Below are 144,179 nucleotides of genomic sequence, written 5' to 3'. Positions count from 1 at the left end.
TAGACAGCAGAGGCGCTCTATCTGCTCTGTAATAATATTGATTTGAATAGACAGCAGAGGGCTTCTTTCTGCTCTGTAATAATATTGAGTTGAATGGACAGCAGAGGGCTCTTTCTGCTCTGTAATAATATTGATTTGAATGGACAGCAGAGGATGCTCTATCTGCTCTGTAATAATATTGATTTGAATAGACAGCAGAGGGCGCTCTATCTGCTCTGTAATAATATTGATTTGAATAGACAGCAGAGGGCTCTATCTGCTCTGTAATAATATTGAGTTGAATGGACAGCAGAGGGTGCTCTATCTGCTCTGTAATAATATTGAGTTGAATGGACAGCAGAGGTGCTCTATCTGCTCTGTAATAATATTGATTTGAATGGACAGCAGAGGATGCTCTATCTGCTCTGTAATAATATTGATTTGAATGGACAGCAGAGGGCGCTCTATCTGCTCTGTAATAATATTGAGTTGAATGGACAGCAGAGGATGCTCTATCTGCTCTGTAATAATATTGAGTTGAATGGACAGCAGAGGCGCTCTATCTGCTCTGTAATAATATTGAGTTGAATGGACAGCAGAGGGCCTCTATCTGCTCTGTAATAATATTGAGTTGAATGGACAGCAGAGGATGCTCTATCTGCTCTGTAATAATATTGAGTTGAATAGACAGCAGAGGCGCTCTATCTGCTCTGTAATAATATTGAGTTGAATGGACAGCAGAGGGCTCTATCTGCTCTGTAATAATATTGATTTGAATGGACAGCAGAGGATGCTCTATCTGCTCTGTAATAATATTGATTTGAATGGACAGCAGAGGATGCTCTATCTGCTCTGTAATAATATTGAGTTGAAAGGACAGCAGAGGATGCTCTATCTGCTCTGTAATAATATTGAGTTGAATGGACAGCAGAGGCGCTCTATCTGCTCTGTAATAATATTGAGTTGAATGGACAGCAGAGGACGCTCTATCTGCTCTGTAATAATATTGAGTTGAATGGACAGCAGAGGCGCTCTATCTGCTCTGTAATAATATTGAGTTGAATGGACAGCAGAGGATGCTCTATCTGCTCTGTAATAATATTGAGTTGAATGGACAGCAGAGGCGCTCTATCTGCTCTGTAATAATATTGAGTTGAATGGACAGCAGAGGCGCTCTATCTGCTCTGTAATAATATTGAGTTGAATGGACAGCAGAGGGCTCTATCTGCTCTGTAATAATATTGAGTTGAATAGACAGCAGAGGGCTCTATCTGCTCTGTAATAATATTGAGTTGAATGGACAGCAGAGGATGCTCTATCTGCTCTGTAATAATATTGAGTTGAATGGACAGCAGAGGGCTCTATCTGCTCTGTAATAATATTGAGTTGAATGGACAGCAGAGGATGCTCTATCTGCTCTGTAATAATATTGATTTGAATGGACAGCAGAGGCGCTCTATCTGCTCTGTAATAATATTGAGTTGAATGGACAGCAGAGGACGCTCTATCTGCTCTGTAATAATATTGAGTTGAATGGACAGCAGAGGCGCTCTATCTGCTCTGTAATAATATTGAGTTGAATGGACAGCAGAGGATGCTCTATCTGCTCTGTAATAATATTGAGTTGAATGGACAGCAGAGGACGCTCTATCTGCTCTGTAATAATATTGAGTTGAATGGACAGCAGAGGATGCTCTATCTGCTCTGTAATAATATTGAGTTGAATGGACAGCAGAGGACGCTCTATCTGCTCTGTAATTATATTGATTTGAATAGACAGCAGAGGACGCTCTATCTGCTCTGTAATAATATTGATTTGAATGGACAGCAGAGGGCTCTATCTGCTCTGTAATAATATTGAGTTGAATGGACAGCAGAGGGCGCTCTATCTGCTCTGTAATAATATTGAGTTGAATGGACAGCAGAGGGCGCTCTATCTGCTCTGTAATAATATTGAGTTGAATGGACAGCAGAGGCGCTCTATCTGCTCTGTAATAATATTGAGTTGAATGGACAGCAGAGGGCGCTCTATCTGCTCTGTAATAATATTGAGTTGAATGGACAGCAGAGGGCTCTATCTGCTCTGTAATAATATTGATTTGAATAGACAGCAGAGGCGCTCTATCTGCTCTGTAATAATATTGATTTGAATGGACAGCAGAGGCGCTCTATCTGCTCTGTAATAATATTGAGTTGAATGGACAGCAGAGGATGCTCTATCTGCTCTGTAATAATATTGATTTGAATGGACAGCAGAGGCGCTCTATCTGCTCTGTAATAATATTGATTTGAATGGACAGCAGAGGATGCTCTATCTGCTCTGTAATAATATTGATTTGAATGGACAGCAGAGGGCGCTCTTTCTGCTCTGTAATAATATTGATTTGAATGGACAGCAGAGGATGCTCTATGTGCTCTGTAATAATATTTAGTTGAATGGACAGCAGAGGGCGCTCTATCTGCTCTGTAATAATATTGAGTTGAATGGACAGCAGAGACCGCTCTATCTGCTCTGTAATAATATTGAGTTGAATGGACAGCAGAGGGCGCTCTATCTGCTCTGTAATAGTATTGAGTTGAATAGACAGCAGAGGGCGCTCTATCTGCTCTGTAATAGTATTGAGTTGAATAGACAGCAGAGGGCGATCTATCTGCTCTGTAATAATATTGAGTTGAATGGACATCAGAGACCGCTTCATCTGCTCTGTAATAATATTGAGTTGAAAGGACAGCAGAGGATGCTCTATCTGCTCTGTAATAATATTGAGTTGAAAGGACAGCAGAGGATGCTCTATCTGCTCTGTAATAATATTGATTTGAATGGACAGCAGAGGATGCTCTATCTGCTCTGTAATAATATTGAGTTGAAAGGACAGCAGAGGGCACTCTATCTGCTCTGTAATAATATTGAGTTGAATGGACAGCAGAGGGCACTCTATCTGCTCTGTAATAATATTGATTTGAATAGACAGCAGAGGGCGCTCTATCGCGTCTGTAATAATATTGATTTGAATAGACAGCAGAGTGCGCTCTATCCGCTCGGTAATAATATTGATTTGAATAGACAGCAGAGGAAGCTCTTTCTGCTTTGTAATAATATTGATTTGAATGGACAGCAGAGGGCTCTTTCTGCTCTGTAATAATATTGATTTGAATGGACAGCAGAGGATGCTCTATCTGCTCTGTAATAATATTTAGTTGAATGGACAGCAGAGGGCGCTCTTTCTGCTCTGTAATAATATTGATTTGAATGGACAGCAGAGGATGCTCTATCTGCTCTGTAATAATATTGATTTGAATAGACAGCAGAGGGCTCTATCTGCTCTGTAATAATATTGATTTGAATAGACAGCAGAGGGCTCTATCTGCTCTGTAATAATATTGAGTTGAATAGACAGCAGAGGGCGCTCTATCTGCTCTGTAATAATATTGAGTTGAATGGACAGCAGAGGGCGCTCTATCTGCTCTGTAATAATATTGAGTTGAATGGACAGCAGAGGATGCTCTATCTGCTCTGTAATAATATTGAGTTGAATGGACAGCAGAGGCGCTCTATCTGCTCTGTAATAATATTGAGTTGAATGGACAGCAGAGGAGCTCTATCTGCTCTGTAATAATATTGAGTTGAATGGACAGCAGAGGGCGCTCTATCTGCTCTGTAATAATATTGAGTTGAATGGACAGCAGAGGCGCTCTATCTGCTCTGTAATAATATTGAGTTGAATGGACAGCAGAGGCGCTCTATCTGCTCTGTAATAATATTGAGTTGAATGGACTGCAGAGGATGCTCTATCTGCTCTGTAATAATATTGATTTGAATGGACAGCAGAGACGCTCTATCTGCTCTGTAATAATATTGAGTTGAATGGACAGCAGAGGGCGCTCTATCTGCTCTGTAATAATATTGAGTTGAAAGGACAGCAGAGGGCGCTCTTTCTGCTCTGTAATTATATTGATTTGAATAGACAGCAGAGGACGCTCTATCTGCTCTGTAATAATATTGAGTTGAAAGGACAGCAGAGGGTGCTCTATCTGCTCTGTAATAATATTGAGTTGAATGGACAGCAGAGGGCGCTCTATCTGCTCTGTAATAATATTGATTTGAATGGACAGCAGAGGGCACTCTATCTGCTCTTTAATAATATTGATTTGAATGGACAGCAGAGGCTGTTCTATCTGCTCTGTAATAATATTGATTTGAATAGACAGCAGAGGGCGCTCTATCTGCTCAGTAATAATATTGATTTGAATAGACAGCAGAGGGCGCTCTTTCTGCTTTGTAATAATATTAATTTGAATGACAGCAGAGGGCGCTCTTTCTGCTCTGTAATAATATTGATTTGAATGGACAGCAGAGGATGCTCTATCTGCTCTGTAATAATATTGATTTGAATAGACAGCAGAGGGCTCTATCTGCTCTGTAATAATATTGATTTGAATGGACAGCAGAGGCGCTCTATCTGCTCTGTAATAATATTGAGTTGAATGGACAGCAGAGGTGCTCTATCTGCTCTGTAATAATATTGAGTTGAATGGACAGCAGAGGACGCTCTATCTGCTCTGTAATAATATTGAGTTGAATGGACAGCAGAGGATGCTCTATCTGCTCTGTAATAATATTGAGTTGAAAGGACAGCAGAGGGCGCTCTATCTGCTCTGTAATAATATTTAGTTGAATGGACAGCAGAGGACGCTCTATCTGCTCTGTAATAATATTGATTTGAATGGACAGCAGAGGCGCTCTATCTGCTCTGTAATAATATTGATTTGAATAGACAGCAGAGGCGCTCTATCTGCTCTGTAATAATATTGATTTGAATGGACAGCAGAGGACGCTCTATCTGCTCTGTAATAATATTGATTTGAATAGACAGCAGAGGGCTCTATCTGCTCTGTAATAATATTGATTTGAATGGACAGCAGAGGGCGCTCTATCTGCTCTGTAATAATATTGATTTGAATGGACAGCAGAGGCGCTCTATCTGCTCTGTAATAATATTGATTTGAATAGACAGCAGAGGGCTCTTTCTGCTCTGTAATAATATTGATTTGAATGGACAGCAGAAGGCACTCTTTCTGCTCTGTAATAATATTGAGTTGAATAGACAGCAGAGGATGCTCTATCTGCTTTGTAATAATATTGATTTGAATAGACAGCAGAGGGCGCTCTATCTGCTTTGTAATAATATTGATTTGAATAGAGAGCAGAGGGCGCTCTGTCTGCTCTGTAATAATATTGAGTTGAACGGACAGCAGAGGATGCTCTATCTGCTTTGTAATAATATTGAGTTGAATGGACAGCAGAGGGCTCTATGTGCTCTGTAATTATATTGAGTTGAATGGACAGCAGAGGATGCTCTATCTGCTCTGTAATAATATTGATTTGAATGGACAGCAGAGGGCGCTCTATCTGCTCTGTAATAATATTGATTTGAATGGACAGCAGAGGATGCTCTATCTGCTCTGTAATAATATTTAGTTGAATGGACAGCAGAGGCGCTCTATCTGCTCTGTAATAATATTGAGTTGAATGGACAGCAGAGGCGCTCTATCTGCTCTGTAATAATATTGAGTTGAATGGACAGCAGAGGGCTCTATCTGCTCTGTAATAATATTGAGTTGAATGGACAGCAGAGGATGCTCTATCTGCTCTGTAATAATATTGAGTTGAATGGACAGCAGAGAGCGCTCTATCTGCTCTGTAATAATATTGAGTTGAATGGACAGCAGAGGATGCTCTATCTGCTCTGTAATAATATTGAGTTGAATGGACAGCAGAGGAGCTCTATCTGCTCTGTAATAATATTGAGTTGAATGGACAGCAGAGGATGCTCTATCTGCTCTGTAATAATATTGAGTTGAATGGACAGCAGAGGGCTCTATCTGCTCTGTAATAATATTGAGTTGAATGGACAGCAGAGGTGCTCTATCTGCTCTGTAATAATATTGATTTGAATGGACAGCAGAGGATGCTCTATCTGCTCTGTAATAATATTGAGTTGAATGGACAGCAGAGGCGCTCTATCTGCTCTGTAATAATATTGAGTTGAATGGACAGCAGAGGCGCTCTATCTGCTCTGTAATAATATTGAGTTGAATGGACAGCAGAGGGCTCTATCTGCTCTGTAATAATATTGAGTTGAATGGACAGCAGAGGATGCTCTATCTGCTCTGTAATAATATTGAGTTGAATGGACAGCAGAGACGCTCTATCTGCTCTGTAATAATATTGAGTTGAATGGACAGCAGAGGATGCTCTATCTGCTCTGTAATAATATTGAGTTGAATGGACAGCAGAGGCGCTCTATCTGCTCTGTAATAATATTGATTTGAATGGACAGCAGAGGATGCTCTATCTGCTCTGTAATAATATTGATTTGAATGGACAGCAGAGGGCGCTCTATCTGCTCTGTAATAATATTGATTTGAATGGACAGCAGAGGATGCTCTATCTGCTCTGTAGTAATATTGAGTTGAATGGACAGCAGAGGGCTCTATCTGCTCTGTAATAATATTGATTTGAATGGACAGCAGAGGATGCTCTATCTGCTCTGTAATAATATTGATTTGAATGGACAGCAGAGGGCGCTCTATCTGCTCTGTAATAATATTGATTTGAATGGACAGCAGAGGATGCTCTATCTGCTCTGTAATAATATTGAGTTGAATGGACAGCAGAGGCGCTCTATCTGCTCTGTAATAATATTGAGTTGAATGGACAGCAGAGGCGCTCTATCTGCTCTGTAATAATATTGAGTTGAATGGACAGCAGAGGGCTCTATCTGCTCTGTAATAATATTGAGTTGAATGGACAGCAGAGGGCTCTATCTGCTCTGTAATAATATTGAGTTGAATGGACAGCAGAGGCTGCTCTATCTGCTCTGTAATAATATTGAGTTGAATGGACAGCAGAGGCTCTATCTGCTCTGTAATAATATTGAGTTGAATGGACAGCAGAGAGCTCTATCTGCTCTGTAATAATATTGAGTTGAATGGACAGCAGAGGCGCTCTATCTGCTCTGTAATAATATTGAGTTGAATGGACAGCAGAGGCGCTCTATCTGCTCTGTAATAATATTGAGTTGAATGGACAGCAGAGGCGCTCTATCTGCTCTGTAATAATATTGAGTTGAATGGACAGCAGAGGACGCTCTATCTGCTCTGTAATAATATTGAGTTGAATGGACAGCAGAGGACGCTCTATCTGCTCTGTAATAATATTGAGTTGAATAGACAGCAGAGGATGCTCTATCTGCTCTGTAATAATATTGAGTTGAATGGACAGCAGAGGATGCTCTATCTGCTCTGTAATAATATTGATTTGAATAGACAGCAGAGGCGCTCTATCTGCTCTGTAATAATATTGATTTGAATGGACAGCAGAGACCACTCTATCTGCTCTGTAATAATATTGATTTGAATAGACAGCAGAGGGCTCTATCTGCTCTGTAATAATATTGATTTGAATAGACAGCAGAGGCGCTCTTTCTGCTCTGTAATAATATTGATTTGAATGGACAGCAGAGGCGCTCTATCTGCTCTGTAATAATATTGAGTTGAATGGACAGCAGAGGGCTCTTTCTGCTCTGTAATAATATTGATTTGAATGGACAGCAGAGGATGCTCTATCTGCTCTGTAATAATATTGATTTGAATAGACAGCAGAGGCGCTCTATCTGCTCTGTAATAATATTGATTTGAATAGACAGCAGAGGCGCTCTATCTGCTCTGTAATAATATTGAGTTGAATGGACAGCAGAGGATACTCTATCTGCTCTGTAATAATATTTAGTTGAATGGACAGCAGAGGGCTCTATCTGCTCTGTAATAATATTGATTTGAATGGACAGCAGAGGATGCTCTATCTGCTCTGTAATAATATTGATTTGAATGGACAGCAGAGGCGCTCTATCTGCTCTGTAATAATATTGATTTGAATGGACAGCAGAGGATGCTCTATCTGCTCTGTAGTAATATTTAGTTGAATGGACAGCAGAGGGCGCTCTATCTGCTCTGTAATAATATTGAGTTGAATGGACAGCAGAGGGCGCTCTATCTGCTCTGTAATAATATTGAGTTGAATGGACAGCAGAGGACGCTCTATCTGCTCTGTAATAATATTGAGTTGAATGGACAGCAGAGGGCTCTATCTGCTCTGTAATAATATTGAGTTGAATGGACAGCAGAGGCGCTCTATCTGCTCTGTAATAATATTGAGTTGAATGGACAGCAGAGGCGCTCTATCTGCTCTGTAATAATATTGAGTTGAATGGACAGCAGAGGATGCTCTATCTGCTCTGTAATAATATTGATTTGAATGGACAGCAGAGGACGCTCTTTCTGCTCTGTAATAATATTGATTTGAATGGACAGCAGAGGGCGCTCTATCTGCTCTGTAATAATATTGAGCAGAGGGTGCTCTATCTGCTCTGTAAAAATATTGATTTGAATGGACAGCAGAGGGCGCTCTATCTGCTCTGTAATAATATTGATTTGAATGGACAGCAGAGGGCGCTCTATCTGCTCTGTAATAATATTGAGTTGAATGGACAGCAGAGGGCACTCTATCTGCTCTGTAATAATATTGATTTGAATAGAGAGCAGAGGGCGCTCTATCTGCTCTGTAATAATATTGATTTGAATGGACAGCAGAGGCGCTCTATCTGCTCTGTAATAATATTGATTTGAATAGACAGCAGAGGCGCTCTATCTGCTCTGTAATAATATTGATTTGAATGGACAGCAGAGGCGCTCTATCTGCTCTGTAATAATATTGAGTTGAATGGACAGCAGAGGATGCTCTATCTGCTCTGTAATAATATTGAGTTGAATGGACAGCAGAGGGCGCTCTATCTGCTCTGTAATAATATTGATTTGAATGGACAGCAGAGGATGCTCTATCTGCTCTGTAATAATATTGAGTTGAATGGACAGCAGAGGCGCTCTATCTGCTCTGTAATAATATTGAGTTGAATGGACAGCAGAGGATGCTCTATCTGCTCTGTAATAATATTGAGTTGAATGGACAGCAGAGGACGCTCTATCTGCTCTGTAATAATATTGATTTGAATGGACAGCAGAGGACGCTCTATCTGCTCTGTAATAATATTGAGTTGAATGGACAGCAGAGGGCTCTATCTGCTCTGTAATAATATTGAGTTGAATGGACAGCAGAGGCGCTCTATCTGCTCTGTAATAATATTGATTTGAATGGACAGCAGAGGCTGCTCTATCTGCTCTGTAATAATATTGATTTGAATAGACAGCAGAGGCGCTCTATCTGCTCTGTAATAATATTGATTTGAATAGACAGCAGAGGGCTCTATCTGCTCTGTAATAATATTGATTTGAATGGACAGCAGAGGCGCTCTATCTGCTCTGTAATAATATTGATTTGAATGGACAGCAGAGGATGCTCTATCTGCTCTGTAATAATATTTAGTTGAATGGACAGCAGAGGCGCTCTATCTGCTCTGTAATAATATTGATTTGAATGGACAGCAGAGGATGCTCTATCTGCTCTGTAATAATATTGATTTGAATGGACAGCAGAGGGCGCTCTATCTGCTCTGTAATAATATTGAGTTGAATGGACAGCAGAGGAGCTCTATCTGCTCTGTAATAATATTGAGTTGAATGGACAGCAGAGGGCTCTATCTGCTCTGTAATAATATTGAGTTGAATGGACAGCAGAGGTGCTCTATCTGCTCTGTAATAATATTGAGTTGAATGGACAGCAGAGGACGCTCTATCTGCTCTGTAATAATATTGAGTTGAATGGACAGCAGAGGGCTCTATCTGCTCTGTAATAATATTGAGTTGAATGGACAGCAGAGAGCTCTATCTGCTCTGTAATAATATTGAGTTGAATGGACAGCAGAGGATGCTCTATCTGCTCTGTAATAATATTGAGTTGAATGGACAGCAGAGGCGCTCTATCTGCTCTGTAATAATATTGAGTTGAATGGACAGCAGAGGGCGCTCTATCTGCTCTGTAATAATATTGAGTTGAATGGACAGCAGAGGCGCTCTATCTGCTCTGTAATAATATTGAGTTGAATGGACAGCAGAGGGCGCTCTATCTGCTCTGTAATAATATTGAGTTGAATAGGACAGCAGAGGAGCTCTATCTGCTCTGTAATAATATTGAGTTGAATGGACAGCAGAGGAGCTCTATCTGCTCTGTAATAATATTGAGTTGAATGGACAGCAGAGAGCTCTATCTGCTCTGTAATAATATTGATTTGAATAGACAGCAGAGGGCTCTATCTGCTCTGTAATAATATTGATTTGAATGGACAGCAGAGAGCGCTCTATCTGCTCTGTAATAATATTGATTTGAATAGACAGCAGAGGGCGCTCTATCTGCTCTGTAATAATATTGATTTGAATGGACAGCAGAGGGCGCTCTATCTGCTCTGTAATTATATTGATTTGAATAGACAGAAGAGGGCGCTCTATCTGCTCTGTAATAATATAGATTTGAATGGACAGCAGAGGCGCTCTATCTGCTCTGTAATTATATTGATTTGAATAGACATCAGTGGGCGCTCTATCTGCTCTGTAATAATATTGAGTTGAAAAGACAGCAGAGGACGCTCTATCTGCTCTGTAATAATATTGATTTGAATAGACAGCAGAGGGCGCTCTATCTGCTCTGTAATAATATTGATTTGAATGGACAGCAGAGGCTGCTCTATCTGCTCTGTAATAATATTGATTTGAATAGACAGCAGAGGGCTCTATCTGCTCTGTAATAATATTGATTTGAATAGACAGCAGAGGGCTCTATCTGCTCTGTAATAATATTGATTTGAATGGACAGCAGAGGGCTCTTTCTGCTCTGTAATAATATTGATTTGAATGGACAGCAGAGGATGCTCTATCTGCTCTGTAATAATATTTAGTTGAATGGACAGCAGAGGCGCTCTATCTGCTCTGTAATAATATTGAGTTGAATGGACAGCAGAGGCGCTCTATCTGCTCTGTAATAATATTGAGTTGAATGGACAGCAGAGGCGCTCTATCTGCTCTGTAATAATATTGAGTTGAATGGACATCAGAGGGTGCTCTATCTGCTCTGTAATAATACTGAGTTGAATAGACAGCAGAGGGCGCTCTATCTGCTCTGTAATAATATTGAGTTGAATGGACAGCAGAGGATGCTCTATCTGCTCTGTAATAATATTGAGTTGAATGGACAGCAGAGGATGCTCTATCTGCTCTGTAATAATATTGAGTTGAAAGGACAGCAGAGGATGCTCTATCTGCTCTGTAATAATATTGAGTTGAAAGGACAGCAGAGGCCGCTCTATCTGCTCTGTAATAATATTGAGTTGAATGGACAGCAGAGGACGCTCTATCTGCTCTGTAATAATATTGAGTTGAATGGACAGCAGAGGCGCTCTATCTGCTCTGTAATAATATTGAGTTGAATGGACAGCAGAGGCGCTCTATCTGCTCTGTAATAATATTGATTTGAATGGACAGCAGAGGGCTCTATCTGCTCTGTAATAATATTGATTTGAATGGACAGCAGAGGCGCTCTATCTGCTCTGTAATAATATTGAGTTGAATGGACAGCAGAGGGCTCTATCTGCTCTGTAATAATATTGATTTGAATGGACAGCAGAGGATGCTCTATCTGCTCTGTAATAATATTGATTTGAATGGACAGCAGAGGCGCTCTATCTGCTCTGTAATAATATTGATTTGAATGGACAGCAGAGGCGCTCTATCTGCTCTGTAATAATATTGATTTGAATGGACAGCAGAGGGCTCTATCTGCTCTGTAATAATATTGAGTTGAATGGACAGCAGAGGGCGCTCTATCTGCTCTGTAATAATATTGAGTTGAATGGACAGCAGAGGATGCTCTATCTGCTCTGTAATAATATTTAGTTGAATGGACAGCAGAGGCGCTCTATCTGCTCTGTAATAATATTGATTTGAATGGACAGCAGAGGATGCTCTATCTGCTCTGTAATAATATTGATTTGAATGGACAGCAGAGGCGCTCTATCTGCTCTGTAATAATATTGATTTGAATGGACAGCAGAGGATGCTCTATCTGCTCTGTAATAATATTGAGTTGAATGGACAGCAGAGGCGCTCTATCTGCTCTGTAATAATATTGAGTTGAATGGACAGCAGAGGCGCTCTATCTGCTCTGTAATAATATTGAGTTGAATGGACAGCAGAGGGCTCTATCTGCTCTGTAATAATATTGAGTTGAATGGACAGCAGAGGCGCTCTATCTGCTCTGTAATAATATTGAGTTGAATGGACAGCAGAGGATGCTCTATCTGCTCTGTAATAATATTGAGTTGAATGGACAGCAGAGGCGCTCTATCTGCTCTGTAATAATATTGAGTTGAATGGACAGCAGAGGGCGCTCTATCTGCTCTGTAATAATATTGAGTTGAATGGACAGCAGAGGGCGCTCTATCTGCTCTGTAATAATATTGAGTTGAATGGACAGCAGAGGCGCTCTATCTGCTCTGTAATAATATTGAGTTGAATGGACAGCAGAGGCGCTCTATCTGCTCTGTAATAATATTGAGTTGAATGGACAGCAGAGGATGCTCTATCTGCTCTGTAATAATATTGAGTTGAATGGACAGCAGAGGGCTCTATCTGCTCTGTAATAATATTGAGTTGAATGGACAGCAGAGGGCGCTCTATCTGCTCTGTAATAATATTGAGTTGAATGGACAGCAGAGGACGCTCTATCTGCTCTGTAATAATATTGAGTTGAATAGACAGCAGAGGGCTCTATCTGCTCTGTAATAATATTGAGTTGAATAGACAGCAGAGGACGCTCTATCTGCTCTGTAATAATATTGAGTTGAATGGACAGCAGAGGATGCTCTATCTGCTCTGTAATAATATTGATTTGAATAGACAGCAGAGGGCTCTATCTGCTCTGTAATAATATTGATTTGAATGGACAGCAGAGGCGCTCTATCTGCTCTGTAATAATATTGATTTGAATGGACAGCAGAGGCGCTCTATCTGCTCTGTAATAATATTGATTTGAATGGACAGCAGAGGATGCTCTATCTGCTCTGTAATAATATTGATTTGAATAGACAGCAGAGGGCTCTATCTGCTCTGTAATAATATTGATTTGAATGGACAGCAGAGGGCTCTATCTGCTCTGTAATAATATTGATTTGAATGGACAGCAGAGGGCGCTCTATCTGCTCTGTAATAATATTGATTTGAATGGACAGCAGAGGATGCTCTATCTGCTCTGTAATAATATTGATTTGAATGGACAGCAGAGGATGCTCTATCTGCTCTGTAATAATATTGATTTGAATGGACAGCAGAGGCTCTATCTGCTCTGTAATAATATTGATTTGAATAGACAGCAGAGGCTCTATCTGCTCTGTAATAATATTGAGTTGAATGGACAGCAGAGGGCTCTATCTGCTCTGTAATAATATTGATTTGAATAGACAGCAGAGGGCTCTATCTGCTCTGTAATAATATTGATTTGAATAGACAGCAGAGGAGCTCTATCTGCTCTGTAATAATATTGAGTTGAATGGACAGCAGAGGGCACTCTTTCTGCTCTGTAATAATATTGATTTGAATGGACAGCAGAGGGCGCTCTATCTGCTCTGTAATAATATTGATTTGAATAGACAGCAGAGGATGCTCTATCTGCTCTGTAATAATATTGATTTGAATAGACAGCAGAGGGCTCTATCTGCTCTGTAATAATATTGATTTGAATAGACAGCAGAGGGCTCTATCTGCTCTGTAATAATATTGATTTGAATGGACAGCAGAGGATGCTCTATCTGCTCTGTAATAATATTTAGTTGAATGGACAGCAGAGGGCTCTATCTGCTCTGTAATAATATTGAGTTGAATGGACAGCAGAGGCGCTCTATCTGCTCTGTAATAATATTGAGTTGAATGGACAGCAGAGGCGCTCTATCTGCTCTGTAATAATATTGAGTTGAATGGACAGCAGAGGCGCTCTATCTGCTCTGTAATAATATTGAGTTGAATGGACAGCAGAGGGCTCTATCTGCTCTGTAATAATATTGAGTTGAATGGACAGCAGAGGACGCTCTATCTGCTCTGTAATAATATTGAGTTGAATGGACAGCAGAGAGCTCTATCTGCTCTGTAATAATATTGAGTTGAATGGACAGCAGAGGATGCTCTATCTGCTCTGTAATAATATTGAGTTGAATGGACAGCAGAGGGCTCTATCTGCTCTGTAATAATATTGATTTGAATGGACAGCAGAGGATGCTCTATCTGCTCTGTAATAATATTGAGTTGAATGGACAGCAGAGGCGCTCTATCTGCTCTGTAATAATATTGATTTGAATGGACAGCAGAGGATGCTCTATCTGCTCTGTAATAATATTGAGTTGAATGGACAGCAGAGGGCTCTATCTGCTCTGTAATAATATTGAGTTGAATGGACAGCAGAGGGCTTCTATCTGCTCTGTAATAATATTGAGTTGAATGGACAGCAGAGGCGCTCTATCTGCTCTGTAATAATATTGAGTTGAATGGACAGCAGAGGATGCTCTATCTGCTCTGTAATAATATTGAGTTGAATGGACAGCAGAGGCGCTCTATCTGCTCTGTAATAATATTGATTTGAATGGACAGCAGAGGATGCTCTATCTGCTCTGTAATAATATTGATTTGAATGGACAGCAGAGGCGCTCTATCTGCTCTGTAATAATATTGATTTGAATGGACAGCAGAGGATGCTCTATCTGCTCTGTAATAATATTGAGTTGAATGGACAGCAGAGAGCGCTCTATCTGCTCTGTAATAATATTGAGTTGAATGGACAGCAGAGGGCGCTCTATCTGCTCTGTAATAATATTGAGTTGAATGGACAGCAGAGGGCTCTATCTGCTCTGTAATAATATTGAGTTGAATGGACAGCAGAGGATGCTCTATCTGCTCTGTAATAATATTGAGTTGAATGGACAGCAGAGGCGCTCTATCTGCTCTGTAATAATATTGATTTGAATGGACAGCAGAGGCGCTCTATCTGCTCTGTAATAATATTGAGTTGAATGGACAGCAGAGGCGCTCTATCTGCTCTGTAATAATATTGATTTGAATGGACAGCAGAGGAGCTCTATCTGCTCTGTAATAATATTGATTTGAATAGACAGCAGAGGGCTCTATCTGCTCTGTAATAATATTGATTTGAATGGACAGCAGAGGCGCTCTATCTGCTCTGTAATAATATTGAGTTGAATGGACAGCAGAGGATGCTCTATCTGCTCTGTAATAATATTGAGTTGAATGGACAGCAGAGGGCGCTCTATCTGCTCTGTAATAATATTGATTTGAATGGACAGCAGAGGATGCTCTATCTGCTCTGTAATAATATTGATTTGAATGGACAGCAGAGGCGCTCTATCTGCTCTGTAATAATATTGATTTGAATGGACAGCAGAGGATGCTCTATCTGCTCTGTAATAATATTGAGTTGAATGGACAGCAGAGGCGCTCTATCTGCTCTGTAATAATATTGAGTTGAATGGACAGCAGAGGGCGCTCTATCTGCTCTGTAATAATATTGAGTTGAATGGACAGCAGAGGAGCTCTATCTGCTCTGTAATAATATTGAGTTGAATGGACAGCAGAGGGCTCTATCTGCTCTGTAATAATATTGATTTGAATGGACAGCAGAGGACGCTCTATCTGCTCTGTAATAATATTGATTTGAATGGACAGCAGAGGACGCTCTATCTGCTCTGTAATTATATTGATTTGAATAGACAGCAGAGGGCGCTCTATCTGCTCTGTAATAATATTGATTTGAATGGACAGCAGAGGCGCTCTATCTGCTCTGTAATAATATTGAGTTGAATGGACAGCAGAGGCGCTCTATCTGCTCTGTAATAATATTGATTTGAATGGACAGCAGAGGATGCTCTATCTGCTCTGTAATAATATTGATTTGAATAGACAGCAGAGGGCGCTCTATCTGCTCTGTAATAATATTGATTTGAATAGACAGCAGAGGGCGCTCTATCTGCTCTGTAATAATATTGAGTTGAATGGACAGCAGAGGATACTCTATCTGCTCTGTAATAATATTTAGTTGAATGGACAGCAGAGGGCTCTATCTGCTCTGTAATAATATTGATTTGAATGGACAGCAGAGGATGCTCTATCTGCTCTGTAATTATATTGATTTGAATGGACAGCAGAGGGCGCTCTATCTGCTCTGTAATAATATTGATTTGAATGGACAGCAGAGGATGCTCTATCTGCTCTGTAGTAATATTTAGTTGAATGGACAGCAGAGGGCTCTTTCTGCTCTGTAATAATATTGAGTTGAATGGACAGCAGAGGCGCTCTATCTGCTCTGTAATAATATTGAGTTGAATGGACAGCAGAGGGCTCTATCTGCTCTGTAATAATATTGAGTTGAATGGACAGCAGAGGCGCTCTATCTGCTCTGTAATAATATTGAGTTGAATGGACAGCAGAGACGCTCTATCTGCTCTGTAATAATATTGAGTTGAATGGACAGCAGAGACGCTCTATCTGCTCTGTAATAATATTGAGTTGAATGGACAGCAGAGGACGCTCTATCTGCTCTGTAATAATATTGAGTTGAATGGACAGCAGAGGATGCTCTATCTGCTCTGTAATAATATTGAGTTGAATGGACAGCAGAGGCGCTCTATCTGCTCTGTAATAATATTGATTTGAATGGACAGCAGAGGCACTCTATCTGCTCTGTAATAATATTGATTTGAATAGACAGCAGAGGAGCTCTATCTGCTCTGTAATAATATTGATTTGAATAGACAGCAGAGGCGCTCTATCTGCTCTGTAATAATATTGATTTGAATAGACAGCAGAGGACGCTCTATCTGCTCTGTAATAATATTGATTTGAATGGACAGCAGAGGAGCTCTATCTGCTCTGTAATAATATTGATTTGAATGGACAGCAGAGGATGCTCTATCTGCTCTGTAATAATATTGAGTTGAATGGACAGCAGAGGAGCTCTATCTGCTCTGTAATAATATTGATTTGAATGGACAGCAGAGGATGCTCTATCTGCTCTGTAATAATATTGATTTGAATAGACAGCAGAGGATGCTCTATCTGCTCTGTAATAATATTGATTTGAATAGACAGCAGAGGGCTCTATCTGCTCTGTAATAATATTGAGTTGAATGGACAGCAGAGGATGCTCTATCTGCTCTGTAATAATATTTAGTTGAATGGACAGCAGAGGCGCTCTATCTGCTCTGTAATAATATTGATTTGAATGGACAGCAGAGGATGCTCTATCTGCTCTGTAATAATATTGATTTGAATGGACAGCAGAGGCGCTCTATCTGCTCTGTAATAATATTGATTTGAATGGACAGCAGAGGATGCTCTATCTGCTCTGTAATAATATTTAGTTGAATGGACAGCAGAGGCGCTCTATCTGCTCTGTAATAATATTGAGTTGAATGGACAGCAGAGGGCTCTATCTGCTCTGTAATAATATTGAGTTGAATGGACAGCAGAGGGCTCTATCTGCTCTGTAATAATATTGAGTTGAATGGACAGCAGAGGGCTCTATCTGCTCTGTAATAATATTGAGTTGAATGGACAGCAGAGGATGCTCTATCTGCTCTGTAATAATATTGATTTGAATAGACAGCAGAGGGCGCTCTATCTGCTCTGTAATAATATTGATATGAATAGACAGCAGAGGGCTCTATCTGCTCTGTAATAATATTGATTGACAGCAGAGGGCTCTATCTGCTCTGTAATAATATTGATTTGAATAGACAGCAGAGGCTCTATCTGCTCTGTAATAATATTGAGCAGAGGGCTCTATCTGCTCTGTAATAATATTGATTTGAATAGACAGCAGAGGGCTCTATCTGCTCTGTAATAATATTGATTTGAATAGACAGCAGAGGGCGCTCTATCTGCTCTGTAATAATATTGAGTTGAATGGACAGCAGAAGGCACTCTTTCTGCTCTGTAATAATATTGATTTGAATAGACAGCAGAGGGCACTCTTTCTGCTCTGTAATAATATTGATTTGAATAGACAGCAGAGGGCGCTCTATCTGCTCTGTAATAATATTGAGAAGAGGGGCTCTATCTGCTCTGTAATAATATTGATTTGAATAGACAGCAGAGGGCGCTCTATCTGCTCTGTAATAATATTGATTTGAATAGACAGCAGAGGGCGCTCTATCTGCTCTGAAATAATATTGAGTTGAATGGACAGCAGAGAATACTCTATCTGCTCTGTAGTAATATTGAGTTGAATGGACAGCAGAGGCGCTCTATCTGCTCTGTAATAATATTGATTTGAATGGACAGCAGAGGATGCTCTATCTGCTCTGTAATAATATTGATTTGAATGGACAGCAGAGGGCTCTATCTGCTCTGTAATAATATTGATTTGAATGGACAGCAGAGGATGCTCTATCTGCTCTGTAGTAATATTTAGTTGAATGGACAGCAGAGGGCTCTTTCTGCTCTGTAATAATATTGAGTTGAATGGACAGCAGAGGGCTCTATCTGCTCTGTAATAATATTGATTTGAATGGACAGCAGAGGCGCTCTATCTGCTCTGTAATAATATTGAGTTGAATGGACAGCAGAGGACGCTCTATCTGCTCTGTAATAATATTGAGTTGAATGGACAGCAGAGGCGCTCTATCTGCTCTGTAATAATATTGAGTTGAATGGACAGCAGAGGCGCTCTATCTGCTCTGTAATAATATTGAGTTGAATGGACAGCAGAGGCGCTCTATCTGCTCTGTAATAATATTGAGTTGAATGGACAGCAGAGGCGCTCTATCTGCTCTGTAATAATATTGAGTTGAATGGACAGCAGAGGATGCTCTATCTGCTCTGTAATAATATTGAGTTGAATGGACAGCAGAGGGCTCTATCTGCTCTGTAATAATATTGAGTTGAATGGACAGCAGAGGCGCTCTATCTGCTCTGTAATAATATTGAGTTGAATGGACAGCAGAGGGCTCTATCTGCTCTGTAATAATATTGAGTTGAATGGACAGCAGAGGCGCTCTATCTGCTCTGTAATAATATTGAGTTGAATGGACAGCAGAGGGCGCTCTATCTGCTCTGTAATAATATTGAGTTGAATGGACAGCAGAGGACGCTCTATCTGCTCTGTAATAATATTGAGTTGAATGGACAGCAGAGGACGCTCTATCTGCTCTGTAATAATATTGAGTTGAATGGACAGCAGAGGAGCTCTATCTGCTCTGTAATAATATTGAGTTGAATGGACAGCAGAGGATGCTCTATCTGCTCTGTAATAATATTGAGTTGAATGGACAGCAGAGGACGCTCTATCTGCTCTGTAATAATATTGATTTGAATGGACAGCAGAGGATGCTCTATCTGCTCTGTAATAATATTGATTTGAATGGACAGCAGAGGCTGCTCTATCTGCTCTGTAATAATATTGATTTGAATAGACAGCAGAGGGCTCTATCTGCTCTGTAATAATATTGATTTGAATGGACAGCAGAGGCGCTCTATCTGCTCTGTAATAATATTGATTTGAATGGACAGCAGAGGATGCTCTATCTGCTCTGTAATAATATTTAGTTGAATGGACAGCAGAGGGCTCTATCTGCTCTGTAATAATATTGATTTGAATGGACAGCAGAGGATGCTCTATCTGCTCTGTAATAATATTGATTTGAATAGACAGCAGAGGCGCTCTATCTGCTCTGTAATAATATTGATTTGAATAGACAGCAGAGGTGCTCTATCTGCTCTGTAATAATATTGATTTGAATGGACAGCAGAGGGCTCTTTCTGCTCTGTAATAATATTGAGTTGAATGGACAGCAGAGGATGCTCTATCTGCTCTGTAATAATATTGAGTTGAATGGACAGCAGAGACGCTCTATCTGCTCTGTAATAATATTGAGTTGAATGGACAGCAGAGGCGCTCTATCTGCTCTGTAATAATATTGAGTTGAATGGACAGCAGAGGCGCTCTATCTGCTCTGTAATAATATTGAGTTGAATGGACAGCAGAGGCGCTCTATCTGCTCTGTAATAATATTGAGTTGAATGGACAGCAGAGACGCTCTATCTGCTCTGTAATAATATTGAGTTGAATGGACAGCAGAGGAGCTCTATCTGCTCTGTAATAATATTGAGTTGAATGGACAGCAGAGGGCGCTCTATCTGCTCTGTAATAATATTGAGTTGAATGGACAGCAGAGGCGCTCTATCTGCTCTGTAATAATATTGAGTTGAATGGACAGCAGAGGATGCTCTATCTGCTCTGTAATAATATTGAGTTGAATGGACAGCAGAGGATGCTCTATCTGCTCTGTAATAATATTGAGTTGAATGGACAGCAGAGGACGCTCTATCTGCTCTGTAATAATATTGAGTTGAATGGACAGCAGAGGCGCTCTATCTGCTCTGTAATAATATTGAGTTGAATGGACAGCAGAGGCGCTCTATCTGCTCTGTAATAATATTGAGTTGAATGGACAGCAGAGGCGCTCTATCTGCTCTGTAATAATATTGAGTTGAATGGACAGCAGAGGATGCTCTATCTGCTCTGTAATAATATTGAGTTGAATGGACAGCAGAGAGCTCTATCTGCTCTGTAATAATATTGATTTGAATAGACAGCAGAGGACGCTCTATCTGCTCTGTAATAATATTGAGTTGAATGGACAGCAGAGAGCTCTATCTGCTCTGTAATAATATTGAGTTGAATGGACAGCAGAGGAGCTCTATCTGCTCTGTAATAATATTGATTTGAATAGACAGCAGAGGGCTCTATCTGCTCTGTAATAATATTGATTTGAATGGACAGCAGAGAGCACTCTATCTGCTCTGTAATAATATTGATTTGAATAGACAGCAGAGGGCTCTATCTGCTCTGTAATAATATTGATTTGAATAGACAGCAGAGGGCTCTATCTGCTCTGTAATAATATTGATTTGAATGGACAGCAGAGGGCTCTTTCTGCTCTGTAATAATATTGATTTGAATGGACAGCAGAGGATGCTCTATCTGCTCTGTAATAATATTGATTTGAATAGACAGCAGAGGACGCTCTATCTGCTCTGTAATAATATTGATTTGAATAGACAGCAGAGGGCTCTATCTGCTCTGTAATAATATTGATTTGAATGGACAGCAGAGGGCTCTATCTGCTCTGTAATAATATTGATTTGAATGGACAGCAGAGGATGCTCTATCTGCTCTGTAATAATATTGATTTGAATGGACAGCAGAGGATGCTCTATCTGCTCTGTAATAATATTGATTTGAATAGACAGCAGAGGGCTCTATCTGCTCTGTAATAATATTGATTTGAATAGACAGCAGAGGACGCTCTATCTGCTCTGTAATAATATTGAGTTGAATGGACAGCAGAGGCGCTCTATCTGCTCTGTAATAATATTGATTTGAATGGACAGCAGAGGGCTCTATCTGCTCTGTAATAATATTGATTTGAATGGACAGCAGAGGCGCTCTATCTGCTCTGTAATAATATTGATTTGAATAGACAGCAGAGGCGCTCTATCTGCTCTGTAATAATATTGATTTGAATAGACAGCAGAGGGCTCTTTCTGCTCTGTAATAATATTGATTTGAATGGACAGCAGAGGCGCTCTATCTGCTCTGTAATAATATTGATTTGAATGGACAGCAGAGGGCTCTATCTGCTCTGTAATAATATTGATTTGAATGGACAGCAGAGGGCTCTTTCTGCTCTGTAATAATATTGATTTGAATGGACAGCAGAGGCTCTATCTGCTCTGTAATATATTATTGAATGGAAGCAGAGGCTCTGCTCTGTAATAATATTGATTTGAATGGACAGCAGAGGATGCTCTATCTGCTCTGTAATAATATTGATTTGAATAGACAGCAGAGGGCTCTATCTGCTCTGTAATAATATTGATTTGAATAGACAGCAGAGGGCTCTATCTGCTCTGTAATAATATTGAGTTGAATGGACAGCAGAGGATACTCTATCTGCTCTGTAGTAATATTTAGTTGAATGGACAGCAGAGGGCTCTATCTGCTCTGTAATAATATTGATTTGAATGGACAGCAGAGGATGCTCTATCTGCTCTGTAATAATATTGATTTGAATGGACAGCAGAGGCGCTCTATCTGCTCTGTAATAATATTGATTTGAATGGACAGCAGAGGATGCTCTATCTGCTCTGTAATAATATTTAGTTGAATGGACAGCAGAGGGCTCTTTCTGCTCTGTAATAATATTGATTTGAATGGACAGCAGAGGGCTCTATCTGCTCTGTAATAATATTGAGTTGAATGGACAGCAGAGGGCGCTCTATCTGCTCTGTAATAATATTGAGTTGAATGGACAGCAGAGGATGCTCTATCTGCTCTGTAATAATATTGAGTTGAATGGACAGCAGAGGCGCTCTATCTGCTCTGTAATAATATTGAGTTGAATGGACAGCAGAGGATGCTCTATCTGCTCTGTAATAATATTGAGTTGAATGGACAGCAGAGGCGCTCTATCTGCTCTGTAATAATATTGAGTTGAATGGACAGCAGAGGATGCTCTATCTGCTCTGTAATAATATTGAGTTGAATGGACAGCAGAGGCGCTCTATCTGCTCTGTAATAATATTGAGTTGAATGGACAGCAGAGATGCTCTATCTGCTCTGTAATAATATTGAGTTGAATGGACAGCAGAGGCGCTCTATCTGCTCTGTAATAATATTGAGTTGAATGGACAGCAGAGAGCTCTATCTGCTCTGTAATAATATTGAGTTGAATGGACAGCAGAGATGCTCTATCTGCTCTGTAATAATATTGAGTTGAATGGACAGCAGAGGATGCTCTATCTGCTCTGTAATAATATTGAGTTGAATGGACAGCAGAGAGCTCTATCTGCTCTGTAATAATATTGAGTTGAATAGACAGCAGAGGATGCTCTATCTGCTCTGTAATAATATTGAGTTGAAAGGACAGCAGAGGGCGCTCTATCTGCTCTGTAATAATATTGAGTTGAATGGACAGCAGAGGGCTCTATCTGCTCTGTAATAATATTTAGTTGAATGGACAGCAGAGGGCTCTATCTGCTCTGTAATAATATTGAGTTGAATGGACAGCAGAGGGCGCTCTATCTGCTCTGTAATAATATTTAGTTGAATGGAGAGCAGAGGGCGCTCTATCTGCTCTGTAATAATATTGAGTTGAATGGACAGCAGAGGATGCTCTATCTGCTTTGTAGTAATATTGATATGAATAGACAGCAGAGGGCGCTCTTTCTGCTCTGTAATAATATTGATATGAATAGACAGCAGAGGGCGCTCTATCTACTCTGTAATAATATTGAGCAGAGGGCGCTCTATCTGCTCTGTAATAATATTGATTTGAATAGACAGCAGAGGGCGCTCTATCTGCTCTGTAATAATATTGAGCAGAGGGCGTTCTATCTGCTCTGTAATAATATTGATTTGAATAGACAGCAGAGGGCGCTCTTTCTGCTCTGTAATAATATTGATTTGAATAGACAGCAGAGGGCGCTCTTTCTGCTCTGTAATAATATTGATTTGAATAGACAACAGAGGGCACTCTTTCTGCTCTGTAATAATATTGAGTTGAATGGACAGCAGAAGGCAGTCTTTCTGCTCTGTAATAATATTGATTTGAATAGACAGCAGAGGGCACTCTTTCTGCTCTGTAATATTATTGATTTGAATAGACAGCAGAGGGCTCTATCTGCTCTGTAATAATATTGAGAAGAGAGGCTCTATCTGCTCTGTAATAATATTGATTTGAATAGACAGCAGAGGCTCTTTCTGCTCTGTAATAATATTGTTTTGAATGGACAACAGAGGGTGCTCAATCTGCTTCGGTAATAATATTGATTTGAATAGACAGCAGAGGGCTCTATCTGTTCTGTAATAATATTTATTTGAATGGACAGTATAGGGCGCTCTTTCTGCTCTGTAATAATATTTAGTTGAATGGACAGCAGAGGGCGCTCTTTCTGCTCTGTAATAATATTGATTTGAATGGACAGCAGAGGGCGCTCTTTCTGCTCTGTAATAATATTTAGTTGAATGGAAAGCAGAGGGCGCTCTTTCTGCTCTGTAATAATATTGATTTGAATGGACAGCAGAGGATGCTCTATCTGCTCTGTAATAATATTGATTTGAATAGACAGCAGAGGGCACTCTATCTGCTCTGTAATAATACTGATTTGAATAGACAGCAGAGGGCGCTCTATCTGCTCTGTAGTAATATTTAGTTGAATGGACAGCAGAGGGCGCGCTATCTGCTCTGTAGTAATATTGATTTGAATGGACAGCAGAGGATGCTCTATCTGCTCTGTAATAATATTGATTTGAATAGACAGCAGAGGACGCTCTATCTGCTCTGGAATAATATTGAGTTGAATGGACAGCAGAGGGCGCTCTTTCTGCTCTGTAATAATGTTGAGTTGAATGGACAGCAGAGGGCGCTCTATCTGCTCTGTAATAATATTGAGCAGAGGGCTCTATCTGCTCTGTAAAAATATTGAGTTGAATTGACAGCAGAGTATGCTCTATCTGCTCTGTAATAATATTGAGTTGAATGGACAGCAGAGACCGCTCTATCTGCTCTGTAATAATATTGAGTTGAATGGACATCAGAGACTGCTTTATCTGCTCTGTAATAATATTGAGTTGAATGGACATCAGAGACCGCTTTATCTGCTCTGTAATAATATTGAGTTGAATGGACAGCAGAGGGCGCTCTATCTGCTCTGTAATAATATTGAGCTGAATTGACAGCAGAGGGCACTCTATCTGCTCTGTAATAATATTGAGTTGAATGGACAGCAGAGGGCGCTTTATCTGCTCTGTAATAATATTGAGTTGAATGGACAGCAGAGGACGCTCTATCTGCTCTGTAATAATATTTAGTTGAATGGAGAGCAGAGGGCGCTCTATTTGCTCTGTAATAATATTGAGTTGAATGGACAGCAGAGGATGCTCTATCTGCTCTGTAGTAATATTTAGTTAAATGGACAGCAGAGGGCTTCTATCTGCTCTGTAATAATATTGATTTGAATGGACAGCAGAGGATGCTCTATCTGCTCTGTAATTATATTGATTTGAATGGACAGCAGAGGGCGCTCTATCTGCTCTGTAATAATATTGATTTGCATGGACAGCAGAGGATGCTCTATCTGCTCTGTAGTAATATTTAGTTGAATGGACAGCAGAGGGCGCTCTTTCTGCTCTGTAATAATATTGAGTTGAATGGACAGCAGAGGGCGCTCTATCTGCTCTGTAATAATATTGAGCAGAGGGCGCTCTCTCTGCTCTGTAAAAATATTGAGTTGAATTGACAGCAGAGTATGCTCTATCTGCTCTGTTATAATATTGAGTTGAATGGACAGCAGAGGGCGCTCTATCTGCTCTGTAATAATATTGAGAAGAGGGCGCTCTATCTGCTCTGTAATAATATTGAATTGAATTGACAGCAGAGTATGCTCTATCTGCTCTGTAATAATATTGAGTTGAATGGACAGCAGAGACCGCTCTATCTGCTCTGTAATAATACTGAGTTGAATGGACATCAGAGACTGCTTTATCTGCTCTGTAATAATATTGAGTTGAATGGACATCAGAGACCGCTCTATCTGCTCTGTAATAATATTGAGTTGAATGGACAGCAGAGGGCGCTCTATCTGCTCTGTAATAATATTGAGCTGAATAGACAGCAGAGGGCGCTCTATCTGCTCTGTAATAATATTGAGTTGAATGGACAGCAGAGGGCGCTCTATCTGCTCTGTAATAATATTTAGTTGAATGGAGAGCAGAGGGCGCTCTATCTGCTCTGTAATAATATTGAGTTGAATGGACAGCAGAGGGCGCTCTTTCTGCTCTGTAATAATATTGATATGAATAGACAGCAGAGGGCGCTCTATCTACTCTGTAATAATATTGAGCAGAGGGCGCTCTATCTGCTCTGTAATAATATTGAGCAGAGGGCGCTCTATCTGCTCTGTAATAATATTGATTTGAATAGACAGCAGAGGGCGCTCTTTCTGCTCTGTAATAATATTGAGTTGAATGGACAGCAGAAGGCACTCTTTCTGCTCTGTAATAATATTGATTTGAATAGACAGCAGAGGGCACTCTTTCTGCTCTGTAATATTATTGATTTGAATAGACAGCAGAGGGCGCTCTTTCTGCTCTGTAATAATATTGAGAAGAGGGCGCTCTATCTGCTCTGTAATAATATTGATTTGAATAGACAGCAGGGGGCGCTCTTTCTGCTCTGTAATAATATTGATTTGAATGGACAACAGAGGGTGCTCTATCTGCTCGGTAATAATATTGATTTGAATAGACAGCAGAGGGCGCTCTATCTGTTCTGTAATAATATTGATTTGAATGGACAGCATAGGGCGCTCTTTCTGCTCTGTAATAATATTTAGTTGAATGGACAGCAGAGGGCGCTCTTTCTGCTCTGTAATAATATTGATTTGAATGGACAGCAGAGGGCGCTCTTTCTGCTCTGTAATAATATTTAGTTGAATGGACAGCAGAGGGCGCTCTTTCTGCTCTGTAATAATATTGATTTGAATAGACAGCAGAGGGCGCTCTTTCTGCTCTGTAATAATATTGATTTGAATAGACAACAGAGGGCACTCTTTCTGCTCTGTAATAATATTGAGTTGAATGGACAGCAGAAGGCAGTCTTTCTGCTCTGTAATAATATTGATTTGAATAGACAGCAGAGGGCACTCTTTCTGCTCTGTAATATTATTGATTTGAATAGACAGCAGAGGGCGCTCTATCTGCTCTGTAATAATATTGAGAAGAGGGCGCTCTATCTGCTCTGTAATAATATTGATTTGAATAGACAGCGGGGGCGCTCTTTCTGCTCTGTAATAATATTGTTTTGAATGGACAACAGAGGGTGCTCAATCTGCTCGGTAATAATATTGATTTGAATAGACAGCAGAGGGCGCTCTATCTGTTCTGTAATAATATTTATTTGAATGGACAGTATAGGGCGCTCTTTCTGCTCTGTAATAATATTTAGTTGAATGGACAGCAGAGGGCGCTCTTTCTGCTCTGTAATAATATTGATTTGAATGGACAGCAGAGGGCGCTCTTTCTGCTCTGTAATAATATTTAGTTGAATGGAAAGCAGAGGGCGCTCTTTCTGCTCTGTAATAATATTGATTTGAATGGACAGCAGAGGATGCTCTATCTGCTCTGTAATAATATTGATTTGAATAGACAGCAGAGGGCACTCTATCTGCTCTGTAATAACACTGATTTGAATAGACAGCAGAGGGCGCTCTATCTGCTCTGTAGTAATATTTAGTTGAATGGACAGCAGAGGGCGCGCTATCTGCTCTGTAGTAATATTGATTTGAATGGACAGCAGAGGATGCTCTATCTGCTCTGTAATAATATTGATTTGAATAGACAGCAGAGGACGCTCTATCTGCTCTGGAATAATATTGAGTTGAATGGACAGCAGAGGGCGCTCTTTCTGCTCTGTAATAATGTTGAGTTGAATGGACAGCAGAGGGCGCTCTATCTGCTCTGTAATAATATTGAGCAGAGGGCGCTCTATCTGCTCTGTAAAAATATTGAGTTGAATTGACAGCAGAGTATGCTCTATCTGCTCTGTAATAATATTGAGTTGAATGGACAGCAGAGACCGCTCTATCTGCTCTGTAATAATATTGAGTTGAATGGACATCAGAGACTGCTTTATCTGCTCTGTAATAATATTGAGTTGAATGGACATCAGAGACCGCTTTATCTGCTCTGTAATAATATTGAGTTGAATGGACAGCAGAGGGCGCTCTATCTGCTCTGTAATAATATTGAGCTGAATTGACAGCAGAGGGCACTCTATCTGCTCTGTAATAATATTGAGTTGAATAGACAGCAGAGGATGCTCTATCTGCTCTGTAATAATATTGAGTTGAATGGACAGCAGAGGGCGCTTTATCTGCTCTGTAATAATATTGAGTTGAATGGACAGCAGAGGACGCTCTATCTGCTCTGTAATAATATTTAGTTGAATGGAGAGCAGAGGGCGCTCTATTTGCTCTGTAATAATATTGAGTTGAATGGACAGCAGAGGATGCTCTATCTGCTCTGTAGTAATATTTAGTTAAATGGACAGCAGAGGGCGCTCTATCTGCTCTGTAATAATATTGATTTGAATGGACAGCAGAGGATGCTCTATCTGCTCTGTAATTATATTGATTTGAATGGACAGCAGAGGGCGCTCTATCTGCTCTGTAATAATATTGATTTGCATGGACAGCAGAGGATGCTCTATCTGCTCTGTAGTAATATTTAGTTGAATGGACAGCAGAGGGCGCTCTTTCTGCTCTGTAATAATATTGAGTTGAATGGACAGCAGAGGGCGCTCTATCTGCTCTGTAATAATATTGAGCAGAGGGCTTCTCTGCTCTGTAAAAATATTGAGTTGAATTGACAGCAGAGTATGCTCTATCTGCTCTGTTATAATATTGAGTTGAATGGACAGCAGAGGGCTCTATCTGCTCTGTAATAATATTGAGAAGAGGGCTTCTATCTGCTCTGTAATAATATTGAATTGAATTGACAGCAGAGTATGCTCTATCTGCTCTGTAATAATATTGAGTTGAATGGACAGCAGAGACGCTCTATCTGCTCTGTAATAATACTGAGTTGAATGGACATCAGAGACTGCTTTATCTGCTCTGTAATAATATTGAGTTGAATGGACATCAGAGACCGCTCTATCTGCTCTGTAATAATATTGAGTTGAATGGACAGCAGAGGGCTCTATCTGCTCTGTAATAATATTGAGCTGAATAGACAGCAGAGGGCTCTATCTGCTCTGTAATAATATTGAGTTGAATGGACAGCAGAGGGCTTCTATCTGCTCTGTAATAATATTTAGTTGAATGGAGAGCAGAGGGCGCTCTATCTGCTCTGTAATAATATTGAGTTGAATGGACAGCAGAGGGCGCTCTTTCTGCTCTGTAATAATATTGATATGAATAGACAGCAGAGGGCGCTCTATCTACTCTGTAATAATATTGAGCAGAGGGCGCTCTATCTGCTCTGTAATAATATTGATTTGAATAGACAGCAGAGGGCGCTCTATCTGCTCTGTAATAATATTGAGCAGAGGGCGCTCTATCTGCTCTGTAATAATATTGATTTGAATAGACAGCAGAGGGCGCTCTTTCTGCTCTGTAATAATATTGAGTTGAATGGACAGCAGAAGGCACTCTTTCTGCTCTGTAATAATATTGATTTGAATAGACAGCAGAGGGCACTCTTTCTGCTCTGTAATATTATTGATTTGAATAGACAGCAGAGGGCTTCTTCTGCTCTGTAATAATATTGAGAAGAGGGCTTCTATCTGCTCTGTAATAATATTGATTTGAATAGACAGCAGGGGCTCTTTCTGCTCTGTAATAATATTGATTTGAATGGACAACAGAGGGTGCTCTATCTGCTCGGTAATAATATTGATTTGAATAGACAGCAGAGGGCTCTATCTGTTCTGTAATAATATTGATTTGAATGGACAGCATAGAGCTCTTTCTGCTCTGTAATAATATTTAGTTGAATGGACAGCAGAGGGCTCTTTCTGCTCTGTAATAATATTGATTTGAATGGACAGCAGAGGGCTTCTTTCTGCTCTGTAATAATATTTAGTTGAATGGACAGCAGAGGGCTCTTTCTGCTCTGTAATAATATTGATTTGAATGGACAGCAGAGGATGCTCTATCTGCTCTGTAATAATATTGATTTGAATAGACAGCAGAGGGCGCTCTATCTGCTCTGTAATAATACTGATTTGAATAGACAGCAGAGGGCGCTCTATCTGCTCTGTAATAATATTTAGTTGAATGGACAGCAGAGAATACTCTATCTGCTCTGTAGTAATATTGATTTGAATGGACATCAGAGGATGCTCTATCTGCTCTGTAATAATATTGATTTGAATAGACAGCAGAGGACGCTCTATCTGCTCTGGAATAATATTGAGTTGAATGGACAGCAGAGGGCGCTCTTTCTGCTCTGTAATAATATTGAGTTGAATGGACAGCAGAGGGCACTCTACTTGCTCTGTAATAATATTGAGCAGAGGGCGCTCTATCTGCTCTGTAAAAATATTGAGTTGAATTGACAGCAGAGTATGCTCTATCTGCTCTGTAATAATATTGAGTTGAATGGACAGCATAGGGCGCTTTATCTGCTCTGTAATAATATTGTGTTGAATGGACATCAGAGACTGCTTTATCTGCTCTGTAATAATATTGAGCTGAATGGACATCAGAGACCGCTCTATCTGCTCTGTAATAATATTGAGTTGAATGGACAGCAGAGGATGCTCTATCTGCTCTGTAGTAATATTGAGTTGAATGGACAGCAGAGGATGCTCTATCTGCTCTGTAATAATATTGAGCTGAATTGACAGCAGAGGGCGCTCTATCTGCTCTGTAGTAATATTGAGTTGAATGGACAGCAGAGGATGCTCTATCTGCTCTGTAATAATATTGAGTTGAAAGGACAGCAGAGGGCACTCTATCTGCTCTGTAATAATATTGAGTTGAATGGACAGCAGAGGATGCTCTATCTGCTCTGTAATAATATTGAGTTGAATGGAGAGCAGAGGGCGCTCTATCTGCTCTGTAATAATATTGAGTTGAATGGACAGCAGATGATGCTCTATCTGCTCTGTAGTAATATTTAGTTAAATGGACAGCAGAGGGCGCTCTATCTGCTCTGTAATAATATTGATTTGAATGGACAGCAGAGGATGCTCTATCTGCTCTGTAATTATATTGATTTGAATGGACAGCAGAGGGCTTCTATCTGCTCTGTAATAATATTGATTGCATGGACAGCAGAGGATGCTCTATCTGCTCTGTAGTAATATTTAGTTGAATGGACAGCAGAGGGCTCTTTCTGCTCTGTAATAATATTGAGTTGAATGGACAGCAGAGGGCTCTATCTGCTCTGTAATAATATTGAGCAGAGGGCTCTATCTGCTCTGTAAAAATATTGAGTTGAATTGACAGCAGAGTATGCTCTATCTGCTCTGTTATAATATTGAGTTGAATGGACAGCAGAGACGCTCTATCTGCTCTGTAATAATATTGAGTTGAATGGACAGCAGAGGGCTCTATCTGCTCTGTAATAATATTTAGTTGAATGGAGAGCAGAGGGCTTCTATCTGCTCTGTAATAATATTGAGTTGAATGGACAGCAGAGGGCTCTTTCTGCTCTGTAATAATATTGATATGAATAGACAGCAGAGGGCTCTATCTACTCTGTAATAATATTGAGCAGAGAGCTTCTATCTGCTCTGTAATAATATTGATTTGAATAGACAGCAGAGGGCTCTATCTGCTCTGTAATAATATTGAGCAGAGGGCTCTATCTGCTCTGTAATAATATTGATTTGAATAGACAGCAGAGGGCTCTTTCTGCTCTGTAATAATATTGAGTTGAATGGACAGCAGAAGGCACTCTTTCTGCTCTGTAATAATATTGATTTGAATAGACAGCAGAGGGCACTCTTTCTGCTCTGTAATATTATTGATTTGAATAGACAGCAGAGGGCTCTTTCTGCTCTGTAATAATATTGAGAAGAGGGCTCTATCTGCTCTGTAATAATATTGATTTGAATAGACAGCAGGGGCTCTTTCTGCTCTGTAATAATATTGATTTGAATGGACAACAGAGGGTGCTCTATCTGCTCTGGTAATAATATTGATTTGAATAGACAGCAGAGGGCTCTATCTGTTCTGTAATAATATTGATTTGAATGGACAGCATAGGGCGCTCTTTCTGCTCTGTAATAATATTTAGTTGAATGGACAGCAGAGGGCGCTCTTTCTGCTCTGTAATAATATTGATTTGAATGGACAGCAGAGGGCGCTCTTTCTGCTCTGTAATAATATTTAGTTGAATGGACAGCAGAGGCGCTCTTTCTGCTCTGTAATAATATTGATTTGAATGGACAGCAGAGGATGCTCTATCTGCTCTGTAATAATATTGATTTGAATAGACAGCAGAGGGCTTCTATCTGCTCTGTAATAATACTGATTTGAATAGACAGCAGAGGGCTCTATCTGCTCTGTAATAATATTTAGTTGAATGGACAGCAGAGAATACTCTATCTGCTCTGTAGTAATATTGATTTGAATGGACATCAGAGGATGCTCTATCTGCTCTGTAATAATATTGATTTGAATAGACAGCAGAGGACGCTCTATCTGCTCTGGAATAATATTGAGTTGAATGGACAGCAGAGGCGCTCTATCTGCTCTGTAATAATATTGAGTTGAATGGACAGCAGAGGGCACTCTACTTGCTCTGTAATAATATTGAGCAGAGGGCTCTATCTGCTCTGTAAAAATATTGAGTTGAATTGACAGCAGAGTATGCTCTATCTGCTCTGTAATAATATTGAGTTGAATGGACAGCAGAGGGCTTTATCTGCTCTGTAATAATATTGTGTTGAATGGACATCAGAGACTGCTTTATCTGCTCTGTAATAATATTGAGCTGAATGGACATCAGAGACAGCTCTATCTGCTCTGTAATAATATTGAGTTGAATGGACAGCAGAGGATGCTCTATCTGCTCTGTAGTAATATTGAGTTGAATGGACAGCAGAGGATGCTCTATCTGCTCTGTAATAATATTGAGCTGAATTGACAGCAGAGGGCTCTATCTGCTCTGTAGTAATATTGAGTTGAATGGACAGCAGAGGATGCTCTATCTGCTCTGTAATAATATTGAGTTGAATGGACAGCAGAGGGCACTCTATCTGCTCTGTAATAATATTGAGTTGAATGGACAGCAGAGGATGCTCTATCTGCTCTGTAATAATATTGAGTTGAATGGAGAGCAGAGGGCGTTCTATCTGCTCTGTAATAATATTGAGTTGAATGGACAGCAGAGGATGCTCTATCTGCTCTGTAGTAATATTTAGTTAAATGGACAGCAGAGGGCGCTCTATCTGCTCTGTAATAATATTGATTTGAATGGACAGCAGAGGATGCTCTATCTGCTCTGTAATTATATTGATTTGAATGGACAGCAGAGGGCGCTCTATCTGCTCTGTAATAATATTGATTGCATGGACAGCAGAGGATGCTCTATCTGCTCTGTAGTAATATTTAGTTGAATGGACAGCAGTGGGCGCTCTTTCTGCTCTGTAATAATATTGAGTTGAATGGACAGCAGAGGGCGCTCTATCTGCTCTGTAATAATATTGAGCAGAGGGCGCTCTATCTGCTCTGTAAAAATATTGAGTTGAATTGACAGCAGAGTATGCTCTATCTGCTCTGTTATAATATTGAGTTGAATGGACAGCAGAGACCGCTCTATCTGCTCTGTAATAATATTGAGTTGAATGGACATCAGAGACCGCTTTATCTGCTCTGTAATAATATTGAGTTGAATGGACATCAGAGACCGCTCTATCTGCTCTGTAATAATATTGAGTTGAATGGACAGCAGAGGGCGCTCTATCTGCTCTGTAATAATATTGAGCTGAATAGACAGCAGAGGGCTCTCTATCTGCTCTGTAATAATATTGAGTTGAATAGACAGCAGAGGATGCTCTATCTGCTCTGTAATAATATTGAGTTGAAAGGACAGCAGAGGGCACTCTATCTGCTCTGTAATAATATTGATTTGAATGGACAGCAGAGGATGCTCTATCTGGTCTGTAATAATATTGAGTTGAAAGGACAGCAGAGGACGCTCTATCTGCTCTGTAATAATATTGAGTTGAAAGGACAGCAGAGGGCGTTCAATCTGCTCTGTAATAATATTGAGTTGAAAGGACAGCAGAGGGCGCTCTATCTGCTCTGTAATAATATTGAGTTGAATGGACAGCAGAGGGCGCTCTATCTGCTCTGTAATAATATTGAGTTGAAAGGACAGCAGAGGGCGCTCTATCTGCTCTGTAATAATATTGAGTTGAATTGACAGTAGAGGGCGCTCTATCTGCTCTGTAATAATATTGAGTTGAATGGACAGCAGAGGGCGCTCTATCTGCGCTGTAATAATATTGAGGTGAAAGGACAGCAGAGGGCGCGCTATCTGCTCTGTAATAATATTAAGTTGAAAGGACAGCAGAGGGCTCTCTATCTGCTCTGTAATAATATTGATTTGAATGGAAAGCAGTGGATGCTCTATCTGCTCTTTAATTATATTGATTTGAATGGACAGCAGAGGGCGCTCTATCTGCTCTGTAATAATATTTAGTTGAATGGACAGCAGAGGGCGCTCTTTCTGCTCTGTAATAATATTTAGTTGAATGGACAGCAGAGGGCGCTCTATCTGCTCTGTAATAATATTGAGTTGAATTGACAGCAGAGGATGCTCTATCTGCTCTGTAATAATATTGAGTTCAATGGACAGCAGAGACTGCTCTGTATGCTCTGTAATAATATTGAGTTGAATGGACAGCAGAGGGCACTCTATCTGCTCTGTAATAATATTGAGTTGAAATGATAGCAGAGGATGCTCTATCTGCTCTGTAATAATATTGAGTTGAAAGGACAGCAGAGGATGCTCTATCTGCTCTGTAATAATACTGAGTTGAAAGGACAGCAGAGTATGCTCTATCTGCTCTGTAATAATATTGAGTTGAAAGGACAGCAGAGGGTGCTCTATCTGCTCTGTAATAATATTGAGTTGAATGGACAGCAGAGTATGCTCTATCTGCTCTGTAATAATATTGAGTTGAACGGACAGCAGAGGGCGCTCTATCTGCTCTGTAATAATATTGAGTTGAAAGGACAGCAGAGGGCGCTCTATCTGCTCTGTAATAATATTGAGTTGAATGGACAGCAGAGGGCGCTCTATCTGCTCTGTAATAATATTGAGTTGAAAGGACAGCAGAGGGCGCTCTATCTGCTCTGTAATAATATTGAGTTGAAAGGACAGCAGAGGGCGTTCTATCTGCTCTGTAATAATATTGATTTGAATGGACAGCAGAGGATGCTCTATCTGCTCTGTAATAATATTGAGTTGAATGGACAGCAGAGGGCGCTCTATCTGCTCTGTAATAATATTGATTTGAATGGACAGCAGAGGATGCTCTATCTGCTCTGTAATAATATTGAGTTGAATGGACAGCAGAGGGCGCTCTATCTGCTCTGTAATAATATTGAGTTGAATAGACAGCAGAGGATGCTCTATCTGCTCTGTAATAATATTGAGTTGAATAGACAGCAGAGGATGCTCTATCTGCTCTGTAGTAATATTGAGATAAACTGAATGTACTTCAATCACAGTACTTTTATTTTCTTATGTTCATAATGTCATGTTAAATGCATATTTTATTTTATATTGTATATTGTTATTATAGTATTTATTTTATTCATTACCTGGCACCTTATTTTAATTATATCTTTATTGTTATTTGTTACTATCTTATCATTATTATTTGTCTTGTCATTATCTGTTTTGTGTATTAATGCTTTGGCAATATTGTATTTAAACACAATCATGCCAGTAAAGTACTTTTACATTTAAATTGAATTTGATAAACAGGCAGGTCGTGTCTAACAAACAGCAGAGGGCGCGCTATATGCCACATCCTGCGCATGCTCAGTAGGATCTTCATGTTTGAAGCCGCACAATGGGTGGAGATCATTACTGTTTCCTTCCAAATACCAACTGATCATCGTCCCACGGGATGGGAAAACGGTGACCGCTTAGAGGGGTTTGAGCGATGTGCCAGGTACGTTCATTATTAAACGAGCTTTTCACAATCCTTATCACTAGTTGCATTCTGACTCCGCTTGTTGATGCTGAGCTTTACATGTACTGTCAATGAAAACAGTTTGTTGCATGCAGTAATATCAACAGCATGCGCTGCTGCATGCATTCCAACAGTCATGCATGCAAAGTGACCGTTATATTCTGAAAGCCGAGTTGCATTGTTCATAATGGTGTAAATTATAATGTTATGGAAGTGTTTCCTTCTTACGTTCAATATTTAATGACTTTACTTTAGCTAATGAAACTAAATCGGTAAACCGATTTTGTTTCTGAGATGCAAGGGACATTGTTTATGTATATGTTTATGCATTAGTTTAAGTTATGTATATAGTTTAAATGTATGTAATGTATGTACATACAGTATAAGTATGTACTGTATATTATCTAGATAATTCTAGAAAGAGATCTGAAAATTTAAAAAATGGTCTATATTATATTCTGATTCTAACTTTAGGTATTTTATTCATCCCGTTTTGGGATTTTGGGGGGCATTAACAGCCAGACAATAACAACACATTATTATACAATAACGACCAGAGATTAGAACAAGTATGTGTTATACACAATGAATACACAGTATACGCTATACAAATATAGCCCACATCATTTGGGAAATAAACAAGACAAACATTGCACAACATTTTTCAAAGTATGCACAGGCTTGTATTATATTTATGTATTTATTGCACAGTGATTCAGGGTTATGAATGATTGTCATATGCCATGGTATTTACATGGTATTCCCAGGTACTTCATAGTACTATAGTTTCACCGTGGTAAATGTCCGAAACATTGCATTGCTATGTTTTTGTTTGGTAGTTTTGTCCCTGTTGTCCAGATACAGTTTGTGTAGCAGCTGAATGTCATGTTTAAACAAATGCACTGTGCTAAACAACTGCTCACTGAAACACTGCTAAAGTTAGATTAACAATCACAACAGCTGCTTGATTAATGCTTAATGAGAGAACTGTTACTGTAAATGTCTTTAAATATCGCTGCTTTATGTTCTCATGTAACAGTGACAAAAATAATGTGGGTCTTTTGCATGTGTATTACTAGCGAAAAGTACCATGGTCGTATTAGGTAAGTTTGGTTAAATCCTGAGGTTATTAAACATGTAATTAATGAAGTCACTGTTAAATAACTGCTGTATATAATACACAGTATATACTTCAGGCCTTTCGGTTTAATTCTATGCTAGTCTTTAAGGTCGTCTTGATATGTTCACATGCATCCAGTGTTTTGTTGAGTGATCATTAAATCTTTGTGGTTATTATTTTGTAATACCTGGACTATCACTTTGTGCTATACTAATAATAACTATTTTAATTTGCATTGTAGGACTTGTGGATCTGGATTACACAAGCATAATGGACTGGGCCTTTGATAAGACTTCTCTGCGAAAGGATTTACACCAGGATTCTTTGATCTGTTTGCCATAATATCATAGAGTCAACTCATGTTGCACCATTGCCATATATCTGCAATCATACCTACAGCGATCGATCACCTCCCCCCTGGATACTGTTTTGGGATTAACCCAAATATAAAATCCACGACCACAGCATCACAGGCTGTTCTCTGCCTACTGTTTGTGTTTTTATGTGTTGTCCTGAACGCCTGTCCATCGCGGCTCAGACTCCACAAAATCATGGAACCCAACATGGAGTACATTGTCGCTCAGGTGACGCAGAAAGAGGTCGGGCGACGGTTTCAAGTGGGACCAGAAATCATAGACTACATCCTGGACAGACAGAAGTCACATGATCTGGAACATGATCAGATGAAGTTGGACACGATGGTGGACAGTCTAGCGACCTCGTGGGTCAACGCAAGTAATTTCAAGGTGAGGACTTTTGCTATGTCGTGCACATTATCTTGAGGGAGACCTCTTTGTTATGATGGATCAGCTGAATGACCTCCTTGCTTCAGGGAGAGTTGTATTCGCAATATGGGAGTGATTGTACATTGTTTTATTAAATGCTGCCAACAAGAGATGCTGCAGAATTCATTTATTTTTTTATTTAATGAGGGCTGAAATGGCTGCTATGCCCATACGCCACCAGCTTCCGTATACCTGGGAGCGCTTGCACAAATGGTCAAAACACATCATCATTTTGATTTTGTTTCCATTGCCTTAATGCACATTTTGTTTATTGTGAAACTCCAGCGCATAAAAAAATGTTTAAGCTTTTTCGTGAGTTTATGCGCATATCTAGTGTCAAAATAGTTGGGTGGAAACCCAGCAATATTCCTTGACTGTTATTTAAGCTTCCCATTGAACAATTTGTTTAACAATATAGAGCACAGCAGTCGGGTTTCGGAAGTAAAAATCCCATAAATGTTTTCCATAGAGGAATTTTTCTTTAATTTAACTTATAAACTGTAAAAGACAAACCTACCATGTGGTTGTAATTTGACGGTATTTGCTTTTGCCATCACCACGTTATTTAAATGTATTCATAAAAAATCATGTTAAATAACAGAATTCCTGATGAACAACTACACTACCCATGATCCTAAAAAGAAAGATCCACCAATCAGACAATCGCGGTGAACAAAGCACACCAAAAGTGCTCTGCAGCAACTGCCACTCCCATGATGCACTGTGAATGACACAATAGAGTCGTTCTCCCTGCACTCTCAAACTACTTATATATTTGTACATATCTGAATGTTTTGCAATAAACTTAAAATATATTGTTTCTATACTTCTAATCAGCAACTTTAAATCAATAATTTTATATCTCCCATTGTTTTAATTCGATTACATAATTCGCAATGCATCATGGGATTGTAGTTCACTCCCTCATGACAGACGCTAAATACACAGTTTGTCCAGATACTCAGGTGACCTTTCACCCCACACTTCCTGTAGCACTTGACCTTTCACCCCATGCTTCCTGTAGCACTTGCCATAGATGTGACTGTCTTGTCGGGCACTTCTCACGCACCTTACAGTCTAGCTGATCCCACAAAAGCTCAATGGGGTGAAGATCCATAACACTCTTTTCCAATTATCTGTTGTCCTTTTCTATTTGTTTTTCTGTTTCAAAAGTGGCTTTTTCTTTGCAATTCTTCCCATAAGTCCTCCTGAGTCTTCTCTTTACTGTTGTACATGAAACTGGTGTTGAGCGGGTAGAATTCAATGAAGTTGTCAGCAGAGGACATGTGAGGCGTCTATTTCTCAAACTAGAGACTCTGATGTACTCATCCTCTTGTTTAGTTGCACATCTGGTCTTCCACATCTCTTTCTGTCCTTGTTAGAGCCAGTTGTGCTTTATCTTTGATGACTGTAGTGACACCTTTGTATGAAAACTTCAAGCATTGTATCACCTTCATTCCTCAAAACAATGATTGTCTGATGAGTTTCTAGAGAAAACTGTTTCTTTTTTGACATGTTTGACCTAATATTGACCTTAAGACATGCCAGTCTATTGTATACTGTGGCAACTCAAAAACAAACACAAAGACAATGTTCAGCTTCATTTAATGAACCAAATATATTTCAGCTGTGTTTGATATAATGGCAAGTGATTTTCTAGTATCAAATGATCAATTTATCATGATTACTCGAGGATAAGGTGTTGGAGTGATGCTGCTGCTGTCTAGATTTGATCAAAAATGACTTTTTTCAAATAGTGATTTACATTTACATTTACATTTATTCATTTGGCAGACGCTTTTATCCAAAGCGACTTACAAGAGAGGAAGAACATCAGCGAATCATCTTAGGGAGACAGTGGTACAAAAAGTGCCATATTACAAAGTTTCACTATCATCAGAATAGTACACCAAACAGATTTAAGTGCAACAAGAAATGTAAATAATTTTTTTTTTTTTTTTTTTAGTGACCGGTTAAGTGCTTTTGGAAAAGATGTGTTTTTAGCCGTTTTTTGAAGATAGAGAGTGAGTTAGCTTCCGGATTGAGTTGGGAAGGTCATTCCACCACCGTGGTATGATGAAACTGAAAGTCCGGGAAAGTGTTTTGGTGCCTCTTTGTTTTGAGTACGACAAGGCGACGTTCCTTAGCCGACCGCAGGCTTCTGGTGGGAACGTAGCTCTGCATAAATGTTTTTAGGTATGCTGGAGCAGACCCAGTGACTGTTTTATATGCCAGCATCAGGGCCTTGAATTGAATACGTGTATGAACCGGCAGCCAGTGGAGAGAGACAAAGAGTGGTGTAACATGTGCTCTCTTAGGCTCATTAAAGACCAGACGTGCTGCTGCATTCTGGATCATTTGCAGGGGTCTAATAGCACATGCAGGAAGGCCTGCAATGAGAGCGTTACAGTAGTCCAGTCTAGTTATGACAAGGGACTGAACGAGCAGTTGTGTGGCATGTACAGAGAGGAAGGGTCTTATCTTCCTGATATTGTAGAGTGTAAATCTACATGATCTTGCAGTTTTTGAAATGTGGTCTGTGAAATTTAGCCCATCATCAATGGTTACCCCTAGATTTCTGACCGTTTTGGAAGGCGCAACTCTAGTTGGACCCAGCTGCACGGTGATGAAGTGATGGAGCTGTTACATCAGTAATGTCCTGACTATACTTTGTGATCAGTTGAATGCCACTTTCGTGAATTAAAGTACCAATTTCCTTCTGAAACAGCAAAATCTGAACATTATTCCAAACTTTTGGCCACCAGTGTATGGTCGTATGAATTGCTGTAAGTGTAATACTTCACCTTGGAACTTTCTGCTTTAAATTATCACCAGCATTGAAGGTGAAGTGTGTAATATCTGCACCACTAATGGCACCAAACAGAATTGCAAAAATAATGACCAGTTTCACTCCCTGCTAATGTCGGCCAGACAGGTAGTACCGCCCCAAACTCCCGCCATTTGTTAAGCTAGTGTTGTTATGTTGTGCCAAGTCAGGTTGCAATTCCATGGCACAGAAAAGACATTTCACATTTAGTGTGCATTTATTTATTTTTCACAACACTGCTTGGCGCAACTCTTTCGAATGTCTCCATTTGAATTGGGGAATGTTGTCACAGTGGAAATGACTGTTGATTTGAAGGATGATAAAAGCGTTGGCCAGGAAGGAGAGTGTGTCACTCCCATTCAGGCTTGAGTTTTGACAATATTTCTCATCTGATGCCGTTCTGTTCAAGTGGACATTCTGCTTTATTTGGTTTATTATTGTTTTTATGTTTATGCCAATAAACTACAAAAATCTCTATTTCAATGATAAAATCAGTGATCTGAGAGAGTAATCTGAACTCTACTGTCTAGACATGATGGAAAGAGTGGTTTGGAAAGCGAGTATGATACATTATCTAGAAAATGCTTTTGGATTTGGCAGTGACTTCTTGTCATCTAAAATGTGGCTTTGTGTTTTTTAGTGTTGAAGTAGTAGTTCACCAAAAAATTAAAAATAAGGCATTACTTGTGCTTGTGTCATCATGGCAGACCTGTATATTGTTTCAATGGAATATAAATGTAGAAGAATCGTTACAGCTACAACAACGCTCAAAAGTCTCTCATGTCTGTCTACAAAACACTAAAGTGGACTTAAATTGGTCTATTACTCACACGGAACTATACTGTAACGGATGGCTTCAGAAGACTTAAAATATAGCCCATATGTCATATGGACTACTTTTATGACACTTATATGGTGCTTTTGTCCTTTTTGGAGCTTTTCTGTCTTTCATTTTGAGTTAAATTAGATCTAATGGGCCAGTTTCGAGGTAATGCATCAAACTCAATAAAATCTATAATTTTAGCATTGTTCACGTGGATATTTGGTGGCTGTATGTGAGTCTGTTGCTTCAATCGTATTCAAACTACAGCGTTAAACTGTAAACGAATGATTATTCAGCATCTGTCACTGCAGCTGTTTCTTCTGGTATATGAACGATTTCACTGAACATGTGCTGCTAGATTTCACATATGACTGTAACTAAACACATCTGAACAGCAACTGAAAAATGTTCCACTGTAAGTAACAGTCACATCATAAATAGAAAGGTTTTCAAGAAACATATTTTTTTTTACATATCTTGAAGAAAATGAGACTTTTCGACAATTTTATTGATGCTTCCAACACAAAGTATAAAGTGATAATTTGTGAGGTTGAATTTTTGTTTTGTGTACAGTTCTGTGCATTTATGAAATCAATATTTATATTGTCAGCACAGCTGGACTTGAGTTGTTATTTTACAGACACTACTTCCTGTCAGTGTGCAGCTTTCTGAAAGACGTCTGTTGGATTTGTGACAATACAAAAACGTCCCTCCTGGATCTGCATTGACCAAATGAACTATTTAGAAATAAATGTATGTATGAAATATTCAGTGCTTTCTTTGATTGTTTAGTGTCCTGAGGTTCTGCGTGGGCATTAGCATGTTTAAGTGCTAACAGATCTCCACACGTACTACTTAGTATTCAAGATGAGTGCTAGACAGCACACTCATGTCACCTTCAATGAGAACACTGACTACAGTCTTATGATGTCTAAATCAGTGGCTCTCAACTGGTTTGACTTTCGTACCCAGGTTTGTTACTGAAACAGTAGCGCAAGTGGTCGCACTATCCAGCTTCATCTATCTTGCATACATGCTAATCGGACCGGTGCTCCGAAAGACAAAGGTGACACGGGACATGTTTTTTACCTGCCGTATTTGTCCTTCGCTCACATATTACGTATTTGTCATGTACACTTGGACAGACAGATGAAGATTGTAGCATGAATATACGCAAAAACCTGCTTTAGCTCGATTAGATCTGAGCATGTAAACGCACTGATTGTTTGTATCATTACACGTCTGTGTTCGCGGCGTTCCAGAAGGGTTGTCATTCTGTGCATTGCTCGGTGACATGCAACGGTTGATCCTGTTTTAGCTTTGTTGGAGTTAATTTTGTTAGCGAAGCAAAAATAGACAAAATATCTGGCCATATTGTGTGTAACTTACTCAATATTAAAGGTGCGCTCAGTAAGTTTTTGATAGTTAAAAAATGTTACCTATAAAGACCTGAATGGCATTTTTTTTAAATATAGATGAAATCTTCAGTTATATTTAGGGATGCACCGATTGTGAAATTCTGGGCCGATACCGATGTTTAAAATAACTATTTGGCCGATGCCGGCACTGCATCACACTATCTTTGAATGAGCACAAATTTAATCATACAAATTTACGAAACAACATTTAATATAAACTTCTTTCAAATAACAAAGATTATTTTTATGAAATAATAATAAAAGAGCCTGTTTAGTCCACTATACACCTGCTATACAGCAGAATGTTTCACTAAATCACAGACCAGACAGTAAAATACTCCCACACCACCAACATTTTCTTGCACTTATTTGAAAACAAACCACACGTGCGCATGGCATCCGTTGCCCTCTTACGTCATGCCAGAGTCGTGTCTAGCCAGTGGCTGTGGGTGGTTTATAGTACCACCTGTTGGATCTTCTCCAGAACTGCAGCTGGGTATGCAAATGTTGTCCAATTTGACCGCAAATAACTAAGACATATAAACAGATAATCATCGGCCACTGCCATCGGTGAATGACATCGTATTTGCCGATAGGCCAATGTCAGTCAACAAGGCGAATATCGGCCGATACCGATGATTGGCCGATACATCGGTGCATCCCTAGTTATATTAGTAGCCCAATAAAAGCGGTTTAATTGTACATGGAGCGGGGCGCCCACCGTTGACAGCGCATGGCACTGTTTCATCCAATTGAGTAAGTTAGTACACTGTAAAAAATATCCTGTTGTTTTTACAAAAAATTTAATAAAAAAAACAACTGGCTGCTGTGGATGCCAGAATAATTATGTAAACAGACAGTAAAAATTTAAACAACTTAAAACTGTTGTAATTTACATGACCATGCTGGCACTATAATAAAAAATTAAACAAATCTGGTATATTTACAGTAGAAAAACATCAAACTTGATATTAACCTTGTGAAACTGTAAAATCTCCATAAAAATGACAGAAGAGCACATGATGACATGAAGTTCATCAATAGTGGCTCTTCCAGGAGCAATGACCAATAAACATGTAGAGACATTATCACTCGCACAAACACCATCAGGTTAACACATTTAAATAATGCAGGAAACATTAAACTACATCGCATATGAAACCGAACACCCCAATGTACGCAACTACGATTCCCATAAAATATAATGAAATATGATGGGTCATGCAGGGAATCGTGGGAACGCCTGATTATTGTTTTTTACTGTAATTTGAACAAACAATAAGTGTAAAAAGTAGATGTACTCTCGTTAAACAATGTACATTTTTACTATTAATCATACAGGAAAATCATACTTTTGCATCTAAAAAATATATTTGTACAGCATTTTATTGTAAAAACTACTGTTGTCTTTTCAAATGTGTTACAATTTTTACTGTGTATTTTACAGTTAATACTTGTTATTCAATTAACTTTTTTTCTGTAGCATTTTTACAGTCTTTTACCATTAAAATGACAGACATTTTTTTTACAGAGTACCATTAATAATTAGTAATGTTTCATTAATATAGTGCTTACAGCCAAGGCTCAAACATAAAAACACATGTAAACCAAACAATTTAACAACAAACACAACAGAGCCCCAGTCAACAGTGATGGTATCAGCTGGAGTGTGATGCAGACAGTCCGAACAGGATGAGTGCAAGTGAAAAGATAAAATGTCCAAACAAGAGGCAACTGCTGGAGTGATGGACAATGACCCGAAGCATACTGCGAAAGCAACCAAAGAGTTTTTTAAGGGAAAGAAGTGGAATGTTATGCAATGGCCAAGTCAATCACCTGACCTGAATCCGATTGAGCATGCATTTCACTTGCTGAAGACAAAACTCAAGGGAAAATGCCCCAAGAACAAGCAGGAACTGAAGACAGTTGCAGTAGAGGCCTGGCAGAGCATCACCAGGGATGAAACCCAGCGTCTGGTGATGTCTATGCGTTCCAGACTTCAGGCTGTAATTAACTGCAAAGGATTTGCAACCAAGTATTAAAAAGTGAAAGTTTGATTTATGATTGTTAATCTGTCCCATTACTTTTGGTCCCTTAAAAAGTGGGAGGCACATATACAAACTGTTGTAATTCCTACACCGTTCACCTGATTTGGATGTTAATACCCTCAAATTAAAGCTGAAAGTCTGCAGTTAAAGCACATCTTGTTCGTTTCATTTCAAATCCATTGTGGTGGTGTATAGAGCCAAAAAGATTAGAATTGTGTCCATGTCCCAATATTTATGGACCTGACTGTAATAAACATCTTCTGACACCGACAGTATTTGAGTGGGCTTCAATGGATGCTAAACAAGATGTTTCTGCAGTAATGTGAGTGATGATTCATCCAGGAATATTAATACATCTCAACTCTAGCACAATCACTCTGAGTAACAGTGATTGGGGTGTTGTTAGTTGATTCATGGATGATATATACGGAAAGGTACTTATTTATCTGTTTATGTTATATTAGTAGTTCTTTTAAGTTTAAACCATAAAGCTCAGGTGTGTAATTACTGTGACACTTGCAGCACCAAACAGAATCACAAAACAATTATTTCTGAACATCCCACACTGACTTCCATTGGTCGGACAAATAGGTAGTCCTGCCCCAATCTCGCACCATTGGTTGAGGCAGAAGACTTCAGAAAGCACAAACAATTACAACAATTTGTGCATGTAGTTGGAAAAGCCGTGGAAATTAATAATAAAAATAAAAAATAAAAAAACGAATTTGTGGAAATTTAGGCCCAGAAAGCCGAATCCTCCACTGAACTGCATTCAAAAGATGTGTTAATATTAAATTAAAATATTTTGCCTTATTATTCATTGTAATGATTGTTACTTAGCACACAAATAATCTCTGTAAATCTCTTTAAAATAATTTTTTTTAAAAATACTATACTACACAAAGAGCTGAAACGGTAATAACTGTGTCCCAAATGACACACTAAACACTCTGCTTTTGGCCATGTAGTCTATGAATTTTTAAAGTGTAGTATAGCCCCAATTGAAACACTAAAGTTTTTTACTCCATGGAAACATTCGCTGTTTTTCAGTTGACGGAAGTGACGTTTCAAACACACGTAAAGAGTTGCTGCTAGCTTATGCATGTTAGCCAACTCAGTTCAACACAGAGATCATTCTGAATCTTGTACATATTCACTCAGCGTGGGGTGATGCTAACATTTGTGAGGTGCTGTCTCCACCATAGCTGAGCTATCTGCCACATTCACCATTAATGATAATGTTTTGTCAGGTCAGTTTTGGAGATTTGTGTCCTGAGGTGGAACGCTGTATCCTCGCAGACACGGACGGGTTAAGCCGTTGCACACCGTCTCCAGAACGCAAGTGGGGTGGCAAAGATCATTTTTACTTCTGGCCCTGCCCCTGCTTTTGACCACACTTATTATTATGTTGTCTCTGTTGCAATCTTAGCTCTTAACAGAGGAGATTTTAAGAGTGTTTGTGGCATCACTTTGTTCTTCGCACCTCTTCAGTCCTTTAGCAAACATTTGACAGCACAAAAACGCCTGAGCTGCGGCAGCCAATCAGAACGCTCGTCCCACAGCTGTCCTGGAAACCCAGTGTTTCCAGTGAGACTGATCACCCTACTCTCGGTAATGAGGACAGAGGTCCCAACGCAACCGTGGACTTCTTATTTTACCTCACACACGCGTACGCGCGCGCGTGCAGAGTCAGCGATGGAAGTGATGGAATAATCATGTTATTTGATCATTTGTGTGTCTATCTACTTTGAAAACTTTCTTTAAACATGCACACATATCTTGCTATACATACATGATAAAATGATGTTTAATGCAAATGATTGCAGCTGTGCATTGCAAACATTACATAGTATGCATTGAGAGTGAACGTGCATTACTTTTTAAGTTTAACTTGCACGTCAGCTGAATGAGTGATTGACACGTTTGTGTTTAATAGTGAGAGGAAGTTTCAGACGGGACGTTTTCAGTCAAAATTCTGCAGCCGCACCAGCTGACAGTTCATGTTTCATGTCTGTATAGTTGTATACCGTTTAAATACCATAACATCAGGACAAGTGCGAAATCTTTGCAAACTTGCCACCGGCAGAGAGCGAAGGTATGAGAAACCAAATATCCAAATATTGCTCATCATGGAAATGATTCATGAATGCTCGTCTCTCAAAAGCTCGACCAGTGAATTTACACATATTCTTCACATTTGTCCTATAATAAAAGGCACACAAAACTGCCGTGTATTGAACCCAGTAGGTAAAGGCCACCCATATATCCCATCCCAAAACATGGATGTGGGAATGATCTGAGCTTGAAATGACTACAATGTATTTGTTATTATTTGTATTATGATTGTTATTTATCTTGTGTTATTTACTGTTGTAGCTGATATAATACACTGGCATGAGTGCTCGTCTGTCTTGGGTGCACCCTACTTTAAGTCTGTATGTTCGTTGAACTGCATCTTGCTTTGTTCATTTCACTGCTATATGTTAAAATGAAAATAAACTGCTTCTTTCAATATGTGATGATTTCTCATTTCAGAAATGCACGAAACACTGATGCCAATTTAAAACGCGCATCTAAAGCAATCAAACTACAGCTGCCTCAGACTAATTATTAGGACCAAAGGTGTCCGACTGTAAGTCCACTGTAACGCGGTACATGACTTGTAAAATTGGGACCGTCTCCGGTTTAAAGTGACGTCTGGTCACCCAAACCGTGAATGCCAGCCGATTCTCCAGTGCAGCGTGGACCACCAGTGCCCAACTGACCAGCTGCATGTACCACTTATACATGAATAAAACTGTTTGTGTGAAGGATAACTGTGAAAGACATTTGGCTTACAGAGAGAGGGATTGATCTTAATAAACATCTTAATATTGTGTCTGTTTGTGATTGTTGTGTGTGAGAGATAGAGAGAGTGTGTGTGAAAGAGAGTGTGTGAGAGAGAGTGCGTGCGTGTGTGTGTGTGTGTGTGTGTGTGAGAGAGAGAGAGACAGAGAGAGTGTGTGCGTGCGTGTGTGTGTTTGTTTGTTTGTTTGAAAGAGAGTGAGAGTGTGTGTGTGCGCGCGCTCTTATCAATCGCTTTACTTGTCAGTGAAAGCGCATGAAGATTAAACCCTTTCTGCATTCAATAAACATTTTACGGTTGTGTTTTGGCACTGTGTATGACTACTGAGATCAGCTGCGATAAACGTGGCGAGTTTTGGAGAATAAATGGTAAAGAATAATATTAAACGAGACTAAAACTGCAGAGAACTTTTATTCTGTCTCAGCATTGAGATGACGACGGTGCAGGTTGGCCAATCAGAAGAAAGGGGCGTTTCAGGCACACCCATATATGCCAATCAAATATTCAAGCCATATATTAGTGAAATCAAATAATCAAAACGCTGTGTCCCGTGGCTATTTTTTGCAATGTCGAAATTACGAAAAACAAGTAATTATTTATTTTTTAATATTGGTTTTGTAACTAATAATGAAAGTATAATGAAGTCGTTTTTGTTTTTTCCGATTTTTAATTCCTAATTGAATATGAAAAGAATGATACACGGATTTGATCAAACATTGATTGAACTGCATGTTTTTGTAAAGAACATCTATTTCTGTTTTCACTCTTGTTTGTCGTGGCGCGAGCTGTTTGGGGGTCAAGAGTGACCCTACATTTCCTGCCTCTAGTGGGAGCTGTTCCGACAATAAGTAATTTTTTCTCTTATTATCAACCAAGATATTGGGTCCAAAAATTGCACCATAGCCCGAACAATGAAGTTCAGGTGATGCGAGATGTGTTGGTTAGGTGTTAGCAGGGATGCCCTCACTATACGTTCATTGAACAGCCCAATCCACCCCCAGACAAGGAAGGTTAGTCCTTACTGTGCAGCCAATATCTTCATGAAGTGGTGCTGGTGTTTACGGAGATGGTAACCGTGCCGTTTTTTTTAAACATTGCTTTTTATCTGATATGTTTTGCTTGTATGATTCATTAGGTTATACTCACATGTAATCAGTGGGTATTTCGCCAAAACTATTCTTATTCTAGTGAATATTTGACAACGAAAAATAATTTGTGTCCATTACCCATAATCCTTTGCTTCTTGGATTTGCAGTCTGTGTCTGAACAGCAAAAAAAAATGTTTACAAGTACATTGAAATGCAGTGCCACTAAATTTCTTATGTAATGTGCGTGATTTCCATTTTAATAAAAATGTTGCATTTGTATGTTTGAATATTTTTTTTTTTTTTTTTTAGTTTTTTTTTTATTGAATTATTTTTGTTATTTTTTTAAGGTGGCACTGCTGGGAATGGATATAGTGTCTGCTTTAGTGATGAGACTACAGGAACGATTCAAAACACAAATAGGAACAGGTAAAACCTTTCGAATAAAGTAAAAATTACCTTTAAACTTTAAAAATAAAATTTTAATAATTATAATGGAGACTTTTACACTTTTTCTGTTTAATATAAAGATAAGTGCAAAGTTTGTCAGCAGAAATTTGCATTTGATTAATAATAATAATAATTAAAAAATATCGAATTTTCATTGTTTTGCAGATTTTTAGAACAATACAGATGTTAATAATCTCTGATTTAATGGTATTCTTTGTCGTTTCTCCATCTCTTAGTTCTTCCTAGTATAATGGATCGTTTAGGCGATTCTAAAGACCAAGTTCGAGACCAAGCCCAAACACTTCTCTTAAAAATCATGGACCAAGCGGCCAATCCACAGGTGAAACACTCGCTCTGTGCTCCACATTTCATTTCAGTTGCAATGTGCATTTAATACAGATAATTATGTTTTTTCACAGTATGTTTGGGACCGAATGCTGAGTGGATTCAAGCATAAAAACAACAGAACCAGAGAAGCTGTTTGCTTTTGCCTTATTTCCACTCTTAATGTGTATGTACCAATTGAATCACATTTGATTTATGATATTTTCATTTTAAAAAGGTTAACTTAACCTTTTTGATGGTTTACAGATATGGAGCCCAAGGGTTAACCCTCAGCAAGATTGTTCCTCATATTTGTAATCTTTTGGGAGACCCCGCTAGTCAGGTAAATTATGTTTCTGTGTTGACAATAGAATTATGTGACGTCACTGGAGCCTTTATATGTTGGTCTTGGGGCCCCTCTGCTGGTGATTTCAGGAACTACTTACAAAAGACTGTATTTAAAGGAATAGTTCACCCAAAAACGAAAATTCTGCCTTCATTTACTCACTTGCATACACTTGACTTGTATGACTTTCTTCTGTGGAGCACAGAGGATGTTTGGCAGAATGACATCCTTGGTCACTCCAAATGTAAAAGATATCTGCTAAATGAGCACATTTACACGGACACTAAATACATGTGTATGTTTATCCACAGGTCCGAGACGGTGCAATGAATTGCCTGGTGGAGATTTACAAACATGTGGGTGAGAGAGTGAGGATCGATCTTGGGAAAAAGGGACTCCCACAATCACGGTAATGACATCATTCTGCACCCATGTACAGAATATTATAAAACTGTGTTGTTGTTTTTTAAATCCTTTTAAATGTAATTAATTAATTAGAAATAAAGTTAGCAACAGATTTATATATAATGTATAATTTAATTGTATATTTATTTATTATGGATATATATAAAATATAAATAGCTAAAACTATGAAGCAGTATGAGCTCTGTTAATAAGAAAAATATATTTTGTGTGTGTATATATATATATATATTATTTTATGCAATTGTTTTATTATATATTTTTAATATACTAATATTATTTTTATACACAAAATATATTTTTCTTATTAACAGAGCTCATACTACTTCATAGTTTTAGCTGTTTATATTTGATTTATTTTTATGAAATATAATATAAAAGTATATTGTTATATTAATATTTATGTACTGTATATATATATATATATATATATATATATATATATATATATATATATATATATATATATATATATAAAATTGTAAAATATAAAAACTTATGTTTATTTTTAGCAATTTATATTCTATTTAATTAAAAAATAATCAACGAAAAAACATTATTTTTAATAATTTATAAATAATTAAAAATGTAATTTTATATTTTTTATTTAATAAAAAAAGTATTATTCTTTATTTAATTTGTTGGTTTTGTTGACCTACTTTATTGTATTTGTCTAATATAAAGAGCACTTACCACATCATAGGTTTAGCAAATTATATTGTTAATGTACTTTTATTAACCATAATATATATAAACATTTATGAAAAATAAACCTGTATATTTATTTTGAGCAATTTATATTTTACTTAATAAATTAAACAAATTGAGCAACAGAAAAAATATTATTGTTAATAATATATATACATTATTTGTAATGTATGTATATATGTATCATTTTATTTACTAATTAATTTATATATATATTTTTATTTAATTGATTTGTATTGCAGTGACCTAATGTCTTATATTTCTTTCATATACAGAGCACTTACCAGGTCATAGTTTTAGATTTTATCACTTTCATGTGTGTGATAAAATCACAATTCCTTCTTTGATTTATGTTTTATCTGAACGTGTTTCATTTAAATGTTGAGTTTGCAAAACAACTTATTTTACTATCAGCACAAATAAAACATTTGAACTGACCAATAAAACTTTGACCCATTCCGCTTTCTTGCAATGTGAGAGACGGCATACGGCATAGGCGAACTAGATGCTGGGAGGGCACCAAAGAGGAGGCCTCTGCCCCCCCAGCCCTCCCATGGGGTCGCCAATAGGGATCTTGCCTAGGGCGCCAGAATGGTCTGAAACGGCCCCGGCATACGGTAATAATGTCCCAGTAAATATTCTATTTTTGTGTTTTGTTTAGGTTGAATGTGATTTTCAGCAGGTTTGATGAAGTCCAGAGGTCTGGGAATATGATCCTGTCTGCAGGTGAGGGATCTAAATCACACCTCTATGTGCTGTATGAAGTTCCTGGGTCATAAATAAAGGTTTCTCTGTGAGATGAGATAAAGTTTCTGCATATGTATGTTTGTGTGTGTATATCTCGCTAGTGAGATTGTTCTCATTGTTAAACCATTGTTTCCTCAATGCCCCAGTTTGTGTGTGTGTGTTTGCGACAGTTTCGTTTGGGAAGGTGGGATGTGGACAGCCCTCATGTGTTTTCTTCATATTGCTCATATGGATTGTTTTCGGGAGTTTTTGAATCATTCCAGCAATATTGTTGGTCAAGGTTTAGAGGCCGGTAGTGAGGGAGGTACTGCAGACGAAAGCAGCGACACTTGTGTGTGTTCAGTCACAAGACGAGAGAGAGAGAGAGAGAGAGAGTCATTAATACAAACAACACTCTCATCATGACAGCAGCCGACGGTAAGAGCAGATGAACAGCACTGCAAAACACGGTACATATTCTGCCTTTAGTTCACGGGCTCTACAGGTGTTGTACTGCACTGTTGCAGGTGCTTTAAATCTGCTGTTTTCTGGGGTTGTTTCTGTGCATTGATGTGATGTGCATTTCAGGATTTCATCTGATTGTTGCCTCGTTTCTCTTTTGAACAATCTGATGCTTTTAAGGTGTGAGTTTTACTGTCTTCTACATTTTCTGTATGTTGGATCTGAATATTTCTTCAATCGATCAGCCGAAGGTTACTCCAGCAATGTCATTAGCTTATTAATGTTCTTTAATTGCTTTTTTATAAAGTGTTTTTTTATGTTGTTTAATGGTTATGTTTTAGTTGCTGTGATTGTAAGAGCTCTGAAGTATTTATGTTGATTAAAATATTTGCTCCTCTGCTTCTGTTTCAAGTATAAATATAGAGATATTTTAAACTAAACTCTCAAATTTATCCTGATGTTTTTTTGTTCTTTAGGAGCAAAATGTTCCTGTTAAATCATTTGACACTCAACCGCGTGTTTCACTTTCACTTTTTGTAATATTAATCCTTGTGTTGTGCTAACACTTACATATGATTGTTTATACACCTCTCATATGGCATTTATTATCACAAGATTGTAACTTTTAGCAACTTCTTGTTATTAATGAAGATTTTTGAACATATTTTATATATAAAAAAATTACTAATTATTTATTAACTCATAATAACTAACAAGAAGAAGTTGCTAAAAAGATCTAATGCAATATCTTGTGTAATGCATTATATATTTATTTACTGATAGAAGGATTCATTGAACTGAGCTTAGACTGGACCTGCAGAATCAATAAATATATAATTATTACATGATAAATTAATATTCACTTGCTTGATCTGAACAGAATCTGGACTTTACAATGCAATTAGCTGATCCAACCCATTCTTAAATAATGATTTATAATTTACTGCCAATTTACAACGGATTTGCTTTCATCATTTGCAAATTTTTTATCACAAGAATTATATTCAGATTTGGTAAAACTATAAAAAAGTCTCGATTAGTAGAATACAATGAGCAAATGTGTTTCAGTCAGAGATCAAACTGCAGTGAGTATTAATGTGGGAAATTCCCATTGACACATAAATATAATAAACAGAAGTGTCTTTTTGTCACGTATTTCCTTATTACTTCCTGAAACACACATATAACATATAACATAGACAATGACATCTCGTAACTTACAGCAGATTATCCCGATTCAAACAAGCCCACACATCCACACATGTGCTCATCTAAAGGATTGTGATGCTCCTGAACACTTAATATTTCTGTATGTTTCAGTCTAATCCGTTCATTTCCACTGGCCGATCATTTTTGACCAGGAACACAACAAGAGTAACAAAGTGAAATAAAACCAATAAAACGTAAAGAAAATGGTCCCGTTTTTATGGTGTGTTTTCAGATACCATATGTGAACAAAGTCCAGGAAGTTTATTCCAATTGGATTAAGTAAAAGAATGGAGTCTGGCTCAAAATAACCAGAACACAACGGGTTAAGTCAATATTAAAAAGTTGATAGTTGATGGACTGAATTTGGAAATTTGGGATGGACGAGACATTAGAAAAGACCTTGTAGTTGGCAGTTGGATCATTAAGCTTAAAATCCCCAGGAAATTGTTTGGCAAACTCAATTTTCGTTATTATATTTAGCTACTTGCTATTGCTAATCATAGGCAGGTGGTATTAGGGCCAATAGAGTACTTCGGTTATATTAAAGTATACTGTTGACACAAATATGATGAGTAAAATATAATAAACAGTGCCAGATATCAACAGAAGAAGAAACATTTAGAGAAACATCTGTTTATAGAAGAAGATATTAGATTACATTCATCTAATCCAATAATCCAATATGGTGGAGATTTCCGCTCTTGAGCTGCGTGAGTTAAACGCACTGAACACCAGCAAAATGAACCGCATTATAATGCCTTAAAATCACTAATCGCGTGACGCGATCATCTGTGTTCTGCATCTGCTTTTGGGTCCTTGAATAAAGTATAACATGCTAGTAAGGGCAGCCGGTGGACTTTCTGGTGACCTCCTATGGAGTTGGTGCCCTATGCGTGTAGGGAGCGTGTGCATGCATCCTATGGGCTCGTGGTCTTACAAGTGTACTTTGAAATGTTAGTGTTTTACCGTGCACGTGATGTAGCAGAAATGAAGAAGTATACCCGAGCCTTTCGGACGAGGGACACTTGCTTTCTCATTCAAGAGAGCATTTGATTGGACAAAACTGTTTATGCTCCCGAGTGCAAGATGATGTCATCCATATATATGGTCTGTTTTCCTGGAAGAAAGAGGCTGTGCGTTTTAAATGTGCATATGTGCTAAAACATATTTTACTCTATTTTAAGTTGTACACTAGCATGTAGATGATCTCAACCGACATGAACTAAAAGTGACAACCCTCATTTTGAGTTCCTGCGGGTTTTAGCATTAATGCTATTTAGTGTTGTTTTGTTTGTTGTTACAGTTGTAATAATAAAATGTGAGTCATTTACAATTTGTTTTGTTTCATAACAGCAAAAAGGAAAAATAAAATAAAATATAAGCACCAGTTGCGTCTCAGATGGCCGTGGTTTGTATAATCAGATGAGCTGCTTTTGTTCTGAGTTTCTCAGCTGCCAATTAACATGCCTGCTGTGAATACAACCCTGAATCACGACCATCAGGGGCACAAAGAGAGACAGGCACTCCACCAAAACTGGCATCAACTTTCACCATTAGAAGTCCAACACGCCTTTGAGATGAAATCTAAAGAAGTTTCGTTTAACCTCGTTGGCTGCTGTTATACAGTCTTGACTCGACTTCCTGTGCTGGTTTAGGGAGAGTGGGCACTTGACAGAGAAACACAGAAGGGATTTTGGAGTGTATCCAGCGTCTTGGTGCTTGTGTGTGTGTGTTTTACGAGCATGCCTTTTTGAGATCAACTCACACACAAACACTCACACACACAGCAGCGCAGTTTCAAAAACAAGCAGCTTTTGATTGGACATGGCTCAAATTGGGCAATGTTTTGCACTTCTGATTGGTCCAGCTACTTGAAGAACATGAAGAACAAAGTATAAACTTGCGTTTGTTTACGTGGTCCAATCATCCCATGAATAACACTGGATGAATGAGTGAACGTTCTCATGTCTTTTGTTCGTGTTTCTGCTAATTTGCATCCATTCATTCTTTCTTAATGAGGATTATTGAATTTCCCACAACGACACAGTCCAGGTTTTTATTGAAAGATGTTGGGGAGATTTTACATTGACTTTAAATAAAGAAAACGTTTAGGCAACAGTCCGTGTTTTTGTCAGCAGTCACAACGTTTACCCTGTTATATTTAAAAGCCCAATGACGTGTTGTGGCTACAGTCGAACTGAGTTTATGACGGGATTTAGATGACGTGGTTTTAAGCATGTGCCGTTAAACACTCTCGGCAGGTAGAAAACATCTTACATCCTCAGATCAGTGTTAAACGTTTGTGTTTAACCGTTTCGATTGTCAGGGGTAATCAGAGCGGGCCTGTGCCGTTCCTTTAAATCACTGCTCTTCCTGCATTGATGATTTGACATTTTCTTCAAAGGGTTTTGTTGATGTATCTATAATATAATGTTTATTATAGAGGTTCAGGCTGTATGTACCATCGTTATTTTAAGATCCTTGTAAAGGAGTTTGATTATGTTACTCTGTCACACATTTATACTTTTTATTTGACCATTTATTATGATACTTCCTTAAATTAAATATTTCAAAGAACTCTTCAAAAGTGCTTCATAACACATTGTGTTTTCTGCCACCTAGTGATGAAATTATTCATCATATCTGCTTATTTCTGATTGAATTGAAGCTGTGTATAGCTCATTTCTAATCATCAACACAGTACTTCATACTTACATGTTACCTGATTTATATAATTTATTACAATCAAATGATGAGTGATTTGTTATTAATAAACATTTTCACGTGCATTGATTATTTGTTAAAAGTGCATTTGAAAATAAATGTTTTAAATATATAAGATTTATAATTTTCACGTCTCAGAACATAATACTTTGGGGACTTGTCCGGGATATAAACCCGGGATCTCACGCATCTTAAAGTGAATATAGACTAAATTAATATATACATTTATAAAAAATGTAAATGTTTGACATGCGATTAATTTGTGCGATGTGATGCTGTATCTGAAGCGTATGATATTTTGACCTGTTTTAACCCTCATATTGCGTTCAGGATCTGCAGACACCTTTTGCATTTGCGGGTCAATTTTGGCCTGGTGGAATTTAAGCTTATAAATCATTCTTAATCCGATGCTTTTGATCTAAAACTATATTGTAAGTCATTTGTAACTTCTTAGCTGTTCATACCTGTAAAAATATTCATTTTTAACTGGCAAAAATAAAAGTTACTAATTAATATGCCTTTTTTTTTATAATAAAATGTAGAAATTCTTTGACATTTCAAAATATACATTAACTACATCAAAACCAGTGATACATGTGAAGACAGCTTTTTTGTCAACATGTTTGTGAAACTGTATTTAAAAATAACATAATATAAAATTTATATTAACATCGAAAATGAGAATTACTTGTAATCTGAATGAATTTCCTGTTACTCATAAATCAAAACAACTGTAAAACTCGAGAATAAAAAATTAATACTCATTACTCTTTATTTTTTAAGCTAAATATATTCTATTTACTGTCATGAACCGCCGCATGTTATTAAGCTGGTCCATCATCAGAGTAAAATGTGGACAATTTCCTCTTCCAAGCCCCTTTTAGACTAATGTGTGGACACACTTTGTTCGTCCACACCCCCTTTACACAGTAGTACCTTTAGTTTATGTGTTGTGCTTGTTACATCTGTCATGTCTGTTTTTGATACAGTCCCAGTGAGAGACAAAAAAGTGTGTGTGAGTGTTTAGAAAGAGACTAAATGAAAAGTGTTTATTAGAAAAAATATGATTCATAGATGTACCAAAAATCTGCATAATACTGTGTAAAGCCACAGTTGATGCACAGGTCAAAACTGACCACAAACGTAAAAGATGTAATAATTTTATTTAAATGGTTATATATTTTAAACAAGTATATCAAATAAATCTGAAAAAAGGTATTATGTATATTTTTGTAGTTTTTATAGGATATTGAAGTTTGATTGTCATACTTAAATCTATGTGGTATTTAAAAATGATTATGGTCAAAAGTGACCTGTATGTGACTATAGTTTGGGAAGTGATGATGTCATCATGTGTGTGATTTCAGCGACAGTCAGCAAGATGTGTGTGTGGCTGTATGTGTGTGAGTGGGGGGGTTGTGTGTGTGTGAGTTTGTGTGTGTGAGTGTGTGTGTGTGTGAGTGTGTGTGTTTGATACACTCGAATTTGTATCAAAATATTGAAATTGAAATGAAAATGCAGCTGTAAATCAGGGTAAGGAGGAGGCGAGAACCGGCTTGGCAATATAGTTTAATGAAAAACTGAACCAAAACACACAAACATAAACACACACAGCTGCCTGTAATTCTCTCTCTCTCTAACTATTGTCTCCGGCCACCTTTATGCCTAGCGTGCCCCCATCAGGCTGATTGGGTTCCAGCCCGGCCCTGCCCTCCTCCGCTCTACAGCAGCCTAATAGACTAATAGACCATTGTCTATAATACCATTAACCCTTTAATGCATACCTCTGGTTTTTTGAAAATGCATAGTGTAAAATTGTTTTTGAAAATAAATAAATACATTTCTTTGTTACCAAAAAGTGTACAGGGTCATTAAAGACCAGAGATTTTTTTATATATATCAATATAAGTTTACTCTAACAGGAAATATATTTTGTTGTTTATTACAAGACAAATTAACACTATATTCATTTAAATGAATACTAAATCATGTTGATTTCCTGTGACAGTGGTGAATTATCAGTATCTCGTATGCGTGTACGCGTACATATTATACATGATATTTCTTACTCAAAGTGGCTCTGATGTTTCAGTGATTGACTTGATTTACATTTGACATCATTATTCGGTGAAGAAGCGGTGTGGAAGCAAACTATAGCAAGTTTAACACACTAACAGTATGATTTGGCTATTGACATGTGGGTCCACTGCTGACATTATGTGAGTTGTGCGTCTATTTATACTCAATAAGTGCCTGAGAAAATACTAGCTTATGTTCATAATATGTGTTATGTGTAGCTCAATATGTGTTTGACCGCCGATATGTGTCATGAAACTTAAAAATGAACAGTATAACTGAATTATACTCCAGTTAATCAGAATAAAATCAAATCGAATTTGGAATGTAGAAATGTAGCATACTCTTGCTTGCAATGTTTATTGTTGCACACGGCATACTTTTTCACTCACTGTTTGTATAAAACAGTATGCAGTATGTATGTAAACAGATTCCATTCTGAACACAGCCTGTGTTTGGCTCCTCCCACCTGCTCTCCCCCTCCCTCTGAAGTGAGAAGGGCGGGGTTTAGTCAGCAATAGACCTATAACATGCTCTAGTTTATAACACACACACACACGCACGCACGCACACGCACACGCACACGCACACGCACACGCACACGCACATACGGAGGCAGGGAGGGGTTGCGGCGCTGCTGGAGGCCGCATCAGAATGAGGCAGCGTGGGAAACCGTGATGACATGTTGAGAAGGCTGGTGTGCCGGAGAATCTGCTCCTGTAAGAGACTCACTTTACACTGCATTAACAGAGCGATTCAGAGTCAGACGGGAGAGGAGCTAATAGCAGCATCTTCTGTAGGTCACTAGGGGTCAAAAGTGGACTGTGGTTGCAGACGAATATCAGTGTGATTTTATTTCTCTAACGGATTTGCTTTTTGTGTTCACGTGAGTGAGATGCTGGAGTTGCAGGAACGATAGCGGGTCGCTCTCATCTGTCTTTCTCTCTCAGTCTTTCTGTGCTGTGTGCGAAATCTGATCACTTTAATTAAGTGCTGCATGCAGTGAAGTGTGTGTGTGTGTGTGTGTGTGTGTGTGTGTGTGTGTGTGTGTGTGTGTGTGTGTGTGTGTGTGTGTGTGTGTGTGTGTGTGTGTGTGTGTGTGTGTGTGTGTGTGTGTGTTTGAATGTTTACTCGGCTATAGTTTGAGGACAAAATGATCCCGCAGAAGTGAGCTACATCTGACAAAACCTTCCTTTGAGGACATTTGGGGTGGACACGTTAGACAAATGATTAATATGATGATGCATTTGTTCCAGTTGAATCATTTATGAACTTAGATGATTCATTCTAATTGTGTCTAATCTGTTTTAGGGGTAGGTCAGCACACCAATATCTAAAGAGCAGGGTGGCTGATATAATGCTGAAATCATACAATTTAATGGTGGCTAATAAAATGAGCACAATTTAAAATGAAATAAAGCACATATTTGACACAAACTTGAATACCTGAAAAGTAGCTCAATAAGCATACAAAATGATGTCTTGATGAAAATGTAAAAGTGCAGTTTCTTTGGGGACATCTGACAGTGTAGTAATTTGGGGAATGGTTCATAAATATATTTGTATTACTTCATTTTTCTGATTTCTTTTTTAAATCTATCGCAAATAAAGTGCATAATTATTAATAAACATTTTCACATGCATTGATTATAATCCTTTTAAATATACAAGATTTATCATGTCTTGGAACATAACAAATTGGGGGCTCGTCCAGGATATAAACCTGGGACCAATAAACTTAATTAAATATGAATAAAACATTTATATTATTCAGATTTTAATTAAACAAATGTGGCTCATATTTTAATAGCTTCACTCTATCAGTAATTTTCCTGTGTTTGAGTTAGTCTGTAGTCATTATAATAATTATAATATAATTTGGTTTATTTGAAAAAGACGTTCACAGCATGTCCCTATAATCTAAATAGCTAGGAATTATGTTTTTTTAATTTCCTGGTGGTTTCTGTAGTATTATTGAGTGTGTGTGTGTATTAATAATTCATGGCGATTGATCGCTGGTCTGGCAGATTTTGGTGGTGGTTCTCTCTCGGGGGGTGCTCATCTCTCATCTCTATGAGGCTTTGTCAGCGCCTGAGCAATGTCACACAGAAGAGAAGACTGTGTCCTTCAAAGCACATCTTCAAGAAATTCTGGGTTTATTACGGCCGTATGTACATGTAGTCTAGTATCATCAATAACAGACTGTCAGTTTTCTCGTTTTCTGTGTTTAATTTATTAAAACTAGCACCTGTACTCTGAAGTTAGTCACACATCACTTGTTCAGAAAATTGTGATTTCCAGGCCTGTAAAAGTCTTGGAAGTTTTTAAAATCTGAAGAAAACTCTAACTCTACAACTCTAATCTAACCACCTGTTACTTTAGCTGTTATGCAAACAGAGAAGACGAAGAATCTCCCTCTTCTTCCTCAGATAAGAACATTGACGATGATGATTCCGTGGATGGAGGCCGTTCCTCGTCGTCTTCTAAAGGAGCGTCGTCGGTGCGGCGGACCGGATCCATGCGGCAGCCGAGCTCTGCCTCCAGCACGAAGAGCTCAGGTGAAGACCGCATCAGTGATGTATGAATGTGTGTACGAGATGTTGGGAAACCTGCGTGAGTTTCTTGTTGATTCTTCTCTCGGCAGGTAAAGAAAGTGCAAGTGCCGGTGCCCTTGATGAAGAAGACTTCATTCGTGCCTTTGAAGATGTGCCCGCCATACAGGTAAGTCACACTTTACCTGGGATTACAACAAACTTCCTTGTTTTATACAATCGTTAAATGTCACACACGGGTCATTTATGTTACAGCAGTACCTTTTAAACTGGAACAAAGCGAGAGGGCACTTACAATCGTAACAATCGTACAAAGTAAATGGGGCCAGTCAAATTTTTTTCAATGCACACTGTTACAAATGTTTAGCCACAAGAAGTTAACTTATACATGTTAACTAGAGCTGTCAATCACATCAAATTATAATCAAACGAGTTACATAATATGGCAATTTGTTAATCTTATTAATCGCAATTAATCACAATTAATCGCATCAATATTTGCAGAGAAAGGCCACCAAATAAAAATTATTTCAATATATTACAATCAATTTATTAAATATATTTAATGTGTGTATATATATATATATACACTGTATACTGAATGTTCTTGGAGAGATATTTTATCAATGTTTTGTCCGCGGAACGATCCAAAAACACTTTAAACTGCAGTACAGCACATTGTCTGTCAGTCTATCCCTCACAGCCTTGTTGTCATTCCCATTACAAATCAAAGATTGCGCTAGCGTGAATAAGGTCTATTCCGCTATCAAATACGATTATTAAACAATGTAGTTCAAATAACACGGGCTGATGGATTGAACAGAAGCACCCTCAATGAACAGCCTCACGCTAGGTCTAACTTTAAAAGTTATCGTTGAAAATCGTAGGGAAAATATTTATGGGATCTTTACTTCCGGAACAGACTGTTGCACTCTATAATGGTTTCCGCAGAGCGGACAATCAAAACTTAAAAACAAAATTACCATAGATTTGCACTGACGTTAATCAGGCCTAGACTAGTCAAACTCCAACTAATTAAAAAATTCAAATGCAAACAATCCACCACGAGGCTACAAATGTTGCTGTCTGCTTGTCTTAGGCTACGTTCACACAGCAGAGGAATACGGTTGCCTGTATTGCGCCTTGATTGCACTCGTTTATTTAATAACGCGCTGGCAGTTGGGATTAGACATGCCAGTGTTATGGACGTCGCCATCTTTTACTCACTGTCACTATGGTTACAGCTGTTAGAATACGGTTGTGACTTCGGTTGTTCTTTCAGACAGACAGTTTTCAAACTGCTACTGTAAGCTGTTGTATGATTGGGACATTTCAAGACTCACACCTGGAAGTAAATAAAGTATTGTCAATCCCAAACACTGACTGTGTGAACATAGCCTTAATGTAATGTCTTTTTAACCAACACCAATGTTTTCATCACTATCACCATCATCATCTATGTGTTATTTGGAAAGTCAGTCTGGATGTTCTGTACCGGTCAGAAAAGATTTCAAATTCGATGTGTTTCATTCGATCTGTGGCGAGCTGGCAGTTTCTCATGTGTTCAGGTTTCCCTAGAACCCACAATGCATTTTGATGGCACTGTTGTCTCCCCCCTCACAGATCTACTCCAGTCGGGAGCTCGAGGAGTCCTTGAATAAAATCGAAAAGATTCTCTCCGATGAGAAACACGACTGGGAGCAGAGAGTGGCAGCAGTGAGTAACATCACATATGGAATAAAACTGCTTATTACATGGGCCTCTGGAATACTTGATTTTGATTGGTCAATCATGGCATCCTGAGGTCAGATGTTTTTAAACTGCATTATTAAATGTTGTCTCAATCAAGTGATTTCTACACCGCTCGTGTCTCTCGGATCTCTTTGTAATCTCTTCTCATGTAATACAATAATTTCAGCTCAAATCAATATTTTATGTCCATTGATTTATTTATTTGGTAAGTAGCTGTGAGATAACCTCTGACCCCTGTGCAGTAGTTCATTGATCTGTTTGTTTACAGTTGAAGAAGGTGCGCTCTCTGCTGTTGGCGGGCGCGGCTGATTACGACGGCTTCTCACAGCATTTGCGGCAACTCGAGGGGGCGTTCAAGCAGTCCGCCAAAGATCTGCGCTCGCAGGTGGTGCGAGAGGCCTGTATCACACTGGGGTGAGTGAACAGTGTGTGTGTGCGTGCGCGTATGTATCAAGACTAAACATCGGTGGTTTCTTCAACTTCAGGCACTTTCATGTCCCAGAGGTTGATTTTTATTAAAACTCACTGATACATTCTTTTTGAATATATGTTTTCATTTGTTATATGAAAGTCTCATTAAAACAGACATGGAAACTTTTCATCCGACCTTCATAATTTATTTTCGGTACTTTAAAATGTCTTTCATGTATACGGCAGATTTGACTGTTCCCTTTACAAAAGGCTTCACTACGATGTTGCGCTGCTAAGCGCTACGGGGAACAATCTTGCATTGTGAGCAGCTGTGAATTTGTGTGAAACACGTCAATGAACATTGACCTGAATTTATAGACTTGGCTGGTGAAGATCATTAGCTGCACCTGTGGCCAGGCTATAAAATAGAGGCGTCACCAGCGTGTCGACAGATATTTTTCATTCAGAGCATACTATGCTGTGTGTCTCACAACCTGCTAGAAAACTTTCTTCCCTCTTTGTTAGGAGTTAGAAATTGTTAGGCAGTGTGCAGAACTTTCTTACTTTCTCTCTCTGCTCGGAAAGAGTATATATATATTTATATATAAAAAAAAAGAAAAAAGAGAGAATGACGGAGAAACAGAGCAAAGGATGCGTGTTTCCTTGTCAACGTCTCATGACGGACAAGGACACGCATGAGTTTTGCTTTGTTTGTTTGGGGGAAGAGCACGCGGCTCTCGCGTTGGGGCGGGGCCGGTGCGCATTGTGACCTTCTTGCGGGATGCTTCGCGCTCGCCTCGCTTACTTCCGAGAGCCAGCACCCGCACTTCATTCGTGGGGCTCTCGTATGGATCTGGCTGAGGAGCGAGAGACGGGTGCGTCCCTTTCGCTCGCTCTCGCCCCAGATCCGGCTGGTCTTTCTCGTGTTCTTCAAGCACGCTCCGGCGCCTCTTCAGTTCAGGAGGGGGACCTCGATTTCCTTGGGTCTATAGATTTCGATTTACCCACATCAGAGCACTCAAAACATGATGCAAAATCCTCTGAGGAGTTACTCGATGTGGTGACTCGTGCTGTGGCCAGACTTCAATGAGACTGGCCACGTGACCAAGAAACCCCCAAACGCTCCAAATTAGAGGCTAGATTTCTGTCTGATGGCCAAGGGAAGGGAACACCTCATCAGTCCCTTCCCTTCTTTGATGACCTCCACGATGAGCTTGCTCGTTCGTGGAGGAACCCTTATACCTCGCGCGTTCACGTGCCCTCGACGTCATTATATTCGACTATCGTGGGTGCTGAGGTGCGAGGGTATTCGAGGATGCCGCCGGTCGAAGAGACACTTGCGGGTTATCTCTCACCGGGTTCTGCATCATCCTTGAAAAAACCTGCTCTCCCCTCTAAGCCATGCAGGACTACCTCCATGCTAGTGGGGAGGGCTTATCAAGCGGCAGGTCAGGCTGGTGCTGCGCTGCACACCATGGCTGTGTTACAGGCGTACCAGGCTGACCTGCTAAAAGATCTGAGTGCGGGTAAAACTCTCGACGAAGAGGCCTTTTCAGAGCTTCGTCGAGCTACGGATTTGTCTCTCTGCGCGACCAAGCAGTCAGCCCGTGCCATTGGCTGGTCTATGTCCGCTTTAGTCAGTACGGAGAGGCATTTATGGCTTAACCTGTCAGGCATCCGAGATAGGGACAGAGTTTTCTTAATCGATGCCCCGGTTTCGCCTTCTGGTCTCTTCGGAGACGCCATGAATACGGTTATCTCCAGATTCCAGGAGGCGAAAAGCCATGAGGAAGCCTTTGGGCAGTTTCTTCCTCGCCGCACTCAGGGGCGGGGCCGTCGGCCACCCAGTCTCTCCCGCCTCTGCTAGGAGAGATGCTCAAAAGCGGGCGTGGCGAGTCGTGCTCCCCTCGTAGGGACTGGGGACAGGCTCAGTCAGCCCTCAGCAGCCGCCCAAGAAGGACCTCAGGGCTGTGATCTCTAAAAGAAAGAAGCCCTGGCGTTCTTGTACCCAACTTTGTGAGGGTAGTTCCCTCGGGACGGGGCGTGTATCATCCACTCGGCCCTCCCGATACCCTCACGAAACCTCTTCACTCCCGCCGTCTTTGGTGTTTCGGGTGATAGAGGCTTCCAACAAAGAGTTGGGTGTACCGTTGCTTCCTGCCTTAGTCCAGGACACGGAACACTCAACACCCCCTCAACAGGAAGTGTTGAAATTAGTACCCATCTCAGAGAACCTGGCAGCGTGGAAACTTCTGCCAGGTATTTCTATGTGGGTTCTAAAGACAGTAGAAAGAGGCTACAGAATTCAGTTGGCTCGCCGCCCTCCGGCGTTTCAACGGCGTGGTTCCCACTACCGTAAGACCGAGCAGGCATGTCTACTGTGGAAAGAACTGCAAAATCTCTTGGCAAAGGGGCCATAGAACATGTTCCCCTTCCAGAGAAAGAGTCAGGCTATTACAGCAGATACTTCCTGGTTCCCAAGAAGGGTGGGGGTTGCGTCCGATTCTAGATCTTCGAGGCTTGAACCGCTTGGTCAGGGTGTTCAAGTTCAAGATGCTAACTGTCAAGTCGGTGCGTGTCTCAGATCCAACATCACGATTGGCTGGTCACGATCGATCTCATGGACGCATATTTCCATATTGGAATTCTGCCACAGCACAGGAAGTTCCTGAGGTTCAGCTTTGGGGACGAAGCCTTCCAGTATCGGGTTCTTCCATTCGGCCTAGCCCTATCACCCCGCACATTCACGAAATGCATGGATGCAGCACTGGCTCCTTTGCGACTCCAGGGCATCCGCATTCTGAATTATTTAGGCGACTGGCTGATACTAGCACAATCTCAAGAACTGGCAGTTCAGCACAGGGATATCGTCTTGGCTCATCTAGGTTCTCTGGGTCTGAGACTCAGCGTCCAGAAGGCGTGCTCCAACCCAGGAAATTACCTATCTAGGGATTATATGGAACTGCGTTCACGATCGCGGGCACAGTTGTCTCCGCTCGTGTCAGCTCCATCCAGAACTCCCTGAGCAATCTCAGGCTAGGTCAAAGTTGCACTGTTCATCAGTATCAACGAATACTAGGTCTCATGGCGTCTGCGTCCACGGTGATTCCTTTGGGCCTTCTCCATATGAGACCGTTTCAGCTGTGGCTAAAAGCCAGGGGATTTCATCCAAGGGCCAGTCCCCTAAGGCAAATAAGGGTTACGCGCCGAGCACTTCGTTCCCTTTCTATGTGGCTCAGACCCCGGTTCCTTACCTTGGGTCCCACTCTTGGTGCGTCATGTCGTCACAGGATGCTAACGACAGATGCCTCCCTGACGGGTTGGGGTGCGATCTTAAGTGGTCGTCCAGCCCAAGGGGAATGGGAGGGTCATCAGCTCGATTGGCACATCAACTGCCTCGAGCTGATGGCGGTATTTCTGGCCCTGAAATACTTCCTCCGACATCTGAGAGGCTGCCATGTCCTTGTCGTGGTGGACAACACAGCAGCAGTCTCCTACACAAACCGTCAAGGAGGTCTACGCTCTCGCCACCTGAATTTGCTGGCACGTCGGATTCTCCTTTGGGCCCAGGGCAAGCTCCTGTCACTCAGGGCAATTTACATCCCTGGGCGCCTAAATGTGGGAGCAGATTTGCTGTCCAGACAAAACATACAGAGGGCGAGTGGAAACTCCACCCGAGGTAGTACAACAAATTTGGGAGAGATTTTACAGAGCAGAAGTGGACCTCTTAGCCTCTCAAGAGACTGCGTAATGTCCCTCTACTTCTCTCTGAGTCACCCAGCCCCCTGGGTCTGGGCCAGCATTAGCGCATACATGGCCCAGAATGTGTCTGTATGCTTTTCCCCGGTTTCTCTGCTCCGGGAGTCTTAGCCAGAGTTAGCCAGCAAGGGTCTTGCCTCTTACTGATAGCGCCTCACTGGCCGAACAGGATTTGGTTCTCAGAACTTATATCTCTCCTCGACGGCTCGCCTTAGGCGATTCCAGACAGGAGGGACCTTCTGTCTCAGGCACAGGGGCGATATTTCATCCCGGCCCGAGTTGTGGAAACTTCATGTTTGGCCCCTGAAGGGTACCAACTGAGGAACACAGGGCTGTCAGCCTGAAGTTATCGAGACCATTCTTAGTGCTAGGGCTCCCTCCACCAGAAGAATCTACACCAATAAATGGGGTGTCTTGAAAGGTGGTGCAGTTTACATGGTGCAGATCCAGTTAACTGCCAAATTGTTTCAGTTCTGGACTTTCTGCAGGAAAAACTGTCAGCAGGCATATGCCCGCTACTCTCAGGGTTTATGTGGCCGCCATTTTGGCTTGCCACGCCTTGATGGGCGGAGCCTTTGGGAGGCAACCTCTACTCGCTCGCTTCATTAGGTGGAGCCAGGCGACTGAGGCCTCCTGTTAGGACCAGAACTCCCTCGTGGGACTTAGCAATAGTCCTGGAGGGTCTGGCCGAAACCCCCTTTGAACCTCTAGAGTCAGCGTCTGATAGACTTCTGACTCTCAAGCTGGTTTTTCTTGTGGCGATTACCTCTCTTAAGAGAATCGGGGATCTACAGGCTCTGTCTGTTTTGCCGGCCTGTTTAGAGTTTGCCCCAGGTATGGCCAAAGCTATCCTGCATCCTCATCCTGACTACCTTCCTAAGGTGCCTTTTTCGACACTACACCCTGTCACTCTGGAAGCCTTCTGCTCCCCTCCGTTTTTAACGCCGTTTAAACTCCGTTTAAGACTCTGCCCAGTCCGTGCCCTTCAAACTTATGTCCACCGCACTAGCCAGTGGCGTAAGTCTGGGCAATTTTTTGTCTGCTTTGGGGGCCGCAATAGGGGGCAGCCGCTACCAAGCAGACTATGTCACATTGGGTGAGGGATGCTATTGCCCTGGCCTATGAGGCCCGCGGTCAAGCTTCGCCAGTAGGTGTCAGGGCTCACTCCACCAGAGGGGTCGCCGCCTCTAAAGCCTTGGCTAGAGGGGTCCCTCTGCAGCAGGTTTGTGATGCGGCAGGCTGGTTCTCTCCACACACATTCATCAGATTTTATAGTTTGGATGTTCATGCTACTCCGGGCTCTTATGTCCTTGAGTCGACATCCCAAGCTCATGCCTGAACGGGTTTGTGACGCTGCAGGCTGGTCCTCTCCACGCACATTCTTCAGTTTTTTATGGCAGGCTTGTGCCTGAACACATTTGTGATGCGGCAGGCTGGTCCTTTCCGCACACGTTCATCAATCTTCATGGGTTAGATGTTTCTGCTACTCCGGATTCTTACGTCCTTGAGTCGACATCCCAAACTCATGCCTGAACAAGTTTGTGACACTGCAGGCTGGTCCTCTCCGCGCACATTCTTCAGTTTTATGACAGGCTCATGCCTGAACAAGCTTGTGATGCGGCGGGTTACATGTGTAACCCTTGTTCCCTGAAAAAGGCGGAACGAGATGTTGCGCTGCTTTGCCGCACTGGGACGTCCCAGGACTGCTCTTCAGAAAAAGGTATCTGTCGACACTCTGGTGACGCCTCTATTTTATAGCCTGGCCACAGGTGCATCTAATGATATTCACCAGCTGAGGCTATAAATTCAGGTCAATGTTCATATACGTGTTTCACACAAATTCACAGCTGCTCACAATGCAAGATTGTTCCCCGTAGCGCTTAGCAGCGCAACATCTCGTTCCGCCTTTTTCAGGGAACAAGGGTTACACGTGTAACCCGAGACGTTTTACCTTTTTCTTTTTTATTTTTTTATTTAGAGAAACGGGCAGCGTACAATAAACATTAACCTCAAGGGGAAAGATGCATAGTACCAGGTTTTAGCTCAAGAGCTAATTTCCACCCGTAGTCCCTGGGCAGGCTGATGTTATAATAAAATACATAATACATCATACATACATGAATAATTACATTTACATTGACCAAATAAATAATAATAAAAAATTCAAGTCATTACATGCACAACATCGGTCACATATGGGTGCAAATTTGATTTGACAAAAGCCATTTCTTTGCCAGACGTGAGAATGTGTAAAAGTTTGTACTTCTTATCAACTCTGTAGGCAACATATTCCACTGACGAGAAACCACACAAGAAAAAGCATAGTTTCCAAATGCTGTCCTGCGTTTAGGGATCCTGCATTCTTCTCGCACCGTAGATCTAGTGGCTCGAGCTGTTGTTTCAGAGCCCAAAGTTATAAACTCTTTTAGTGGAGGAGCAGCGTTGTCATGGAGGATCTTATACATCAAACACAGGTTTGTGTGGATTATCAGGTTTTCAAAACTGAGAAATTTTATTTTACGAGGATATGACAGTGATGGAATCGTCTGGCTTTCTTATCATGAATTTTTAGAGAACTTTTATATAATGTTTCGAGTGGCCTGAGGGCAGATTTACAAGCCTGTGACCAACTTGTCATACAATAAAGAATGTGTGGAACAATCATTGCATTTAAATAGGCTCCTGACGCCTCAATTGTAAGGGAATTTCGAACATGTCTGAATTGTACCATATTAAATTTGATTGTATTTGATAACTTTTTTATGTGCTTTTTAAAACCTAAGTTCGGTTCCAATATGACACCTAAATATTTTACCTGATCTGGATTTGAAATGATTTGTCCATCAATTAAAATCTTAGGGCAATTTTGTATTTTATAACAATTTGTAAAAACATTGAAACAGTCTTATCTAGATTTAAGGTGAGGCATGAATTTTTCAGCCACAAAGAAACTTTCTTCATCTCTTTGGTCTGTTCCTTCAGAGCCAGACTTTCAATATCAAACTATGAAAATACAAATAATGACATATTTAAATCTCTGATCATCTGAACAAACAGTGAAATAAACAGAACAACATTTATTTAGTAAATTATTTGTATTATTATTTTATTTATTTTAATAAGACTGTCCCACAGTTGTGACGTCATTTCCTCCACACCAAACAATTTCTTCCCCTGATAATGTTTTGTCAAATATTAGTGTGCTTGTTAATCAAGAGGACAAAAGTGTGAGTGAAGAGCACGCTTGAGATGAAATATGAGACAAAACAAAGACAATATAAGGGAAATATCACTTTTTATTGGCCATTATTTTCAATCAAGCTGTAATTTTGCCAAATTATGCAAAAAGTGGGAAAATATGAATTATTTAATTGTGTATATTTAGGACACATAAAATGGACATAAAATGTTAGCTACGAAATTAGCCTAGACATTAGTAATTAGAAGACAAAGGAGTTAAATGCTATTTTCGAAACACAAAACCGAATTTGTGCTGGAAATGACACTGTGGTGGGAAGTTTCATGACTGCACGTGCACACACTGTTGGACATTATTAGAAGACAAATTAAACAATCTAGTTAGTGTGAACAAATGTTTTAATGAGTCTTAACTTTCTAGAAGTCCACAGTTATAAAAGTGTATATTCTAAACCCGTGCAGTTATTTCTGTTGCCATTTGAATGGTTTAGCAAAATCTTGGTTCTGCCGTTCCACAGTATGCGCTGTCATGAATATAAAGGTGTATCACGTGCAGACTGCAGAGGGATGCTGTTGACAGACTGCAGTTTAATGAAAAGAATCAATTACTTTAAGTGGGTTTATTTCAACTATTGGATGGATTCCAACTCGGCTTTCAGACTTTAATATCTGCGTCACATCATGAAATCACTTAATGTGCATGAAAACACACACACACACTCACTCACTCGCGCGCGCACACACACACACACACTCACTCGCGCGCACACACACACACACACACTCACTCGCGCACACACACACACACACACTCACTCGCGCACACACACACTCACTCACTTGCGCACACCCACACACACACACTCACTCGCGCGCACACACACACACACACACTCACTCGCGCGCGCACACACACACTCGCGCACACACACACTCACTCACTCGCGCGCACACTCACTCACTCGCGCGCACACACACTCACTCGCTCGCGCGTACACACACACACACACACACACTCACTCACTCACTCACTCACTCGCGCACACACACACACTCACTCACTCACTCGCGCACGCACGCACTCACTCGCGTGCACACACACACTCACTCGCGTGCACACACACACACACTCGCGCACGCACACACACACTCCCTCACTCACTCACTCACTCACTCAATCACACACACTCACTCGCGCGCACACACACACACACACACACACACTCACTCGCGTGCACACACACACACACACTCACTCACTCGCGCACACACACACACACAAACTCACTCGCGCGCACGCACACACACACACACTCACTCGCGCACACACACACACACACACACTCACTCGTGCACACACACACACACACACACACACACACTCACTCACTCAGCACACACACACACACACACACACACACTCACTCAGCACACACACACACACACACACACACACACACTCACTCACTCAGCACACACACACACACACACTCACTCACTCAGCACACACACACACACACACTCACTCGTGCGCACACACACACACACTCACTCACTCACTCGCGCGCACACACACACACACACTCACACACACACACTCACTCACTCGGCCACACACACACACACTCCCTCACTCACTCACTCAATCACACACACTCACTTGCGCGCACACACACGCATACACACACACACACTCACGCACGCACGCACACACACACGCACTCATGCATGCACACACACATGCACTCACTCACTCACATACACACTCACTCACTCACATACACACTCACTCACACACACACACACACTCACTCACACACACGCATGCACACACAACAACAACAACAACCGCCATTTGCCACTAAGTTTCAGTGATGTCACCACGACGCTTGTGCCAGGCTATGTGCACGTTAAGGCCACGTGAAGTGTCAAACGCCCCCTGGCAGGAGGTCACGGGACAGATCCAACAGGTGACACGGGGCGACTGACTGAGATGACTGGCTGATGCACCACCTGTGCCCCCTACTGTGCCAACTTGCTGTGCTTTAGCCACCCGGCGTTCTGCTCGTTGTTGTGAGCGTCGCTCCTCTGCCCTCCGTTGTTGTTGGAGGGCAACTGCCTCCATCTGGCCAGTAGTGTCCTTCACAAGCCTCCTCCAAAGAGGCCAGTCTTGACACCGCTGATACCAGTCATCAGCAAGTCCACTCAGCTCCACATCCTCCTGTACCACATCACTCCATCTCGGGCCCGGCCGGGTAAAACTACGTGGCCGTGAGTCGGAGCCATTCCCTGTTCACCTTGGAGTGCGACAGGGATGTCCTCTGGCTCCCACATTATTTAATATCTATTTCGACCATGTGGTTCGTGAAGCCTTCGATGGCTGTACCGGAGGAATTTCCATCTGGTACAGATATAATGGGAGGTTGATCGATGCCCGGGTGCGGTCAAGGGATGGCTCCCTATTGGTCAACCACATTATGTATGCTGATGATCTGGTGATTGCTGCTCACTCAGAGGAGGAGTTGGAGGCGCTACTGATGAACCTGGAGACATAATGATTTTTATACTGTATAAACTATAGATTTTATCCCCTAAACCCTAAACAACCCCTAAACCAAACCCTCAAAGAAAACTTTCTGCATTTTTACATTTTCAATAAAACATTGTTTAATATGTTTTTAAGATATTGAAATTATGGGGACACTAGAAATGTCCTCATAAACCACATTTATAGCATAATACCCTTGTAATTACCAGTTTGTAACCTAAAAATTGTCCTCGAAAACCACACACACACACTCTCGCACACTCTTTCACACACACACACACATATACACACACACACAATCTCACGCTCTTTTGACCGCATGCGTATCCGAATGCGTTCAAAGCATGCACACTTTTTTGTTAAACTCTTTTAGAACTCAAATGTCGTGGAGTGTGGAAAAGTTTTCTTCCCTCTCGGAAATTAAACACTCAAAGTCAGGAGTTCCAGGTGTCAAAGGTTAGAGTATATTGAGCAAACCAACAAACCTGAGATGTCATACAGTTAGTTATCTTGCATTACCTCATGTTCTACCCTCTGTCCGCCACCATTATTTCACAGAGCTTCTGACTTCTTTTAATGGTGGTAACCTGGCTTTCAGTCCATTTAAATTAATTTATTATGAAAATATACTGTGGCAGCGGGGGCGTGGTCAAGCGCCCGTCCGGGAGAGGAAAGCGGTAAGGGCGCTTACACCTGAGCTAAATTATGCCTAACACCTGTCTCTAATTCCAGTGAGCACGAGGAGAGCAGCATAAAAGCAGAGACAGAGCCTCCAGTCGGGGGGAGACGACAAGCCAACTCAGTGCGCTTGTGTTACATTGTGCGTTGTAAATAAAGAGAATTTAAAGCTTACCTTGTGCTGAACACCTGTTTCCTGTGCTCCTTCCTGTGGGAAGTGTTACATATACATTTTGAGTAAATAAAATATCACAATCTGAGTATAATGCGGTTATTTTGATTATTGGTTGTGTTAATCTTTAAACTTGCTGTGTTTCCCAGTGCTTTCTCATATCATAGTATCATTGTCTCTGAGCGTTTCTTGCAACATCAGCACTTTTAGTTGCCTCATATGCCCTCTCCGGGGTCACACAAATTCCAGGGTATTCTATGTTAGTTCTTTTCTATGTTTTGATATATAAATATGTTCTATACCATGCGCACAGATGAGGACTATTCACGTGTCGAGTAAATCTGTGCCGCGTGTGGACAGTCCGCGCAGACTGTGCTAATGAAACAATTGACATCACACATACTATGCGCGAAGAGCCATCAGCAACGGGAAAAACCAAAGTACTGTATACTTTAGCATTAAGGCAGCGTTATAACTAAGAACCTCATAATTGACTGGTTTGAAATGTTATATAACTTAAGATGATATTTTCATATATTTATAATTAACAATGGCTGTCAATTAAATGTTGTAATTCTTTGCGATTAATTAAAGTATATAAAACATTTCTAATAATGCCCGAAAATGCACCGTTTATGACTAGAGATCATATTTATTATATTTTGAACTTGTGGGCCTTTTCAGCAAAAATGGATCAATGCGATTCATTAAATTCATAGTTTGGCATATCATGTAATGAATTCGATTAACAAAATGTTTTTAACTTCATCCACCATCTTGGATGGAGTTTGTTGCAGTGCATTCTGGGATTGCCTTCTCTGTGGAGGATTCATGTAATTCTACCTACCTTAGAGTTTGGCCAAAATTGACCAAAGATGCCATACAGGGCTAGTTGTTTAAAAAAAATTCTCATCATTTATTCACCCTCATGCCATCCCAGATGTGTTTGATTTTCTTTCTACTGCAGAACACAAATGAAGATTTTTAGAAGAATATTTCAGCTCTGTTGGTCCATACAATACAGGTCCAAAACTTTGAAACTCAAAAAGCATCAAGATCAATCTTTATTAAGTAATTTGTTCCTGTAAATCTCCACTTTCACTTTCACATTATTATGATTCACATTCTTCATGCATATCGCCACCTACTGGGCAGGGAGGATAATTTATATTAAAAGAGGACTTAAATATTGATCTGTTCCTCACCCCCACCTATCATACCGCTTCAGAAGACATGGATTAAACCACTGGAGTCTTATGGATTACTTGTATGCTCCTTTATGTGCTTTTTTGAGCTTCAATGGTTTGGACTTTTTCACTTGCATTGTATGGACCTACAGAGCTGAAATATTCTCCTAAAAATCTTTATTTCTGTTCTGAATAAAGAAAGCCATCTTGGATGGCATGAGGGTGAGTAAATGATGAGAGCATTTACATTTTTGTGTGAACCATCACTTTAAAATGCTGTCTGAGTAGGCAGCTCACTAGGTTTCAGAACCGAGCGTTCTGTATTCATTGTCTGATGTGTCTCTTCCAGGTATCTGTCGTCTGTGTTGGGGAGTAAGTTTGATCATGGAGCAGAGAACATCATGCCAACGTTACTAAACCTCGTACCAAACAGCACGAAAGTGATGGCGACGTCTGGAGTGGCAGCGATCCGTCTTATTATACGAGTATGTTTAATGCACACACACAAATATGTACCACATTTTACCAGCTGTGATGTACTGTGTGATGTACTGTGTGATGTACTGTGTGATGTACTGATGTTGAATTCGGAACGGCAAGCATGAAGAACAACATTGATTTGAATGTTATTTAAGTGTGTGCCGTCTCCTTTGGACCGTCATGGAAAGCTTGTTGGATTTGTGGGTGTGACGGACAGAATCCTCGATTCTGAATATTAAAGAAAACATCAGTTTTACACCAACATAAGTCTTTCTTTGACTTATTAAAAAGTCAATACACACTATTAGAATACACAATATTTTATGGCCTAATGTTAATTGAGAAACTATAGGGAATAGTTGTACTTTTAAAAAATAATTTGTCACACATCAGGACTATTAAAAGAATATTCCGGGTTCAGTACAAGTTAATCTCATCGACAGTATTTGTGTCATAATGTTGATTAACACACACATTAATGTTGACTGGTTCCTCCTTTAATAAAAGCACAAATGTGTGTTCCAGTGACACTCTTACAATGGAAGTCAATGGGGCAATTTTTGGAGGTTTAAAGACAGAAATGTGAAGATTATAATTTTATAAAAGCACTTTCATTAATTCTTCTGTTAAACTCGAGTATTATTTCAGCTGTAAAAATCAAAATTTTACAGTGATTTTAGAGTTTTATGGTTTATGGTGTTATGTCATCATGACAACAAAGTTGTATAATTGTCTCTATCTTCACACAGATGTGGTCAGTAAGTGATTTAATGACAGTAAAATCATGTTAACACACATATTGTTTATGTGTCTATACTTTTGAAACAGTATTTTAATGTTACAGATTAAACCCCATTGACTTCCATTGGAAGAGTGTCACTGGAACACACATTTGTGCTTTTATTAAAGAAAACGAGGGACCAGTCAAAATGAATTTTTGTGGTAATCAACATTGTCACAAATACTGTCGATTGAGCTTCACTTGCATTGAACCCGGAATATTCCTTTAAGTGAAAAGCAAAAAAGTTATTTAAATAGTAAGAACTTGGATACAATTTTGACTTTCTTTTATACATAGAAATTGGAGTCCAAAAGTCTGTGACCATATTGAAAATCTAGGATTTAAAATCTAGTTTATACCTGCAAATAAAAGAGTTGTAGGATTTAAAACAAAGAAAGTTATGGTGTAAAATGAGTACGAAGTATCACTACTTTGAAACGTTTTCAGATTCGGCATTATTTAGAGATCACTAATCAAATTTAAGCATAGTTTGATCGAGTGCATGCTGTCATTAAAGCAAAAGAGTGACATACTGAATACTGAGACGGTCTGAAATCCACAATTATTGTGCTTAAACAGATCATTTGTAGCAGGTAAAAATGTATGAAAGTAGACAAATAAAATAGCATTATATTCACTAGTGGACTCTAGTTGACATATACAGTATCTCACAAAAGTGAGTACACCCCTCACATTTGGACATTTTCACTTAGGGGTGTACTCACTTTTGTTGCCAGCAGTTTAGACATTAATGGCTGTGTGTTGAGTTATTTTGAGAGGACAGCAAATTTACATTGCTATACAAGCTGTACACTCACTACTTTACATTGTAGCAAAGCGTCATTTCTTCAGTGTTGTCACATGAAAAGATATAATCAAATATTTACAAAAATGTGAGGGGTGTACTCACTTTTGTGAGATACTGTATATCGGGTTTACCGATTAATCAGTGCCAATATTTGCTTTTTAGAACTGTTGATATCGGCAAAAATCAATGGCGATGGTTGCCAGTAGGTATTTCGTCATTTCAAAATAAGAGTCTCCGGTGTATTTCAGTCTTGTTTATAGTTATGCACAACAATCTTTTTTTTCTGGTTATTTAAAAATCTTTAGGTTTTTGGTTGAACAATAATCTGCATCTGGGATTTTATTAATTTAGGACTCTTTGTCTGTGCCCGTCATAGTAAGGAAAGATTAAGATTTTTTTTTTATCATTCTATGAATAGATTTTAAAAACGATCGACGATTAATTGGTTATTGGCCTTTCCCGCCACCTTAGTCATCTGTATCGGCAAAACCCACTATTGGTCGACCTCTAGACACTTGGACCCTAATGTACGTTGAACCTAATATCATGATTATAAATAGGTTCATGTCCGTGTCTTGAGCATTGTGTTTTGCATTTGTCTCATAAAGCACACACACTACCCACGACTGATCCCGATCATGACCAACAACTGCAAGTCTAAATCTGTGGCCGTCAGACGGTGAGGAAAACACACACATCTGAATGAACACATTCTCCAATCACAGCCATTCAGATTTGATTTCATCAGTAACCTTTCTTTGTCTTGCAGCCGCTGTTTTGAGTTTTTGGATATGTTGCTTAGGGAGTGGCAGACAAATTCTTTGGACAGGTGAGAATCTTCCTTTATTAAAGGGTCATTTAATGGAAAACAGGATTTTTCTCACTCATCTGAAATAAAAGAGTTTGATGTGACATACTGTAACTTTGAGAAGTCAAAAATCCCTTGCATGATGCGGGCCGGGTCGAGAGAGAGTGAGAGAGAGAGATTTTTTTGGCAATAACAAGACAATATCAAAAGTTTTTATTATCAGGCAAATGAAAACAAAAAATATGCCATGATGGAAAATGTACAAATCAGTCCATCAGAGTAACTGGTAAATATTATTGTTGCGTTGGAGTGCATTCAGTCACTAAATTTACCCTAAAGTCTCCCTTAATGGAAAGGACTTTTCTTGCCCCATGTATGAAACCTGATGGTACCACAATGACAGTCTGAATTCCCAAGAGAGATTTGGGAATAAGTTCGAGATGAGATAAATGCATAAAAGTGTGCAAAGATTTTTACGATGATACACAGCACACACACAATCATACAGATTCAATATAACATTATTGATCAAGCTAAACATGTTCAGTACACTATAGTGGAATTAATACCAGCTGTTGCCATGGCAATGCCTTCGACAGCATTTCGTGTCTTTGGTTAATGGCCGGTTTTGAGAGGTCTGCTGGGACAGCCATGGGACTGCTGTGGTGGCGTTTTGGTTGAACGGACGCTGTATTTATATTGCGTTAAAAGTTGCTTTTATGTTTTTGTGTCTACAGGCATGTAGCTGTTCTCGTGGAAACTATTAAAAAAGGAGTACATGATGCCGATTCAGAAGCAAGATCCGTTGCTAGAAAGTGAGTGTTTTCTGTATTTATACTGTATAATAAAAACATGATGGTTGCTGTCCAGATTAGCTGCGTCCTAAATCTCGTACTGTCAGAGTATGTACTGCAGTTGAGGCCTGTAAAACAGTATGAACTTCAGGTATTCATGTGTTGTGTGAATAGATTATGAATTGGACATATTTCGAGTATATGACATAATAACAACAACCGTGAAAATAATCTACTCTGGTTTTGTTAAACAAGAACCATTTAGGCATGAGGAACAACTTTCTTGGTATATACTGTACATCACTTACATCCGACTCGTGGTTCACCTGCATTATTTTAAATCCAGCATTTTAAACGGGACATCTCCTCATCTCTCATGGGATTATGGGACAGTAAATTGTCCAGTCGTCAGTTTCTAACTTGTGCTTTTATGAATAATGAGGATTCGGACATACTACTCCATTGGCATACTGTTTTTAGCATACTTTATAGTGGGGTAGTATGCATGTTTGGACACACTAACGGATTTACATAGAACTGATCACTAGAAATCTTGCACAATATTGATTACCGATTATTTTTGTAGTGGCCAATGACAGGGCATATCTGCTGACTTTTTTTTAGCATTTTCTGTGATGATTTTCTGAGAGAAGATCTTCAGAATTCTGTGAAAAAGATTTTGACATAGAGTTTGTTGTGGCCGATAACCGATATTCAGCCCTAGACTTGATCAAAAGACTGCAATATGTGCTGACTTTCGGGAGACAATCTTTGGGGGTAAAGTGGAGCTCAGTGGTAAAGACGTTGGCTACCGCCCCTGGAGTTCGCTAGTTCGAATCCCAGGGTGTGCTGGGTGAATCCAGCCAGATCTCCTAAGCAACCACATTGGCCCGGTTGCTAGAGATGGTAGAGTCACATGGGGTAACCTCCTCGTGGTTGCTATAATGTGGTTCATTCTTGGTGGGGTGTGTGGTGAGTTGTGCGTGGATGCCGCGGTGGATGGCATGAAGCCTCCACACGCGTTACGTCTCCGTGGCAACGCACTCAACAACCCACGTGATAAGATGCGCGGGTTGACTTTCTCAGACGTGGAGTTAGCTGGGATTTGTCTTCCGCCCCAGATTGAAGCGAGTCACAACATGACCAAGAGGACATAAAAGCACAATGGGAATTGGGCATTCCAAATTGGGAAAAGAATTTTGGGTTATACCGATTTTGAAGAATTTTTGTTATTTCCGATAACCGATATGCAGCCCTAGACTTGATCAAAAGACTTAAATCAGATTTTTAAGGAGAAAGTCTCTGGAATTCTGTGGGTTCCTCCTCACCAATAGCTGGTGTGGGGTGGGCGTTCTGGCGCACTATGGCTGCCATCTCATCATCATCCATATGCTATGTAAAGCGCTTTGAGTGCCTAGAAAAGCGCTATATAAATGTAAGGAATTATTATTATATAGATTTAGACATGGTAAAATGTGTTAAAGAGAGCTAAAAATACTAACGATAACCAAAACGCACTCCGAGACTGAAGCTGCAGACTTTATAGAAAATATTTTAAACGATGATGTAAGTACTACGCTCTTATTATTAGCTAAAGTTATTGAAAATGGAAAGCGTTCCAATTCTGTGGAACTTTTGGATGCAGTTCTTTGGGCCTCCTGATATGATTGCAAATTTGATGAATCTTTAATGTTTTACCTGCTTATTTATGAAATATGTTCCCCTTACAGCTCCAGTCTAGAATTTGAAATGCTTCAAGTAAAATCCGGCATTGAAACTTTTTAAGTACAGCTGGTTAAGTGTTTAGTAAACTATACAGTTTCTGCTCTGTATATGCATGAACATTTATGCATTATGAATTTGATCATTCCATTGTAGATGTTACTGGGGTTTTCATGCACACTTCAGTAAAGAGGCGGAGCAGCTGTTTCAGGCGCTGGAACTGAGCTATCAGAAAGCGCTTCAGTCTCATCTGAAGGGTTCGGACAGTATCATGTCTTTGCCGCAGTCTGATCGCTCGTCTTCAAGCTCACAAGAGAGTTTAAAGTGAGAAAATCTGTTTAATATGTGTGTATTATCGGTTTTATGAACCACTCTGTATTGTGCCAATGAGTTTTCACACATGAATTATTGTGTTTCTTTCACTCTTTTGTAGTCGGCCATCGTCGGCTAAAACGCCTGTCGGGAGCAACTTGAGCAGAAGTGAGAAACTTTTATCTTATAAAGACAATTATGTGTTAAAAAGCAGTATGAGAGCAGTACATCTTTGTATGCAGAGAGTTAGTTATGAAAGATGGTAAAGATGAGGATGCAAATACTGTAGTTTTAATACCTATCAAATAGAGAGAAAGATGCTATATTTCAGGAATAGTGCAAAGTATTTTTTATTTAAAGGGGTTGTATCATGAAGAATCAAATCAAGTTTTCCCAAACTTTTGAAACAAGCCACTAAAGTTAATTTTTGTAACAAAATCCCTCATCATTTCAATGTGATCTTTACAGTTTCAGCAGCACCTTTCAGCGCAGATTGTTTTATGAATCTGTCACAATGTAATGCAGCTTTGCGGTTAAAATTGGAAACTATATTGAACCCGACAGCAAACCTGCAGCTCGTGTGTAAACGCAGTAAACCGCTGTTACTCATTTTACATTTTTATAGGGTGTTAACTCTTAAGGCACACAAGCCAAAAATGGCCTTTTCAACAAAAAGAGTAATGAACATGGATGCACCTATGTATCGGATGCCGATATTTATCAGCCATTTTTTAACCAAATTAATACCATCGGCAAATCAGTTATTAGGATGACAATGCCGATATGAAAAACTGATGGTAATGTGATGTATAATTAACTAGTAACACAATTTGTAAAAACTCCAGAAATAATAATAGCCACAATATCTAGTAGAGATGGCACAACTAAGAACAAGTAATATTATTATTATTTCACAGTTGTGAGCGGCACTTAAATGAACATGATGAGGGAAACCATCCAAAACGCTTTGAAACCAGCAGACTTTGACTTCGTAGACATCGGTATAATATCCATTAATGCCGCACGATTGATTGAATTAAGATTAAAATCACAACATGGCCTTGCAATCTTACTAAACCTCAAAAGACAGCATTTCAAAACATAGTCTCATGAAGCGTACCAGTCAGCACTGTGTGAGCAAGCGGCGCCCTCTAGCGGTCTGGGTGGCATTATCCATTATACCATTATAATACAGAATTTAAAAGGGGGTTGAAGTAAAACAATGTAAACAGTGATCTGATGATAAAAGAAGGTAAGTGGTAAAATATCGGTGGCAGTATCAGCCTATAGGCTCTTGTTAATATTGGTATCGGCCAAATGTTTTCATATCAGTGCATTCCTAGTTATGACTCAAGATAAATTATAGACTTGTTTATTGCAAAAAAAATTTAATAACAATATTTTGTATATATGTGGACCACAGTAACACCACATGGTTTTACACACAATAATATCACATTGTTCTCTCTTTCTCAGCTAAAGCCGTGAGTTCTCGTGTGTCGTCCACGGCAGGCTCACTGCAGCGATCGCGCAGTGACGTCGACGTCAACTCTGCAGCCAGCGCCAAGTCTCGAATGCCCACCGTACCCGCTGCTGCCCCCTTCAGCTCTGCCGCAGCATTGCCGCCCGGCTCCTACGCCTCACTGGGTAAAACAGACATACAGAAATAAAGGGAAAGAAATCGAATTTAGAGAGATGGAGAGCAGATGAGTGGATGAAGTAAACGAGAGAAAGTCTCAAAAGTCGTACGATAGCTTTGCGTGAGAAACCGATTGAAATGTAATACATATTTCCTTCCCGTCCTCTCACACGCACTGATGATAATGTCTGTTATTCACCTCCTCTGCTTGTATTTGCTCAAAGATGCTACTGATAATGTGGAGGGTAAGATGTGTGTGTGAGTCTATAAGTATATTTATTTGAGGTTTGTGTCTCATAGACTCCCTCTGTGGTTTTCTGTTGTATAATGTTGAAATATTGTCAGTGTGGTGCTCATTTGTTAACTGTTTGCATGGACTATTAGTGCTCCAGAGCGTCAGATACTGGAGTTAAGATTCTTTAATATGTTGGTTATTGTGTATACTGGACTGGAGAACTTTACCTGTATTTCAGCATCAAATCTTTGTACACCTCCAGAAATAAGTGCAATATTGTATTTGACTTACATACATAAAAAGACTTGCTACGGTACAAACATTCAAAGCTTGTAGGCATCAAGCATGTTTGTCTGAAGTTGTCATAATCAGCTGAAGGTGGTAGTTTATGTTTAGATCGTTGTGTTGATTGGTCACAGATTGTAACCAGATTTGTTTGTTTACACTTTAATTAGCATGATTGTCTCTAAGAAAGTTCACAGCATATTTGTTCACTGTTTCTCTCAGTTTTTGCTCGTGTAGTGTAAATATTGTCGATGAGTTGTGTGTTCATACTCTTGTGCATGAAAGTGTCTCTTTCGATTTAAAGGATGATACAGTTTTGTATCATTACATTTTTGCTCTTGTTTTTGCATGTTTTTCGTCTGTCCGCAGGCCATGTGCGCAAAAGACGACAGAGTTCAGAGACTGCTGCTGGGGGCGGAGCCTCTGTGACAGACAGCAGGGGGAGGAGCCGAGCCAAAGTTGTGTCCCAATCACAACGTGAGTTTGCAAATGACATCAAGCTGTTCTTTTGCCCCATACTGGCCATCAAAATGATGTACAGGATTTATATCAATAAAGGATGTCATATATGTCAATAAAGTATCCATTTTCACCAGAGAAACTGTACGAATATTGGATATTATTAAAGGTCACCCAAAATATTCTGTATCACCCTCATGTTGGATGACTTTCATTTTTACGTGTAACACAGAGGGAGATGTTTTATTGAATGTCATGGGCCATCTTTTAATACAAGGATAGTTGATTGATACTCACTTTAAAGGAATATTTCAGATCCAATTAAAGTGAAGCTCAGTCGTCAGCATTTGTGGCATAATGTTGATTACCACCAAAATTTATTTCAACTCGTCCATACTTTTTAAAAAAAGGAGCAAAAATCGCACTTACAATGGAATTGAATGAGGCCGATGTTTGGTGGGTTTAACCCTCCTGTGGAAAAATGGCACCTCGCTTTGGTATTCACGGTCAATTTTTAACCAGAAGGTTTAGATGTGTAACATCTTTTTTTTTCTAAAGTTAGAACAAAACAATTATTAATTTCTTTTGGGATTTTATGCTATTTTGATCTTATTTACATAGGCATTTAAAATGTTACCATTAATTTGCATATACAAATAAGAAAATAAAATAAAAATCAGAACCTACACTACAATAAGCTGAACAAATGTGACATCATTTGGAGGCAGATTTCTGCCATCTGGTGAACAAAATATAAATAACCTGACTTGGAAACTAGTCTGATGACTTGTTATAACTTAATTTTATATTTATCACAAGATATGCATTAGGATATATATTTAAACATTATCAAACTATTATATGTCAAAGTTTAGCATTTTTAAATTGAATTGAAGTGTCAGTTTTTGCAGTTAATGTCATTATTGCTGCAATCAAACCTGACCATGGTGTTACAAAGAGAAGACACAGAATAAGCATTTTTCTACAAATAATTGATTTCAGACATAATGAAATAACTCAAAGTAAATGTATAATAATTACAAGAAAATGAACATCAAGAAACAGAAATGAAGTGCACAATTCTGAAAATTAAATTAGAGTTTAAAGCAGAAGAATCAGAGTAAACATTTTCAATGGCCGGTAAATTTTTGACAGCGAATCCCAAAGGTTTTGCTTTTTTTATGACCACTAAGACTTATCGAATCAAGCCAAAAAATGTTTTTGTATGTTCAGATGGCAAATGGAGGAAGAGTCACCATATCTCATACTGCTCGTATAAAGGAAACCATTTTTATAAAACGAGAAAGTTAAGCTTATGATTTATAAAAGCACTCCTACTGTATTTCTTGAGCTGTAAAGTTGTAAAATTGGCACAAACTTTACACCAAAAAGGTCAATGCACTGAAATAATGTATATTGATTATGTCTTGTGTCTATACTTTTGAAACCTTGAGTATTTTAGCGTTTACGGATTGGCCCCATTGACTTCCATTTTAAGTGCCTCACACATGTTGTACTTGCTTGTTTTGATTATTGGAGGGGTTAACTCCCCTCAGTTATTAATGTGTTAATGCAAAATTCGTTTTATGGCAAAACATTTTTAATGCCGTTAACGTGTAAAATTAAGCTTTTAATAAAGCAAAGTTCACGAGAAGCGAGTCAATTTGCACAATAGCTGCAAAAGTCACATGCGTTGGCGTCGGTAAAACAGGTGGGGTGGGGTGGGGTGGGGGGTGACTGAAAAATACATGAAGCATATATTGTCCTCTCATGTTTATAAAGATATTGTGATTAAATATTTTAATCGTTTGAAAGCCCTAGTTCAAATCAATGAAGATATGAAGATCAGACACATCTCTGTTCTGTGTCATTAACATCAGCATGCTTGACAGTCACCCATAGCGTGTCCAGTGCACGGACTCATGGGTAATGTTCATCAATCTCTCACTGTTTCGCATCAAGGATCCAGATCGGCTAATCGAGTGGGGGGTAAAACTCACGGTATGAAGTAAAACACATGGATTCACTCCTGCATATCCTGCATCATGAAACCAGGGCTGTGTTCAGAATAGCATACTAGCATACTACTCTTACTATCTCTGCTGTGTGTTCTTTGTTTTCCAGCACATCTCAAATTGCTGATAGAAATGACATTTTTAACGCTTTTCAAATAAAATGACTGACTCCTTTGTCTTGTTAAGGATCATTTCATAGCTAGCATTTTATGTTTACTAAATACACTCAATTAAAACACGTTTTCACTTTTTGCATAATTTGGCAAAACTACTGTTTGATTTGAAATGAATAAATATTGAAAAGGTTTCGGTTTATTTCACTCATTGTTTAGATGATCATAGTTTTAAACATGTAATAATTAGTATTTTTACAATGTATTTTCATAGTTTCGTATTGGAAGTCTGGTTCTGAAAGCTAAAACTGTCAAATCTAGATGTATAAGACATTTGAAAAGTAACAAAAATAAATGATGAAGGCCTAGTCATTTTTAATGAGACCTTTAATGAGACAAAAATAGTTGAAATCTGTTTGTATTAATAAAAATCAACCCCAGGCACAATAAAAGTTACCAAAGTTGAAGGAACACACATACACTGTGGAGTATTATTATTCCATTCTGAACACTGGGAAAGGTGCGTCACTGCCTGTCCCGTCACGGCCTGTCCAGCACCCAAATGTTTACTGTTGTTTATTGTGTTTCAATGTTCAGTTGATTGTTTGTTGAAGTCGTCGTCTCTTTGTATTTGTGTTCACTCCATGTGCTGCTTCGCCATCAGCCTGTGATTTATCATAGATATTGTATTTATTTGGGCATTTACATTAAATCAATTCACTTTATATTCATTGTCTTATAACTGTGTGTGTTATAGCTGGCAGTCGCTCTAATTCACCCCGGAGGCTGTTGGCTCATTCATACGGAAGAGCTGCTCACGTCACTGGATCCAGTGGAGCGCCGTCAGATAAACGCAATCAAATTCCTCAAGAGACCAAAGAGACCAGCCCTACCCGCAGCAGAGAGGGTAAAAATATAATACATATAAATCAGTGTCCACTATAGTATGTACATACTGTATAGTATACTAGAGGTTTGCACGGGCATTAAGTTTAAGCACGGACCCAAAATGGCTCTTTTCTTCTCCAAGAATGATAAAAAAATGTGCATAAAAATAACACATTTCATTTAATTGGACATTCATTACAAATACAAACCGAACACAAAGTTGAGTCCAAACCAGGCCCGAAACTTGTTTGCCGGGTCCTGGTGGTGGTGTAGCGGGCTAAAGCACATAACTGTTAAGCAGAAGGTTGTAGGTTCGATCCCCACAGCCACCACCATTGTGTCCTTCAGCAAGGCACTTAACTCTGTAGTAAGTGCACTGTAAGTCGCTTTGGAGCGCCTGCCAAATGCATAAATGTAAATGTCCTGTCGGGCTTGGGTTGGGTATCAGACCTCTGTAGTATGTACATGTATTATGTATTTGCAAAACCTTTTTTTAAAGGGCACCTATTATGGCATTTAATATGTTCCTAATATTGTTTTGGGAGTCCCCAACAACAGTTTTACATGCATGCAATGACAAAAATTGTTGTCTTATAATATGCATTTATGTTTACCTGATTTGCTCACCGACTCCCAAATGATTCGTTCAACGACTCATTTTTCCAAACCCCTCCTTTGCGTGACGCTAGTCTGCGGTGATTGGTCAGATGACCCAGTCAGTTGTCATTGGTATACTCTGTGCAGAGATTGATCATCGCTTTGTAGTAAAAAATCAAAATCAGAGAAGGAATTTGAGTTGATTTATGTTAGCGATCATAGCCCAAAGTTCGGTGGAAAACACCCAATCAGTTATTGTTTGCGTTAGCCCAATGCATAAACATATTGATAAAGCACTGCATACTACAAGTATGCTCTATTCTTTATGACAACTCCAATAACATCGACAAACATTTCACATATTTCAAAAACATTGACATTGTAGACCTAGAAGCTGCGCTGAGCGTAACTTACACACCACACACAAATACTTATTAAGCATGCTAAAAAACACATAAAAGCAACAATTATTAATAATACTTACAGGTTGTGATTCGGAGGAGGAAGCTGATCCAAATAAACTTGGTACTGAACCTTCCTTCAGTATCAGCCGGCTCGCGAATCCACACTTGAAAGCATTCATGTTCATAAAGCAATCGTCATTAAAATGAGGCGAACACAGCACAAGGTTCGGGCGATACTTGTGTGGTATAGTTTAAATATAAACTCTAGCCACTGATTCTTCACATGCTCGTCCCTGGGCAGTGAAAAAAATGTCACTTTTGAGTGGGCGTGGTCAATTTGATAATTTTTCGTCTTGACGTCACAACGAAAAGGAAAATGAATCATTGGAAAAACGATTCATTACGTTGACTCAGATTCGACTCCTACTTTTGAGAGACAATAACTTTTTTACGGTGATATAAAACTTTGCAGGATGTTTTTGTTCACTTAAATCTATGTTACACACTACATGAAAGGTAATTTTCTAAATTCCATAATAGGTGCCCTTTAACATATTCAATGTCTTTTTTTTTTTTTTCCCCCATTTAGCTCTCAATATGCCTTATTAAATAGTTTTTATTGTCCTAAAAGTCTTGAGCTATTGATTGATTTGTGAGCTGAAGACTTGTTGAATGTTTGTCTCATGATGTTTAGTTGAATTTTAGCACTGGATATGTTTTCGGTGTTATTTGTTTGTTTGTTTTTTTTTTTATTCAACTTCAGAACAATTTGTTTACACATATTAATTATTTTTATATATTTAATATGTATATTTTTATTTATATAAAATATATTTTTAAATATTTTATATGTATTTTTTTTTAATTAATTTTATAAAAAATTATATTAATATTTGTATTAATATAAATATAGACAGTGTGTAAAATATATTTTATATTTGTTATATTTTCATCTTTTATTTTTCTTGATGGAGAACCTCTTGAATTTCTCAACAAAAAATAATGTTTTGTCACCATTTACTCACCATCATGTTCTTCCAAACTCGTGACATTTTTCTTCCGTGGAACAGAAAAGGAGATGTAAGGCATAATGTTACGGTCGATTTATACTTCTGCGTCGAATGAATCTATGCCGTAGGCTGACATGCACCTCTCCAAAATTGTAAGTATGCGTGCCTCTACGCAGACCACAACAGCTTTGATTGGTCCTCTTTTTAACCACAGATGCTCCTCCCACATGATTAAAAACAAATCTGAGGTAGCGTCGCATCTTTTCCAGGATTATTTTAAGTTCTCTGCATCACATCACATTGTATTTGGGCTCATTTGAATCGGGAGTATCTGCTGTTTTTACACCAACACAGAACTTTAAGTGCAAACCACCTCATAGTCCAACGCGTTGAGGTTACGGGGGAGGTTCGGCGCAGAAGTCTAAATAGGCCTTTTGCCTGAGTCAACATTCACTTTCAGTGCAGCTGTCTTTCCATACAAATGACAGAATTTTCAATTCTTTAAACATCATATTTTGAATTACACCTCACCTTCTGAGGTCTTTAAAACTCTGTGATTAATCAAACCTGCTGTCTTGTTCTACATGCATGTGTTTTCCTCTCTTCTGGCCTGCAACTGTGCTGCTGTCTGTGTGTGTGTGTGTGTGTGTGTGTCAGTGAGGGGCAGTCGAATCCCAAGGCCCAGTATGAGTCAGGGTTGTAGTCGTGATACGAGTCGTGAGAGCAGCAGAGACACGAGTCCGGCTCGAGGGTTCAGTCCGCTGGGTAAGACACCCAACATCACACTAGATACCTGTTGGGTTTAACTGCTGCAATTTAGTTGTTTGTGTTTATAGGAGTCATATCACACATTTTGTTTTACAACACTTTTTTCCCGGAGATCTACTTATAATGTTAGTTATGTTTTTTGTTTCCAAAAACAGCCATAATTTAGATTTTCATATACCTTTTTGTGCCATCACCCTGATGCATAGCATAAAACAGCCTGTTTTTGCAGCTGTACCTTTAAGAAACTTCCCCTTTGCATGTGAAATGAGTAACAGCACACAGGCTGCGTGTTTGCTGTCCGGTTTGCTATAGTTTTTACTTTTAATGGCAAAGACATTGATACACATTCATTAAACAGTTTGAGCTGAAATCTGCTGATCAAACTGCAATGATCAGGGATCTTGTTAAAACATTTCTACCATTGGGATCCTTCAGAAGGATCTGCAGAGCTGTAGGTGCTACACACACACAGGAATAGCACAAGGTTTGGCAAACTTTCTCTCATTTTATTCATGTTGTTTGTTCTTCTTGTGGTTATAATTGTATTTATCTTGCTTCATCATCATTACCTCACCGTGACTGGATCACCCAACAGGCGTCAGTGTCAAATGCACAGTCATGGGTGGACGTATATATCACCTGTCATCAGAGTTGTGGAAGTCGGTTTGGCAGCTGACAAAACATGTTTAGTTGCAATAAATAGTATTTTTGGACTGGGGGAGCAAGTTTTGATTTCTGAAAGTTATCATTTGTTTATATCATTCATTAAACTTAATCAAGGAAAAATATATTTCTTGTGATATAATCCTTTTAAAAAAATTGGAACATTTCTCTCTTGCCTTTTATTTTGTCCTACAACTATAAAGTCAGACCTGTTCACTTAAAACGCTTAGTAAAAATGTTTTTGATAAATTTGGTAAATGGCAAAGCAACTAAATTTGCCTTGGCATTCATTAAACCAATTTTATTCTTGGCAAGGAATATTTTATTTTTTGAGTGTGTTTGTGAGTAAAAAAAAAAATATACAGGTGATGTGATGACAGGGCAAATGCAATTATGTTTAACTAAATGTAAAGGTTTGTTTCTGAAATGTGTGTCACTTGCTTCCTGGTCGTTTCCAGCATCCCACAGACACTCACGGTCGACGAGCGCGCTGACGGCGGGCGACGGCCTGCAGACAGGTGACTTGCATGTCATCCGGGTCACGGCACCAGATTTCAGTTTACCAGAATACTTAACAGGGCTCATGACAAATTGTTCAGAAATGCGGCCGCCAGTCAAATTCATGTTTATAGCATTTTTTAGCAGAATGATGTAGTGAATTATGACCTCTGTGTTTATAAAACTCATCCACATGGTGGTGCCAGACACCACAATCACAGTTCCACACAGAGCTCTTGACCTCACTGACAGTATAACAATACAGCTTATTTGTCCTGCATGCCAACTGGAAAATAATATTTTGTTCTTTTGTAATCTTTTGTTTCATATTTGTATGTTTGTTTGATTGTTGTGCTTTTTTATTGGGAAATGTGCCGTTTTTTTGACTGATTAGGATGTCGGTTTTTGTTGTTTTAAATTTTGTTTGTGTACTTGATTGTTTTTTGTTAAGTTTCCTGTAATTTATTGATTTTTGTTTTCATTTATTTTGATTATTGATTGCAGTGTTGTTTTATTGCATGCTGTCAAATCAATATATAATTTATCTTTAATTTGCATTTACACAGGGTTGTTTGGTGTGATATTAATTAATTAGATGCATGTTATGACAAGTGTTATTTGGCTGATCAAAACATTTCACACGAGTATACTAATCTACTCCCTCTCAGATCGGTTTGGTCTGATTCATCACGCTCGTATCTCGGCATCTGTTAACGCCATGCGGATCTTGAACACGGGCACAGAGGTGGAAGCTGCTGTAGCAGATGCTCTGGTGAGATTCATCACAATGAATTCATAAATACTGACAGTATCTCGGTGCATCACATTATACTGTTTAAACTGCTCAGTCCCGAGTTAAACGAACACTTCACAAACAAATGTTTCTTACTGTATGTCAATTCTTAATTGCTGCATATTAAACTTTTTCTGTTTACTACATGCAAAAAGTTTATCAGATGAAATATAATAATACTCATACATTTTATTTGTATAGCACCTTTCATACATCAAGTGCAGTTCAAAGGGCTTCAGACATGTGACTGCATTAACATATAAAGTATGATGTTTAATAAAAAAATGTGAAATAACTTTTATAATATTTTTAAAACAATTAACTATAAAACAATAATAAAAAATTAAGTAAAAAGAAAACATACATTCGTACATATCAACCAAATGCTAATTAAATACAAATGCTTTTAATCAAGGACTAAAAACAGCCACTTGCCTCACCAGAATAAGCAAAAATAAGCAATAAATATTTTTCCTGTTTGGTGGATTTATCAGCATAGAAATCGTAACAAGCATAGAGTTAATTAACAGTTAAGTATCATTTTAATTACAGATCTGCTTCACAGTCAAATCCTGACAGCATCGGATCTGTATTAATGCATCATATCTAACAATAATTCAGTGAAGACTTGAAAACAACTGAGAAATGCACTTTTTACCACTAAATAACATTTTCCTTGTATCTTAATTAGCCGTGCATGTACAGTAGCAATTATACATAGTTGATAAAAAGGTATTTTTCATCCACAACAGGCGATAAGGCCAATAATTGTTGCAGCAGTATTCTTCAGGAGTACTGTACGTGTTTCATTGTTGTAGTTCCAAACATTTACTGTGATAAACACTTTGACCTTTAGTTTCATGAATTAACCGGTTATAAACGGTTACCAGGATTTAAAAATTATGTTTTCACTGTGGAACAATTGAAAATCTCTTTTCACAATTTAGTTTGATTTTGGTTTTCGTTTTCGTTCCTTGAACTATTTTTAGTCCCTGTTTTTAATGCAATTTACTGCCAATATTTTTTTTAAGTATTTCGTCAGCAGTACAGCATGTATTCAATATTTATTATATTCATTCTAAGTTTTTATTATAATGAATAATTTTTGTTGTTTCTTTTGTAATTTCATTAAGATTCAGTGGGTATAATATGTTGTAAATGTAATATGTTGTCGTTGTAAAATTTTATATATATATATATATATATATATATATATATATATATATATATATATATATATATATATAATAAAGTCTGCCATTGCAAGTTTCATATTTGGTAAAACAATTTATTTTATTTTATTTCTAAACTTAACCCTAATGACTAATTAATATGAACTATGAATTGTGTTAAATTATGCCTGGCAACGTTTGCCATAGATAAATCTGCAATATATTTACGCAGTATACTGTAATGTTGAGGTTTATCACTCTAGAGTCTGAATAATATTTCACATTATATTCTTGACCTGTATGACTCCTGATATATTTGTGCTTGCCTTTTCCTCTCTGGATGTGTTTGTGTGACCTCATCAGCTGTTAGGAGACTCCAGGAATAAGGTAGTTATTATTTATTCACATTTAACTGTTTCAATTTTCCCCCGTCAATGATTCAACATCATTGTTTCACTTTATCTGCACTTATCTGATGTCTGTGAGATTACCGACAAACTCAATAAAGCCGGATGCAAATGGACTTTCTGTACATGTCTTCTGTACATCTTACAAACATGCCAATAGCAAGTCCAAGTCATAATTCACCCAACAATCAAATGAAAGACATGAGAAATTGTATTTGAAGTCTATTTTTAGGAGCAGTACAATTTTGTACATTGTGACATTATTTTCATGACCATTAAGCACATACAAAATATATATTATACACTGGCGGCCAAAAGTTTGGAATAATGTTCAGATTTTGCTGTTTCGGAAGGAATCGGTACTTTAATTCACTAAAGTGGCGTTCAACTGATCACAAAGTATAGTCAGGACATTACTGAAGTAAAAAACAGCTCCATCACTATTTGAAAAAAGTCATTTTTGATCAAATCTAGACAGCAGCATCACTCCAACACCTTATCCTTGCGTAATCATGATAAATTGATCATTTGATACTAGAAAATCACTTGCCATTATATCAAACACAGCTGAAATATATTTGGTTCATTAAATGAAGCTGAACATTGTCTTTGTGTTGTTTTTGAGTTGCCACAGTATGCAATAGACTGGCATGACTTAAGGTCAATATTAGGTCAAAAATGGCAAAACAGAAACCGCTTTCTCTAGAAACTCATCAGACAATCATTGTTTTGAGGAATGAATGTGATACAATGCTTGAAGTTTTCATCCAAAGTTGTAACTACAGTCTTCAAAGATAAAGCACAACTGTCTCTAACAAGGACAGAAAGAGATGTGGAAGACCAGATGTGCAACTAAACAAGAGGATAAGTACATCAGAGTGTCTAGTTTGAGAAATAGACGCCTCACATGTCCTCCGCTGACAGCTTCATTGAATTCTACCCACTCAACACCAGTTTCATGTACAACAGTAAAGAGAAGAATCAGGGTTGCAGGACTTATGGGAAGAATTGCAAAGAAAAAGCCACTTTTGAAACAGTAAAACAAAAAGAAAAGGTTCGAGTGGGCAAAGAAACACAGACATTGGACAACAGATAATTGGAAAAGAGTGTTATGGATCTTAACCCCATTGAGCTTTTGTGGGATCAGCTAGACTGTAAGATGCGTGAGAAGTGCCCGACAAGACAGACACATCTATGGGAAGTGCTACAGGAAGTGTGGGGTGAAAGGTCAAGTGCTCCAGGAAGTGTGGGGTGAAAGGTCACCTGAGTATCTGGACAAACTGACCGCTAGAATAACAAGGATCTGCAAAGCTGTCATTGCTGCACATGGAGGATGTTTTGATGAGAACTCTTTGAAGTAGTTTAAGTAAATTGTAATAGTAATTTATCATGTTATTAATGTCCTGACTATACATTGTGATCAGTTGAATGCCACTTTGGTGAATAAAAGTACAGATTTCTTTCCATAAAAGCAAAATCTGTACATTATTCCAAACTTCTGGCCTCCAGTGTGCGTGTATATATTTATTTATTTCAAAGACAATTTCTTATTATTTTTTCCTTTTGATTTTGGAATGAAAAATGACCTGCACGTGTTCTTGACAGATTTCATGAGATTTACCCTTACACACTTTTACAGTACATACAGGAGACTGTTCAAAACACAATAATGACCATGATCTATTTCATGCCACTTTTATATGAAATGAACATTTCTCTTTTATAAAGTATCTGCACGTATGGTTTTATAATCTGAATAATAGTATTTCAATTACAGTTATGGTTTGTGTAATAATAATAATAATTTACTCATGCTTCTCTGTTGTAGGTGAGACCGATGCGCCGCCGTTATGAGTCTCCTGGCATGTACTCTGATGACGATGCCAACAGTGACGCGTCCAGCGCTTGTTCGGAGCGCTCCTTCAGCTCTCGTAATGGAGGTATCCCGCATTACCTGCGGCAGACGGAGGACGTGGCTGAAGTTCTGAATCACTGCGCCAGCTCCAACTGGTCTGAGCGGAAGGAAGGACTGCTGGGGCTCCAGAACCTTCTGAAGAGCCAAAGAGTCCTCAGGTACCAAATTCTGAGTTCTGCTGAGGTGCCTTACACATTTGACCCAAACAGTAAAACGGTAAATCTGTAATGAACAGTGATTTAAGGGAAACAATTTTCTTCTTTTGCTTCAATGTAAATAAACTTTCTGATTCTTCCTTTGATTTTGGGGTGAAATATGACATGGACAAGATCTCTAAATGATTAATAATATAATATATACAGTTATATGTAAATATATACAAAAATATGATGTTTTTGTGTGCTATAAATCTACATTCCTATTTGGTAATTAAATGATGTATAAAGATTGCAGAATAAATGCAAAGACGCTTTGAGATGTCATTAACCTGACCGCTGGTGCTCTATTTCAGTCGTGTAGAGTTAAAGAGACTCTGTGAAATCTTCACCAGGATGTTTGCAGATCCTCACAGCAAGGTGAGATTTCATATGAACATCTATTCTATCACAATATGTGTGTGTGTGTGTGTGTGTTTACTAATGCTAATGACTCGTTTGTGTTTCATGTTCTGGTGTTGGTTTGGGCTGTTACATCAGAGAGTAAGTGTGTAAAACTCAAACAAATACCACAAATATAATATTTATTGTCAACATATTTTAGTTTAGTGCATGTGTGCACACTAATGTGTGTGTGTTTGACGGCAGGTGTTCAGTATGTTCCTGGAGACGCTGGTGGATTTCATCACCATGTACAGAGAAGAGCTTCAGGATTGGCTGTTTGTGTTGCTCACGCAGCTGCTGAAGAAAATGGGGGCCGATCTTTTGGGGTCCGTTCAGGCCAAGGTCCAGCGGGCCCTAGACGTTACCAGGTCTGAACCAGCTTCTCCATCCTAAACCATCTTTACCGATGAAACAAATTTAGTTTGATGTACAGTATAAACCAAGAGTTTACTTCATTTGATTCTGTGACGTCTAGAGTTTGTGTCTTGTAGCAAATGTTTTGTTTATTTTCTTTTTTCCCGCCGTGTGTTTCAAAGGGATTCGTTTCCATACGATCAGCAGTTCAACATCCTGATGAGATTTATTGTTGATCAGACACAGACTCCGAACCTCAAGGTTGGTCACGTTTTATTCTTTAATTTCCGAGTTGATTCAGAGAGATCTGTTATGATTGTGTCACGCGAACTGTTGAGTTGAACGCTTAAAGGGACAGTTCACCCAAAAATGTAAATTCTCTCATCATTTACTCGCCCTCATGCCATCCCAGATGTGTGTGACTTTCTTTCTTCTGCTGAACACAAATAAAGACTTTAAGAAGACTATTTCAGCTCTGTAGGTCCATACAGTGCAAGTGAATGGTGACCAGAACTTTGAATCTCAAAAAAAGCACATAAAGGCAGCCTAAAAGTAATCCATAAGACTCCAGTGGTTTAATCCATGTCTTCTGAAGTGATATGATAGGTGTGGGTGAGAAACAGAACAATATTTAAAGTCCTTTTTGGTGACATGCACGACGAATGCGAATCGGCAAAAGTAAAAGAAGAATGTGAAAGTGAAGATTTAGAGTAAAAAAGACTTAAATGTTGATCTGTTTCTCACCCACACTTATCATATCGCTTCTGAACACATGGATTAAACAACTGGATTACTTTTAGGCTGCCTTTATGTCCTTTTTTGAGCTTCAAAGTTCTGGTCACCATTCACTTACATTGTATGGACCTACAGAGCTGAAATATTCTTCTAAAAATCTTCATTTGTGTTCAGCAGAAGAAAGAAAGTCACACACATCTGGGATGGCATGAGGGTGAGTAAATGATGAGAGAATTTAAATTTTTGGGTGAATTATTCCTTTAAAGCCAGGCTCCAAAATGTACTTTTTGCCACAAAGGTGGGTGAATTGAGAGAATTTACTGGCCTCAAATACAGTATTTCTAACTAATTCATAATGAATATTTATGGTTGTTTTGTTTGTACTAATGACAGTAAAATCAAATAAAACATTTGCTTTTGTTTCCTTTTACATTTGCAGCAAATAGATCAGTGTGACTTACAGAACGTCACGTACATTTTTCACCAATTTGCTGTATTTCCTTTTATTTGAATCTGATACAGCTCTTTCCACACTGCCAAAATTGATCATCCACATTGTTATCCATCAAACGCTCCATCAGAGATTTCTCTAGTGTGTAAAAGCCCTTTAAAACAAAAACAAGAAAAAAATATTTCACCGTCATCCAAACCTTTAAAGTGTGTGTGTGTGTGTGTGTGTGTGTGTGTGTGTGTGTGTGTGCCCGCGCGCAGGTGAAGGTGGCCATCCTGAAGCACATCGAGTCTTTGTCGAGACAGATGGATCCATCAGACTTCGTTAATTCGAGCGAGACTCGATTGGCTGTTTCTCGAATCATCACGTGGACAACAGAACCAAAGAGCTCAGACGTTAGAAAGGTCAGTGACTTTTACTGAGGAACCATGATGTCACCACTGTTTTCCCTTTTCCAGGACGTCCAGACTGATAATATTCTTCAGAATCACATTTCTCTAGAATTCTCAAATAATTTGCTCTGAAATGATGCTGGTGTTCAGCAGGAGAGATGAACATCATCAATCACTCGGTGACGAATCTGACAAGCATGGCACATCATGGTGTTTGATTACAAGTTTTAGTAATAGTTTTGAGAACTTGTTTAAACATCAAAATTCAATTCAGCATCTTTATGCCAAAGCGAGCTGGCTTTGATGTAATGGCAGAAATTGTTTAAAAATATCGAACAAATCAAATGAATTGCAATCGAGTTAAACGTGACGTTTATAAATTACACTTGCGTATAATAAATATTGGTGACACTTTATTTTAGTGTCTGTGTTACACATATTACATGTTAATATTATTATTGTTTTTTATTAGAACAAAATATGGGAATATAGCAACATAAATACAGGACAAACAAAACAATAAACCATAAACATGTTTTGCATGTGATTATGTGACGTGTAGGTGTGAGGTTGTGTTGTGCGTGTGTACGTCTCTGTATGTATGTAAATATATATGTAGGGCAAGCTGTGGAGTAGAGAGGGGAGAGGAACATTATATTTTTTGTATATATTATATAATAAACTACGAAAAAATTAATAATAAAAAATAAATAAAGGAGGAGGTATTCCGCGGAGATACGGGATGAGCCACCATTCAGGGGGAATCAGAGTAGGACAGTAGGGAATGCATGTGGCCTGAAGGTCGCCTTCTATCCCCACCGGCCAACCCACTGGACCAACCCACTGGACAGTCTCTTTCAAAAACCTCTCTCAAACCCTGCGGGGGGAGCCAGCCCAGTAGGGAGTCAGTGTAGTCAATATCCTGCTGTTCGAATCAGGAGAACTGACCCACCACACCGTGGCAGTGCTAGGGGGTGGCCAGGGGTGACCATGGACCAAAGTCTGGCCACCCCATTGTCCATCCCACTTACAATTGCTCTTTTAGTAATTTTTTGGTCATTTTTGGCACAATTTTGTTCTTTAGAGGTGAAATCATCTCTGTACAATTGTGCAAACTTAACATGTGCACACCAAGTTCGCCAAACCTCTCCGTCCCGGGTGTCATTGTATCCCCAATGAAGGGTGTAATGGATTATTGGTTATATTAATCTTTGATTTAATTATGGACATTAGTTGTTGATACTGGAGAAACTGTCCCGTCCCTAGACTGTGTTTCTGGACTATTGTATTAAATTATATGAACTGGTTATTTTGGAATAAATGAGGGAGGTGAGTGATTCTGTTGTGCTGCCATGATGGGAAGTGGACAGGAATATTGTACAGATGAAAATCAGGATTTTGCCAGATTGGGGTGTATCTATGTGGAGTTAGTGGTGATTTATTAATTCTGTTTACCTTCTTCCAGGCTGAAGCGATTGTAATATTTTTAAAGTAGTTAAAAAAAATGTTTTCATTGAGTTTGACTATTATTAATAACAATAACAATATGTTAGTACAAGCAGCTCCATAAAATAATTACAAAGTTAGTTATTACCCATGTAAATATACAGTAACATAAAGCATGACGAAATATTTCAAAATATTTATAAATAAAGCATCTGTGAGGTGTGAAAAAATTTAGTAACATTATTTGTCAACGAAATATGTGATAATAGTAATGCTTTGTTCGCTATGTAGAGTTGTTAAAAGGCGCATGAACGGCCGTACAGGAAGTGTTCTGATGTGTCTCATACTTGCTGTTAGAGTCTCCACAGCTGGGTGAATGAGGAGGTGTCGGGCCGGAGCTCGACTGTGGCCTCCCTGCCGGGGGGAAGTGACATGGAGGAGAGATGTAAGCAGGTAGTGACCCCGAACCTTGAACTTTAACCTCTGACCTCTACGCATGGTTCCTCTAAGGTCATCTGTCTTGGGCTTTTCTAACACTGCTGCTGTCTGCAACAACAAACACACAGTGGGAATTTCTATTCGTCCTTCAAAGAATCGGGGTGTTTTGCTTGGACGTTTGATCACATTCTCAACCAATCAGCATGTCAACTTTTGAGCGGCTGTTACCTGTCTTTCTTGATTTCTGTGCAAACAAACGTTATTTTGAAACTTTAACATTTTTATTAGCAGCGCATTTCCTGTCTCGTTATACTGCGTCCTAACCTCACTTTTTATGATTTCAGCTGGTTAGAACACAAGGTTATGTACAACATTTCAAATCAAAAATATTGTTTTTAAATAAAATATACCTATAAAGTGAAATTTAAAAATAAATCATTAACTTTTAAAGACAGACCTACCATGATCTCTGAGGTAGTTAATCGATGGTGAATGCATCTGTTGAAGAAATTAGTACACATTATATCAACTTCATTTAAAAAAAATCACATTTAATAGCGGACTTCTTGGTAAAGAACTACACAGCCCATGATCCTGAAGAGAAAGTGCTTCTTTGTTCTTCTCTAAGAGCCAAAAATAAGTTTGAAACAGCTGAGCAATGACAAATTGTTTGCAAACATTCAGACACCATCCACGTTGCAGGTGGGTGCATTTAAAAGTTAGGGGAGCATTTAAATATGAGGACGCTTTAGACTACATATAAATCATAAACTTTTATGACATTAAAATGTGTTATCAATGACATCATAGTAGAATAATGGCATATAATTCACACAAGATCAGTAAAATAATCTGTTTTATCTTCTCATGATGATTTAAATATGCTCTAGATAATATGTAATTTGTAATGTTTACCTTTTGCTAACATGCTATATGCGGCTATAATATGCACTAGATAATGTGTAATTTGTAATGTTTACCTTTTGCATTCATGGTGCTAACATGCTATGTGCAGCTATAATATGCACTAGATAATGTGTAATTTGTAATGTTTACCTTTTGCATTCATGGCGCTATTGCGCTAACATGCTATATGCGGCTATAATATGCACTAGATAATGTGTAATTTGTTATGTTTACCTTTTGCATTCATGGTGCTAACATGCTATACTGCGGCTATAATATGCACTAGATAATGTGTAATTTGTAATGTTTACCTTTTGCATTCATGGTGCTAACATGCTATATGCAGCTATAATATGCACTAGATAATGTGTCATTTGTAATGTTTACCTTTTGCATTCATGGCGCTATTGCGCTAACATGCTATATGCGGCTATAATATGCACTAGATAATGTGTCATTTGTAATGTTTACCTTTTGCATTCATGGTGCTAACATGCTATATGCGGCTATAATATGCGCTAGATAATGTATCATTTGTAATGTTTACCTTTTGCATTCATGGCGCTATTGCGCTAACATGCTATATGCGGCTATAATATGCACTAGATAATGTGTAATTTGTAATGTTTATCTTTTGCATTCATGGTGCTAACATGCTATGCACTAGATAATGTGCACTAGATAATGTATAATTTGTAATGTTTACCTTTTGCATTCATGGCGCTATTGCGCTAACACGCTATATGGGGCCGTAATATGCACTAGATGATATGTAATTTGTAATGTTTACCTTTTGCATTCATGGCGCTATTGCGCTAACATGCTATATGTGGCCATAATATGCACTAGATAATGTGTAATTTGTAATGTTTACCTTTTGCATTCATGATGCTATTGTGCTAACATGCTATACGCGGCCATAATATGCACTAGATAATATGTAATTTGTAATGTTTACCTTTTGCATTCATGGTGCTAACATGCTATACGCGGCTATAATATGCACTAGATAATGTGTAATTTGTAATGTTTACCTTTTGCATTCATGGTGCTAACATGCTATACGCGGCTATAATATGCACTAGATAATGTGCAATTTGTAATGTTTACCTTTTGCATTCATGGATGGCGCTAACATGCTATATGCGGCTATAATATGCACTAGATAATGTGTAATTTGTAATGTTTACCTTTTGCATTCATGGTGCTAACATGCTATACGCGGCTATAATATGCACTAGATAATATGTAATTTGTAATGTTTACCTTTTGCATTCATGGATGGCGCTAACATGCTATACGCGGCTATAATATGCACTAGATGTGTAATTTGTAATGTTTACCTTTTGCATTCATGGTGCTAACATGCTATACGCGGCTATAATATGCACTAGATAATGTGTAATTTGTAATGTTTACCTTTTGCATTCATGGTGCTAACATGCTATACGCGGCTATAATATGCACTAGATAATGTGTAATTTGTAATGTTTACCTTTTGCATTCATGGTGCTAACATGCTATACGCGGCTATAATATGCACTAGATAATGTGTAATTTGTAACGTTTACCTTTTGCATTCATGGTGCTAACATGCTATACGCGGCTATAATATGCACTAGATAATGTGTAATTTGTAATGTTTACCTTTTGCATTCATGGTGCTAACATGCTATACGCGGCTATAATATGCACTAGATAATGTGTAATTTGTAATGTTTACCTTTTGCATTATTGCCGCTATTGCGCTAACATGCTATATGGGACAATAATATGCACTAGATAATGTGTAATTTTTATGTTTCCCTTTTGCATTCATGGCGCTATTGTGCTAACATGCTATATGGGGCAATAATATGCACAGATTACACTCGTAATATGCACTGAATGCAAAAGATGGGTGTAAGAGAGTGTTAATGGGTAGAATACAGATGAAACAGTGATGATAGGAACACTGTATCTTACTTTGGGCAGATGTGTCAAACAGATGTAGGTCAATTTGCACCAGCTCATTAATAACTCTACATGCTTGTGTGTTCATGTGAACTGATCGTAACTTACTGAACGGGAATTAGCTGTCTGCCTCAAAGTAGGTGGAGCTCCAGATCACTTCTACCGATAACACGGACCAATGGCAGTAAGAAGGTGTTTAGCAGTCAGTCAGACTGTTGCACTGGCGAACTGTTACGAACCACCGAAACAAACATAAAAACACCTTCACTTTGGCCAGATTTAGTTTTAAATGTCACACCTGTTTATTCTTTGATTTCATAGGAAGTGTGCAGAGCCTAGATCCACCAATCAGAGAATCACGGCAAATAAAGTGCGCCAAAAGAGCGCTGCAGCTCCGTCCTCTCCCATGATGCACAGTGAATGACGCAATGTAGTCGCCTTCATATATTTGTGTATATCTGGATATTTTGCAATGAAATGTTTGTTTTTTGCTAAACTTATAATCAACAACTTTAAATCGTTTTATATTTTTCCATCTATTTTAATTTGATTACTTCATTCGCAATGCTTTATGGGATTGTAGTTCATTCCCTCAATAAATACTACTCAGTCTTTGTCTTCTTTATGTTTGTTTCAAATCAAAGTGTGTAATGTTGCGATTCACCTCGGAGCTGGTTGCTTTGATACATGACTCATAATTCTTTTATGGAGGCCTTTAGGAAATCTATGAAAAAATTGATGGGAAAAATACTTGTGGACAGCTGAAAAAGTGGGCAGGCACTTGTTTTTGTCTTATGATAAAAATTACACTAGACAGTCAGTTTTACCTTCTATGATCATTTATAATGATAATATATGTCTTGTTTACTTTTTAGAATTTAAGGAAAAAGTAAATATTTGTGTATTTCTCTCCTCTGTCATGGTTTTTGTCTTTTTTCAGGCCGCACAGATGGTTTTGATCGCCCTGTTTGAGCTGAACACACCAGAATTCACCATGTTGTTGGGCGCCCTTCCCAAAACCTTCCAGGATGGAGCTACAAAACTTCTACACAACCATCTAAAGAACAACAGTCACGTCACTGCAGTGGTACAGACACCCATTAATGAACTTACTCTACGACATACTTGACTGAGTTTCTGTTTCTTATGATCTTTTGTTTGGGTCAATAAGGCCCGGAAGAGTACAGCAGATGTACAGCACACCTCCCTTTTGATTATAAACGTGAACATTTCCATAGGCCTGTTTTACACATTAAACACAAGCTTTTTAAAATTGCATTTCATCAGAAAACAGCATCACCTCAATGGTGCTGCAAATGGATTATTATTTTTTATCCCCTTTTCTCCCAATATGGAATGCCCAATTCCCACAACTTACTAGGTCCTCGTGGTGGTGCGGTTACTCACCTCAATCCGGTTGGCGGAGGACGAGTCTCAGTTGTCTCCGCTTCTGAGAGCGTCAATCCGCGCATCTTATCACGTGACTCATTGTGTATGACACCGCAGAGACTCCCAGCATGTGGAGACTCATGCTACTCTCCACGATCCACACACAACTCACCACACGCCCCATTGAGAGAACCACTAATCACCACCACGAGGAGGTTACCCCATGTGACTCTACCCTCCCTAGCAACCGGCCCAATTTGGTTGCTCAGGAGACCTGACTGGAGTAACTCAACACGTCCTGGATTCAAACTCATGACTCCAGGGGTGATAGTCAGAGTCAATACTCGCTGAGATACTCTGGCCCCCGTTACAGCTCTTTTACAGTAGATATACAGTAAACCCTTCATTTTGTGTAATAAAAGATAATAATTGGAACACTTGTACAACAAAACAGATTCATGCTTTTTTATTATTCCCAAAAATTTTATTCCATAAACATCTGCCTGGCAGAAGAAATATGAGCAAAGAAAATCTCATAGCCATTAATTAAAACTGTTTTCACATATATCTGGATATCATAGAGACTTGGGCTAGTAAGCAACTATTTAGCAACCATTTAGAAATGCCCTTGCAAACCACCTACCAACACCCTAGTAACAACACAAACACCCTAACATGGCATACATATAAGAAGTATCATTTTTCATTGTTGAGAATCCAAATGCATTTTGTCCAAAACCAAAATTAAAGGAATATTCCGGGTTCAGTACAAGTTAATCTCAGTCGACAGTATTTGTGGCATGATGTTGATTAACACAAAAAAATATTTCGACTCGTTCCTCCTTTTCTTTAAAAAAAAGCACAAATGTGTGTGTAAAGGGGTTTAATGGAAAGGAGGAGGCAAGAACCGGCTTTTCAATATAAATAATAGTTTAATATAAAACTTAAACAAAAGACAAACACACACATGACGGACATGTCCGTAAACTATCTCTCTCTCGTCGTACCACCGTCTGCCATCTGCCTTTATTCCTCTCGGAGGCTTAATTAGCCTGATAAGGGACCGGGTGTGTAGGATCACAACCCGGCCCCGCCCTCTGCCCTGCCACAGTGTGTTCCAGTGACACACTTACAATGGAAGTCAAAAGGGTTTAATCTGTAAACATTAAAATACTCACTGTGTTTAGACACAAGACAAGAAAATGTGGATCTGTGTGAAGTTAAAGCCAATTTTACATCTTCATTACCATAATGGTGTTGTCAACAAACCCTAAAACTCTAAAATGACTGAAAAACAACGTTTAAAACATCTTAAAACAGAAGAATGAATGTAAGTGCTTTTATAAGCTTATAATCTTCACATTTCTGCCTTTAAACCTACAAAAATTGGCCCCATTGACTTCCATTGTAAGAGTCTCACTGTGACCTTGATGTTTGCTTTTTTTAAAGAAAAGGAGGAACGAGTTGAAATAATTTTTTTCTGGTAATCAGCTAAATTATCCCACAAATTCTGTTGATTGAGCTTAATTTGTATTGATTCCAGAATATTCATTTAAGATTCGTTTTTTTTTTTTTTTTTTTACAGTTTTTAACTCAAATGGGTAAAAAATTACCTGAATGTAACAGGAGAAAAATAGAAATTAAATTATATTTTATATATATATGTATATATATATATATATATATATATATATATATATATATATATATAGAATGAATAGATGTGTCCAGACTTTTGTTCTAAAAACACTGTATTTGTATTGCAATATGGCAGTATGCAATGTTTGCTAACATTTATGTATTTGTCTTCAATCTCAGGCGTCACCCAGCAGTACAGTCGGACGATTGCCGCCGAGACACCCTGTTTCCCGGACGAGCCCCCTGACGTCACCCACTAACCGTTCTCATGGAGGACTTTCAGCCAGGTACAACAACATCTTACCACAAACACATCGTTAAATTTTATGCGTTTATTCAGTGTGATTAATTAATATTAACATTATAAAAATTAACACATTACAAAATAAACAATTATTCATGTCACTGGACACTTAATATGGAATATTCTTACCATCGGAGCAATTTAAGTTTTAAGTACCACGGGGGGTCTGTGTATCTCAGCGAGTATTGACACTGACTATCACTCCTGGAGTCGTGAGTTTGAATTCAGGGCGTGCTGAGTGACTCCAGGCAGGTCTCCTGAGCAACCAGATTGGGCCGGTTGCTAGGGAGGGTAGAGTCACATGGGGTAACCTCCTCGTGGTGGTGATTAGTGGTTCTCTCAATGGGGCGTGTGGTGAGTTGTGTGTGGATGGTGGAGAGTAGCATGCGTCTCCACATGCTGCGAGTCTCCGCGGTGTCATGCACAACGAGTAACGTGATAAGATGCGCGGATTGACGCTCTCAGAAGCGGAGACAACTGAGACTCGTCCTCCGCCAACCGGATTGAGGCGAGTAACCGTGCCACCACGAGGACCTACTAAGTAGTGGGAATTGGGCATTCCAAAATTGGGGAGAAAAGGGGATAAAAAATAAATAAACAAGTTTGAAGTACCAACTGTTTTCAGCAGAGGGCAGTAAGCGAAACTCCAGATGTAAGACAACGCACACAAGCGACAGCACAAGATGTGAACACGTTCATGTAAAACTCTGATTATGACATGATGCAACCAAAGTGAAATGCTCCAAAAACATTATAAAAGCTCTTATGAAATAAATCTATCTTGGACACACTGATGAACTCAATTTATAATTATTTAAGTAGACATATAAAATGATTAATTAAAATGTATTTAAATATTAGAATAAGTATTTTTAGTAATTTAGTCACTTGAATCATTTAGTTCATTAATTAATTGGCATTACATGTCATTTATTTTATTTAAATATTTGTTTTACGGTTGACAGCCCCATGCAAAATATAATTTATTATTTGCATCTTTTGATTTTGGTGTAAAATATGACCGGGACATGTTCTTCACAGGTTTTGTAAGATTAGACCAGTTTGGTTATGAGGTAAATCAAAGCTCTCTGGGGTTTAGTTTGAGTACTAGCCTCTTTCACTCTGTTGCCTCTTTCTGTATTTCTTTCTTTCTTTCTTCCTCCACTTTATTTCTACACCTCTCTCTATCTCTCTCTCTCTTTCTCGGGTCAGCCTTTTCTGGGCGTGGAGCTCAAAGTTTTTCTCTCCCTCACTCCCCCCCCACCCCGGTCCTGCCACGCCCCCTCTTCGGGCTCTTCAGAGGGCATACTCGCCCAGGTAACGCACCTCGGCCGGGTGTTAAGATCTTACATCGTCTCTACATGAGAGAAGAAACACCTTGTGCAATAATAATTTTTTATAGTAGAGTGACTTTATCAAATTCGTTGCATGGCATATTATTAAAGAAATGTTCTGGGCTCAAAACAAGTATAGTATCCATGACGTGCTACCGATTATCGACAATCACTTTGACCCAAAATCGCATTTACAGTAATGCACGTACACTGAAAGTCTATGGGGTTAATCAATGGTATGTGCTTCTGTTAAAACAATAGTTTGCATTATTTCAACTTCATAAAAAAAAAAAAAACATGTTTAATACTAGAATTCCTGGTGAAGAACTACACTACCCATGATCCTGAGGGGGAACGACCCACCAATCAGAGAGCTGCGGCAAACAAAGCGCGCCAAAAGAGCTCTGCAGCGACCGCACACTCCCATGATGCACTGTGAACTATACTCTCAAACGACTTGTATTTTTCCATATCTGAATATTTTGCAATAAACTTTAAAAACATATGTTAGATACTTATAATAAACAACTATAAATCAATAGTTTTATATTTTCTATTATATTTAATTCAGTGACATCATTCGCAATGCTTCATGGGATTGTAGTTCATTCCCTCATTAAAATCGTTAAGGACACAGTCGTGTATCTTTGACTTTTTGTCTGATTTTCAAAAACCTTTTTGGTTCAAATCAAAGTTTGTAAAGTTGTGATTCACCTCGCAGCTGGTTGGTTTGGGTCATGATGCACAACTGTTTTATAAAGGATTTTTATGAAATTCCTATGGAAAAAATTAATGAGAAAACTGCTTCTGGATCCAAGATGGCTGAAGAAGTGGGCAGGCACTGTTGCGCTCCGTAACATCTGTAAGATATAACCAGAAGTTTCTCCACCTAGAAAAGTAGTTCCTCTTTAAAAAATTTCAACAACATTACTGTTCAAATAATACATTGGTTTTAATCTCATATGTGCTATTGCAAAAAAATTATTGACGTCTTGTTTACTTTTATTGAAAGCAATTAGTTCTTGAAAACACTTGAGGCTTGAGGGACAGGTCAGATGTTGACTGTGGTAAACAACATTGTACCACAAATGCTTCCGACATTGCCATTGAACCCAAAACATTCCTTAAATGAATGTTTGAAAAATCTCAACATCAAATTTCAGTCTCATAACATTTGTCCCTGCGCAAGAATCTGTCTTGAAATTATTTTGTGTCATTAGTCTTTCATCTCACAGATTACTTGTTGAATGCAGATGTCTGTCAATCGTGTAAAATGTGTCACTTTAACTTTGCAGCTGAGCAATCAAGCATTCATCACATCCTGTGTTTTATGTTTAAAATGGCGGTCTCACTACGCTGTGTGTATGTGTGCAGTATGTTGGAGTACGACACAGAGAACATGAACTCTGAGGAGATCTTCAGCTCTTTGAGAGGCGTAACCGAAGCCATCCAAAGCTTCAGTTTCCGCAGTCAGGAGGACATTCTGGAGCCGATCAAACGTGACGGCAAGAGGGATGATACGGTGAGCCACTGCGTTCTTCTAACGCCTCATATTCTTAAAAAGAAAAAGCACTCAAAATAGTCAACGATGTTCAAAAACTCATGGCCATCAAAACCAGACACAAGTGTTTTAGCAAGCGTCTTAAGGTCTGGTCCACACAGGGTTCTGGGTATCTCAGCGAGTATTGACGCTGACTATCACACCTGGAGTCGCAAGTTCGAATCCATGGTGTGCTGAGTGACTCCAGTCAGGTTTCCTAAGCAACCATATTGGCCCGGTTGCTAGGGTGGGTAGAGTCACATGGGGTAACCTCCTCGTGGTCGCTATAATGTGGTTCTCGCTCTCGGTGGGGCGCGTGTTGAGTTGTGTGTGGATGCCGCGGAGAATAGCGTGAAGCCTTCACACACGCTATGTCTCTGCGGTGACATGCTCAACAAGTCACGTGATAAGATGTGCGGATTGACGGTCTCAGACGTGGAAGCAACTGAGATTTGTCCTCCGCCACCCGGATTGAGTCACTACACCACAATGAGGACTTAGAGCGCATTGGGGATTGGGCGTTCCAAATTGGGGAGAAAAAAAGGCCTGGTCCACATTCTGACCAAGGACCGCCCACTTAGGCAGGAACAGATTGTTTGACCAACATATGAAGTGACCAATCATGAAATAGTTGAACGCACTATATCAGACCGCCTTGGACAGGAAACACAGAAGAAATGATCTGAAATGTTTGAACAGGGAAACGAGGGGGCGGGGCCTTAAAACAAGACAGGGAACAGAATCAAACAGTGTAGCACATGGGACACACAACAGAAATTCCAAAACAATATAATATAACAAGACTGTTAGGAAATATCGGTTATCGGCAAAAATCTATGCCGATAGTTGCCGATAAAAATTTATTACTTTTGTGTTCTCTCTGTCAGACGGGTGTGGCTTCGTCGTGTGCAGACCCTCGGCTGTCTGCAGGTCTGATGGAGGGGGGCCGAACTGCACTGGACAACAAGACGTCATTATTAAACACACCATCCCCGCGGGCGTTCAGCGGGCCGTGCTCACGGGAGTACAACCCGTACAACTACAGCGACTCCATCAGCCCCTACGAGAAAGGAGCGCTCGCTGTGTTCGAAGACGTGGAGCAACGTGGAGACAGTAAATAAATGAACTGATCTATGATGGAATCACTCTTGTCGTCCATAAATAAAACATAACACCCTTTTCGCTTTTCCTTTCAGGTCGTCAACAAGAGTGTGGGGAAAACAAAATCATACATCCTAAGAGTTTGTCTGCAGGTATGAGAGTATTTTGTTTATCTGCTGGCAGTAGTTGTGTTCTGGTTGTGGTAAGTTTTGCAATCTGGGGTTGGCTGGCTAGGTAACGTTAGCTATTGTTAGCTAGCTACCTGCCTAATGTGTATTATTATGGGATCTTGCAGCATCGGAGCTGAAAAGACAGTAGCAGTGTTTTCTCATGAGGTAATACTTAAAAAGGCAACTCAAACAACGTTCGTAAGCCATTTTACTTCCGTAAAGTATTTCCAATTGAAACAAGATATTCAGTGAGGGCGGGAATTGATTGGATGGTAAAAGGTGCACTCTATATGACAGGTGGTTGGAGGGTTAGGGTTAAGCCCAAAGTATACTTCGATTTTGACGTGAATACACAACGTCTGCATTCAGTCGAACTTGAGCCTGTCAAAGTATACTCCATGTGACTGTGGACGCATACACATGTACTTGGCGCATGCGCGCTATGACTGAACGAGACACCAGGCTATTTCTCTTCAGGAGTTTAGACCCATAAAGATGTCTTAATATTCCTTCAAGCTGGAGTATATGACCCAAAATGCAGGTATTTCCTGACCTCCTCACACAAGTGTTCTTGATGTGCACGTCCACTGTTGTTGATTACATCATCTAGTGCTTCTTTGTGACAGCAACGGCTCAAATGTGAGTGATGCCACCTTGTGGACTCGCTAATTAGTGCAATTCCAGGCGCATGCACAATCTGCGTGTTCAAAGATTGTTTGGTTCAGGATCTTGCAGTAAATAGGGTACAATAGGGTACAAGTAAATAGGGTACATTTCGAGTTCATGTCGACTTTTGAAACATTTAAGACTTAAAAACCCAGAGTGATTAGATCGGCATCATTTCTTGAAAACATTTCCTGAAATGGAGAAAATAAATGGAAAATACGCTTCCACAATCCTATTATTAAATATTAATTAAATATTGGTTTTGAATATTTATGGAGGAATTAAACAGACTATATAAATATATATAAATATATATTATTTATGAATATTTAAATACATCATAGAATGTTGCAGTCAGTAATGAAATGTACATTGAAAAGCATAAATAAATAATATCACCCTCTATTTTTTGATAGTCACTTTTCATTTTACATAAATAAATACTTTTCATGCCCTATTTAGTTGCAACGTTTCATGATTTTACGTTTCATTTTTCATTTTACGTTTCTTGTTGCTGATTCTGATTGGTCAGGACCCGGGCAGCACCTGGAGATGGTTGGTGACCTGCTGAAGGAGCTGTCCAATCACAGCGAGCGTGTGGAGGAGAGGCGGGCCGCTCTGCTGGAGTTGTTGAAGGTTACCCGTGACGACAGTCTGACCATGTGGGAGGAGCATTTTAAAACCATGCTGCTGTTGCTATTGGAGACGCTGGGAGATAAAGATGTAAGATACACTTTATTATACACCTCTAAATACACACATTAATCATGCTAAACCAACTCAAATAATGCACATAATGTCTGAAGGGTCATTGTTTGAGTTTTTCCATGTCTGTTATTGTGTCATCGGTGCCACATTTACTCACTCCTAGATGGCATACAATATACTGTAAAAAAAAAAAATACATATATATATATATATATATATATATATATATATATATATATATATATATATATATATATATATGATACTAAATGTGATTGAATGTTTTACATTGCAAGTCATAATGATGTTTAATTTGTAAACGAATCTTTCTTTTTAATAAATTGGTCAAGAGTTTACAAATCAGTCTAAAATTCAATTTCTAGTAATCACAAATTCATTGGTCAAAAAGGTGTGACCCCTGAAACAATTACAGACGGGATGCAAAAACGTGTCCTGTAAGAACGCCCCCTCAGGGATTTGAATTGAATCACCGATATATAGTGTGCATTGAAAACCTGTAGTTGTCTCTATTGTGTTGATTTTGTTTGCTGTATGTTCTGCAGCACACTATTCGAGCGTTGGCTCTGCGTGTCCTGAAGGAGATCATGCGCAGTCAACCAGCACGATTTAAAAACTACGCAGAACTCACCATCATGAAAACACTGGAGGCCCATAAAGACTCTCACAAAGAGGTGAGACGGAAACCATTTCAGTCTGTTTAATTCAATAAGTAATAAGTTGCCCCACCTCTGAAACGCTTTTCCTTTTAGCTGACATCACCAAGCAGTTTCGTTTTTAACCACCTATCACACAGTATGGAGGACCAAAGCTGACAACATTTAAAAATAAAATGTCAAATGTAAAAAGTGCAAATAGAAATAAATACATTTTCAGATCTGTCGTAAATTAGTATTTATACTTTTATTTCCATATCTGTGAATTATTATATTTCATTATTAATGTATTTATTTATGCATTTTTTGTCCATAGGGTAAAAAGTGATGCGTCTTTCTCAAGTCTCAAAACATTATCAAACACCATACAGACAAAGAAATGTACAAATAAATATAATAATAATACATAAATAAGGAAATAAAAGAATAAATCAAATGTATGTCAGATTTGACTATTTATTTGTCTGTGTACACTTTAAATGAGTTTTTGTTGAAGAAGCATATATATATATATATATATACAGTGGGTACGGAAAGTATTCAGGCCCCCTTAAATTTTTCACTCTTTGTTATATTGCAACCATTTGCTAAAATCATTTAAGTTCATTTTTTTTCCTCATTATTGTACACACAGCACCCCATATTGACAGAAAAACACAGAATTGTTGACATTTTTGCACATTTATTAAAAAAGAAAACCTGAAATATCACATGGTCCTAAGTATTCAGACCCTTTGCTGTGACACTCATATATTTAACTCAGGTGCTGTCCATTTCTTCTGATCATCCTTGAGATGGTTCTACACCTTCAATTGAGTCCAGCTGTGTTTGATTATACTGATTGGACTTGATTAGGAAAGCCACACACCTGTCTATATAAGACCTTACAGCTCACAGTGCATGTCAGAGCAAATGAGAATCATGAGGTCAAAGGAACTGCCTGAAGAGCTCAGAGACAGAATTGTGGCAAGGCACAGATCTGGCCAAGGTTACAAAAACATTTCTGCTGCCCTTAAGGTTCATAAGAGCACAGTGGCTTCCATAATCCTTAAATGGAAGAAGTTTGGGACGACCAGAACCCTTCCTAGAGCTGGCCGTCCGGCCAAACTGAGCTATCGGGGGAGAAGAGCCTTGGTGAGAGAGGTAAAGACGAACCCAAAGATCACTGTGGCTGAGCTCCAGAGATGCAGTCGGGAGAAAGTTGTAGTAAGTCAACCATAACTGCAGCCATCCACCAGTCGGGGCTTTATGGCAGAGTGGCCTGATGGAAGCCTCTCCTCAGTGCAAGACACATGAAAGCCCGCATGGAGTTTGCTAAAAAACACCTGAAGGACTCCAAGATGGTGATAAATAAGATTCTCTGGTCTGATGAGCCCGAGATAAAACTTTTTGGCCTTAATTCTAAGCGGTATGTGTGGAGAAAACCAGGCACTGCTCATCACCTGTCCAATACAGTCTCAACAGTGAAGCATGGTGGTGGCAGCATCATGCTGTGGGGGTGTTTTTCAGCTGCAGGGACAGGACGACTGGTTGCAATCAAGGGAAAGATGAATGCGGCCAAGTACAGGGATATCCTGGATGAAAGCCTTCTCCAGAGTGCTCTGGACCTCAGACTGGGCCGAAGGTTCTCCTTCCAACAAGACAATGACCCTAAGCACACCGCTAAAATAACGAAGGAGTGGCTTCACAACTCCGTGACTGTTCTTGAATGGCCCAGCCAGAGCCCTGACTTAAACCCAATTGAGCATCTCTGGAGAGACCTGAAAATGGCTGTCCACCAACGTTTACCATCCAACCTGACAGAACTGGAGAGGATCTGCAAGGAGGAATGGCAGAGGATACCCAAATCCAGATGTGAAAAACTGGTTGCATCTTTCCCAAAAAGACTCATGGCTGTATTAGATCAAAAGGGTGCTTCTACTAAATACTGAACAAAGGGTCTGAATACTTAGGACCATGTGATATTTCAGTTTTTCTTTTTTAATAAATGTGCAAAAATGTCAACAATTCTGTGTTTTTCTGTCAATATGGGGTGCTGTGTGTACAATAATGAGGAAAAAAATGAACTTAAATGATTTTAGCAAATGGCTGCAATATAACAAAGAGTGAAAAAATTTAAGGGGTCTGAATACTTTCCGTACCCACTGTGTGTGTGTATATATATATATATAAAATCAAATTAATTTAATGATATGCTGATTAGTTCATTGGATTAACCGCAATTAATAAATTCTAAATGTTTGCTGAGAAAGCCCCTAAAATAACAATAATTAAGCACAATGTTTAAATAATTATACAAATTTCATTTATTATAAATGTATATTATAATCATTCAGATAATTAACATGCATTTCATTGTGGCAAACGAGTAAAGCAATAAGACAATGTATATTGAACTATATATATTTTTGTATCTAGGCTTTAGTTTTGGTCCTCCGTAATACAGAGACACTTTCCATCATCCATTCAAAGCCTGATGATACAATCAAGTCCAACATTCGAACAGAGTATTCTGTTTCATTCAGAATTACATCACATTATGGGAGTCAATTCAGGTTTCTTGTTGACTTTATTGGCAGCAGAAGTTGCATCTCTGCAGTTTACGGCACCATACATGAGTTTATGTGCTCCACAGGTGGTGCGGGCCGCAGAAGAAACGGCAGCGACACTCGCGAGCTCCATCCACTCCGAACAGTGCACTAAAGTTCTGTGTCCGATCATCCAGACGGCCGATTACCCCATCAACCTTGCCGCTATTAAAATGCAGACCAAAATCATTGAGCGCATTTCCCAGGATTTCCTGCTCCAGCTCCTACCCGACATTATACCAGGACTGCTACAGGTACACACACGCAATCTGTCTGGAGCACTGCAGAAACACAGACAAGTGGAGCGATGCAAGCAGTGAAGCGTCCCAGTGCTGTTACACTAAATATGGTGTGTGTGTGTTTCAGGCTTATGATAACACCGAGAGCAGTGTACGGAAGGCCAGTGTGTTTTGTCTGGTGGCCATTTATTCTGTTATTGGTGAAGATCTGAAGCCACATCTACAGCAGCTGACCTGCAGTAAGGTAATATATACTGTAACACATATAAACCAAAGGTTTGATTCGCAATGTGTCTCTGCTCTAAAACCATGTGACCTGCTTTGCTGTCTATTGTCTACATAGGCAGCTGCCTTCAAAGGCAACACCATAATTGAAATTAAACTTAATAAACAGACTCAGTAGTTGCTGATTTGAGTGAAGAATCTGTTGAAGGATATTATGCAAAATTCATAATTCATAAATGTGAGTCAGCAGTGTGTGCACACAACCACCCCACAAAGTTAAAAGTGCACCCACTCCTCTCCTATATTTCTATTCATCAAACAGTTCAACAGTTCTATTCATTCAACAGTTTTTGTTTCTGCTCTAAAGTGAAGTGATGTTACAGCAGGTCACGCCCACAACTGGTGACAGACTCCACCCTATTATCATAGCTCCTCCCCTGAGTAATCTACACACAGAGCAGATACAGTGAGAAGAATAATGTCTCTTAAGTGTTCTGTTGTTGCTTGTAACACTGTTAAGGATGGGCAAGGAGTAGGCGAGAACCGGCTTGTCAACATAAATTATAATTTAATGCAAACTTAAACCAAAAGCACAAACACATAAACATAAACACACACGACGGACATGCCCGTAATTCTCTCTCTCTCGAACCATCGTCATTGGCCGTCTTTATCCCTCGCGCACCTCATCAGACCGATTGGGGACCGGGTGCGCGATATTCCGACCCAGCCCCGCCCCTCTCCGCTCCACATTGCTGTAAAAGTGAACATAAGAGTATTCATGCACTCCCGGCATCAGAGCCACTGAAGACGCTGTGGAAAAACTGGACTGGTAATCTGGCATACCGGGTATTTTCCCGGTGGGCCGACGCACTTTGGGGCCGATCAGGGGTGGACTGGCCATCGGGAGAACTGAGCGGGCCGGTGGGTCGGCCGCGATAAGCTAAAATGAGACACCGCGTTATGCAGAAAAGGACAGTTGCTATGTAAAATCACTTACACACACACACACACACACACTCACACTTACTCTCTCTCACACACACAAAACAAACAAACAAACAAACAACCGCCATTCGCCACTAAGTGGCGGTGACGTCACCACGACGCTTGTGCCAGGCTATGTGCACGTTAAGGCCACGTGAAGTGTCGAACGCCCGCTGGCAGGAGGTCACGGGACAGATCCAACCGGTGACATGGGTCGAATGACTGAGATGACTGGTTGATGCACCACCTGTGCCCCCTACTGTGCCAACTTGCTGTGCTTTAGCCACCCTGCGCTCTGCTCGTTGTTGTGAGCGTCACTCCTCTGCCCTCCGTTGTTGTTGGAGGCGACTGCCTCCAACTGGCCAGCAGCATCCTTCACAAGCCTCCTCCAAAGAGGCCGATCTTGACACTGCTGGTACCAGTCGTCGGCAAGTCCACTCAGCTCCAGATCCTCCTGTACCACATCACTCCATCTCTTCTCCAGCCCGTGCGCATCCGCTTAGCCCCCTCTATCCGGCCAAACAATAACTGTTTAGGCATGCGGTGGCCGGGCATGCGGGCTACATGACCCAGCCAACGCAACCTTGCCTGCCGGAGGAGCTCACCGATGGGACTTTGTCCACATCTTTCAAAGACTTGTGAGCTCCTCACACAATCCAGCCTGGTTAAACCCAGGATGGATCTTAGGCAGGCCAGCTTAAATGTTTCTAGCCGGCGATGATGTTCCATTAGGGGGGTCCACGTTTCGCAAGCATAGAGAAGGGAGGGAATGACCGTGGCCGAGAATACTTGAAGCTTTGTGCGGAGCGACAAACCGGGTAGCTTCCACACAGCATTACGCAGCCGATGAAAAGATAATGCCGCTCGACTGATTCGGAGTGAGACCTCTGCTGTCAAACCGGAGCTGGTCATAAGCACACTTCCCAGGTATGGAAAACACTCCAATCTCTCCACAACTGCCCCATCACCAATTGGGAGCTGTGGGGGTGTAGTGTCCGTTGGTACATAATACCCAGGAAGGTGCTTAGTTTTGGTTGGGCTGATGGTCAGGCCCCATCTCTTAGTGGCAAGCTCCAGGTTCATCAGCAGCACCTCCAACTCCTCCTCTGAGTGAGCAGCAATCACCAGATCATCAGCATACATAATGTGGTTGACCAATAGGGAGCCATCCCTTGACTGCACCCGGGCATCGATCAGCCTCCCATTATATCTGTACCAGATGGAAATTCCTCCAGTACAGCCATCGAAGGCTTCACAAACCACATGGTCAAAATAGATATTAAATAATGTGGGGGCCAGAGGACATCCCTGTCGCACTCCAAGGTGAACAGGGAATGGCTCCGACTCCCGACCACGTAGTTTTACCCGGGCCCGCTCGCCATCATGAAGGTCCTTAATGATCGCGAGCAGCGGGTCTGGGATTCCGAAAGCACGAAGAACAACCCAGAGCCCAGGCCTACTGATGGTATCATAGGCCTTGACCAGGTCAATAAAGCAGAGATGTAGGTCTTGCTGGAATTCCCTACACCTCTGCTGTAGCAGACAGACAGAGAATATGGCATCTGTGCAAGACCGCCCCTTCCTGAAACCATACTGGGGCTCCGCAAGTCTCTCCTCAGCGTGCCTGGCAAGGCGATGTTGAATAATCCTTGCCAGGACCTTTCCTGGCACACTGAGGAGTGAGATGCCCCTATAGTTATTACAATCTGAGCGGTCCCCCTTTTTAAAGAGAGGGACCACCAGGCATCCTTCCAATTCTGCGGAACCCGCCAGTGGTCCAGACTGTTGTTATGATGTCATGTAGGGCAGTCCGTGCACAAACACCACCCTCCCTCAGCATTTCACTGGGGAGATCATCTCTGCCCGGTGCCTTTCCTGGCCTCAGGCTCTGGATCGCCTTCAGTACTTCCTCTAAAGATGGTACCTCAGCCAGCCACCCACAAGGAGTGACTTCTTCCTTCAATATTTGTGGCACCGCAGCCCCAGCAGGGTCATCCCCACTTTGTCCCACAATGTTTTCCAGGCTCAGGGACTTCCCCTCCCACAGGACCTCACAGACATGCTCAGCAAATCTGTAAACCTGTTTCTGGGGGTCGGAGATTGGATCACCATTCTTTCCCCTAATGATGGTGATAGGTGTGGCGCTGCAAGTAACTTTTTTGATAGAATTAAAGAGCGATTTGTGATCGTGGGCCACTGAGGCAGACTCCATCTCCTCAGCAACCCGCGACCACCAACCATCCTTGCAGCGCCTCACGGCTCTCCGAACCTCCGAGCGAAGGCTGCGGTAATCCTCCTCATTCTCTGACGTGGGATGCTGTAGACGATGAGAGTGGGCCTGTCGCTTTTTCTCAGCCAGCCTGAACACCTCCTCTGTCAGCCAGGGTTTCTGAGGAGGTCTGGACCGTGTGCCCAAAACTGCCATTGCAGTTACATGAGCCACAGCCCTAAACCTCGCCCATTTCCCTCGACATCCAGAGGAGTGGGGGACGATGCCAACTCCAGCTGCAAGCGATGCTGAAATTCTCGCTTGCAACTTTCATCAGCTAGCCTAGACCAGGCCACTATGGGTTTGAAAGGGGCCCTGGGTTTACACCCACCACCGGAGTGGAAGAATGGCAGGCGCATCCTACAGATGACAAGTCGATGGTCAGTGGGCAGATCAGCTCCACGGTAGGTCCTGGTGTCAAGGACATGGGCCCGCATCCGCTGTTCCGTCACTATGTAGTCCAGCAGATGTTCTTGCTTGGACCCGGCATGCATCCATGATGTTGTGTGGATGCGCCGATGACGGAACAGTGTGTTGGTAATTACAAGCCCATGGGCTGCACAAAAATCTAGCAGCCTCCTGCCGTTGTTATTGAGCTGATCAGGCCCATGTTTTCCAATCACTCCTGACCAGGTGCTAGCATCATGACCAACTCGGGCATTGAAATCACCCAACATGATGATTCTATCCCGAGGGGCCACTTTAGCCAACACCTGTGACAGGAGGTCATAGAAGGCATCTGACTCATCGGTCTTTCCCGCATCCCTCCACGGATGTTCGTCTTCGGTGGGGGCATAAATAACCACGACCACCACTCCTCGCCTCTGGTTGATGGGAAGGCGAACCCAAAGTAACCTGGGGCTCACAGCTTCCCACACCTCGCCGCCACGCTCCCACGCTGCCTTCATTCTCTTGTTCAGAAGAAGAGCCACTCCCTGTTGTTTGGCAATCGCCTGCCCCGAGTAGAGGACAGTCCACCCCTCATAGTGGCAAGAGCCAGAGCCGGTCCACCGGACCTCCTGAACACCACAGAGATTCAGGCGGTACTGGTCCAGCTCCCGACAGAGGAGTGGCAGCCTCTCCTCCGCTGTGAGTGTTCGAACATTCCACGTGGCCATCCGTAGTGGCTTTTTGTTGTTTCTGGAGGAGCCCCGAGGGTGACACACACACACACACACACACACACACACACACACACACACACACACACACACAACAAGGGCATCAATAAGTGGAGCTCTACAGCCATCTTTTGGTCATTGTTGGCATTACAAGTCGTCTATTATTTTCCTGCTGATGACTGCAATCTGACGCACACGCACGCACACACACACACACACTCACTTGCAAAATAAATATTCTACTATAGAAAGTTTGAAATTGCTAAATCATTACTCTGATTCTTCTGTTTTATACTATAATTGAACTTTCAGAATTTTGCAGTTAATTTCCAGAGGTGGGTAGAGTAGCCAAAAACTTTACTCAAGTGGAAGTACAAATACTTAATGTTAATAATACTAATTTAGTAATAATTACTCGAGTAAGATAGTATTCAATACAAAAGAATACTCAAGTAGTGAGTAACTAGTTACTTTCACATATAAAGTATTCCTATATTCCAGTACACATTTAACATGCATTAAAGATTGATTATTAATAATAATAATAATAATAATAATACTATTCGTTTTATTGTTAATAATGGAAATTATCGTCATTCACCACCATGTTGTTCCAAACCCATATTACTTATTTCTTCCATGCATCAAATTAAAGGGATTCTTTGTCCAAAAATGTAAATTCTCTCATCATTTACTCACCCTCATGCCATCCCAGATGTGTGTGATTTTCTTTCTTCTGCTGAACACAAATTAAGATTTTTAGAAGAATATTTCAGCTCTGTAGGTCCATACAATGCAAGTGAATGGGGATCAGAACTTTGAAGCTCCAAAAGCACATAAAGGCAGCATAAAAGTAATCCATAAACTCCAGTGGTTTTGTGAAGCAATATGATAGATGTGGGTGAGAAACAGATCAATATCTATGACTTTATAATAAAGATAACCTCCTTTTTATTACTATTAATTTTCCTACCTGCCCAGTAGGTGGCGATGTGCACAAAGAATTGAATCACCAAAAACACAAGAATAAGAATGTGAAAGTGCATATTTATTAGTAAAAAAGGATTGAAATATTGAACCAGTGTAATATCAATTCTTTAATGCTGCATTTATGTGCTTTCTGAGCTACAAAGTTTTGGTACCCATCCTAGTATAAACTAACATAGCTGAGATATTCTTCTAAACATCTTTGTGTTCAGCAGAAGAAACGAAAAACACATCTGGGATGCACGAGTGTGAGTAAATGATGCAAGAATTTTCAATTTTGAAAAATTATTGCTATAAGGAGATGTTAGACAGAATGCTAACCTTAATCATCATTTACTTAAACTTCATGTTTTTTCCCTCCATATTTTGAAAGGGAATGTGACCCTCACATTCTGTCTAACATCTTTTGGGTTCCACAGAATGCAGAACGTTTAATGGGGTTGGAACATCATGAGGGTGGGGAAATGATGATGTAATATTAATTAAAGGCTGAACTATCACATTAATGCCTTTTGCCGTTATTTAACAGCTTTATACATCCTGCGTGAATTTAGTTCGGTGATGGTCCAGCATTGACAGTGTTGGAAGAATTGAGATAATTAGTTCTGTACACTAAGGGTAAATTGCACTTTATCTCTGTGTTTGGAAGCTTGTTGTTCATAAGACAAACCATCCGCACCTGTCAAACTCAACCTTCCAAATGGGGCCGGCTTGGTCGGATGCTTGGGGCCTCAGAAATCGTAAACCTGCCCCTGCACATTACAACCCACCTCTGTTCTCATTTCTGTTTCTTGATGTTCATTTTCTTGACATTATTATACATTTACTTTGAGTTTTTAAATTATGTTTTAAATAATTATTTGTAGAAAAATTATTATTCTGTTTCTGTATTCACTTTGTAACACCATGGTCAGGTTTGATTGTTAACTGCAAACACTGACACTTCAAATAAAAATATGCTAAACTTTGACATATAATAGTTTGATCATGTTTAAATATATATCCTAATGCATATCTTGTGATCAAATATAAAATGAGGTTATAACAAGTCATCAGACTACGCAGTATGACTACAATGACCGTGAATACCAAAGGGAGTTGCCCAATACCACAGGAGGGTTAAGACTGCATGATAAGGAGAGAACTGCAAGCAAATAAACCGTAATAAATGATTGTTATTCCACTGCCAGTGCAATCATAATATTTATATATTATTAATAACATATTGGTCACCGATATTTCATGCACCCCTACTCAAATGCTGTGTTGTAGTCAGCAAAGGGACTTTTTTGAAAGAGATCTCATGTGTCTATTGTTTTGTGTTTCCTGTGACTCCTGCAGATGAAGCTGTTGAATCTGTACATCAAACGGGCTCAAACCACCAACAGCAACAGCAGCAGTTCTTCAGACATCTCGTCGCACAGCTGAACTACTCCCTGATGCCCCCGACATGTCCTGCTGAATCCAGCTGAATTTAGACATCCTTTAACTCTGTCAAACGCTCGTGCACAAAGAACTCGTGCAGCTGTCCATTGTGCAAGGAGATCCTGTTTAAACGCACGTGTCAATGCGCCTTATTAAAAGGCACATGCTTTATTTAACACTATTTTAAGAGGTGGTAACAACTTGTTTGCATCTGAATTTAAACAGACATCAGATTTGTACGTGAGGCAGTGGTTGTGCCAACATTACCGTCCCGTCTGTAAGAAAACTGATGTTATGCATTTTATTCGGCAGCAGAAGTGTGTTACGTTTCTCATCGCATTTAGTTTCTCTTTAAATTCAGTATTAGTTTTTACTGTTACGTTTATTTAACAGCTTTGCAGTGCCGTATATCTTAAGATTTCATGCAAAAATGAAAATTCCTTCATTATTTACTCACCATCATGTCGTTCCAAACATTTATGACTTTGTTCTTTGGAGCACAAATGATGACAGAGTTCAAAAAAAAAATATATATATATATATATATATATATATATATATATATATATATATATATATATATATATATATATATATATATATATATAATGTTACATATCAGTTCCATTTCATATCGGCCAATCAGAAGCTGCGTTCCTTTTAAAGCGTTGTGTGTTTGGCTTCAGTGACGTCATGAGTGAATGTAATGCCCGTCGCGAGACTACAGTGTGAACCGCTTCTGCCTCATTCTTTGAGCTCTTAACAGATATCAGAGTGAAGGAAACATTCGTTTTGGGCATTTTAAAATATGCAAGATCAAAGACTGTATTTTAACAGTACTTTATTTTATTTCTGGCCGACAGGTGAAGCGTTTAAATGGAAGGTTTCCTTGAACGAGAAAGAGAAATATTAGTATATCATTTTGGTGCATAATCTCTCATTCCAGAACTGAATTAGTTTGAGTCTCAGTCACATGAAGAAACATGTTTAGCTTGAATATGTTTTAAAAGGACCGTGATATTCAACACAAAGGAGGAATTTTACACTTAACACGTTTCCTTTTGTGATTAAGGACCATGTTGAGACCTTTTTAATAAAAATATCAGTAAGTATTAAACTCTGCTTCAATTGTGCATTAAAGAGTTGATGTTTCAAAGCTGAATTGAAGTTTTGCTAATTAAATATACTGTAATTAAATATACTGTAATTAAATAACGAAGGCGTTAGTTTTACCGAATATTGAGACACTTGAACACGATGTCTGAAGCAAAGTTATCAGTGGAATTCGTAAATTTTTAGAGCAATAACTTTAACAAAAATAATCCAAATTGGATTTTGCTAGTAGTCAAATCACTGTTTGAACCCAGTTTTCTGGTTTTAAAAAGGCACGATTACTCATTTTGTAAGATGTTTTAAATATGGGTGCTGAGTTGAATTTACTCCGTGCTATTGCTGAATATTTCACATTTTCTGGTTTGATTGAAAAGCCTCACCATGTACTCTCACATCCGTTGTCTCGGAAAAGAAAATGACCCAAAGAACATTCCTCACAAACAACTACAAATCTCAAGATGTTTCGTCTGAATGAATCGTCTACAATCCTTTTAGTCTTTGTTAAGACTATTATTTAAAATAACAATCAAGACTTTAAACTTGTATTTGCTTTTTACATGATTTCATATTGTTTTTCTCTTATTTTGTCTTCAGCACGCAGGCAATCGTTAAAAAAGAGCTTTCTGGAAGAAATCATTCAAATCTTTTGCTGTGTCTTCAGAACAAAAACCTTTTAAACCACTGTTAAAAATATAATAATCATTACATATAAAGCGACATATTGGCATATTGTAAATACTACATGACCACAGACAGACCTCACAGGATCTTTAATGCACCTGAGAGAGACGTTCATTTACAAAAGGGAAAGACATGACAGAGTTTTGTTTATACGCTTTGCTTATTTAAGTAGAGAAAGACATGTAGAGTTTCATGTGCGTTTGATTTAGATATTTAATATTCACATCTGTATTTATTTCATTCTTTGTGCTTTATGGCAGCTGTACATATGACCTGTTTTTGTTCATGTAGAATCGCAATCTGTAAACTTAATTTGCTCTAGATAAACAAACCTCTTGAGTTTTCCATCTCTGTGTCTCGGAGTGCTTTTATTTATATTGGCATTTTGATTTTAGCAGACAAACTAAATGCACTTTTACTGTGGTATAAACAAAAGAAATTAGGGTCATAAAAGTGTTACTATTAACATTTTTGGTAATGCAATGGCCTGTCATCTTGAAGTGTTTAAATATTCATGCAAGTGTTAATATTGAGTTTATTAATAGTGATTTTGGGATGAATGGAACGGACAGGTGTAGTGTTGATGTATTGGCTCCCCGGATCTGTTTGTGTCTCTGTGCACATCTCTCATTAAATACGATCAGTCAGTGATTGTGACAGAAAATGAAGCAGAGTTTAATTGCAGGACATTTCATCAGAAAAGGTTTCGTTCAGTTCTTCACAAAGACAAAAGCAGAACAGCCCGAGGCCGAGCAGGAAATTATTCATGTCAGTAGAACCTCAAATTGAAGTCCAAATCAGGGTCAGAAGTTAAGGGAGGCTTAGGGCAGTGGTGGTGGTGTAGTGGTCTAAAGCACATAACTGGTAATCTGGTAATCAGAAGGTCGCTGGTTCGACCCCCACAGTCACCACCATTGTGTCCTTGAGCAAGGCACTTAACTCCAGGTTGCTCCGGGGAGATTGTCCCTGTAATAAGTGCTCTGTAAGTCACTTTGGATAAAAGCGTCTGCCAAATGCATAAATGTTAATGACAAAAATGCCCCCGAAATTCAAAATGTGGGGGCAAAAAAATGTCCTCAATGAATATCCTACACACACACACACACACACACACACACACACATTTCTCAATACACACATTCAAAACACACTCTGACATCCATACCAACACACACACACACACACACACAATTTTAACTGCATCATATATTCAGTTGTCCTGCCGTGCTCTATAATACAACAGAGAATAGGGGAAAAGCTTGTATTTGCTCCATAGGCTAAACATGAAGAAAAAGTAACGCCATCTGGTGGTTTTATATATATATATAATTTTAAATTAAGCCAGCGCTCCGGAATGAAAGCGTAATATCATAGAATTCATTATTTTATGCTTTAATTGCACTGAGATCAAATATAGCAGTTTTAATGGTTTCAATGGGGAAATTTTTGTCCTGAAGGTCCCGAGTGTAATTATTTTGTGTACACGGTGTGTTATAGATGTGTTATAGGAACTGATGTTGAAATATCACAATTCCCCCAAAAATACACACCTTTTTTTATGCCGTTAGCATCAACACAGACAAAATGATCGAAACAACAAAAATGTCCCAAAGGTCACACAAGGGTTAAGCTAGTTTCAAGTAATCAGACTGTCTTTAGAAAGGTGAAATGATGCGAGTTTAACAACCCTTAGATCACCTCAAAGACGTCACCAGAATCTCCCTCCGAGATCATCCAGAAAGGATCATGATATGACAGAACGCTGTGCGAATCATCAATGACACGATCATAATTATTGATGTCTGGAGATCTACATGTGTTCTGACACGCCGTCACTGTCCCCTACCGTCACAAGACAAATATCATCATCTTCATGATCCACAAGAGAAATGAGAACGTGCAGTGAAGCTGAAAATGGCAGCGAGACGTTTGATAATCTGTGATTGTATTAGTGTGATATCAGCGGTATTCTCAGCCATCCGCGGTGACAGATCAGTTACATGGAGGAATTGATATACTGTAGAGTTTATTCTTTGTCATTAATCATTTGCCGAATATGACCCATGGATTAATGGAGACGACCGATTCCTGTTTGCACAGATTTAGCTTTTTCTGAATCTAGAAAGTCCTTCAGGATATTCATAAATTAAAGTCAACATGAAATTAAAATTGACCCCATTTACTTAAGTTATACACATTTGTAAGGGGGTTAAATGGGCAAGGAGGAGGCGAGAACCGGCTTGTCAATATAAATTATGTTTAAATAAACTCAAAACAAAAAGCACAAACATAAACACACACATGACGGACATGCCCGTAATTCTCTCTCTCCCAAACCGTCGTCACCGGCCGCCTTTATCCCTCGCGCGCCCCATCAGGCTGATTGGGGACCTCTTTCCCTGGGGAGGGGCGTGCTTTGCGCCCCGTCAGGACATCCCCGACTTCCTCGACCTGGGAGGAGACAGGAGGGGCAAAAAATAAATAAATAGGCGAGGGAAAAGGCCAACACGTTGCGAAAGAGAGAGAGAGAGAGGAGAGAAAAAGCTCACTCACCGGTTCTCTGATGTACCGTTGCGTGGTCCTCGAACACTCCTCCACACTCTCCGGTGGACGACAGCCGCTCTTCTCCTGGCGAACCGGATTCAAACATCCGACCCCCAGTGGACAGAACGCCCCTCCGCTTTTCTGGCGGCACGTGGGGACACTCCACCCCTGGCAGCTCCAGGCGGTCGGGGAGTTGCTTCCCTCCTCCCCTTGCGGACGCCGGTCTTCCCTCCAGCCCTCCGCGTTTCTGGGGGACGGCAGGGCACTCCTCCGCCCCCGGCAGCGGCTCCCTCGCTCCGGGCGGTCGGGGAATCCAGTCCCCATTCCTCCTCCTTCCCGGGTTTTCGGAACCAGTGTAAGGGGGTTAAGATGGGCAAGGAGGAGGCGAGAACCGGCTTGTCAATATAAATCATATTTAAACTCAAAACAAAATGCACAAACATAAACACACACATGACGGACATGCCCGTAATTCTCTCTCTCTCGAACCATCATCACCGGCCGCCTTTATCCCTCGAGCGCCTCATCAGGCAGATTGGGGACCGGGCGTGCGACATTCGAGTCCAGCCTCGCCCCCCTCCGCTCCACAACATTTTTTGGTCTTTTTGCATGATTCATAAAATAAATTTTTTCTTATTTTTCCACCTATAAAACAACTGCTGACATCACCAAGCCCTCTTTATTTTCAACGCTTCCCCTCCAACCACCGCTCGTTGAGACACTTTTTACCATCCAATCAATTGCTGATGGATGAAATCAAATCCTGGCCTACTTTTTTTCCCCCATTGAATATCCTGTTTCACTCGGAAATACTACCGTAGCCTTAAAGGAATATTCCTTAAATCAAGTTAATCTCTAAACGGCAAAGCATGCCACAACATCGGAAAGTAGTGTCTGTCGCATGTGTGATTGTATTAAAGGAGTATCCCAAAGTAGTCACAGTGCGCATGTGGAGTTCATGTCCGTAAGAGCTTGCGGTCAAAAGTGCATACTTTGAAAGACTGAGCGCTCAACCGTGCACGAGTTGTAACGGTACATAAGAAGTATGTTCTAGTGTTAATAGACATGATTTCAAATCTCATTTCCGCTTGAGTTCAATTCAGAAATGGTGCATTTAGACTCATGACTCACATGTCAGGTGACCAATCACAACACAGCTTGAATTTATGCAGCTGCAAATGAGATTTGAGAGCAGCAGCAGAGGAAACGATTATTTACAGTGTTTTATTTATTTATTTTACAATGTTTTAGACCTTTATGCAGCTCAGTATTATAAATCACCATCCACTTTCTTTGTAGGGAAAAGAGCAGCCCGGACCATCAGCTTAACCTCTCATTTTGCATTTCAAGAAAGTCCTACGGGTTTTAAACTCGAGGGTGAGTATATTTTAAAGGGTGAAAACACATCTTTCAGTATTTCTTTTACTCTTCACCTGAGATGTTTTGTCCTAAATCCTTAGATGACTTTCCCCATACACTTTTAATTGTTTATTTAAAGATGAGAAACCAAAGTAACCAAAGTCTGGGCATGCCTAGTCACTGCTGTGCCACCGTGTGCTTATTCCTCATCAACATTCACCCAGCCGGAGAAAATTAATTCTATTAAAGACCTCAATTCCCTGCGCCAGACCTCACTGTTTAAACATCTTTTTAGTGTATGACTAGAGCATATTTCCCAAATCTGGCTAGGAGTGGCGTTTGGGTCAGGTAGGTCGAGCGCATGAAAGAGGATGACTTCATTGCGCGATGACTGCACCATAAATCATCGCCCGTTTTCTATAAATCACGGCAGATGGCAGGGAGCGAGCGTGGACTCGTGGGAGTCCACCAGCCCTAGTGCACACCGTGAGGAGAGGACTGCAGCAGACGCTGGCAGCTGAGCGGGTCAGGGCGTGGATGATGTCGGATGAAGTAAGGGGGTGTGGAGGGAGCCCGTCGGCAGCTAGCAGTGATGAGATGCAGACTTGAAGGTCCGTGAGGCCCACCTCTCCAAACTGGCCTGCGTTTAACACGTCTAATCGGCCTGATTAATATGTATGTGCTCCACTCCCGCGGCCCGTGTGAGCACTGTCAGACTGACTTTAGATGTCTCGTGTTCTGGGATTCTGGGGGGTGAATTTGCCCGTCCTGTCATCCATTATGGTTATGAAGTTGTAATTGAGCACACTATGAAATTTAATGCATTTGCATAGTAGTGCTTGTTGGAGACTGAATCAAATCCCCCCTAATGTCATTATCTCAACACGGCCCAGCCAGTAAAGATGCACTATTGTGACTTTTACAGAAATGCCGTTGACGGATTGTAAAGGGTAGGCTATACTTTACAAGTTTTTAGGTGCGTCTCGTGCACGGTCAAGTTTAGCCTTTTGAAGTATACTGTTTTGTCCTCAAGCTTGTACTTTACCAACACGTTTGTCACAGACGTAAACAGTCTGCATGTCTAGAAAGATTAAGGCTTGAGTAAACTGTGGTTATCTGCGTTGCTAATCACGCTGGACAGTGTGGGTTATGCAAATTTCAGCATCAGTACAGTCCACGCGGCCTGACCGCGCACAGCACAGATTTTCTCGACCCGGGGTCAGCGCATGCTTCAGCCATTGGCTGTACAAAAACAGTATCACAAAGCAGCTGTAGTAGGCATGCGTTCAACGCATTCGTATTTGCTCGTGGTCAGAACAGGATACCCAGAAAGGCAACGAGGTCGGCCGGGCGTCATCCGATCCAGAACGCAGAAAAACTAATTATACTTTGGCCTTCAGGCTATATGTGGACAGTCCGCTTGAAATGTGCTGATGATGTAAGTTACTGTACATCACGCGCACTGTGTGCAAGATGTGGCGACATGCAGAAAACTGAAACATGCCTTTAAGGCTAGGGTATACCTAGGGACACATGCGCACTAGGACTGAACTCAAAGCGCATGTACAGATGACGAAAAACTAGGCTGCACATGTACATTGCAGATGATGAAATTTGCATCACGCACACTGCGCTAGGCCGAACAGCGTGGGGGAAACCCAAATATACTTTGGACTTTTAATACTTCACACAAATACGCAAACGCGGACGTCATTTACTGGTCAACACAGGACCGCCGCTGGCCAAATTAATGTTTGTGCCATTAAAACGGACATGTCAACAATTTAACTAATTTTAACTATACATACACACAATAGGTCCTGAATAGTATGCATTTACATTTATGCATTTGGCAGACGCTTTTATCCAAAGTGACTTACAGTGCACTTATTACAGGGATAATCCCCCGGAGCAACCTGGATTAAGTGTCTTGCTCAAGGACACAATGGTGGTGACTGTGGGGATCGAAACCAGCGACCTTCTGATTACCAGTTATGTGCTTTAGCCCACTACGCCACCACCACTCCTTAATGTAAAAGTAGAATTTGTGCATCATCCTTAAGAACTGGCCAGATTGCATACTATTTCTTGTTGATTTTCAAAGAATCTGTTCTTGCCTTCTCAGCTAATATTACCCCTTACGCTACTGAAGGAGAGGAGTTTACAGTTGCACAAAAGTGGTAAGGGATGCCAGTCCAATTCAGCCACAATCAGTTTTATTACATGTATGAAGTACGTCAAGTAAATTGGTAATCAGTATAATCCCTTTGAAGACAGATAAACTCCAGTATTCTTGGGAAGCGTCAGAGACGGTGTTGCTGTTTGTTTGTCAAATGAGAAAAGTTCGTCTTCGCTCCAGTTCCCGTCTCTTGTGTCATCTTTCTCAAACTCTCAAACATCACAACTCTAGTATAACTCAAATGGTTTTTCTCTTGTTTGAAGTGTAACTCACGTGTTAACCTGCAAAGCTCACTAAATAAACCGTCTGCTCTCATACAACGCAAACTCAAGATGTTGTTTAGTCGCTCACTATTTCATTCCAGCATCTCAATCGGACTCCTTTATGATTCGACTGTTAACAGCACGTCTGTATTATTGAAATAACACCTAAATTACACCCGAGGCTTCAGTTTAAACATCTGTTTATTTATTGACTGAGACAGTATTTCAGTGCTGTCCTTGTACTCAACACAAGTTAAATATACTGTTGTGTAGAAGGGCTGCAACTAATGATTATTTTGATAATCGACTAATCTAGCGAAGAGCGATTATTCGACTTCTCAGGGATTATTGCAACGATTAATCATTAGCTCTTAAAAGGTGATTATTAATAATATAGAGGACAAAATCATCTTTAAAAATGCCTCTAAATGACATTTACTGAATTAAAGGGAAAAAATAACTTTACTGAGTTTAATTCAGTAAAACAAATCACTGCAAATAATCCTATAGTTATCAAGTGCTTTGTCTTATTTTCCATTGAAAAATATCTAAAAATCCTTAAAACAAGATACATTTACCTGATAAACAACATATAATATATTTAGACTTGCTTTCTGTACTGTAACACAAATCATAATGTTATAAATTTACACTAAATATTAAAAATAATTATAATATAAATTTTTGGGCGAGATTTACGCTGCTAAATAAGGCAGTATGCGTCATCACAGCCTGTGAAAAAGTTTGATGAAATTAGCCCATCGCCCATTCTCATTACCAGCCTCTGGGTGCCAGTTTTTGACGGTCTGTCCCTGACTGGAAATGTCCCTGTTTTTGCTGCACGTTTAAAAACAGTCTGCTAAGTGAAAATACATGGCAAAAAGCCGCTATTGAAGCCCACCGGCAACAAGGTTTACCGTGCACTGTTTATTTCAACCAACAGAGGGGGCCGCTCGCTATAGCAGCTTTAAATCATTCATCTTCCTTTACTGATTATTGTTCGTGCCAGTTTTGCCATTAAGAGCTGAAACAGGGAGTAAGCGCAATTGAAAACAATCATCATCATCATCATCATCATCATCGTTAACAGCTTCGATGTGAGACACATAGTAGCTATGTTATACAGAAGTATATTGTTATGTATTATTTACAATTCTATGCATTTAACAAGATTACAACATTAATAACATGGAGAAATTAATTACATGTGTAATAAAGTATATGCAAAGAACAACAATAAATGTAAGTCAGCACATTACAGCAATGATTACATACATACGTCTGTCTGTCTGTCTGTCTGTCAATTTATTTTGAGTGGGTGTGGCACAGTGATTAAAAAGGAAAATTAAAAATAGCACTTCATTTCAAAAAGGTTGCAGACCTCTGCTATACTTAATTTAATGGCTTTGCAATGTAAACATCATAAAATATGTAGATACAATAATATGGTACCATACATGTTTTTATAGGCATGAAATGCAACTCTCACTTTTCGGAAGATATGCACAGGGGTCCTTGGCCTGCCTGAAATGGTTGAAGACCCCTGAAACAGCTCATTTGGTTTCATTGCACTCTCCTCCACTAGGGGGCGTGATGTACTGCTAATTCAAGCACTAAGTGCAAATATTATTCTGAGAATATTGTGACAGTGATCAAGACATTCTCATATAACTTCTTTTCTGCAGGTATACTGTGTTATAGTAAGTAGGACCACCATTGTAAAGTAGAATCTCTCGACTCCAGGATAAAACACTTTTTCACATTCATGTTTGATGGATTTGTGATATATAAACATTATAAATACAGTGATGTCAAAAAGCCTAAAACCACAAGTGAAAATGCTTCTATTTTGTTTTTTTAATTATTTGATTTAATGCAACATTTTCCCATTGCAAACTATATTATGAGCACGACCAGCTGAGTGAAGTTGAACTGAATAAAGTTCATTGTTTTCAGAATATTTGGTAATGGATATGTGGAACGAACAAATCACAATGATGCATGTTATCCCAGCATGATTTGAGAATTTTTTGTTTAAGTTTAAATAGAAAACAAAACCAAAAAAGAACATCCCAGATATTTGATGTGGTTGCAAACATTTGGATTCCACTGAATATGCAGACTCCAGCGATCCAAGTCAACAATAATTGATTTGGATGACATTTATCCATTAGGCAGACGCTTTTATCCAAAGTGAATTACAGCTTCAGTGTTCCCTGGGAATCAAACCCATGATCTTGGTGATGCTTGCACCATGCTGATCAACCCCGATTACAAAAAAAAAAAAACCTATCATTTGACATTTAAATGTAAAATAAGAGAAATGAATAAATGTTGTGAACTGTGTGTAAGCAGAGGCCATGTGACCAGCATGCACCCGTGTGATTATGTTTTGATTTAACTGCGGGGTGAAGAATGACTTCCTCTGAGCGGCTGGATTTATGACGGTGTCCGGGCTCCGGGCCCTCTGCCCCTCTGATCTGCTTTAGCTCAGGTGACCTCTGACCCCGGGGCCGTCAGGGACACATGCTCTGCTCTGATTGGCTGAGAGTGGGATTTGGAGCGTTTGCCTTCAATTGGTCTCTGTATTTAACACGGCCTGGGCTGCGGCCAAAATTTGCTCACATCTGTTTTAAATTGCCACCTCTGCTAATTATGTGCGATTTCTTTTCTTTGTTATTGTTTGTTTTGCAATCCATAAACATGGTTTAATGGTCAAAGCCTGCAGGACATCACCAGGGGGCATGCTGTGTGTCTTTTTATGTGATGCAGGAAATGAACATAAACAATGCTCAAGTGGTCATGATTTGTTCAATATTGGCATATGATAGCGAAACATTTCATTTTGTTTATACTAATGATATATGATATTTGATGCAATTTTATGCACTTTATTTGGGTCATTCCCACTATGCAGTACATGTGTATGTCCCCATCATATATTCTGGGAATTGTCCCATCCTGTCATCTATTATGATTATGAAAATGTAATTAAGCAGCCTTGTTTATTTAATGCAACATTTTTACGTTGAAAATTATATTGAGCATGACAGATTGAGACAATTACATAGTTTTCAGAATTTCTTCATAATTAATATGTATAACATTGTGTTTTAATATATAAGTTAAAATAAACAACTTTCAAAGATGGAAATTATATTAGTTTATTTGATAAAATTGTAAACAATTAAGTGAACATGGGGTCATTTCTTATCATCTTAATACTTTTTTAGGCATGTCTTTGATTCTCTAATTTAACATTTTCAAAAACATGTGTTAATTATTTTAATTGGTAATCAGTTCATCAGTTTTTCCATCCTTTCTCTGTTGTAATATTTCTTTGACCAAAAAAAGCCAGTTTCTTAAAGGCATCATCCTCCAAGAAGTGACATCATTTTGGTGGGAAATCCACAGCAAAAGCTTCAGTAAGTATTAGCGAATGTTTTGTGGGGTTAGTTGGTTTTTCTCACTATTAAATATTCAATCCTGTTTGATAAAATTACAGAAATCAGTATGAAAATATAAAAATTCTAAAATATGTTTAATAAATAAACAAACAAAACTTCATGTTGACAGTAAGCTAACTATCGGTCCAACGTTGAGCAATGGCTAAATGTACCTCTATTTTCATCCTGTTCATTATGCAGTCACTGATTAAATAATCGAGTTATAATTACTCAAATTAAAGTGTCTGAGCGTGATCGTAGCATATTTTTGAAAGTCTGGTGTGTTTTCATAGAAGTAGTTCTTTAATCTCGTGACCCCGTGTCCACATTTGTGGATGTTTTATGCAACACATAATTTAAGTGAATTAAAACTGAAGAACACTGTTCACAAGAGTCTACACGGTCATTTAACTGTTGTCTTAGCCGCATCACGTGACACAACAACATGCCGTTGATTTCCATGAAGCGCTCCTACGGGCGCAGCGCCAACACAAGAGCCTCTGGTAAGAAACCCCTTTAAGTTTTTTGATTGAAACCGGTTTGGTTGTAAAGAGTCGAGTCACTGGTTTCATTTCATATGCCGCTTTAAAAAATGCATAAATGTTTTGCGTGTCACGTGCTGATAAACATGAAGGCCGCATATGTGGAAAATGGGACATTATTCCCCCAAAAGTTAATAAACATGATTTATTAGTTATTTTAAATAATTTTCAACATTAACACATATGTGGGTAATTTTGTTTCATTTTAATATACATTTTGTTGTATTTTATTTTGTTATCACTGTACAGTATGGTTCTATTCATTAACATTAATAAATGCATTTATATATATTTACTACATTATCACATTGAGAATAAATTATTTCGTGCAAAAGCTGAAAAATGTGCTTTCAGAAGCTTTATATGGAGTTAGGATGAACATAAGGTGCATTTCAGACTGTTCTGAGACCAGTGCAGACAGACAGCACACTGGAGGTTAAGTCATGCACTAAATAGTGAGCAAGGGAGCATCCTATAGCTCTCCTATACCTGTTCTGAGACCAGTGCAGACAGACAGCACACTGGAGGTTAAGTTATGCACTAAATAGTGAGCAAGGGAGCATCCTATAGCTCTCCTATACCTGTTCTGAGACCAGTGCAGACAGACAGCACACTGGAGGTTAAGTTATGCACTAAATAGGGAGCAAGGGAGCATCCTATAGCTCTCCTATAACTGTTCTGAGACCAGTGCAGATAGACAGCACACTGGAGGTTAAGTCATGCACTAAATAGGGAGCAAGGGAGCATCCTATAGCTCTCCTATAACTGTTCTGAGATCAGTGCAGACAGACAGCACACTGGAGGTTAAGTAATGCACTACATAGGGAGCAAGGAAGCATCCTATAGCTCTCCTATAACTGTTCTGAGACCAGTGCAGACAGACAGCACACTGGAGGTTAAGTAATGCACTACATAGGAAGCAAGGGAGCATCCTATAGCTCTCTATACAGTTAAGTGCGTTCACTCCTAAAATCGGATCAAAAGTTCAGTTTCAGGCTGCAGATGATGTTTGGACACTCAACATGTTTGACACACATGGGATGATGATCCTCAGTTCATAGATTCATATTTATAATGGATCACTTTATTTGAACATGGTTGACAGTGATTGGATGATGCTGGACTTTACTGTGAATCTGAATTAATTATTCAGCTTTATAGAAATCTTCTGTAACGTCTGTAACGTCTCAAAAACATGAATAACCAACAAACACTCCCGGACACATAATAAACTATTTGATAAAAGAAATCTGACTTTCTATAGCTGTATTATTTAAAATTAAAATGTAGTTTCACTGTCTACATATGAGGACATACACATTTTTAGATTAACTATTTGATAAACGATATCTGACTTTCTATAGCTGTATTATTTAGAATTAAAAACGTAGTCCACTGTCCACATATGAGAACATACACATTTTTAGGAAAGCTATTTTCTCTTGAAATAATAATAATCATTATTTGCTTGTTTATTAGGTGCTACTAGTTACAAATCAAAAAAGTGAAATGAAAAATGCACACAGCGGTCATGCTCGGGGGGGGGGTCTCAGAAGGTTAAATTACAACACATATATATATTCATTACTTTTGAAGTTGCAGAGTTCAAAAGGTGCTGCACGGCTGTATTCTACCGAAAATGAAGAGTTTGTATATTTCTGTGTCTTTAAAAAGTGTATCATCACTTTAGTCAAACAGAACAGCTGCAGAAAAAAAGATTTTCTGCTTTTCACATTCATGAATTCTTCTGGTGGATCACACTTAAAAGTGGCAGCAGCCAAATTAGATGGGTTTGTTTAGGGCTGCATGTCAATTCACAAACTTTCCATACTACACAGTATGCAACTTCAGGAGTAATTCATCCCAATATGTAGTATGTTGTAACGGTCACTTACAGGGATTACGGTAATTATGAGGTGTGATACAGTTGCGCAGAGAGAGCGCAGACAGAGAGAGAGCGTAAGAGAAGGTGTGTAAAGTGGAGGATGTGAGGAGATGGTTGCTCTTAACTTGTATTTCTTTTTGTTTCCCTTTTATTTTGTGTGACTAAGTTGGATGTTATATGCTTCCCCACTCGCCTTCATGTATGTGGAGGAGGTAGCACTCTTTTTTTGGACATTTTATTAAATGCAGGTTGAAATGCTAACACCTGTTTGTCTCATGTGTCTCCTCGTGTGAGGTATATATATTTTCCCTCCTTGAGACACCTCTAACATCCAGCCTCCATTACAATGTTGACTATTATGTCGATGGCATATAATATATGGAGACACACAGTCCCTTTTTGCTGCTTGCTCAGTTACTTAAAAGTGCTGTAAGTTAATTTTCCTACTACCATAAAGATATTAAGGTAAAAAATATTTACATTTCCATTTTTAACATTTGACGTTTTTATCCAAAGCGACTTACAATTATTACAGGGACAATCCCCCCGGATCAACCTGGAGTTAAGTGCCTTGCTCAAGGACACAATGGTGGTGGCTGTGGGGTTAGAACCTGTGACCTTCTGATTAACAGCCCTGTGCTTTAGCCACTACACCACCACCACTCCATAAAAAATATAATTTGTATGTTCGTGCACAAGGATGCAAGAAATTGTGATAAGTGTTTCGAACCACTCTTATTTGCAGTTCGAGAGGTACCCCAAGCCTCCACAGAGTTTTCCCCATTCGAGCTGCTGAATGGGCATCGGCGGCGTGCTTGATGTTTTGCGGGAAGCTTGGGAGGAGGGACCTTCAAACAGTAAAAAATTAAATTCAGTATGTTCTTGATCTTAGAGCAAAACTCCACACTTTGGGCTGACTAACACAGGAGAATTTGCTTCAAGCTCAAAAACGCCAAAGCCGGCTGTATGATAGGGGAGCTCCATTAAAATACAGGAATTTGCACCGGGAGACAAAGTGCTTGTACTACTCCCAACCTCCAGCTCCAAATTACTCGCCAAGTGGCAAGGGCCATTTGAGGTGACACGACGAGTAGGAGATCTCGATTAGGAGGTAAAACGAACAGATAGAGGTGCTGCACTTCAAATATACCATCTCAACCTCCTGAAATTATAGAGGGAGGCAGTCCCTGTGACGTTGGCGACGGTGGAGCCAGAGAGGGCAGAGCTCGGGCCAGAGGTGGACTGAAAAGCCAATCATCTCTCCCTGGTCACTTGTGGAGACTACCTCTCACCGTCTCAACTCACAGTCGTGGCTAAATTGCAGAAAAAAATTGCGGACTACCTGGTAGTACAAACCTCATAGAGCAGCACATCGAGACTATGCCCTGGGTAGTGGTACGTAACCGTTCCTACCGACTTTCCAAGCACAACATAAAAGTGGTACGAGAAGAATTGGATGCAATGCTTGAGATGGGAGTAATAGAAGAATCCCACAGTGACTGGTCCAGCCCGGTAATGCTGGTACCTAAGCGCGACAAGTTGCTGAGGTTCTGTGGGGATTAACGAAGGTAAAAGTGGCGTCTAAATTTGCTGCATATCCAATGCCTTGTATTGATGAACCGCTCGATTGGTTAGGCACAGCTTGTTTTTATTCGACACTCGATTTGACAAAAGGCTATTGGCAAATCCCCCTAACCTCAACATCCTGTGAATAATCGGCCTTCTCCACACTTTTTGGCTTACACCAATTTGTGCTTCCGTTCGGTTTGTTTGGGGCTCCGGCTATGAGTACTTACGCCACTGCCTATTTAGACGATATCATTACTTACAGTAATGATTGGCAGTGACACCTGCGACATCTGAGGGCTGTCCTGAGGTCATTGTGGTGGGCAGGCCTGAGTCGGGTGGTGGGGGTGTGTGGCGAGGGCATGGTTGAGTGTCCGTCCAGGGAGAGGGGAAGCAATACGGATTCATCCCTGGGTGACAATTAGGTCTAACAACTATTTCTTGTTGCAGTAATCTGGGAAGAGTGATAAGAGCAGCCCAAGTCAGAGCCCAGGGGGAGATGGCGCGAGAGAGAGTGATGCACAGCAGTGCGGCGCATTAGTGTATTTGTAGAAAGCTACCTATGTGAAGATCTGGCCCAGAGCGGCCAATCAGAGCGGAAAACCAATCCCACCCCCGCAACACACCAGTTCATTGATTTAATTTTGCAGCTAAATTTCACATTTTTGTGAAACATTTTTTTCCCAACATACAGATGTTGGTTTGAAGTGCAAATAAACTATTATCCTAGTTAACATGAAGTGAAAAGCCCAATGCTTTGACAAGTGCTATTTCTGCTACCCTTTAAACAAAGTAAGCCTCAAAGACTCAAATAGCCACAAAGCAATATTTTTCATGACTTATTTTCTGCATGTTTATCAGACATGAGCATTGTTCAGCAAGCCACACTTCAGCTCCCAGAAATGCTTTGCGGTGTGAATATATTATGCAAATGTCTATGTACTGCTCATAGCTTTACAGTTTCAGGTTTTATATATGCTGCTGTTATTGCATTTATAGTGACTTGCAGTTATTTATCATTTAATTATTATTCAGAGCTCATCTTATACTTAATATGTTGTTTTTGGTTGTTACCATTATTGTGATTTTTATGTTAAATAATGAGGTCCACATGAGGTATGACATTAGTGAGCTCATACAGATATGTGCTCCGATGTGTAGGTTAATTCAAAATAAAAGTCATGACAGTATCTCTAATTAAAATTCATTGCAGAGTTTATAAAATGTTCGCTTTGTTATGAGGTTCACACGGGTATGTTAGATCCCAGGGCGGCTGCCTATATCGACTGTAGGACAGGCCAGAACTTGCGCAGCAGGTTAAACCTATTCCAACTAAATTATATTGGCTCACTGAAACTTTATCTGAAGGAAATACATTACATTTCTTGTAAAAGCTTTTTCATATGCAATGAAGTTAGGGTAATGATGACTCTCATAGTGTCATTCTTTGCAGCTTTCATCTTTGTGTTTGGTGTTTGTTGCTCTGAGATCTGGTTTAGCTTCTGTTTCTGCTCGTGTTGCGTGAGCTCGGGACATATGGACTTAAACTGCAAAAATAATTTTCTTAAACTGTATTATTGTCTTGTTTTATCCATTTCTCCCCTTCTTTTAGGCATAAAGCTTGCAAAATTTTGTTATTTTGTTATGTTTTATTTAGTATATATTGTTATTTAATTTATGCTTGAATATTAGCCAATGGGCTAAGAAAAATACATTTAATTCAATATATGTTCGAGTAACACACAATATCAGGCAAGTTTCAGTTAAAGCGCTGTGTATGTGTGGAACTGGATTTTGTTGATAGAACTGCTTTAGTTATCTGTGCTAATAGTCCAGCGAGTGGGATCCGTATATAAGAGTCCATCTCCTCTTCAGATAGCACACGGGAGAGGACGGTTGGAACGGTAAATGAGGACGAAGAGCCTGTTAGAGGTCAAGGGCGGCAGCTGTGATGGTGGAACGGTTTCTCCTGCTTAAAGCCAGTGCTCGCACCATCTCCTGTCAGGAAGCCCCCAAAACACAGACTTTAATGCAAATTATAGTTTGACAATTTAATAACTCGGCCTGCTTGATATGTCTGTTTTATTGTAATTATCATCGGCGGGGGGTTGCGTTCCATCATCGTAAAATAAACATCATCTATCATCCTTGTGGATGATTAGCCTGTGACAGGCCATGGAAGCCGCTTTGCATAAATCAGGCCTAACGCTGTCTGCTGGAGCTCACGATATACAGTATTTCAAAAGGCCAGATTAGATTGTGTCCGCTGGCTTTGATATAAGGTCATTGCCGTGGCGTCTCGCTGGAACCAGATCGCCAAAGTGTTTCCGAAATATGTCCAACTGACCGTCCGGTAATGTATTTCAATGCAGGTTGTTGGAGATCCAGAATTCATTTTGGGGTAAACTATTCCTCTGAGTGAATGTCCCAGGCTCAAAGTTAAGCTCTATCTTTTGCATTTATGGCATAATGTTGATTACCAAAATAATAATAATATATAACTCGTCCCATGTTTATAAAAAAGCAAAAATCAAGTACTGCACATACAATGGAAGTGAATGGGGCCAGTCCATAAACATTAAATACACCATTTCAAAAGTACAGCAACAAACCGAAACACCGATTTTAGTGTGATAACATGTTTATGTCTTGTGGCTATGCTTTTGAAATGTTAAGTGCCCTAGGGGGGTTTCAAACTCAAGGGAGTGCTAGGTGGTCCATGGTAATTTTAAGGAAAAAAGGGACATTACCATTTAATTTAGTGATTGTTTTATTCTTTTGAAGTGGTTTTAACCTGTTAGAAATAAAAAGAAATTTGCAAATAATTTCTTATTTGTAAGAAATATACCTCACTGTTCCATTTAAAGTGGCTTTTAAACAATATTTATTGTGTAAAGCACAATACAATTAAATTATAATTGGATTGAAATTGGTTTCTCTTTGGGTTTAAACATCTTGCGTTTCTATAATAGAAAAAAAGACACCGTACACTAAATAAAAATAATTGTAATAATATTATTATAATAATTTCGCTGTCATTTTCTGCATATCGCTGCCCCCTTCGGCATATCGCGGTGCCATTTTGTGGCCCGTTATGCATATTTCAGCTTATCTCGGCCCATTGGGCCCCCTTTCGCAGCCGGCACATCAGGAAAAGTCCTGGTTCTCCCGATGGTCAGTCCATGTCTTTACTTTATTTTTTAAGTCAAAATAAGTCACAAATGTTATTGGTTGAGTCTAAATCCACATTAATCTGGATTAATTCGAAAATGCCAGTTTCGTTTTCAAAGCGCTTTCTGTCCACACTGAAACGTGTGAAAACGTTACTCATAATGATGGACAACATTACAAGTAAACTTCCTGTTGCCTTTGAAGGAATGCAATGTTAACCTTGTACAAGGTAACATTTATCTTTAACAATGCTATCAAAGTGGATAGCAGACACAACGCCACTACAACACTGGCCGCCATCTTGCTTGTTTTGGGTGGACCACAGGATTGCATCATATGACAACAAATACATCATCATTTCCGAATGTTCTGGAAAATTCCTTTAATGTTGAACTGCTGAATCTGTCTTTTCGTTGGAGCTCATTGACAGACAAAATAGCCATGGAATAAGACCAGTTAGCCTGGTCTCGTAACAATTTGTGACCATGGCAACATTTCTACAAAAACTAAATTGTGTGCTTCATTACACATTTGCTTGCAGTTTTCCAGTGAATTGTCCAGCTGGGGGCGCCAAAAGTGAGTGAAATAGAGTCATAATTAGACAAGGTTTTTAATGTGAATGTAATATGGAGATTTTAATGAGTAAAACATACCTCCCCATCCTGAACCTTCAACCTAAACCTAACCAATTGTTATATCGACTCAACTCAACCTTTATTTATAGAGCACATTTATAACAACAGTTAACCCAAAGTGCTATAAAATACACATTTCAATCACAACATAATATGCCTAATACACCCTTATATAAATACTTATAAATACCTGAGCCTAAAATCTATATACATTAATACAATTTATTCAAAAGCAGATTTAAAAAGGCAGAGCGTCGGAGCTGTCCTGATATGAAGCGGAAGCTTGTTCCAGAGTTTTGGGTCTACAATAGCAAATGCATGATCGCTCTTCAGATTGTAGCGACAACAAGGACGTTTCAGCAGAAGTTGGTCAGCTGACCTAAGTGCTCTAGTAGGAGAATAGGGACAAGAAGGTCAAAAAGATATTGAGGTGCGAGACCAGATAGAGCTTTAAATACATAGAGCAGAATGTTATAATCTATCCTCCATTTTATGGGGAGCCAGTGTAGGGATGCTAATACTGGAGTAATGTGGTCAGACTTTCTAGACCCGGTAAGGAGCCTAGCGGCTGCATTCTGGACCAGCTATAAATGGGACAAATAAGTTTGAGGCAGTCCGGTATACAATGAGTTGCAGAAATCTAACCTTGACGATATTAGTGAGTGAATCACAATTTCTAGATCTGATTTAGAGAGAAAGTGTTTTACTTTTTCAATTGATCTCAGATGGAAAAGGCTGCTCTTAACATCAGCACTGATCTGTCTATTTAAAAGAAGTGATGAGTCCAAGATCACTCCAAGGCTCCTTGCATGATCTTGCACTTTTAACGATAGCGGACCTAGCTGGTCGACCAGTCCAGGTAAAGAGGACTTGGAAGGGCTGAGAATCAGGACTTCAGTTTTGCTCTCATTTAACTGTAAGAAAGTGTCTGTCAGCCAGCACTTAATATCAGCAAAGCAATTTCTCTATTGATGATTTTGTGTCCAAGCATGCTGGAAAATAAAATTGAGTGTCAACACATGCCATATCTCTGAAAAATTGAGGCCAGTGGGCGCATGTACACGGAGAATAGTAAGGGCCCTAGAATTGACCCTTGCGGGACCCCACATAATAGAGGAGCCGATGTAGAGGAGAAGTTTTCTAAGTTAATAGAAAACGTTCTTCTTTCAAATAAGAGGCAAACCACTGCAGGGCCGTGCCCTGAATGCCAACCATACATCTAAAATATCTCAAGTAAAATGAAAGTTACACAAAACAGACATTCTTACCCTTCTGATAGTGTCCAAAAACAAAATAGCTTCAATTACACTTTCGTCTCACATGTTAGCGTGTGTTTGAAGTCCAACACTCTTATCAGGTGAGCTACCAAAGAAGCTAGTTTCACTGGAATGAGTGTGTAAATGTAGGTTGTGCCTCTAGTATTGATTTCACCAGGAAACTGATTAGAAAACTAATTTTGTTGTTTGTCTTTAGTTAAAATAGTTGAACTCTTAGTTTTCATTGTTAATTCATATTATTTAGAAAGCGAGTATGTGAGTCAAACATCCGAAGTGAATGAAAGAAACAATTTACATATTTGTTCTTGGGCCCTCGCTATCATGTTTGAAATAATACAAGAGTAAAAGAGCGCTATACCTCGAGCGATCACTCTGTTCATCTGTCTCTCTGTTACCACAACACAAGGGTTTTTGTGAAGATGTAAGCTGCATTATTTATGTTCAAACCACCGTTACATTGTTGACCCTGCATGGCATACACATGAAAGTGATGTGGCCCCTGTGTTTTGGGTTTGGCGGGGTGAGTTTGGGCTCTTGGGGCCCCTGGATGTTTGTCTTGTAAGAGGGTTTGTGCTGGAAAGAGGCTTTTTGCTTTTGTTTAACTGATTTTCATAAGGAAAAAGGAGAAGAAACATAAAGTCATCCAACATCTCTTTGTGCTCAAAACTGTTCTATTTCTGTGATACCAGAAAGTCTGGAAGTTACTTGCATAAAGTCTTAGATTGTCTTCATATTTATCATCAGTTTAAAGAGACTTTTATATGATTAAAAAAATTATCTGTTGATTTTTATTCAGTATAGCTTGTGTTTATGATGATTTAGCAAACAGCATCCATTACTGCCATTATGTGACCTATTTCCAATAGAAAGAATATTTAATGAGGACAAGTATAGGGCGGGGCTTGATTACATTCATCAGATTTGACTAAAAAGTGGGTGTGACTTGCCAGAATGGAGACAGGTGGTTGAAGGGGAGGGCTCGAAAAATACAGCCCGGTCTCATGAACATTACATCACCGTGGCAACATTTCTGCAAAACAAACTACACAGTTGGCTGCAGTTTCCCATTGAAATGTCCAGCGGGGGGCGCCAAAAGCGAGTAAAATGGTGTCATAATTAGACGATGTTTTTGAGGTGAATATTAGATGGAGGTTTTAATGAAGAAAACATACAGTACCTCCCTAACCTAAAACTTTACCTAAACCTAACCAATAGTGTCCTAAAAGCAAATGCGAGATGAAAAGCACATTTTCTGAAGCAACCACATAATTTCTCATAGCTTCTATGACACTTTCGTAACACATGTCATCTTGTGTGTTTGGCTGGGCTTGAACCTCGGTCTTCTGAGTCCAACATTCTATCAAGTGAGCTACCGCGCAAGCTAATCACATTGGAATAACTGTGTAAATGTAGGTGGGTCTGTAAAACAAACGTTAAAATGTGTCGATACATTATAGTAAAAGTGTTTCAATATCATAACAAAGCTGTGTGTGAGTAATAGTGCAACAAAACCGTTTATAAAGTCATATTCATCCATTGTAGTTGTGATTTGTGGGACAGTGAATCAAACGCACAGCTGTTGTAGCAGAAACTACACCAAAACATTTATGACAGGAACATGCAGTAAAAACATAAATAAGGCCCATTTTCATTTCATGGTGACTTAAAAAGTATCATTGCGTTTTTTGGAGTAAATAGGTGTATTCAAAATGGCATACTACCTACTGACTTTTGAAATAAAATAGTATGCATTTTGTATACATATGCAAATTCTCTGTAGTCAAATAAGATACTACTGTTCTCAAAATGTGTAGTATAGCAATTTTTGCATTTTATTCTCAAGACAATAACTGGACATCACTCGCTTAATTAAACATGCTACATAATGAAGTAATATGACAACAATTTCGAATTTGAAATGCTTATTGTCGCACAATGCAAACTGTTTCACATACTATTCTTCAAACAGTAGTATGCAGTGTAAAGTATGTGTGTAATCGGAGCACTGCAGATTCATTATAGCGACTGCGGGCGAGTCTAACTCAATGTCATGACTTGATCTTTGACCTTCTCTTGTCTTTCTCTTTGCGTTCATGCTGACCTGCATGCCACGGGGATGCTTGGAATGTTTTCTCACCTATAATGTGTGTGTTCAACACCTCAGGTGCTAAAAGCCCGCCGTGTTTCGTGAAGTGAAGCTCTAAATTTAACTGAGGGGACACGCTCGCATTTCTCTCCTTACAGACGGATGGAGGGAGAGATGAAGAGATGGTGTGTTTAATCGAGTGTTTGTTTGTGTGCGTTTAGACAATAGACGTGAGTAATTAATGACATTTACACTGTCAACCGATTACGATAGCATGCATGTAAACAGCAAAAACACTTATGAGATTGGACTTGTTTGGTATCTAAATCTGATATGTACCTGACATCTGCCCTATCACTGAAAAAAAGATGAGATTTACTTCTTTTTATTTTGTGAATTTTTTGCACAGTTTTTCTTATTAAATATGAAAGTAAACTCTACTTAATTTCATGATGTAATAGTAATTGAGAGTGAGCGAATACATTTAACTTTCAGTAACATATACTTAAAAATCATATGTACATGGTATTTCAATAAGTTTAGTCAAATTTAAGTAAATGGACATTTTACTAGAAAATTCCACATTTTGAACTTTCATTATTAATATGTAAAATAATGTCCCACATGCCAGAGGAATTTCAATAATTTGGGACTCTGCATGCAGACCTCAACACTTGGTGCACAAAACACATTTCATTATAATTTTTTTGATCATGATCTGGTAATTTTGAGTAGAAAATAAACTTCAGACTTCACAAAATAAGAAGTGACCAAGTGTATCAACAAAATCAGCAATTAAA

At 39.4% G+C, this 144,179-nt stretch overlaps 1 protein-coding gene and 1 non-coding gene across 2 annotated transcripts; one reads left to right on the top strand and one right to left on the bottom strand.

Annotated features, from left to right (window-relative positions):
* Positions 1 to 35,642: 35,642 nt before the first annotated feature.
* Positions 35,643 to 121,141, top strand: LOC127632515 (CLIP-associating protein 1-B-like). The gene is made up of 42 exons (XM_052111131.1): positions 35,643 to 35,750; positions 37,133 to 37,637; positions 49,073 to 49,151; positions 49,409 to 49,512; positions 49,592 to 49,683; positions 49,764 to 49,839; positions 50,154 to 50,251; positions 51,635 to 51,699; positions 60,600 to 60,728; positions 60,815 to 60,891; positions 62,346 to 62,438; positions 62,743 to 62,888; positions 74,777 to 74,912; positions 77,105 to 77,175; positions 77,266 to 77,325; positions 78,042 to 78,119; positions 79,977 to 80,144; positions 80,254 to 80,300; positions 81,609 to 81,779; positions 82,661 to 82,768; positions 84,713 to 84,751; positions 85,636 to 85,785; positions 88,435 to 88,542; positions 89,667 to 89,726; positions 90,375 to 90,478; positions 92,035 to 92,058; positions 93,907 to 94,151; positions 94,505 to 94,568; positions 94,689 to 94,691; positions 94,797 to 94,960; positions 95,129 to 95,207; positions 96,393 to 96,536; positions 102,208 to 102,354; positions 104,475 to 104,581; positions 107,307 to 107,454; positions 108,360 to 108,585; positions 108,669 to 108,725; positions 109,942 to 110,132; positions 110,681 to 110,809; positions 113,427 to 113,633; positions 113,746 to 113,862; positions 120,549 to 121,141. Exons 2-42 carry the CDS (start codon positions 37,251 to 37,253, stop codon positions 120,633 to 120,635), a joined length of 4,785 nt encoding a protein of 1,594 aa, XP_051967091.1. The 5' UTR covers positions 35,643 to 35,750; positions 37,133 to 37,250; the 3' UTR covers positions 120,636 to 121,141.
* On the bottom strand, positions 48,519 to 48,649 carry LOC127633086 (U4atac minor spliceosomal RNA). Its single transcript, XR_007969174.1, has one exon. It is a non-coding gene; the product is annotated as a U4atac minor spliceosomal RNA (small nuclear RNA).
* Positions 121,142 to 144,179: the final 23,038 nt, after the last annotated feature.

The sequence above is a fragment of the Xyrauchen texanus genome, chromosome 39 (genome assembly GCF_025860055.1).
Source record: "Xyrauchen texanus isolate HMW12.3.18 chromosome 39, RBS_HiC_50CHRs, whole genome shotgun sequence".
Lineage (NCBI taxonomy): Eukaryota > Metazoa > Chordata > Actinopteri > Cypriniformes > Catostomidae > Xyrauchen > Xyrauchen texanus.
This window is presented reverse-complemented; position numbering and strand designations above follow the sequence as displayed.

Coding starts and splice junctions, on each gene's coding strand:
- LOC127632515 (XM_052111131.1), top strand. CDS start 37,251: ATGTTGCACCATTGCCATATATCTGCAATCATACCTACAGCGATCGAT. Junction 80,301..81,608: donor CGGGAGCAACTTGAGCAGAA/GTGAGAAACTTT, acceptor TCTCTTTCTCAG/CTAAAGCCGTGAGTTCTCGT. Junction 94,961..95,128: donor CGGGCCCTAGACGTTACCAG/GTCTGAACCAGC, acceptor TGTGTTTCAAAG/GGATTCGTTTCCATACGATC.